The sequence below is a fragment of the Akebia trifoliata genome, chromosome 6 (genome assembly GCF_017979445.1).
Source record: "Akebia trifoliata isolate Shusen 1 chromosome 6, ASM1797944v1, whole genome shotgun sequence".
Lineage (NCBI taxonomy): Eukaryota > Viridiplantae > Streptophyta > Magnoliopsida > Ranunculales > Lardizabalaceae > Akebia > Akebia trifoliata.
Genome location: NC_141380.1, coordinates 10287289 through 10431467, shown reverse-complemented (window position 1 = coordinate 10431467; position 144179 = coordinate 10287289). Strand labels below are relative to the sequence as shown.

Genomic DNA, 144179 nt, shown 5'->3' with positions numbered 1-144179 from the left:
CCCTTAATATGAAGCTTGTGAAAAGGGGTCACATCTGGTGTAGCCGGACTCGGTGTTATCTCTTCAGAGTTGTATTCATAATTTCATATTGTTATGTTTTGCGGGATTTTTTTCCACAAACGAGATGGAAATTTTATCACCTAATGGTGACTTGTTGATCCTAAATCCATTAGGTATTAGATTCCATTAAGGGATTTTTCCTTTAACAGCCATATTTAAATAAACATAAGAAGAATCTCGTTAATTGCTAGATATGTGTTTTGGTGCAACTCCCATATCCAATGGCACAAATCATGAAACATGTTTGGGAGCTATTGTTGTCAATTTGCAACTTCTATGATCGAATACAATTGATTTTCTTCAGCATTCTTTGTTATTTGACTGAAAATTTTCTTTAGATTTTAAAGTATTTGATTTTTACTTATATTAATGAGTTGATTATAAAATTTGATTTAATTTCTGGCTTGTGTCGATTTCTAGTTAGTGGGAGTATGATATTATAATCTTTATCTCTTACATGGCAATAAAGAAGTGTGCCAGTGGTATTATCTTGTTTCTAAGTGAGGTATGTTACAAACTTCCTACTAATATTTGTGTTATACGATATTTGTGGTGACACATCATGTACCATATTTGTTTCTGTAGATACTCCATGTTTGGTATTTTGGATGATAAATATTGATGTGCATACTTGTCTAAGTTTATTTAAATTTCTTTTCCAGGTCTCTAATGAGAGTTGTGAAATATTTAAGCATAAAATTGCAAATATTGTTAACAATAACTTCTGTAGTTGGTGACAAGAAAATGTAAAGATAATTTTCCCACTTTTGGAAAGCTTAGAACCAATTATGAAAGAAAATGGGTGCCATCTCTACTCAATTTTTTTTGAAAAATTCAAATCCCCTTTTGTATTATTTCCCTAAGATTTGAGTTGGACTATATTTTTTTTTCTAGAGGCTCATGCTTTCCTGTTGTCTCGTGACCATCCAAAATGTCTATGCGATGTTGAGATCTTTTCCAAATTTTGGAAATTGGACCTATTCAATCACAATTCCCCCATTCCCTCAAATTACCTTGAGTTTATGGTTCTATTCATAATTTCTCTATATGTACCCACCATTTTGTTCATGTGGTCAAGTGATGGCATTAGTTATATTAGCTATAGTTATAACAAAGACAAATAAGAATAATGAAAATTATATCTCGTACACATTTGTTAGATGCATATTTTTCATATTTTTATTTATTTCAATTCTACTTATTATATTAACTATGGTTATTATGTTTAAATAATGTCAGAATATAAATGAGATGTTATGTGGATGTTAGATTGTGTATTATGCAAGTATTTTCTTTATCAAAAAATTTTCACATCTTCATTTTTAAGAGGAGATAATGTCAAAATTTTGATAGAATTATAAAATTTATAAATTTATTTAAATTAAAATAATTATTTTTATAATTTTTTAATATAAATTTATTATATTATATTTTATATGTAGTGTAATTATATATTTATTAGGATATTTTGATCATTTTTGGTACATTCTAGTGCATTATTAATGTTAAGGGTATTCTAGTCATTTTACCAAAATACAACAGAATCCACCAGCTATATCAATTACTAAATTCTAGTAAATAATACAACACTTTTACAAGACTCTATCAAACAAGCTTTTCAATGTTCCAACTTTTTACAATTGTTTCTAACAACTATTTTTTGACGTAGAATCTAACAACAAAAGTTGACAGCATTATCAAACGGGCCCTTCTTTTTTTTTTTTTTTCTATTTGATTATTTTCAAATTAGTTATTTTTTAAGAATATTCTTTAGTTTGAGTCATAATTTCCTTTTATGTATAGATTTTTTTCGAGCCAGTGCAAGTTGTCTGCATTGCGTTAAGGATTGACTTTAAGGACATTTGAAAAAATAGAGATTAGGCGAAAAAATACATTAATTATGATTAATTGAATCGGATTCGAAATTTTTTTGAAGGCCTTAAGGGTGGATCATATTGAAAGGTTGAAGAATGGATGAGATATTTCTTAGATAGATTGAATCAAGGATCTTTTTTGAGTTCACGACAATTGATTTTATGAAAGAGCCCAATAAAACTTTTATGGGAGAAATTTTGAGGTTTCCCAACTTATTGAATAGGAACCTTGCTACAATGACTGGAAATAACGCTCAAAGTAGCACTCTGTTTGTAGAGAGAATCAACGATTTTACTCAATTGCATAACACTTCTATGTCAAGAAAGAACATCTATGTTTTTTACTTTTTTCACATTTAATTAATACACTTTAAGTGATACTTCGATGTGATTTCGAGTCACTTTAGCATTTTTCTTCAAATAATTGTAACTTAATGGTATCCCCCTTATCTTTGTATATTTTTTTCTTATAATGTAATTCCTTTCCTTGATTAGTACAAAAAAAATCAGCTCGATCTCATGCTCAAAGTAATGTAGGAGTTATGATTCATTCCAAATGATAGAACTACTTATGTTTGTTATTTGTTATCCATAATCAGATGTTTATTTTCTTATTCTTTAATAGTACAATCTTTCAAATTTTGGGATGACACAACTTGAGGGATGGTACATAAAGTTTTTTAGAGATGTTTACTCAAGTCATTTTTTTTCCTTGAAATTTTATGTGGACAATTCCTTAAAGCTTATTGTCTACTCTCTGCATATGATAGAGATTTGTGATAATAGTTGATAGTGGATTTAATTATTTTTATTATTCTTTTTAATTTTTTTTCACCTAGCCTTTTGACTATACCCTCCCAATTAATTACTAGATTTTGGACAATCAATGTGTAATTTAAAAAATAAAAAATATACATTATTTTGCAAGAAAATGTCCAAACAATAAAACAAGGAATGACATGTAATTTATTCCCATTGAGGGAAAAGAAGTAGGAAACGTTGGGATAAGTGGGAAGTCAAAAATTGAAAATCTTGTAGATATAACCCATTTATGTTGATTATTTTATATATTGAAATCTCAACACAACAATTATTTTGTCCCAATAGAATTGGTCAAACACATATCTCAAACAATCATTCATGAACAAAAATCTAATTCAAGTTATCGTTACTTACCTTGTGCTATCGCTAAACTTTTAATCCAATGTTTTTAAAGATGTTTCTTTTAATCTTCTCTTTCCTTGTGCTCTGCGAAACCTCAATCAGATTAATCTTTTTTTCTAAACTTACCTTCTCCCTTCTCTCTATTTGGATTGGTTGAGTTTTTTTTATCGATGGATATCACTTCCTTTATCTCAACGTTTTCAACATTTTGTATACTTTCAATAACTCTAATATGGGGTTAGCCAATCCTTTTTATAGATGAAGCTTGAGGGCCTAGATTAATTCTTTTAGTAGGTTTCCTATCCATCAAAGTCTTCTACTCATTCCTTAAAGAATATCATTTTAATGATATTAGGTTTTCATTGAAAATTGATATTTATTATATTATAGAATTCACGTGCAATTTAGAAACTAAAATCGTGGAGGTCAAAACGTCACATGGGTTCTAACATTCTCCCACTTGGTATATTAAACTGATTGTGTTAATAGTGAACTTCAAAACATTTTGAAAATTGATTCAACTTTAGGATTCTATAATAAAAAACATTTTATACGTGATTACAACTTTTAAAATCATTAATATTTCCAATATGTAATTAGATTCTTTAATGTCATATTTCGAGGTTGTATGTCATCTATGTCATACTTCCTTCCATGTACCAAAACCATCAATAACCTCTCTGATATAGTCTTTAATTGTGCTTCTTTCATTTTATCTTGTCAAGACATTTCCTGTATTATTTAAATTCAAACAAAATATGTATAATATAATTGAAAAATGAAATAAGTAAATAAATTTTATTTAGTACTAATGTTAACGCCAACTACATAACCACTTCAAAGTAATCTATTCCATATACATAAAAGATTTTTTCAAAAGACCTATCCTGGTAACATGTTCTCTCTAAACTTTTGGTGATAACCCCTTTATCAATGGATCAACTATCATTTAGGTGGTACTAATATTTTCTAATGACACTAACTATTTCTGGACCCTTTCTCTAACTACCATGTTCTTGACTTCTATGTGTTTTGCACCATTCAAGTACTTTTCATTTTTAAAGAAAAACATAATTGCGATATTATCACAATATATCTTCACCCACCTGGCTAGATAGTTGACAATCCCAATTCTTGAGATAAATTTTGCAACCACATAGCATGATTCGTGGCCTCAAAGCATGCCATGAATTCAGTCTTCATAGTGGATGAAGTAATAATATTTTGCTTCACGCATCTTCATGAGATAATTCCTCCTACTAGTAGAAATACGAAACCCGATGTAGACTTTTTGCTATCAAAGCATCTGAAAAAATTTGAATCTGAGTACCTAATTATCTCTAGATGATCTGATCTCTTGTAAGTAAGCATATAGTCCTTCGTCTCTTATTGATACCTCATAACCTTCTTTGCAGCTTTCCAATGATCTGTTCCTGGGTTATTTTGATATCTTCCTAATATTCCAACTGCAAAACTGATATTTAGTCTGATACAGGTTTGAGCATACAATAAACTCCCAATAGCTAAAGCGTATGGAATATCTTTCATCTATTCCCTTTCTAAATCATTCTGCTAACATTGCATTAAGTTGAACTTGCCTTATTTCCCGATAGGCGCGTCATCATTAAACAAGATTGCATATTATATCTCTTTATTGATATAACCTTTCTGAGACAACCTTAATAATCTTTGAGATCGATTCCTAAGGATTTCTATTCCAACGACATATGTTGCCTCATCCTTATCAACCATCTTAAAATTTTTAATGAGATAATTCTTGATTTCATACAACAAATTAATATCACTACTAACTAACAGAATACCATCCACATACAAAATCAACATAATAAACTTGCTCCCACTAATCAATTGTATTTTTCTTAAATTCGAAAGAGGTAACGGTATCGTTAAACTTTATGTACAAACTGCCTTGAAGCTTGTTTAAGTCCGTAAATGGATTTCTTAAGTTTGCAGACTAAATTTTCTTTTTTCCTTTTCTATGAATCATTCAGGTTGTTTCATGTAGATTTATTTATCTAAACTTTCATTTTTCACATCCATCTGGTGTAACTCTAAATCATAATGAGCCACCAAACCATAATGATTCTAAGTGAGACTTTCTTTAAAGTTGAAGAAAAAATCTCAGTGTAATCAATGCTTTCTTTCTGAGTAAAACCTTTGACTACAAATCTAACTTTAAATCATTCGACATTGTCTTTTGTATTGTATTTGATCTTAAAGACCCATTTATAGTTGACTTTCTTACATTTAGGGGGTAATTTGACAAGATTCCAAACGCAGTTCTAGTCCATAAATTTTAATTTTTTTTCATGGCATCCATCCACTCGATAGAATCATAACTTTGTAGTACTTGTGAAACATAATAAGGTCTTTATGTATCCCAATATCAAAGTCAGATTCTTATAGATACACTACGTAATCATTTGAAATAACAGGTCTTCTTACTCTGAGAGATCTTCTGAGAACTACCGGTGGTGAATTTTTAATTACAATGGTTGAGTCTTGATGGAGTAGTGAACCACTTGCTCTAACTATTGTCCATTCTCCTCAAGTTGAACATTTTGAAATTTGACAATTTCATAAAGATTAAGAGGTGGTAAAACAAACAGTAACCTACCGAACTTTTTGATAATTTTCGATACATACATATCAAACATTTTCAAAATGGTTCAGTAATAATATGCCAAACACTTTTCACATGGGATCTCGTGTAAGGAATTGTTCAGTATGTAAGTACCAATCTAAAAACGATAAATTCGATAGAAGCATGTTGAAAAAATACGTTATCATACTATAGGTACATACCGAACAGTTCTTTACATGGGGATCTCATGTGAAAAAATACATTCAGTATGTACCAACCAAAATAGTGCTGATGAGTTCAATCCTGGCTTACCGAACATACTAAAAATTTTGAAAAAAAAAATTATGCAATCAGTAAAGATGAAATCTATTTTTAATATGGTTCATTTGCAAAATGATTAATAACAATTACAAGATCAAAAGATGATGCAAAGGAATTATAAAAACTCACTTCCATCTATCAAAATGATTAACTAAATCAAATAATGGTATAAAAAAAAATAGATTTTAATGAATAATGTCTCCACAAATGGATCAAAACACAATCATTTGATGAATATTTGAAGAAAAATTGGTTGGTTAGTTGGATTCAATTGAATTTTGATAAGATTTTTCAATATGGATGTTTTGGAAGGGTTTGATATGTTTTGTATCAGCAGAAGGGAGAAGTTGTATTTCTTCTGTGAGTGTTAGGTGGGTGTATGCATTAAAACATAATAAAACTCAAAAGAGTATTTACGTGCTTACACATTATTGACATTTAACATTAAAGTGGGTGTCACGAGCAAAAAAGTGAGTGTAAATAGCGTGCACCTCAAACAATGTATTCTCACATTGTGAAGGCAAATGTGATAGTGAAAAGAGAGTGACCCTCATCGTTAATGTGAAAGTTAGGTCTTCTCTTTCATTTACTCTTCAATTACTTTTTTTTCTTTCTTTTCCATCATTCCCATTAAAGTGACTATGCAAATCATTTTTATTGCCAAATATATAAAATGCATTGCAAAAAAGTAAATCAAAAGCCATTTGCTTCCATTTATTTCATATAATGTGATTAACAATATAGAATAGTCCCTCACAATTCTAGCTACGTACAATTCTATTTTTGGATTATTAGTACTTAATGTTTGAATTTAATTTAGAGTTTTAAAATATAACTATTGTTTACTTAATTCGAGCTCATTCAGCCATTTCAAAAGGCATTAATATATAACATTCTTTTATGTGGAGTTGCAGCCGTTTACCAATCATTTTTTTTACTTGAACACTAATATATTTTTTTCAAATTAGTTTATCTTATCAACTTTTTATTTTCATTGACTTACAATTGCATTCAAATGAGGATGAATAACCTCATAATCAAAATGCAAAACAAATGAATGGTATATATATATATATATATATATATATATATATATATGTGAAAAAAGCTCAAATTTGATGGCCTCGAGCCATCAAATTTCACAAAATTTGACAGACCAAGAGGTCGAATTGGCGTTGAATTTTTAATTCTCAATTTTTTTTTCGACGGATCAAAATTGTTAAATTAATAAAGGATGAGAGAAATTCGACAGCTCTAAGCCGTCAAATCTGGGAACATCAAGAATTTCGACGGTCCTAAACCATCAAAATTTACTTTCTCAAATTCTTGAGTCCCGGCCCGTTAATTTTTTCTGTCAAATTTTCCAGTTTTCACGTAGTATATATATATATATATAGGGTCAGGATTCGTGTACACATATACCTACAACGTGTTTTGTCCTATGTGGGCTAAAAGTTTTGGATTGAGTTGATTTTCGTGAGGATGATCTTATGACAAAGAGATCATCCTCACCAAAAATCAGCTAATTCTAAAATTTCTAACCCCATTTTTGTAAATCCTAGAGACCATTCTCACCAAAAATCAGTTCAATCTGAAACTTTTAGCTCACATAGGACAAAACACGTTGTAGATATGAGTAAATATATGTGTACACGTTGTAGATTATATATATATTGTAAAACCCCGAATTTTTTATTCGTATCTCGAGGAAATAAATAGTGAAATTTTGATAAAATCTTGAAAGTGACTTAGGGGTAAAACATTAGGATGTTTTTTATTATTTTTAATGAAATCTGACCTCACCATTAGATTTAAAATGATCGAAAAACATAGTTTAGCCTGTAAGCACGCGCAAGTACGAGTCCGAATAGAAAAGTTGAAAATCCTCGATTATCGGGTCGGACCAGGCTAAAATAGTGACTTTTTGTTAGAGTAAGAATTAGTAAGATTCGATTATACCATTAGGTTTGTAACGAAAAATTATTGAATATAGACTATTTATTTGTCATTTTTGAAGATCAGGAAGTCGAATTATCGTCAAAAACGAAAACGACATCAAGTTTAGGGGTCACCTCAGACAAAAAATATAAATTTTTGCTAGAGACAGAATTTGTAGAAATTGACTATATCATTAGATCCGGAACGAAAAATTAGGCAAAATAGAGTATTCAATTATCAGTTTTGGAGTCCGAATGATCAAATTATCGTCGATTGAAACAATAGACGAAATACCGATTTCGTCCCAAATTTATATAAATAAAATTTTTTAATTTTTTTTCTCATCTTCCCCAGCTTGTCCAAACAGCCGAGACTTATAAAAAAAAAACGAAAAATTTGTTTTTCTTCTGATCTTCCGCCTCAGATCTCTCACAAACGGTTCGTCATTGACGACCGACGCAGAAGGGAGAAATGTCTGCAGCTGCGATCTCTACAAAACCCACACAACCTCTTTCCATTTCACTTTCTTTTTCATCCAATATTTTCAAAAATCAGCCGTATTTATATACGAAAATTTTGAAATTTGGACCTCAGATTTCGTCCGTTTCGGGGTCAAACCGTCTTCCTACGCAGAAGGGAGAAACGTTCGCAGCCTCGACATCTATAAAACCCACCCAACCTTTTTTCGTTTCACTTTCTATTTCACCCGATATTGTCAAAAATCAGCCGTATTTATATACGGGAATTTTGAAACTTCGACCTCGAATTTCATCCGTTTCGGGGTCAAACCGTCCTCTGTCGTAGAAGAGAGAAAAGACGATCACGTCGAGATCTTCGAAACCACTGGGTCGGTTTCAAAAATCAGTCACTTCGAAATTTTGTCCGTCTTGATTTCCGCATCTATCACCTCGATTTCCGCGCACATGTTTCGATTCTTTCGCCTAGAGATTGTAAGGAACTCTCAATTTCTATTAGTAATCGTAGATTGTGAAAATTGCATTTAAGATTTTATCGAAAAAATTTTGGATGTATTTTCAAAATATAGAATTCTTTTGTTATTTCAAAAAATTCACGCCAAAAATCGCATGTTTGATATGTTTAATGTTATTTTTAACAAATTATACGTGGGTAGGGTATTTTAACGGGTTATTTCCATAAATTGGGTCTTGTGCATTGCTCGGACCTCGTTTTGATATAAAATTTGTATTCTTTTTCAATATTATTGATAAAAATAAATTCTATAGTTGGAAAATGTGATTTAATATTCAATGAACTCATATTGAGTTGATGAATATCAGAAAATGAATATTTTATTGAAAAGATTGAAAAGTGTAAAAATCAGAAAAAGGAAAAAATGGTATGAAATGGTAAAATGTCATAGTCACACCCGAGGGGTGATGTCTGCATTTTACGATGTTGTGTTGTGTGTAGGTTGGTGAATAGATATCCAGAGATAATATTACTGGTTGCATGTTGATTTACTTTCTGTTAGCGCGAGGCGCTGTTTACGTTTCCGTTATGTTATTTATTTTAGGCCGGGTGGCCACACTTGCATGGTAGGAAACTAGATATCCATTCTCAACCGTGTATTGCTAATTTCTCTTTTGTTTTCAAATGAAAAATAATATATATATATATATATGTAGCTATTTTGTGAGCTGTTAAAAAGTTTGTGAATACCTGAAGGGATAGTGCGTCATATCATCCGGAGTGGTGTACTATCCTAGGATGTACGGTAGGGACCACCAAGCTCATACGTGGTATGGGACGCGTATGAGAGTGGAGTCACAACTGGAATCTGGGTTATTCCTCTCTATCTTTACCAGTGAACTTGTAATGTAAAGGTGATCGTATACGAATGGTTTGTATATTTGGGAATCACATGTATGCCTGATAGGCATAGACGAAGATGATTAGTCAGTGATCACTAACAATCTATAGTAGTCGAACGTTCTGACACATCGAAAAGAGACTCATTGCTTACGGTCACGTCAAACGGCCAGCCTGAGCCGGATAAATGGTCAACCAAGCGTGGTAAACAGCGACCAGCCACAAAATCAAGAACTAAAAGTCATAGAAGAATTGTAACATCATGTCCCGACTGGGAGCGATCCAGTCGTGAATCCCAACTCTCTAATTCCAATACTCCACCATTGTGTATTATGTATCTGTTACCTTACTTTGATATATAAAATGAAATGCATGTTTAATATTTATATTTGATCAATTAGATTTGTATATAAAGAAAATGCTACAGTGAATACTGTTGATTGATGTAATGTCAGTTTTAAAATGTTTAGTTGCTCATCCCTGGCTATATGTACCAGTTAATCGTAGTTTATTCTGTAAAATTTTGTATATTTTAAAATGATTCAGTATGTTTATTCGTTCATGCTAGGAGGGGTTATTGGCAGAAATTGTTTATTTTCCTACTGGGTAACCATTGTTACTCACCCTTTCCTTCTTCATTTTTTTTAGTTTCAGATCCGAAGCTTGACGAAACAAGTGTAGAAAATGAGTGAGAATCATCTGGTGGGTCAAGTAGACAACCAGAGTCTGTCACTTGGTGAGTATTGGGATTATTACCCCTAATGGAGTCGATTTATCCAAAAATATTATAAATTTTGGTTTTGAGTAGTAGGACTTTTGTTAGAGTGATGAATAATTGTATAATCATGTATTCTGGTTATTCTTCCACACTCTAATCTTTCGTACATTATTAGATGTATGTAGGTTTCCACTAGTTATTATATTATGTATGTATATGTAGGATTGTATGTCGTTTATCAGGTGCAGGTTGAACGCCTTGGAATGCTAACATAAACAGAGGAGACCATGTCGAAATTTCGAGATGCCATCTAGTACCTCGAGATCTAACATGGGGATTTCTGTTAGCGTTTGGCGAGGCGCCACATATATATATATATATATATATATATATATTTGAATTTACATCTCTAATGATCACTCATGTTGTAGGCATGGGCATCCACCGCGTGGGTCGGGATCTACCTATACATAAAGCTACAATTTTTTTGTCTTATGTGGGGGAAAAGGTTCAAATGGGCTGATTTTTTTATGAGGATGATCTCTATGATGAGGAGATTATCCTCACCAAAAATCAGCTCATTCTGAAACGTCTAACCCCATGTTTACAAGTTGAAGAATTCACGACCATCCATTTTTTGTAAACTACTTTTGATGTGATTATAACTTTTGAAATAGGCTGATTTTTTTCAAGGATAATCCCCTCACCATAGAGATCATCCTCACAAAAAATCAGCCCATTCCGAACCTTTCTGCCTATATAAGACAAAACATGTTGTACCTTTATATGTCTACGGATCCTGACCCTATATATATATATAAAGAGTACAAAGAAGATACACTAATTCATAATAAGTATCTTACAAGTTGACAGAACCTAATTAGAGGCTACTAAGCTCTTATCCAACTAGATTTCGATACGGTATTGAGAATTATGAGACTATCCTACTTGTTGGCTCAATTTCAAGGTCCCAACTTTTATATTTTTTTTAGAATGAGTGAGCCACGTCAACAAGCTAACCAGTTTGATTAACATAACTATATTTATAATAAATATGGATTCATTGGAAAAGTACTCTAAGATGTATCTTTTTAAAGGTATTCATTGATAATTATTTTATTGATTAATATATTTTGTATTTCTTTTAAGTTAGTTTTACGAGTCGTGCATGGGTGACAGGATTTACTATGATTTTCACAATTCTAACTTGGATATGCATACATAACCATAGATGGTTTTTACTCGTATCGCGAGAAAACACATCTATGGTTATGTGCACATCTCACGTTAGACTTGTGAGAATCGCAGTAAATACTTTATGTCATTTCAGCATTTTCCTATTTTTACACCTGATTTTAGTATCCAAGATTTAGATTCATTTAATTTATTTATGGTCACCCATGACCATCCAAGATACAATATAACATTCATCTAACATGCGTCAACAATCTAACATGGGGCAAACCTCTACATGTTGATTGTATTGAAAATAAGATCGGAAAAGTTTCTTCCATGCGTCAACAATCTAAATGTAAAATTATTGGGTCCATTCCCAATTTGTGTCTGGTGATTTCAAAGCCACTGTAATCAAAGTATTTTCTTGAATGCTACACTGACTTTCTACAACACAGTACCAACGTGTTATTGTGCGAAGAACCATAGATGCTCATCCTACAAATACCAATCAATGGGTCCTTGCACATAATATCGTAGAAAAGAGCATCATCGAGATAAAGGTTTGTATAGTCGAGGAAAATCAATGGTTCTTTGCACAAAGTGTTGTAAGATGTTAGTGTAGTACAACACTTAGATTAAGTTACTATCGGGTGTACATAACAAGAATTCTACCCACTCATTTTCTTCCTCCTTATTTCGTCTCACTTTCCTTGTCATTTCTCATCTTCTCCCACGGCATGTCCCTTTAAAACCCTTAAAACATGCTCCACGTCAAGCCTATAAAGCTGAATAAACCGTCAAACCCGGTAAAATCTCAAAAAATCCAAAAGAACATAGAGAGAAAGAGAGAGGTATAAATCTTCTTGAAACCTACAATAATTTAATGGAAGAAGCACTAAAAACCCATACTGATTTAACAAAGATAGACATTATTGCAACTCAACAGCTTGTTCAACTAAGTGGAGACAACAACACACTACCAACAACAATGAATAGATTTTTAGTACAAAAGAGGAATCGTCGTTGTTGTCATGGTTTCGACCTAAGAAAAGGAGGTATTTGATCTTTGGCTAATATCTACAAGATGACTAAGCCTATAAACACCATCCAATAAGGTAAGACAATTTACATGTTAAGGAAATGGACTCAAAGTTTGGTTTTGGGTTTTAGTTGAAAATAGTTTGCTCTTTGATTTTCTATAAATAGGTGTTTAATTTTATTTTTTTCCCTTCAGATATTGTGATATCTTCATCATGAGGTATGATTTTCTTCTTTCTGAGGAAGAGTGAACAAAGAGAGAAATTGATTAGTGTTTTAACTTGTTTTTCATTGATTTGATCACTTCTTCATCATCATTTTAATAGTAATATTATTGTCTCTTTTATAGACAATAAATAGATTTATTGTTTGTGAAAAGTTTGGAATAGTTTTCAGGTATTTTTGGTTTGTAATTTTAGAGACTTAGATATTTTTTAATGGCATAATTTCTCCATTGATAAAATTTCGCTTGCTTATGAAATAATAATAATAATAATAGTTTTCTCACATGGACTAATTCATTCATAAAGTTAATGATTTCTTTTCATTTGTAGTTGTAGGTAACAACTTTGGCTAAATAAGGCCATTGATGAACAAGTCATGTTGGATTAATGTGGGATTTATCCTAATGTTTGAATAGAAGTGGAAGAAAAGTAAAAACAAAAGTTGTAGTGTAAAATTTTAGTCTCACATCAAATAAAAATAATTAAAGAGTGTAACTCTTATATAGAAACTCTCACATAGTGTAGTAAGTGTGAAAAAGATATGGGTCAAGCCCACGCACATGTAAGGACCCATGGGTTCTAAAAGGGATTTGGAACCATTGGTCCGAAAAATCTTAGTGCGTGTGTGCGTAGGGGGGTGCAGATCTTCGGATTTAAACCTCACGTGGGTGTGCGTGAAAGTCACAACTTTTGTCAACAGTTTTGGTGACTATCTAGAGAGGCACTTCTATTTTTATAAATTCACATTACTTTCCTCATCCAATTTTTGAGTTTTTTATTTGCATAGCGCCCTTCTTGTTTTCAAGAGATTTCTTTGTATGTCCTTAATAGTACTAATCAATTATACGCGCACACTTGGAGTGTTGCCTTGTACACATGTAGAACGTTATATCCTAGGAGACAGACGTCCAGAGACTATTGGCACATCACTAGGGTAAAATCTGTCTTAAGGCTATTGTGTCCAATACAAGCCTCACTCTGAAATCGCCTCGACCCCCGCGGCCGTCCGCTAAATAGCGGATTAGGGGTCCGATCTACGTATCTCGGGGATTTTTAAAAGAATAGGGAGTCGCCACCTAGTTTAGGTCTAGGAACCAAAATTAACTCCAAATGGATATGGGTCGGTCCGTGGATCAATGAGATGGGTAAGGGGTCAGGTTACGGATTTCGGAAGGTGTTAGGCACCAAACCCGCCTAATCAAGGTGATCAGTCTCTACTGCGATCCAAAAATATCCTACGGTCAACATTCAAAGACTAAAAGTTAAACTAGGGTCCAATCATCATCAAATTGCATCGGATTTACTAAACAAATCCTACGGTTAAAATAATTACATGATTTAATGAGGCATACATGACACCAAAAATTAATGGATCAATTCGATCATACTTTGAATAATAGAAAATTGATTTTCAATGCCACGTACATGAAATTAATGAATTGACTCATTGATGATATTTATCAAAGAAATTTGATTTCTGAGTCGTCACGTGCATTAAATTCAATGGGTTAACTTGCAAATTTTGAGTTGTCACATGTATTAAATTGGTGAGTTAACCACATGCTTAATTTTTAAATAAAATCGATTCAAATTTTCAATGTACCAAAAATCAGCGAGTCGACTCGCAATTTGTTAATCAAAATAATCTTTGATTATTTTTAAAAATCGCCACATGTGTTAAATATGTGATTTAACCCACGTGCACAATTTCTAAAAAAATCGAACCAAAGTTCTAATGTATCAAAAATCAGCGAGTCGACTCGGAATTTGTTAATCAAAATAATCTTTGATTATTTTTAAAAATCGTCACATGTGTTAAATATGTGATTTAACCCACGTGCACAATTTCTAAAAAAAATCGAATCGAATTTCCAATGTACCAAAAATCAGCGAGTCGACTCGCAATTTGTTAATCAAAATAATCTTTGATTATTTTTAAAAATCGCCACATGTGTTAAATATGTGATTTAACCCACGTGTACAATTTCTAAAAAAATCGAACCAAAGTTCTAATGTATCAAAAATCAGCGAGTCGACTCGGAATTTGTTAATCAAAATAATCTTTGATTATTTTTAAAAATTGTCACATGTGTTAAATATGTGACTTAACCCACGTGCACAATTTCTAAAAAAAATCGAACCAAATTTCCAATGTACCAAAAATTAGCGAGTCGACTCGCAATTTGTTAATCAAAATAATCTTTGATTATTTTTAAAAATCGCCACATGTGTTAAATATGTGATTTAACCCACGTGCACAATTTCTAAAAAAAATCGAACCAAAGTTCCAATGTATCAAAAATCAGCGAGTCGACTCGGAATTTGTTAATCAAAATAATCTTTGATTATTTTTAAAAATTGCCACATGTGTTAAATATGTGATTTAACCCACGTGTACAATTTCTAAAAAAATTCGATTCGCATTCTCAATGGTCCCAAAATCAGCGAGTCGACTCACAATTTTTATCATAAGAATCCTAATTTTTTTTTTTGAATCGCCACGTGTATTAAATCGGTGACTTAACCCACGTGTCTAATTTTTTAAAAAAATTCGATTCGCATTTCCAATGGCCCCAAAATCAGCGAGTCAACTCACCAATCTTGATAAGCAAAAAAAATCGATTTCTTTACCCTCCACGTGTACCAAAATTCATGAATTAATCCACATATTAGTGAGTTGATTAATATCAATGTTAGCGGGTTGGCCCAATAACATCATAAATCAACAAATCGACTGGATAAATATCAACAATGAGCCGGTTCACTATCTTGATGTTAACAAATTAACCAATCAATTTATCAACAAAATTTGTGAATCGATCCACTAATAATTTGAAATCGTAAAAATTGTCATGGCGTCACGCCTACCCCAAAAATCGGTGTATCTATTCGGATGCATACGAAATCAAGAAACAATAAAAAAAAAATGAAGAAAAATAATAAAAATAAATAAATGAATAAATAAAATAAAATAAAATAAAATGAACATAAAAAATAATTACCTTTGCCGGATGATTTTTGATGCGTGGATTCCTTCAACAAAGAATTCGAAATAATGTGAGTACTTGTTGTGTCAACTACTACGGCTGATGGAGAATGTCGTAGTATAGATTCTTCACGGTGAATTCGATGGTAATTTGTGGGAACACGTGATAGAGAAGATGATATGGTTGCTACGATAAGATTTTTAATGTGATGAGGTGATGGAGATGACTACTCCAATGAAATGAGGAAGATGTGGCTGATGTGATGAGGGTGTTAATGTGATGAAATGATGAGGATGGTGGCTAGGCAGCACATAGATGTATCGTGATGTTGTGAAGGGTAAGAGAGCTGAAAAATGTGGTTGGAAATGGTGATGTTGATGATGCTGAAAATGGGGCTGCTAATGGTAATGTTGGTGATGATAGATGGGCTGCTAATGGTGATGTTGATGATGCTGAAAATAGGGCTACTAATGGAGATATTAGTGATGGTAAATGGGGCTGCTAATGGTGATGTTGATGATGCTGAAAATGGGGCTGCTAATGGAGGAGAAAATTTGCTTTTTATTTTTCTTGGACATGAATGGGTGCTGTTTTTTAATGGAGGCAGCCCAAAAAATGTTTTTTTTTTTTAAATTTAAGGAGAGGAAGAAGATAGGGAAGGGTAGAGGTGCAAGGTAGAGAGAGGAAGAAATGTTAGAAAAGAAAACGTGGAGATGAGGGAGACCACAACAGATTTTTAAAATGGAGAGAAAAAAAGTTGCAGGTTTTTCTTTTCCTTCAATGGCAGCCAAGCTAAAAAATGTCCCCCTTTAATTCGTTGCTTCCACTCTCTTTTATAATGGTATTCCTCATCAAAAGGTGGGAGAGGGAGATAGTGGGGAGAGAGAGGGGTGAGGACGTGAGTGTTGTGTGGGTGAAGAGAGAAGTTGGAGAAGAAGGAGTGGAATACGTGGGGACTTTTGAAAATTTTTTTTTATTATTTTTTTTTTTTATTTTTAAAAGAATGAGAGAGGGGGATCCTACGCTACTCGTACTACAGTAACTCTCCGCCAATGAGTCGTGATTGGTTAAGTTAATGAATTGATTTTGTTTCCAATTGGTTGATTTCGAAATTTTTTTTTATTTTAATCGATGTTTTGATTTGAAATTTAATTTGATATTTTATATTACATTTGAATTTGTATTGATTTTAAATTTTGAATTTCGATTAGAATTTAATTTGAATTTTGATATTAAATTTGGTTGTTGGTTGATTTGATTTCGATTTTTGATTGATTGATCGTTCGATTTTATTTTTACATTTTAATTGGTTGGGTGATTCGTTTTTAATTTGAGTTTTAATTGTTTAATTTGAATTTTTAATTTAAATTTTGAACGGGTTGATTAATTTACGTTTTAATTTGAAATTTAAATTGATTTCAATTTTTAATTGGTCGGTTGATTGGATTTCGATTTAAATGTGATCGAATGGATTTTAATTTGTTAATTATATTTTTGGTTGGTCGATTTGGTTGATTGATTTAAAATTTTAATTCAATTTTGCATTTTAATTGGTTGAGTGATTTTTAACTTGATTTTCAATTTGATTTTAATTTTGATTTTGTATTTTAATCGGTTTCTTGAAAATGTAATTTTTATTTTGTATTAAAATTTAATTTGATTTTACGATTTTAAATTAATTTTAAATTTTGGATTTTAGTTTAATTTTTTTTATTTTGAGTTTTATTTTCCTAGGGATCAAGGTCTCTATGTTAGGATTAGATGTTAAGGGGCGTTTTGGTCATTTTTACGATTTTTCTTAAATTTCTCTGTTTTCATCGATTTGGATCCCGTTAGACTCGAAATCACGTTCTGAGTGTAATGGAGGTACTTTCGAGACTTTTCGGACATCCGAAATTTATGAAGGGTATTTTCGTCATTTTGATGATTTTTACAGATTTTTAGGAATTTCTGCGTGAGATTTCTTTCAGTCCCTGTGTGTTTGTTTCTAAATCTCAAATCCATATTTTCCTAGCGTAGCGAGGTCTCTAAATTATCGAAATGTGTAGCGAACCTATGCGTACGTGCTTGTTAAGTCGGGTGTAAGATGTAGCGATCCTAGGCGTGCGTAAATTTCTAGGTCAAGTTGTGACGAGTAGGGAGGATGAAAAGAAACTAGAAACAGAAGGAACCAAGCAGTACTCACAAGCCTTCGAGTTCTTTTATATTCATCATTAGGAATCCACCAAAATCGGGTGACGAATTGTCGAATTAGGCAGATGCAATAATGGGGTGTCTACACACTCAGTTTAACATTAAGGTAGTATATTTTACGGTATTTAGAATATACTTTGTTACTTTATTTCACATCATTTTTTTGTTTATTATCTGTAATCTAACATCACAGGTTATATCTTAAGACAGATTTCTTAATATTTTTGTATCGATTAGATTTTCAAATTAGAAAATGAATTCTATAATACATACTCCACAAGAGAAGCTTGAGAAGTTTGACAACACACACTTCAAAAGGTGGCAACAAAAGATGTTGCTCTATTAAACAACATTGAATTTGGTGAAATTCCTCCAAGAGGATCCTCATGTTCTCAAAGAGAACGAATCTGACATAACCACAGTTGCTGCTATTGAAATATGGAAACATGCAGAATTTCTGTGTAAGAATTATATCCTCAATAAACTAAATAACACCTTATGTAATGTGTACAGTTTAATTACTACTATCAATGAATTGTGGGAATCCTTAGACAAAAAGTATAAAATACAATATATCGAACTTAAAAAATTTGTTGTTAGCAGATTTTTAGACCTTAAATGTTGGATTCCAAAATAGTGATAAGTCAAATCCAAGAACTTTATATTATCCTGCTTGAAATTCATGCAGAACGTATATCAGTTAGTGAATCTTTTCAAATGGCATCAGTAATTGAAAAATTACCACCATCATGGAAAGATTTCAAAAACTATTTAAGATACAAACGTAAAGAGATGAAGTTGGAGGACTTAATTGTAAGATTGAGGATAGAGGAAGACAACATAATGAGAGAAAAAAAAACTAAGCACAATTCTTTCAAGTCTAAAGCCAATGTGGTGCAAGATAAATGGCTAAGTCAAACTCTTACAACAAAAATAGAAAATTCTCCAACCAAGGTAGTCTAGGTCTTAAAGGTAGGGATTTTAAAAAATTCAAGGGGAATTGTTATGTGTACAACAAATCTGGACATCGAGCAAAGGATTGTCATAAACGCAAGCAAAAAGATTCATCGAAGAATAAACATGTTCAAGTCCAATTGACTAAAATAGAAAATCCTACAGTAATTATTTCTAACATCAACCTTTTTGTTGTTATCTCTGAAATCAACTTAGTTAAAAATACTAGGGAATGGTGGATAGACACAAGGGCCACTCGACATATATGTTTTGACAAATTTTTTTTTCAGAATATAAAAAAATGAAAAATAAAGAAAAATTGTTTATAGGCAATTCTTCGACTTCAATAGATGAAGGTCAAAGAAAGGTTGTGCTGAAATTTACTTCGGGAAAGAATCTGACTTTAAATGATGTGTTGCATGTACCTGACATCCAAAAAAATCTTGTATCTGGATCTTTATATAGTAAGAAGGGTTTCAAGTTGATTTTTGAATTTGACAAATTTGTACTTACTAAGAATGAGATGTATGTGGGGAAATGGTATTTGTCTGATAGTTTATTTAAGCATATTATCCACATAAAGAAAAAAAAATTACATCCGTAAGAACTTACTGTGATTGGAAAGGAAATGTGTGAAGTCTATTGTCTTGATTTACACGAAAGACTGAATAGTTCAAAACTTATGTTCACTACTTAGTCAAGTAAATTCGATAGACTTTCACTAAGGAAAGTTCAAAGCTACAAACTACTTTTCCTGATGTAATATATTTTCTATTGTATTCTTTGTGATTTTTAGAATGTTTTATTATATTTCTTATCTAGTTTCGATTTTCTCCATTCATATGGGGGATTGTTGGATTAATGTGGGATTTATCATAATCTTTGAATAGAAGTAGAAGAAAAGTAAAAGAAAAAGAAAAGACAAAAGCAAAAGCAAAAGTTTAAGTTTAAGTTAAAAGTAAAATATAGAGTTAAGTAGTTTATTTTTCAAAGTTGTGGTGTAAAATTTTAGTCCCACATCGAATAGAAACAACTAAAGACTATAACTCTTATATAGAAACTCTCACATAGTGTAATAAGTATGAGAAATATATGGTTCAAGCCCACGCGCACGTGAGGGCCCATGGGTTCTAAAAAGGATTTGAAACAATTGGTCCGAAAAACCTTAGTGCGTGTGTGTGCATGCGATGTGTGCGCAGGGGGTGTGCAGATCTTCTGATTTAAAGCTCACGTGGGTGCGCGTGAAAGTCACAAATCTTGTCAATAGTTTTGGTGACTATCTAGAGAGGCACTTCTATTTCTATAAATTCACATTATTTTCCTCATTCGAATTCATTCAATTTTTTAACTTTTTATTTGCATAGTGCTCTTCTTATTTTCAAGAGATTTTTTTGTGTGTCCTTGAGAGTACTAATCACAATATAAGTTCAATTGCACGTGTACACTTGGAGTGCTTCCTTGTACACGTATACAACGTTGTATCCTAGGAAATAAACATCCAGAAACTGTTGGCACATCACAAGGGAGAAATCTGTTTTAAGGCTATTGTGTCCAATACAAGCCTCGCTCATTTCAACAATAAGATAGTATATTTTACGATATTTAAAATATACTTTGTTACTTTATTTCACATCATTTTTCTGTTTATTGTCTGTAATATAATGTCACAGGTTATAACAAGTCAATATAAGACTTGTGAAACTCATCAATCCCAACAACATCTTTGATAAGTTTCAAAGTATTTATTTTTTGGATTAATATTCTTCAGTTTTAGTCATAGTTTCCTTTTATGTTTAGGCTTGTCTAGTGGGAGTTGTTTTCATGTGTTTAGGATTGATTTTTATGGCATTTGGAAACTATTAAGAGGGGAAACATTATTAAATTTTACTCTTATTTTTCTACAACCAGATGTTTATTTTACGTATGGATTCTTTAATTGTATTCACTTTCAAATTTTGGGTCATCCTTTGACATAACTTGGGGGGTGACCCATATAAGATTTGAGAATATTATGTTGGGATATTTTATTTGGTACTAAGATTTTGGATTTATATAAATCATGCATATTCTAAAGCTTTTGTTCGTATATTTTCTATTTGCAAATGGTCAATAATGTTGTTGTGGATGTAGTCATTTTTTTATTTTTTTTGTCTTTTCACATTATTTTTTATCCCATTTTTTACAACGAAAAAGGCTTGTAGTAATTGGATGATAATGACAACCCAATTAATTTCAAGAAATTTATTATTTAAGGAAAAAAAAAAGAGAACAAAAATGTATTTTTTAAAGTTTTAAGACTTCAAGTATTATTTTATGTATTTGTTCTGAAAAAAATATATTTTAGTAACTTATCGTGAATGTTTCAAAATGTATTTATAGTGCCTTGATTTCACAACTAGATTTTAATTAAGCCATGCTAATATGATCTTAAAATCTCAATGATAAGAGATGTCCAGTCCAAAATTTGAGATAACTTAGGGGAAACTGAATGAGAAAGTGATGGTCACTACGTCATAATGCGCCAAAAACGATTGCCCCTACAGTCGCAAAAATAGTCGTTTTAAAAGGAGTGATTTTTAAAATGCGACAGACCAAAATAGTCGAAAAAAAATGACTATCTTTGACAGTCGAATAAAACGATAGTCAAAACGATTGTTTTTAACAGTCATAAAAAACGACTGTCTTTAACAGTCGTTTTTCTTAATTTATAATTTTTTTTTTTAAATTGAATTTATAAATTGAAAAAAAATGGATCATTAAAAAAATTATTTTTCTAAAATGCAACTAATTTGCAAACTAACAAAATCATTTTGTATGCGAGGATCTGGAGTTGAACCCAAAAATACAACCTGCCATCAAAATTGTTTAGCATTAATTTGAACAAATTAATGTCAATACCTCATTTATTCCTTAAGAAGTATCCCCACTTAATTACTTCAACAGATCAGAATATTAAATACAAATAAGACTTCTACATCCATGAAATAAGCAACTGTCACACTTGACAGTTAATCCTAACCTCTGCACCATATAAAAAAATTATACACGAACTCTTCTCTAAATGTGTTGTTTGCTTCTTTGGCTTGTCCATTGCGTTCAAGGGTGCGCAAATGGCATGCTTGATGAGATGAATTCCTTTCTGAACAGTTAAGCGAGTGATGATTCCAACAAGAGGGCAATCATGTTTCAACAAACAAAACAACTGCTGCAAGGCTTCCTTGGCGGCTACCTTACCCTCCACAACATTGTATGATGAATAAAATACCTGGAACAACATGCATCATATACTTTTGTCACAACTGGACTAGAAAAAGTGAATATGTATTAGTTCCATATTGGATTTCAAAAGCACTTACACAATAGAATAGATCGTAGGAAATATCTTAGAACTATCATACCAAGTTGGTGTCATGATAGCCTGGTTCAAAGCAATCAAGTGTGAACGAAAACCATAGCATACCCCATAGGAATGATGAGTTGTTGGCCCAGAGAGAAAGAGGGGGATTTGATATAGTGTTGTTCATATAACTAATTATTTGTATGTGGGTAGAAATGACGATTAAACGATTACTAAAAACTGTCACAATTAATGACAACTTTTAGTAGTCATTTTTAGCGCAATTCTGGAGTCGCGAAAAATGCAATATGACGTAATGGGTGATTCCCCTATCACATTGACTCGACTAAGGTAGAGATGACTCACTTAAAAGTATATTAGAAAGAATATACAATTGAATCAATAATTATAAAAATGTCGAACTTGTTGTGTAAATGTCTTGTATTCTGTTACATTACACAAAGTTGCGGGGGCAGAGTATGGAAAGGGCAGAGTATAATATTTTCTTAAAGGTTTTCTATTTTGGGAAGTTTATATGTTTTGATAACTCTTGATTTTATTAATAGAAATCTCTAGGGTTGTAAAACTTATGAAAAAATATTGATTGTTCTTATTCTGTTCAGTAAGCACACTGTTGAACCATGTAAATCCTTGGGCGTGTGTTTGTCTCGTTTCTATTTCATTTTTTAACTGAATTCAAAAACAAAATGTTGAACTCACAATAAAAATGTTAAACTCGACAATAAAAAATGGTGAATTCAACATTATAAATGTGATCCAAAAAAAAAATTCATTTTTTCTTTTCTTTTCGACTTCGATATTGAATAGATCTTCTTGTAATGTCCAAAATGCATATATTATAGTTGCAAAACGACATAAGAATTAAAAGTTACAAAGAAATCTTCAAAAAAAATTGAATCCAAACTCCGTTCGTCATTTTGTCTTATAATTCATCGACATAAAAGAAAAATACATCTAAATGTTCAAAATTATGAGCATATCATTCTCCGTTTGTTATTCATGGTAAAAAAAATCGTCAAAAATGATTGCAAACGCCGTTGGAAAACCTAAGTACGTGAAGATAAGAAAAAGGGTAGTATGGGTATTCAAAAAATATTCTAAAGAAAGACGAGGTTAAGGGAACATCAAGAAAGAAAAAGTTTACTAAATGGACTATAAAGCTTCCACCCAAAAGTTAGGATCTATTTAAGAAGAAACCCCTCCCAGAGGATCTATAAGAAAGAATCAGTAATCATGCTCGGTAGGATTTGAACCTACGTATGACATTGAGTTAGGAGACCCACGCTCTACCGAATTGAACTAAGAATGCATATATAGTATATAAAAAAAATGAGAAGATGGTGATGATGATAAAGAAAATAAAGGAAAAAAAAAACTCTTTTTTATAGTAATAATGAAGAAGACATCGGCGTAGTCAAATACAAATTTTAGTATATCAAGAAGAAGCAGAAGATAATGATGATGATGTGATGCAATATATTTTTAGTGCAAAAAAGATTTTTTTTTATGAGATGCAATTAGGAATATGTGATTTGTCACTTGTTTGGTCTCTAACAGTTTACATGACATTATCATTGTTGCTACCATAGTGAGAAAATTCTCTGATTTTTTTTTTTTAAATCACGATTAATTCATACTTCTTTCAATTGGCAATTTAATCTCAACTTATACACAAAGTTCTAAAAAACATATTTTATATTATATTTTAATTAAAAAAAATTGTGATTTTATATAAAATTATTTTTAAGTGGCAATGTATTTTTATTTTATTCCCAAATTTTTCCTTTTTTTTTTTTTTTTTTGAATTTTACTGATTTTTTTTTTTCAAAATTTTCCCTTTGCTGAATTTTTTTGAATCCCAACTTTTTTCACTATGGTTGCCACAACTTGATGTAATATATTCAAGTCCAACACTATATATATAGTGTTCAACAAACAATGGGACAATGTTGGGAGACAAAATTTGTCATATAAGGATTGAAAGTTTCAGATTGGGCTGATTTTTTGTGATGATGATCTCTAGGGTGAGGAGATCATTCTTATTAAAAAGCACCATTCCAAAACTTCTAACCCATATAGGACAAACTTTGTCTCCCAACATTGTCTGCCGAACGTGACCCATATATATCGATAAGCTTCTTTTTAATGAGTACAATAACTCAATGTTGGTGGGCTTTGAACCTAGGTCTCTGGTATCATCACTCCAAAAACTTTACCAACTAAGCTAGCTGGCAACTGCAAGAACTTAAATATATAGAGGAAACATACATACAATTCCATTTTCATGGTTTATCCCTAACCCATTACATAAATATAAGGAAGGATCTACTTAAAGATCACAAGTTGCCCCCTACTTCCCCAATGTTATATAAACCTTTATTATTTTAGCTATTTTTAAATTCTTATCAATTGAACCCCTCTTTGTTTATTATTGAAGCTCAAGTTCTCTCTCTCTTTCCCTCTCTCTTTTTGTGGAAGGAATCTAACTTTTTTCTTCTCTTTGTTAGCTCAATTATACCAATCAAATGCAATGAGGACGAGCGTTAGGGCCTTCCGAACAAATAATTTTTATAAACTTTAACTTCATAGGGCAAGTAAGGTCAGAATAAAACCTAGGATAATTATCTAAACCTTTTTAAATAAACTAATTTTTCGAAAGAGGTTTAAAAATTACAATTGAAAAACTAAATAATAATAAATAAATAAATAACTTTTGAATTGAAAAACACCTAAGTAAACTAAATCCATCAAGAGTAACTATTTTAAATCTAACTTATTTTCAAGTTCTTTTTTTATAACTAAAATCAAGAAATCGACAAAGGTTCTTGATTTAGAAGATTTAACAATAAAGATTTTAATTATTTAAAAATTAAAATTTAATTAAGATTTCCTTCCCTTAAAAAGTTTTATCGTCCAATGATCTTACATCACAGGTAATATCTAATATAATGGATTTCTCCAATAGTAATGGATCATGCAGAGATGGTGGATAAGGAAAAATAAATCAAAGAATACTAAAAAATCAAGGTTTTCAAAGAGAAATCTACTAAACTTATAAAACTAATTAAGAAATGAAAATAAAACAATACATCTTGACTTCATCAATCTCCTTAGATTGGGAGATTAGCCAAGATTCATTCTTCAGAAACAATAATCAATAATAATTATAAAATAATTAACTTTTATTGATCTTCTTAAATAAATCTTGAACAAACTTGTCTTCCAATTTCCAGAAAAGTAAACTAAAAATCTAAAAAAAATAAAAGATAAGAAAGAAGAGGAGAAGAGGAGAGATTAGATCAGAGAGAGGGAAGAAGATGATTTGATTTCTTGGGAATTGTCTCTATATATATACTCATATCTTCTCTAGATAATTTGGATCATGATCGAACTTTGTTTTGCCACGAGTCTTTATGATCAGAAATGTACATGAAATTGCAATGTATAAATCTCTACATTTATCGTGTCGCGTGCAGAGTTCACCGCATCGTAGTCAAAATTGCACATTTGACTTTGGGTATTCTTGGTTGACTCTAATATTTGACTTTATCTACTTCTTAAGTCTCCATTTTTTACTTAGTCTCCTCAAATATATGCAAAATAGATATTACACGAATCAAATTCTTCAAAAATAAATAAAAATATTTTAAATGTCCTAATTAACCTAAAAACCATTAATTAAATTAAAAACTTATTCTAAGGAATTATTTATTAAAAATAATACTTTATGCTAGAAATTCTGATAGTACCTTATGAATTAATATTAAATTATATATTTTTTGGCACTTATTAGTGATGTTGCATCCAATTCAAAGTGAAGCAAGAAATTGTTCCCCATGGTTTAATTATTGAGTCGTACTGGAGTGACCTCAAAGGGGGACACCTTGACATGGTGGCGTGCATGTCCGTAGATGCTTTTTACTCATATCTCAGAGAAAACACATCTACGGGCATGTGTGTGCCACCACGTCAAGATGTCCCCCGTGTGTCTCCCACTGAGATCACTCTAGCATTAATCTAAATTGTTATAGTTGAATTTGCATTCTGCAATTCTTGTTTACATTGGCAACCAAACCCACAAAAAGCCATCCTTGGCATTTGCATGTTCATGCATCCCAACCCCTATGTAATTGGGCATACAAAGAACCTTGAAGAAATTCAAATCGTAAAATCATGATTTCATGAAAAATAACTGATTGTAGTCAATTAAATTAATTATAAAAATGTGCAGTTTAATTCAAAACGTTTTTTGATTAAAACCTGAATATCTACCTTTTATCACGCTTCTCACTTAAGGCATAAAATGGATGGGATTTTATCCAAAATTTAACTTATCCGAAATCCGAATTAAGCAGGTTTAAGACCTTGGAGTAGATCTGAATAAAAAATGGGTCGAATATGGTTTGATGTCCCCTGATCCAAATCAGATCCGAGTTGGATATGACTCCATTCATACATTCACCTAGATCTAAATTATATACTTCTTTGAAAATTATAGTCTTAGGTTTTTCAAAATATCAATTTCTACTCCTTAAATATAACATAAATTCTTTTAAAATAAAATTATTATACTGGTAAAATAAAATAATATAACAATTAACGAACAAGAGAGTTGTGGTGTTCAATTGCCAATGTAGTAATCCATTTAAGCAAAACAACCCTTAGTTAAGCTTAAAAGTTAAAATCTTACTAAGAAAAGTGTTAGTGAAAAGAAAACAAACACAACTGTAGACACCCCATTTTTGCACTCGCTTGATTAATCAGCTCGTCAACCCGATCGCAAGGATTCCCAATGATGGATGTGTATTCCGTTGCTTTATTTTGTTACCAGATGTGTTTCAGAAATCCAGATGAGGTATCTCGAATTGACAAAACCTTTGAAACCACGCTACGCTAGGAAAATACGACCCCAACATAGAAATCATCATCTTGCAGACCAAGAAAGAAACTTCACGATAAAAATCACTAAAAATTACCAAATTACCAAAATATCCCTAACCTCAAAACAACCCTAGAGCCTACGTTACGCTTAAGAAAACTCTCTCGAACACATAAAATAACAAATCGGAACCAAATAAATCATTTCACCAATTTTAACAGCATTTGACAAAATTACGAAAATGCCCCTCGTAAAATTCACAACCATTTCACACAAAAAACTTCATAAATAACAAAAAATAACATTCTCATTGAATTCCTTACGAAAAACCGATTCTAAAACATCATAGAACATTAAAAACTGACTTAAAACGTGAAAAGTCCTCTCCGGGGGCAAAACGGTAATTTCACAATTTTCATAATTAAAAAATTCGAAATTAATAAATAAAACATTAAATAATTAAATTTAAACATTAATGAAATTAATTTAAAATTTTGAACCTAAAAAATCGATTAATCGAACTCTCAAGCAAAATTGTTGAGGGTTCGTGGGATATTTCTTTAAGGACCCCTCCATTTGGGGGTCCAAAGAATTAAAGATATTTTTAGAGGGGGGTTCTCCAAAATTAAAAGTAAATCAAGCAAGACTGAAGTCAAGGTACTAAAGTCAATCAAGTGAGACTGAAGTCAAAATTAAAGTCAATTAAGCAAGACTGAAGTCAAAATATTAAAAGTCAATCAATTAAGACTAAAGTCAAAACATTAAAAGTCAATCAAATAAGACCAAAAGTCATAATAGAATTATAATTGATTAATAACTCTATCTAATAGAGTTCTAACTTAAAAAAATTCTACCTAAAATAATTCTAATTAAAACACAATTCTACCTAAAACAAAGTCAAATTAAAACACAACTCTAATTAAAAGATCTCTAATTAAACACTAATTCTATCCAAATCAACCCTAAAAACATCTATAAATAGAGGTGCTCACACCCTATTTTCGTATCAAATGAAAAACCCTAAGAGAAGAAGGTCTAGAAGCCCCATAGCCCCCCAAAAACCCTAGTTTTGGAGTCCCAACTCCTTAACTAACATCCCTCCTTCAATTTTAGTCTAGAAAACACCCAAAAGCCTTCTAAAAACACCCCCAAAATCCGCAACGAACTTGAAGAGTTCAGATTCAAAAACAAGGAGATACCTTGCCTCGGAGATCCGAAGTCAAATCCGGAAGCAGAACAAAGCAAGGGAGCACGGTACAAGGAGTTCTTTTTGTCAGATCTGAGGGAACCAAGTCCTTGCCATCGGAAAGGTATACCTTGTATTTTTATTTATTTTCTTATCTAGGTTTTAGCAATGTAATTTACTTGGGAATTTAGTAGAGACCGGCTTTGGCAGGGCGGGGTTGGTGCCTAACACCTTCCAACCCCGTAACTTGATCCCCGAATTCAGTTTTTTTTTGTTTTAGATTAGTTTTTATCCGTTTAGAGTCATTGATCGGTTCCTAGACCGTAATAACTAGGTGGCGACTCCCAAACCTCAAGGGTCAAAAGCGGATCCGCACACCCCGCGGATCGAGGGCGCTTTCAGTGGCGACTCCGCTGGGGACTATTGAGGATCAAACTTGAAAAACCCCAAGTATGGGAGCATTGCCAAGATGACCTAGTTTTTTTTTTATTATTTAGTTGGATTTATTTTATTTATTTTTTCTGTTTATTTTTTTTTTTTTTTGTCTTGATTGTAAATGATTTTGGGTATTGCATTTTTTTTTTTTTTTCAATTAAGGATCACTTTTTGATGACCCATAAATAATGAAAGATTCAAATTGATGGAATGATGAAGGTTGGACAGAAATATTAAAACGTTTTTAGAGAATATTCTAGTGAGAATTAAGTCTGGGAGCCTCTTAATAAAATATAGATCTCGTCGAGTAGATTAATTTAGAATCTGAGTTCACTCAATTTCGTTATCGGAAGCCTTAGATATCATCGATGCAAGTTCAATCTGTAAATCTGAAATTATTTCTGAATGAAAGTTGGGACAGCAACGTTAAAACTTTTTTACAGAATATTTTAGTAAGAATTAAGTCTGGGAACCTATTAATAAAACGTAGATCTCGTCAAGTAGATTAATTTAGAATCTGAGTTTACTTAATTTCGTTATCGGAAGCCTTAGATATCATCGATGCAAGTTCAATCTGTAAATCTGGAATTATTTCTGAATGAAAGTTGGGACAGCAACGTTAAAACTTTTTTATAGAATATTCTAGTGAGAATTAAGTCTACGAACCTATTAATAAAATGTAGATCTCGTCCAGTAGATTAATTTAGAATCTGAGTTCACTCAATTTCGTTATCGGAAGCCTTAGATATCATCGATGCAAGTTCAATCTGTAAATCTGGAATTATTTATGAATGAAAGTTGGGACAGCAACGTTAAAACTTTTTCACAGAACATTCTGATGAGAATTAAGTCTAGGCACCTATTAATAAAATGTAGATCTCATCGAGTAGATTAATTTAGAACTTGAGTTCACTCGATTTCGTTATCAGAAGCCTTAGATATCGTCGATGCAAGTTCAAATTGTATTTTCCTAATTTACAGAAAATCTGAATTTATCTAATGTTGGCACAATTAATGTTCTTGAGAGTGAGCTCATCTCAACCATTGTCATTCTATCATCAATGTAACACCTATTGGAATCTCGATTTATTTTGGATCACCCAAAAGTGATCATTGATTGGACCTTAAAAATTATAAAAATTATGCCTATTGCAATATTTGTTTGATCATTATCATATGCCATATTTATTGATTAATTTACCATGATCTTACTTGAAATACATAATTGATGTTAATCGTAATGTTAATGTGCTTATGTGATGGGAATAATGTGATCTTAATTGAATGTTCATATGATTTGAATGATTTGTTGGTTTGATTAAATGTATGATTGGTTTGATTGGCCCATGGGCCCATATGTTTACACACCCCACCTGCACGTTTACCGCTTTACTCACTTACACGTCCCATTTAGCCAACGTGGCACTAGTGCGTGGCCCGGTCTCTTCGGAGAATGCGACGTCATTCATGAAACCCACAACTCCAGTCACGTACCTTAGGGTATATCGAACTGGGGCATCAATACCGTCTGATCAGGTGATTCTGAGAGACATATTGATGCACCCAGCTGGGGGTGACCTGAGCCTTTGTCCTATTGTAAGCCACACAGTCACATGTCCCGATTGCCAACGTAGTACTAGTACGTGGTCGGTCCCCTCGTGGGATGCCAAACCATTTATGAAAGCTACAACTCTTGACTCGTACCCGTAGGTATAAAAGGTAATCTAAGTATATCAATTGCACTTCTTGGTCAAAACCGGTGCCTAAGCAAGATCTTGCCCCGCTGTACCCTACTGTACGAGGGGGATAGACTACGTCTATTCTAGACGAGAGGTATTTAAGTGGGCCCTTGCTCAGCATTGTGCGCCACCTCTCAACTGGAGATCAAACTGGCTGTTTTTGGCTTCAGAGAAGTGAATTGAGGTTTTAGATTATCACCTATACGGTATATCAAACCAAGTCACCACGTATCGAAAGGTATATAGGTGTGCTTGGGCAAGGGTGGCCAGATAAAAATGCATTGCACGTAGTAAGCTTAGAGTCTAGAAACCTTCCCCATAGGTCACGACTCGAACTTATCGTGGGTGTTCCCGGGTTGTTCATTGAATGGAATCTTATGAGACTTTGTGATTGATATGAATGTATGTGAATGATGAGATCAAAATGCATGTGAATGATGAAATTGATGTAGTGAATGATGAATCAGTGTATGATTGTCCTCAAGGATAAAAAATGTTATTTTTGAAAATCAAAATGGTGCACCGACCCAATAAAAAATCCCAACTCGATCCAACAATCCTGATGGACCGGGCCATTTAAATCGAAATAGAAATCAAATTTTCAAAGAAGAAAAATAGTTTACAAAGGAAAAGTATTTTTCAGAAAAAATATTTTCCAAAAAAGTGTTTTCTCAGAAAAATTTATTTTCTAAGAAAAAATTTTCAAAAATAATTTTCCATAAAAACAAGATTTTCCAAGAGAAGATACTTTCCAAATAAAAAACTATTTTTCAGAGAAAAAATATTTTTCAGAAGAAATATTTTCCAAAAGAAAAGAAAAAAAGGAAAATAATTTGCAAAAGATCTATTTTTGCATGAAAAGTTTTTATGGACCTTGGAAAACTACCAAAAAATGTTGCAAAAAAATAATCAGTTTGTGAAATAAAACATTATTTTCCAATATTTTTCAAGAGTGCAACATAAAATTATTTTTTCTTCTGAATAATCATTAAATGGATGAACTTTTTAATGGATTGGTGCACAAAATTCAATAAAATCTCAGGTTCATTTAAAATGTTATCAAGGGGGTGACACTGAAATTGGTTAAATTCACCTTCAAAGAGGTTTAAGGGTTATCATTGTATCTAAGCTCAATCGTCCATCGTCTAGCTAGGTTGTAAATCCGGTCAGTTAGAGTAAACGTCAATATCAAGTCAACAGTCAGAAATGACCTCAAAATTTCTCAACATCATCCAGTGTTCTTTGAAAATCATAGTGCTTCAATCCTACCGGTTGTAAGCAATGTCTCAGTTCAGTCATCAAGCCCTTTTGGGTAGTTCTTGAGTTTTCATGGGTCATTTGGGTTAGCTCGAGTCCTTTTTTTTCTAGCAAGGTCATGTCTTCCTTAGATTGAGTCTACTCTTTCTATTGAGTCAAGTTAGTTCGTCGAGTTTATAGAGGTGTTTGTCGCCCCTTCTGAATTGATCGTACAAAAGAAATTTTTGAATACCTCGAGCGCATTAACGAATTAACTAATAATCTAGCTTCAAAGACAAGAAGATAAGAGTCGGGCTCAAGAAAGCAAAGGTCATTGACCTCGAACAGAAATAAATTCCTAAAGAGATTCAAATAGAAACCATCTTATCTCTAGAGGAACACAAGGGGATAATGAATTTTCTCAGAAAATTCAAAAGACTTGTTCGTGTGATCATATGAGGGTATGTTAGGTACAAGCTTGAGTGTTGTTCAACATGGACTAGATACTCGTCTATATCAATGGAATCAAAGAAGATGTTATAAAATGTATCAGTGCTATCCTCACTACATCTTGAGTTGCAAATCATATATTATCAGTCGATATGGGGATACCTTTTGAATCGATATCTGATAATGGGTCGTACTTCAAAGCATAAATCACTACTCTGTTTTAAAGTTGAAGATCCGGAATCACACAAATCACCCCCTACCGTCCTCAGATCAATGGAACGGTTGAAGCAGTTAGTAAGAGTCTCAAGACTATCATCAGGAAATGTGTCAATCACATCGAGATTGGTCAGAAAAATTATCATTCACGCTATGGACATATCGAACCTCAATTCGATCCTTCACTGGAGCTACTCCCTACTCCTTAGTGTATGGCATGGAAGCAGTCTTGCCAGTTGAAATGGAGATTTTGTCTCTCAGGTTCTGTGTAGAAAATCATTTGTTAGAAACAGATTGGGTTCGTCAGCAGTATGAAGAATTAAACTTGATCGAAGAAAACGAGTTAAAGCCCTGTACCATGTGCAAGCTTATCTAAGAAGAGTCACCCGTGCATTTGACAAAAAGTCAAAACTCATCATTTACAAGTCAAGGATTTAACTATCAAACTTGAAGGAACACTCTCCTCGACTATAGGAGAAAGTCTGACCCAATTGGAGAAATTCATTCATTAAGGAAATATTGTCTGGAAAAGTCGTCAGACTTCAAGATCATGATGGAGTGAACTACCAGAACCAACCAACCTTGACCAGATCAAATGGTACTACATTTAAGGAGGCCATCTTTGGCCGAATCAATTCACCTGTTACCCAGTTCAATATATCATTTCTCAACCCTTTGCAGCCTTTCAAAAAGAAAATTATGCCTTTTTTCTTTCTCAGCCCGATCACCTAACCTAGGGGAGGGAAGTTCGAACTACGTTTTGGTCTGATCCCAAAATTCTGGGGTACGTAGGCAACCTGAGAAATTACTTCAGGCCCGACCACATCAATAAAAAAATCTATTTCCCCACACAAAAAAATCAAAAATCAAAAAAAAAAAAATCAAAAGAAAAAGAAATTCAAAATGGGGAAGAAAATTCAAGAAAAAGGAAAATAATTAAAAGGAAATGCCACACAAGGGGCATTTGGGTTTTTGAGCCTCAAAATCCCTTTTTTTTTTATACCCAGTCCTAAGCTTACCCATGAAAAGTCCTCCTAAGTACCGTGCGAGAAGTCAAGAAGATAGCAAAGCATGATCAGACATAACTCCAGAAGTTCAGAGAGAAGAAAGATAAAAAATGATGAAGCCTGCTAAGTTGAAAACCCGAAAAGGGCGACTTAGGCAAAAATTAAGGCAAGCTCGCAAGGTTGAAAATCTGAAAGGACAACTTTGGCAACAATCAGAGCAAAGAAAAAAAGAGCTCGCTAGATCGAAAACCTGAAAAGGCGATCTAGGCAAAAGCTAGAGCAAGCTCGCTAGATTGAAAACCTGAAAAGGCGATCTAGGCAAAAGTTAGAGCAATAAAGAAAAACAGAAGAAAATCCCAAGCTGAGAGCGGTCCGAGCTGAAACATCAGAAGTCCGAATAATCAAGTTCAATACTTAGCTTAAACCCGGCATAGACTCAGAAGCCACAAGTATCTTGTCTACGATCGATCTGAAAATGTTTACTTCCCCAAGTGAACCAAGGGAGATAAGGGTGAATTCTATGATGAGTTCGAAAAGGAAATATTTTGTTCTCTTGAGCCTGACTCAAAATCTTTAATAAAATTAATCAAAATTAAAAGTTGAGTCTTTATTGCGCTTGTGGTAATCAATTATTTCAACCTTCATACAAGGGGCATTTTCTCTTTTGTCTTTCCCCCTTACACTAGGGGCATTTTTTTTACAACGATGATGTGTTCAATTATTTTCAAGGCCATGTTCATTGTCAAACTAGGGGCATTTTGTTTCTTCGAGCAATGTTAATCCTAAAAAATAATAGGAAACCCCAAACTTAAGGTTACCCCCTTGATAACAGTTTTTTCGAAAAAATTTTGAGGTTCAAAAGAAATAAAAAATCTCAGGTTTTTAAATTCATAAAACTTTTTGATAAATCCTTGAGGTTCAAACAAAAGCATTTTGGATCTCACATAGGAGATATGGCATTCTTTCGTTCTCCAGATTCTTTTTCAGATCCAATCATTCTTGGAATCTCAGATTTCTCTAAAATTCATTCATTCCTCTGTCAGTTTTGCTCAGTTTCCGCCAAGGGCTATCTTGGATTTTGCTCAGTTTCCGCCAAGGGTTATCTTGGATTTTGCTCAGTTCTCCGCCAAGGGTTATCTTGGATTTTTCTCAGATGCCGCCAAGGGTTATCTTGGATTTGCTCAGTTGCCGCCAAGGGTTATCTTGGATTTTGCTCAGTTTCCGCCAGGGGTTATCTTGATTTTGCCAGTTTTGCTCAGTTTCCGCCAAGGGTTATCTTGGATTTTGCTCAGTTGCCGCCAAGGGTTATCTTGGATTTTGCTCAGTTTTCGCCAAGGGTTATCTTGGATTTTGCTCAGATGCCGCCAAGGGTTTCTTGGATTTTGCTCAGTTTCCACCAGGGTTATCTTGGATTTTGCTCAGTGCCGCCAAGGGTTATCTTGGATTTTGCTCAGTTGCCGCCAAGGGTTATCTTGATTTGCTCAGTTTCCGCCAAGGGTTATCTTGGATTTTGCTCAGTCTCCGCCAAGGGTTATCTTGGATTTTGCTCAGTCTCCGCCAAGGGCTATCTTGGATTTTGCTCAATTTCCGCCAGGGTTATCTTGGATTTTGCTCAGTCTCCGCCAAGGGTTATCTTGGATTTTGCTCAGTTGCCGCCAAGGGTTATCTTGGATTTTGCTTAGTCTCCGCCAAGGGTTATCTTGGATTTTGCTCAGTCTCCGCCAAGCTCTGTCTTGGATTTTGCTCAGCTCCCGCCAAGGGTTATCTTGGATTTTTCTCAGATGCCGCCAAGGGTTATCTTGGATTTTGCTCAGTTGCCGCCAAAGGTTATCTTGGATTTTGCTCAGATACCACCGAGGGTTTTTTCTCGGAACTATGCTCAGTTACCGTCACCGAGGGTTTGCTCGAACTATGCTCAGCCAGATGTCACGAGGGTTTGCTCAAATTATGCTCAACCAGTTGCCACCGAGGGCTTTCTCGGATATGCTTAGTCAGATATCGCCGAGGGTTTTCTCAGATTTATACTTAGATAGTTCATTACTCTTTCACCCCGAGTATGGGAGTAGAACTCCCAGGAAATTAGTCCATTACTCTTTCACCCCGAGTAGGTAGAGTAGGACTCCCAGAAAAAGTAGTTCATTACTCTTTCACCCCGAGTAGGTAGAGTAGAACTCCAAAAAAATAGTTCATTACTTTTTCACCCGAGTAGGTAGAGTAGAACTCCTGAAATAGTTCATTACTCTTTCACCCCGAGTAGGTAGAGTAGGACTCCCAGAAAAAGTAGTTCATTACTCTTTCACCCCGAGTAGGTAGAGTAGAACTCCCAGAAAAAATAGTTCATTACTTTTTCCCCGAGTAGGTAGAGTAAACTCCTGAAAATAGTTCATTACTCTTTCACCCCGAGTAGGTAGAGTAAACTCCCGAAAAAGAATTCTCCCAGAAAAATAGTTCATTACTTTTTCACCCTGAGTAGGTAGAGTAGAACTCCTGAAAATAGTTCATTACTCTTTCACCCGAGTAGGTAGAGTAGAACTCCCGAAAAAGAAATCATTACTCTTTCACCCCGAGTAGGTAGAGTAGGACTCCTAGAAAAAATAGTCATTACTCTTTCAACCCCGAGTAGGTAGAGTAAAACTTTCCAAAAAAATTGTTTATTACTCTTTCACCCCAGGGTAGGTAAAGTAAGACATTCAAATTTTTTATGCTCAGTTTATGCTCAATCTATGCTCAATTTATGCTCAGGTTTTACTCAATTTTCACAATGCACACACTTGCACATTTGTTCTTTTTAGTCGGGGAGAATTCTTTAAAATTCAAGGATCTGACACCGTCAGTGAGAGTTTGCGCTCAAGGACCTGACAACCTTTTGATTCGGGGAGAGCTTTACCCTCAAGGATCCGAACACCTTGACGAATTGCTAAATCAAGCTGCAAAATGAACTGTCACTAGCTTTGTGTAGACACCCCATTTTTGCACTCGCCTGATTAATCAACTCGTCAACCCGATCGCAATGATTCCCAATGATGGATGTGTATTCCATTGCTTTATTTTGTTACCAGATATGTTTCAGAAATCCGGATGAGGTATCTCGAAATGACAAAACCTTAGAAACCACGTTACGCTAGGAAAATACGACCCCAGAAACATAGAAATCATCATCTTGCAAACCAAAAAGAAACTTCACGATAAAATCACTAAAAAATTACAAATTATCAAAATACCCCTAACCTCAAAACAACCCTAGAGCCTACGTTACGCTTAGGAAAACTCTCTCGAACACATAAAATAACAAATCGGAACCAAATAAATCATTTCACAAATTTTAACAGAATTTGACAAAATTACAAAAATGCCCCTCATAAAGTTCACAATCATTTCACATAAAAATTTTCATAAATGAGACAAACCAACATTCTCATTGAATTCCTTACGAAAAACCGATTCTAAAACATCTTAGAACATTAAAAACTGACTTAAAACGTGAAAAGTCCTCTCCGGGGGCAAAACGGTAATTTCACAATTTTTATAATTAAAAATTCGAAATTAATAAATAAAACATTAAATAATTAAATTTAAACATTAATGAAATTAATTTAAAATTTTGAACCTAAAAAAAATCGATCAATCGGGCTCTCAGGCAAAATTGTTGAGGGTTCGTGGGATATTTCTTTAAAGACCCCTCCATTTGGGGGTCCAAAGAATTAAAGAAATAATGGAAGAGGGTTCTCCAAAAATCAAAGTAAATCAAGCAAGACTAAGGTCAAGGTATTAAAGTCGATCAAGTAAGACTGAAGTCAAAATTAAAGTCAATTAAACAAGACTGAAGTCAAGATATTAAAAGTCAATCAATTAAGATTGAAGTCAAAACATTAAAAGTCAATCAAATAAGACGGCAAAAGTCATAATAGAGATCTAATTAAATAATAACTCTATCTAATAGAGTTCTAACTTAAAAATAATTCTACCTAAAACAATTTGAATTAAAACACAATTCTACCTAAAACAATTCTAATTAAAATACAATTCTACCTAAAACAAGTCAATTAAAACACAACTCTAATTAAAAGATCTCTAATTAAACACTAACTCTATCCAAATCAACCCCTAAAAACATCTATAAATAGAGGTGCTCACACCCTATTTTCGTATCAAATCATAAACCCTAAGAGAAGTAGGTCTAGAAGCTCCCCTAGCCTCCCATAAACCCTAGTTTTTTGAGCCCCAACTCCTTACCTAACATCCCCCCTTCAATTTTAGTCTAGAAAACCCAAAAAAATCCCTCCAAAAACACCCCTAAATCCGTAACAAATTGAAGAGTTCAGATTCAGAAACAAAGAGATACCTTGATCTAGGAGATCCGAAGTCAAATCCGGAGACAGAACGAAGCAAGGGAGTACAGTAGAAGGAATTTTTTTTTGTCAGATCTGAGGGAGCAAAATCCTTGTTATCGGAAAGGTATGTATTTTTTTATTATGTATTTTTATCTAGGTTTTAGCAATGTAATTTACTTGGGAAGTTAGTAGAGACCGGCTTTGGCCGGGCGGGGTTGGTGCCTAACACCTTCCAACCCCGTAACTTGATCCCCGAATTCAGATTTTTTATAGTAGATTAGTTCTTTTTATCCATGTTAGAGTCAGTTTGGTTCCTAGACCACAATAACTAGGTGGCGACTCCCAAACCTCAAGGGTCAAAAGCGGATCCGCGCACCCCGCGGATCGAGGGCGCTTTCACTTTGGCATTCAGATATCGCACTATCTACCAAAATAGATTTGCTATCTAGTTTGCTTCAACCCTCTGCCAAAGAGGGGCATCTGTAGACACCCCATTTTTGCACTCGCTTGATTAATCAACTCGTCAACCCGATCGCAAGGATTCCCAATGATGGATGTGTATTCCGTTGCTTTATTTTGTTACCAGATGTGTTTTAGAAATCCGGATGAGGTATCTCGAATTGACAAAACCTTTGAAACCACGCTACGCTAGGAAAATACGACCCCAACATAGAAATCATCATCTTGCAGACCAAGAAAGAAACTTCACGATAAAAATCACTAAAAATTACCAAATTACCAAAATATCCCTAACCTCAAAACAACCCTAGAGCCTACGTTACGCTTAAGAAAACTCTCTCGAACACATAAAATAACAAATCGGAACCAAATAAATCATTTCACAATTTTAAACAGAATTTGACAAAATTACGAAAATGCCCCTCGTAAAGTTCACAACCATTTCACACAAAAAACTTCATAAATAACAAAAAATAACATTCTCATTGAATTCCTTACGAAAAACCGATTCTAAAACATCATAGAACATTAAAAACTGACTTAAAACGTGAAAAGTCCTCTCCGGGGGCAAAACGGTAATTTCATAATTTTCATAATTAAAAAATTCGAAATTAATAAATAAAACATTAAATAATTAAATTTAAACATTAATGAAATTAATTTAAAATTTTGAACCTAAAAAATCGATTAATCGAACTCTCAAGCAAAATTGTTGAGGGTTCGTGGGATATTTCTTTAAGGACCCCTCCATTTGGGGGTCCAAAGAATTAAAGATATTTTAGAGGGGGGTTCTCCAAAATTAAAAGTAAATCAAGCAAGACTGAAGTCAAGGTACTAAAGTCAATCAAGTGAGACTGAAGTCAAAATTAAAGTCAATTAAGCAAGACTGAAGTCAAAATATTAAAAGTCAATCAATTAAGACTAAAGTCAAAACATTAAAAGTCAATCAAATAAGACCAAAAGTCATAATAGAATTATAATTGATTAATAACTCTATCTAATAGAGTTCTAACTTAAAAATAATTCTACCTAAAATAATTCTAATTAAAACACAATTCTACCTAAAACAAAGTCAAATTAAAACACAACTCTAATTAAAAGATCTCTAATTAAACACTAATTCTATCCAAATCAACCCCTAAAAACATCTATAAATAGAGGTGCTCACACCCTATTTTCGTATCAAATGAAAAACCCTAAGAGAAGAAGGTCTAGAAGCCCCATAGCCCCCCAAAAACCCTAGTTTTTGAGCCCCAACTCCTTAATTAACATCCCTCCTTCAATTTTAGTCTAGAAAACACCCAAAAGCCTTCTAAAAACACCCACAAAATCCGCAACGAACTTGAAGAGTTCAGATTCAAAAACAAGGAGATACCTTGTCTCGGAGATCCGAAGTCAAATCCGGAAGCAGAACAAAGCAAGGGAGCACGGTACAAGGAGTTCTTTTTATCAGATCTGAGGGAACCAAGTCTTTGCCATCGGAAAGGTATACCTTGTATTTTTATTTATTTTCTTATCTAGGTTTTTAGCAATGTAATTTACTTGGGAATTTAGTAGAGACCGGCTTTGGCCGGGCGGGGTTGCTGCCTAACACCTTCCAACCCCGTAACTTGATCCCCGAATTTTTTTTTTTGTTTTAGATTAGTTTTTATTCCGTTTAGAGTCATTGATCGGTTCCTAGACCGTAATAACTAGGTGGCGACTCCCAAACCTCAAGGGTCAAAAGCGGATCCGCACACCCCGCGGATCGAGGGCGCTTTCACAACATAAATATTTATAACTTTTAAGCTATAAATGGAAAATAGTTTTGCATGCCCCTCTCCATTTTACTTGATATTGGTCAATGTTGGAGATGCTTGCATCTTGTTAGCAATCTCCCATTTAATTCTTGAAAATTTCAAGAATTTTTTTCATTTTTTCAATGAAAATATTATTCTTCGAATTATTGAAATATTCTGAATAATTAACTTATTTTAAGTTAAAAATGAATAAAACACAGTTTTTATAAAACTCGATCGAAAAAAAATGTTTTTGTAACCTGTATGTTGCAAAGTGTAAACTTGTAAGTTGTGACGTGTAATACAAATTGACTTGAAAGTCGCAGTACTTCAAAATTTTGGGGGAATCCACCTTTTTAAGTGACAAATATCCATTTTATCTTTACAAAATAATGACATGGTCTTCTATATTTTTTTGAAATTACTTAATTTTTCAAATTGATGATTTATCCCTTGATTGGTCTTCTTTTATAAACCAACGGAACAAATGACCCTCGTTATCACCACCATCATCATTACCATCACCACTATATCATCACCTTTACCATCACCATTAACATCATTGATTCATCCTCACCATCATTACTAACATCACTATCATAATACGGAATTTTTTATTTTTAAATTTTTGAAATAAGACGGATAATACACAAATGAAGCATATGCCGCATATTTTCCATTTGTCAAATTTGAAACTAAATTTTTATAATCCAAAATCGAATGAAAATCGAAATCGAATTTTTATCATATTCCGAATTGCTAACAGGGTGATAGCATGCCTCTTTTAAGGGTCTTCTATAAAAGATTAGCATAAATGGCCCAAATGCCCTCATATTCAAATTCTAACAGATTTGATTTTCCCCTCAAAAATCGTTATCATCATCAATCATTATTTACCAGATGACTATGAAATTTTTGATAAAAAGGTAAAAAAAATTTACAACACATTATAATAAGGGATTAAAGACATTTTGGTCGTTTTACTTTAGTATCGCAGACACCCAAGGTTGATGGGGCTTGTCATCAGTGCGAAATAATTTAACTTTAAGCGTTGAGGGGCCATGTGATTTTAAATCTCGTCTAAGTTGGTCGTGTTATCTCATAAACTCAGCCAAGTCAATCGGGTTTTTTCTATTAAAATAATTAAATTTTTTAAATTTTCAATATCTATCCTATAACTAAAACGTGATTTTATGACTAAACTTTTTCTACATCTTATTTTATTAAAAAATTATAATTACTTTAATTTAAATTTATGTAAATCAATGATTGTAAACGGAGTTAGAAAAAAAAAAAAAAATTTAAAAATTCATGAAAATGACTTCTAACGACCCCAATCGAAAAAGAAAGTTACAATCTCACATACGGACCCTTATTAAATCTTGGAGTCTCCAAACTCAATTAAGATGGTAAAAATCCAAAAAACGAAGAATTCCTAATGTAAGGACATTCAATCCAGAGAAATGTGGGAGATAAGAAAATATTTACTACATGTCCTGTCAAGTAACCACTGAAAACTTGAGAACCATTTAGAAAGAAACCCTTCCACACAAGGGTCCTTCTAAGTAATATTCCCATATAGTAAGTAATATCAGTAATAAGAAGAATGCCATATACAAAGCCTGAGTTCATCATACAGCTCCTTCCAATCCACCTCACAATCCCAAGAACACTACAGTACAATACTACCCCCCCTCCCTAATAGTAGAAAGGTTAGAAAGAAGCTTCTTATCATCCCCCCCTTCTTCGTTACTAAAAATACCAAGTTCTCTCCATAATTGCTTGCTTACTTGCTTCCTCTATATGCTCTCCTCTCCTATTGCTGGGCACATTGCACCCTCTGGGCACCACCACCACCAGCTTCATCCTCATCATAGGCCTCCTGTGCCTGTTTTCTCCTCATCTCCTCTTCAATGTTCACATCATGTAGTGTTGTCTCCTCGCATTCATCCAGCTCCATATCTGTCAACTCCACTGACGTCCTTGATGGCAACACCGCTTCTAGTGCCTTGCATTGCTCCATAGTCAATGAATCCGGAAAATCAACCGTGAAGTGGATGTAAAGCTTCCCCTTCATGAAAGGCCTCTGATACATAGGCATCCCCTCATCGTTGATTGCCTTGAATTGATCTGTTGTAGCTCACACAACATTAGTACAAGAGAAACTTGATAAAAAGGGTTCAATTACTGGGAATACTAGAAAGAAGCTTACCAGGCTTGACAACTTCCCCAGGATTAGACTTGATGAGAAGCGGCCTACCGTCCAAATGGGTCAATATGAATTGAAAGCCACAGAGAGCCTCAGTGAGAGACAATGTGTGTTCGACAAAGAGATCGTCTCCCTTCCTCTTGAACTTAGGGTGATCCTTTTGTTGCAGTACAAATACAATGTCACCTGTTACGGTGTCCGGCTGAAATAGAATGCCACCACAGTTAGAACCGCTGAACCCATTGATACAAAGCACAATTAAATGCAAGAAAAAAAAAATAATAATCAATATAAAGAAGAAGTTTAACATACAGCTTCATCAGCTTCTCCAGGGAAGGTTATCCTCTGTCCATTCTGCATGCCCTTCTCAACAATGACTTCCAACACCTTCTTCTCCTGCACAACCTTTTCGCCTTTGCACTGAGGACAACGATCCTTATCATTTATGATCTCTCCAGTGCCTTTGCATTCATTGCAAGGGTGTTGCATCTGTTGGATCATAGAGGGGCCAAGTTGCCTCATTGAAACCTTCATTCCTGACCCTTGACAACCTGAACATTTCATCGAGGCACCTGACTTCGATCCCTTGCTGTAATTAGTAACATCAAACACACTTGTCAGCAGACCCCGACGACACCAAACCACTTCGAATGCAACTTTTTCGTAAGAGGTTAGCTGTGTGAAGTAAAATTTGACTTGTGACCATCTATTCAAAACAGTTTATCCATGCCTAATTATTACATCCTTCGTAATTATATCTATGGAATCTATGGATCATTTACTGATTCAGAGTTCTTTTGGAAGGGATATATGGACTTTTTTCCTTTCTTTGTTCCATGCTTATTAGATCTACCTCCCTCATGTTATCCTTTCAAAATTGCTGATCCATTCCAAACCTTTTCGCAGAAAGAGAGAATTCAACAAGTTCCAACACCTTTTCCAATATGTTAAGAGGACGTAGAAGGAAAGGAATGGAAGAACCTTTGAAGGAAGGAGCAATCAGTTCATGGAACACTAATCAGTATCTTAGGACACTTACATTTTTGGTGCAAAATGTTAGAATAATTTAAAAGTATATTTTTTTAGGACTTCCATCTTTATGTAGGGACCTAGCGTGTTAATTCCTTTTTTATCAAAAATGAAAAAATTGAAGCGTAATAGAGATGAAAGTGAAAATTAACACTAAACCACTTACCCATTGCATTTGGAACAGATGACACTACGGGAGAGTGAGAGCTTCTTCGATGTCCCAATGTACAAGTCCTCCAAAGACACCTTCAGGGGATGAATGACGTCCTCTCCCCTTCTCTGCCTTCGGCCTCTGCTGCTGCCACCGCCTGTTTGTTCATCCACAATTCAAATTACCATTCTAGGTCTTCTCCATATAATATAAAGTTGAAAAAGATCAATGAAAAGAGTTGAAGTTCTTACCTCCAAAAGGATTACCACCAAAGAAAGACTGGAAGATGTCAAATGGATCATGGCCACCACCACCTCCACCCATTCCTTCCTTGAGAGCGTCCTCACCATATTGATCATATATTTCACGTTTCTCAGGATCACTCAGAACCTCGTAAGCCTGAGCTAACTCTTTGAACTGCAACAACACAGAACCCAAAGTTTTCAATTTCAGTCCAACTGCACAACAATTTCCTTCCAACTGTATTGATTTAAATATTAAGACCAATAGAACTCTAAAACCCCTAAAGAATCACCGATCAACAATACCTCCAATCCTTCATAAAATTCAACAAATAAGGGAAAAGCCAATTAAATAGGTGACTTGACAATAATTTACCAATTAATCACCAAATATGGTGACAATGTCACCTTTCAATCTCAAACAATATATATTCTTCAAACATCAAATCTCAAGAATAAGATAGGATTTTTAGGGAGTTTGAAGATGATTGGTTTTGGGGTTTCTTCTCAGAAACATCAATCGTATAATACCTAAAATTTTCCCACATCATTTATGAAACTTTCCTAAACATATGCAAATGAACCAAACAGAAGCCTACCCAAGTAATTGCCGAATACGAAATTGATTACTAATCAGAGCAGTCCAATCACATATATTCACGAAAATTTACACTGCATTTTCTTGAAAATTTACAAGCATTATTAATGGTAGAGAAGATTACGCAATCCATTAAAAGGTCAAGAAATCCAGATCAACAACTCAATGTAACAGACCAATTAGAATGATTCTTTAAAAGACTTTCCGCTATAATTGACCCTTAAATACGAAGCTCAAATGGAATAGAAAAGTGACTCCCAAATTTCCAATCCAACAGTTATGATTAGCGATAAAGAATTAAAAACATGGACTAAAAAAAGGAGAAAAATTGCAGTACCTTCTCCGGATCCCCTCCTTTATCTGGATGATTCTTGATGGCTGCCTTTCTATAAGCCTTCTTCAAATCATCCTGCGAAGCGTTCTTCGAAACTCCAAGAATTTCGTAGTACTTGGTATTATCGCTTTTCTTAGGCGCTCGGCCAAACATCTTCGCTCAAAAGATCAAAACCCTCAACAATTCAACCAAATCGGAAACCAAAACAACCAGATTAACCCCAAATACCAGATCTACTCTCACGATTTCTCTAGCTAAATACCTATAAGAAATCAAACGATCTCAATTCGCTCCTTTGTTTTAGGAACCCTAATTTCCAGATTCGAAAACCTATCGACAGCTCTGAAACCAAGCAATCTCTCTGTTTTTGTTTCTTTCTCTTTTTTCACTGAAAACCGCCGAATTGAAGGTTTTGATCAGTATTTATAGAGTGGTGGTTAGCAGATTTTTAGAAACGAACGGTCGAGATTGAGTTTCGCTAAATAAGTTTCGTTTTAACCACAGATTAGGTTTAAGAAAAGAAGACTCTAGAGTTCTCTCTTGGTTTCTAGACTAGATGTCCTCTTTTATGGGATCAAAGACTCCAATGTAAGGTAAGAGATCCTGACCGTTGATTCTTTATGGACGGCTTTGAATGTCCTTCTAGAGAGTTCCGAAATCTAGAAACCGCTTGGAACAAATAATAATAATAATAAAATACGAAAAATAAAATAAAGAGAGATTGACTCGGGCGGACTTAACTGTTGCAATTTTTATTAAAAAAACTCCCTTGGAGTTCGACAATTCCAAGGGATCCTAATTTATGAAGTTTGTTACCCACCAAACCCCATTTTGGTTTTATCAAATTTGTTACCCAGCAAACCTTGGATTCGGGATCCATGTCATAAATTTAAATTTATACGATTAATTTGTTACTTAACATATTTAGAGCATGGTTTTAAAACTCGTTTTGACGTCTCGTCTTGTCCATGAATGAGAAAAAATCATCTTACACGAGATATTCAATTTATTTGAGTTGGCTTGGATGAGATTTTAAAAAATACCTTAGAATTAGAACAAACCATGTCTTTAAGACGACTTGTCAACTCATCTCGTCGGAGGATGATACCAAGACAATTTGGACAAGTCATCTCGATCTTAGACGAGATTTAAAACTATGCCTTGGAGTGGATTCTAACCGCATAAATTAGTGACATCCAAAAACATGATTTGATGGCATAAGGTTATAAAAGACAAATTTTAAGAACTTTGAGGAAAAAATAGAAGAAAAAAAAATGTTAATTTCTACTATTGACTTTTAGTTTTAAATTTGAGAGTTCGGTAGTCATCCATTTTCAACACTTACGCTCAAGTTTAAAAAAGGTTTTTTTTTTTATTGTTTTCTTTTGAATCCAAGTTTTTACATTAATTCTAAAATCTTGTGGTGTTGGTTTTTGAATTTAATAATCCATGTGGGCCCAACATTCTTTAGTTAGATTTGAAATTTTACTAAGTCTTGCTAGGTGATTCATATGATAAGTTCTGCTCAAGTGACAAACTCGACGAAATAAGGGAGTTTTTGTAATTAAATTGCATCAGATAGGTAAATCTCTAAAATAAAAAGCTTAGATCCTCTACTCTAAGTAGAATACTACTCTACTTGCAGCCTAGCCATGGTTTTTGTATAATGCTCGTTATCATTGGAGTATCGTAATCTATTTTATCACCTCTACTGAGAATTGACCCACAACTCCTAAATGCACCGTGAAACACCTATGACGTCTCCACACAAGGAGAGCTAGGTGTAGGGGTGAAATGTGAGATCGATTGAAAATGGAATAATGAGAGAAAGTTCAATAGATATTCGTTTGCACCAAAATTTGAAAGAGTCAAAAATGATTCTACTTTTTCATTTAACATTTTTAGTATCAAAGTCATTTTCATCAAAACAAATAAAATTACAATCTCACAAGAAGCAAATCCTATGTAGTAGTTAATTAATTCTTATTGTACCCTCTTGTACTTTTTAAATAGTGGAGAGAACTTCACATTAGGAAAAAAAAAACACATACATAGACATCAAGATTTAAGATTTGTTTTGGTCTAGATCATATTTGAAAAATAACAATAAAATCTATTTAAATTTTTAAAATAATTATAGAAAATTTAAAAAACACACATAAAATCCTAATTTTAGTAATACATGTGCATTTGCACATTCCACCTACTCGTTTGTTTATAAAGATGTTTAAGTAATCTAATATTTAGATTATAACAAGAGAAGGCCAAAAATGCCTCCATTTTTTACATTTAACCTTATTATTATCAATCTTATTTTGCTCAAAACAAATAAAATTATAATTTCTAGAATTTTAAAATTAGAAAATTATTTTATTATTATATTCTCTACAAAAACACCCTAGTAAATATTTTAAATTAAAAAAAGGTCTTTACAATCTATATAATAAAACACAATTATATGACCCACTTTTGTGGTAGACAAATCTAGATAGGATAAACATTCCAACCATTTTTTTCATCTCTTCACCTTTTCTAACTTTACTATTTTTGCTCTTTTAGTTTTTTGATCTTTTAATTATTAATTATTTTTCATATTTTATTCTTTAATCTAAAAAATCTTTAATAATACCCTTAATTTTATTTTTATTTTTCACTTTTACCCCCTTAATCCCAAAGTGGATGATCATGTCGTTGGCACAGGCAAACTTTAGTGCATTAAATGATAATTATAATATAAAATTTAATCATGCATAATTCCTTATTTTTGGAGTACATGTGTCACCTACAAATTAAATATTAAGAAAGTTTTTATTAACATACCATTTTTTTTACTTATAACATACTAATCTATGGGTGGAGTCTTTGTTATATATTTTCCTTTGACACAGACATCCACTTATATTTCCTATTCCTTCTCAATTTCAACAAAAGACCAAGACTCCAAATCCTAATTTTATAAGATTTTATTTCTCAAAATTTGATTTGATTGAAGGATTGTATATTAATTTTTTTATTATTTAATTAAAATAAAAATTGTCCATTTTATCGAGTACCCCATAAATGTAAAGTATTTGTAGGGTCAGTCCTAGTTCCAAGGACTTTATAATTGGATGTGAAATAAACAAAAATTAGAATTAACATTTTATTTGGATTTGGGTTTTGTGTGTATAAGGAATCAAACTTAAATTGACCCCTTCACACCCCGAACACATGCAAAAAAATCAACACTTTTCTATACGTAAGCTCGACACATTTTCAATGGAAGCACCATTGTAAAATTAATTTTAGTAAGGTGTACATTTTGAAAAATAAAATTTTGAGATATAATGATAGTTACAAGGGATTTTGAGTCAATAATTAACTAAGAGCATTATCATCCAAAAATTATATATATCTATGTCCATATATATATATATATACAAAAACAATGGTTTTTCAAAATATGGGTTAGAAGTTTTGGATTGAGCTGATTTTTTATGAGGATAATCTTTACGATGAGAAGATCATCCTCACAAAAAATTAACCTAATTTGAAACTTTGAAATCCGTCAATAGTGATTACTAATTATTGGTAAAAATCGATAGTCCACATTCTAAATCACTTTTGATGGGATTAGAAGTTTCAGACTAGGCTGATTTTTTGTGAGGATGATCTTCTCATCATAGAGATCATCGTCACAAAAATCAGGTTAATCCGAAACTTTAATCCCTATTTTGAAAAACCATTGTTTTTACTTATATCCCATGAACTTGCCCTTATATATAGAACAGATCAAGGGACATATGTAAAAACAATGTAACATTAATAAATTTTCAAAATATGGGTTAAAAATTTTGGATTGAGTTAATTTTTTGTGACGATGATCTCTATAATGGGAAGATCATTTGAAAAAAAAAATCAATTCAATCTGAAACTTCTAATCACATTAAAAGTGATTTAGAATGTAGATCGTCGATTGTTTGTCAATTTTTGCCAATATTTTGTAAATCACTTTTGATGGATTTAGAAGTTTCAGATTGAGCCGGTTTTTTGTGAGGATGATCTTCTCATCATAGTGACTATCCTCGCAAAAAATCAACTCATTCCAAAACCTCTAACCCATATTTTGAAAAACCATTGTTTTTACATATATCCCATGAACCGCCCCCATATATATAACAGTTGAAGATTCATGGATCGTCCAATTTTTGTAAATCACTTTTAATGGGGTTAAAAGTTTCGGAATAGGCTGATTTTTTGTGAGGATGATCCCCTCTTCATAGAGATCATCCTCACAAAAAATCAGCCCATTCTAAAACTTCTAACGCATAAATTGAAAAAATGATTGGCTCTTTTGGCTTCTCATAGAAATGATAAGTACTTGTCACATTTTTGTCAAACAACAATTTGGATTTTGACTACACCCTTGAGTGCCAAAAAACACACGCAAAAAATACAAATAAAAAATTTCTCAATTGCATTTCCAAATTTTTACTAAATTATAAGTATAAGATTTGCTTTTACAACATATCATGATAAGAAAATTCTCCAAGCCAATGTTTAACATGTTCATATCGCCACCTCGAATAAACATATTTGAACATAATGCCATCAACCCAATCGCTAAATATCATTAATCATGTTGATCCGAGGTTCTAGATCAAATCTTAATAGGCTTAACTAATTTGGTTGTAATTCTCACAATCTTATTATGGTTCCATCTAATTTAAAATTTTAATTATATTGCAAAAGCCAAAATTTTAAATTCGACAAGCAACCTTGATAATTGCTAGGGAGGGTAAAATGAAGAGGATATATTTGTCATTATATAAACTAGAGGGTGGCATATGCAAATGCCCATATATCTAAAGGACTTATTGTAATTTAAAATATTGATTAAAGAGTTTTGAAGATTACATAGTAATTAAAAAATATATTTTTGTAATATTAAAAATTATCCAAGCTGATTATAAGGTTGTGGGTTGCCATTTTCTTATTTTTGACCAAAATGACCCTGATTAATATTAAGTTTGACCCCGATCAAATCTTCAAAATGACATATCTAAATGTATCCAAACATAACAAACTTCTTATCAAAGTATACCAATATAGGATATGAACCTAATATATCAATAACCTTACTAGGGATGCAAAATTGGCCCACCTGGCCAGTGCTCCCCACCCCAAGAAAAAATAATTAAATATAAATTCAGGCCCTACCTGAGCCCGAGTTATTGATGGGTAGGCCAGGCCTGGGCCTATGGTTCTCAAGCCTGGCCGGAAATCCACCCTATATAAGCCAGACCCTCATTAGGCTCTCACCTATTGCACCCCGAAACCCCCCTTATTTCTATTTTTCTTTTTGACTTTTTTACCTCTTACACCCCAAAAAGACCTATTTTACTTACTCCCTTAAAAAAAAAAAATTAGAAAAAACCCAAAAAAATCGACTTGTCTCGAAGCGGTGCACAAACCAGACCAATGGTTGTCCCATTGCCACTCTTATTTTATGTTACCACCTTATCATTACAAAGTAGTATAACATATTCAAACAACTTTAGCAGATGTTTACAATTAGGATTAGGCTCATATAAAACTCTAAATCTAACAAATAGAAATCTAAATAGAGGGAGAGGGAGAGATAAAGTTTTTATTGGCACCCCAATTTTTACTTATTATCACTCATCGAATTTTTTAATGGGTGAATCTTCATTTTGTTGAGTTCAATATACCATTTAATTTTATTCTCAAACTCGTGAATTCTTCACTTTTTTAATATTTATGAATTCGTAGATATACCAATGAATTCATCGATTATAAAAGTGTCAAATTCACTCAAAATACATGTTTTGGGAACTAAAATGAATAGTATACCGAAACCAAAATTTGTACATAAGTTGTACACCTTTTTGAGAAAAATCCCCTTTTTAATTGGAATGTAACAAGTAGAAATTAGTGTGCTAATAGCAACTCTCATTATTGGTATACTAATGGGATTTTTGTTAACATGTCCCCTTATAAGGCACCACGTTAAGGTTTATTAAATACACTTGAAAATATAATTTCATACCATAAATGCCCTCAAAGTATATACCCTTAGGAGGGCACATGTTAACAAAACCCGTAGTAATGATGAATTGGCGATTGGCGCCAATCACCGACATAATTAAGATGAGGTGGTTGTGAACATTTAATTTATTCCAGTAGATCCAAAAGTTATTTAATTATTATACTCCCAATCCCCATCACCTACTACAATCAAACATTCTCTTTTGTTATTTAAGAATACCCTCGTATTTGTTCTGATTAAGATATTATTCATATCTTTCAGACTACTGAGCTGTGTTATAGTTGTGTGTACTGTATTTATATATGTGAGGCAACTAATGACGGACACGTGGAAAAGTAACAAAATTCATTGTATCACTAAACATCTAAGTTTGATGTCCATACCGGGTGGAATTCATTTTAGGTTTGTGAAATCATATTATGTCTACATTCTCCATTTTTTTTTCGAAGATTCATAAAACTAATTGTTGATTGATTGTCAAATATGTAACATTTTTACTTTTCTTTGTCAATTTTTTTTTTTTTTGGCTTTAAAATCCCAAAACATGATAGAACTTTGAGGGAGGTTGACGATAATGGAATTTTATAAGAAACCTAAAAACATTATTTATATATTCTAAGAAAATTTGCCAGAATTAACTAAGTTGAACCTTGTCAAATAATTACTGAAAATAAACTTGATTAATATGCTTGAAATCATATTAATATATAACATTAATTTTAATAAAAATTAATTTGTAACAAATTAAAAATCATATATATATATGGGTCGGGTTCTTACGACCCCTATTACGACTCACATTGAGACACACCGTTTTGTCTTATATGGGCAAAAATGGTTGGAATGGGCTGATTTTTTGTGAGGATGATCTCTATGATGAGGAGATCATCCTTGCCAAAAATCAGCTCATTATGAAACTTCTAGCCCCATGTTTACAAGTTGAAAAATTTTAGACCATTCCAAACATTTTTGCCCATATAAGACAAACGGTGAGTCGCAATGTGAGTCGTAATAGGGGTCGTAATAACGCTATCCTCTCTATATATAGGGAAATGTTCAGCAACAAACATTTTGGCAAAACATTTTTCAAAACATGGGTGGTTAGAGGTTTTGGAATGGGCTAATTTTTGGTGAGGATGATCTCTACGGTGAGGAGATCATCATCACCAAAAATCAGCCCATTCCAAAACTTCTAACCCCATAAAAAATGATTTACAAAAAATGGACGGTCCACGATTTTTTAACTTGTAAACTGGGTGTAAAAGTTTTGGAATGGGCTGATTTTTTGTGATGATGATCTCCTCACCGTAGAGATCATCCTCACCAAAAATCAACCCATTCCAAAACTTCTAACCCATGTTTTGAAAAATGTTTTGCCAAAATGTTTGTCAAAATGTTTGTCGCTGAAAGGGACCCATATATATATGGGAGCGGTTCAGCAGCCCCTTATATATGCTGCCACACATGGTGCCACGCATTTTTTGTAAATTACTTTTGATGGGGTTACAAGTTTTGGAATAGGCTGATTTTTTGTGAGGATGATCTCTACGGTGAAGAGATCATCCTCACCAAAAATCAGCTCATTTTGAAACTTCTAACCCAAGTTTACAAGTTGAAGAATCGTGGACCATCCAATTTTTGTAAATCACTTTTGATGGGGTTAGAAGTTTTTGAATTGGTTGATTTTTGGTGAGGATGATCTCCTCATCATAGAGATCATCCTCACAAAAAATCAGCTCATTCCAAAGCTTGTAACCAATGTTTTGAAAAATGTGTGGCACCATGTGGGGCACCATAATGGGGCTGCTGAACCGCTCCCTATATATATATATATGGGTCCCTTTCATCAACAAACATTTTGGCAAAATATTTTTCAAAACATGGGTTAAAGGTTTTGGAATGGGCTGATTTTTTGTGTGGAAATTAGTGAAAGGGAAACAGAGTTATTTCCTTAAACAACTTCTCTGTTTTGGATTTAGTTTTAAAAAAAATAAAAAATGAGGGACTTTTATAAAAATACATAAACTCTTTGGAATTGACGTCTAACACGTTCTCAGCCGTCAGTTTCTCTTAATCCAACGTCTGAGAAACATGGGTTTCTCAGACGGTTTCTAACACGTCCCTCGAACCGTCCCCATATATATATATATATATATGGGTCCCGTTCAGCAACAAACATTTTGGCAAAACATTTTTCAAAACATGGGTTAGAGGTTTTGGAATGGGTTTATTTTGGTGAAGATGATCTCTACGGTGAGGAGATCATCCTCATAAAAAATCAGCCCATTCCAAAACTTCTAGCCCATGTTTACAAGTTGAAAAATCGTGGACCGTCCATTTTTTGTAAACTGTTTTTTATGGGATTAGAAGTTTTGGAATTGACTGATTTTTTGTGATGATGATCTCCTCACCGTAGAGATCATCCTCACCAAAAATCAGCCCATTCCAAAACCTCTAACTCATGTTTTGAAAAATGTTTTGCCAAAAAGTTAGTCATTGAACGCCCCCTATATATATATAGGGAGCGGTTTAGCAGCCCCATTATGGTGCCCCATATGGTGCCACTCATTTTTCAAAATATAGGTTACAAGCTTTGGAATGAGCTGATTTTTTGTGAGGACGATCTCTATGATGAGGAGATCATCCTCACCAAAAATCAGCTCATTCCAAAACTTCTAACCCCGTCAAAAGTGATTTACAAAAATTGGACGGTCCACGATTCTTCAACTTGTAAATTAGGGTTAGAAGTTTCAAAATGAGCTGATTTTTTGTGAGGATGATCTCTACGGTGAAGGGATCATCCTCACAAAAAATCAGCCTATTCCAAAACTTGTAACCCATCAAAAGTGATTTACAAAAAATGCGTGGCACCATAAGGGGCTGCTGAACCGCTCCCATATATATATATATAAACTTATCCAACAAATTGAATGAATGTTGAATAAAAGCCATTATAGGATTTCACAAAATCTTAATATTCACACAAGGACTAATGAGAGTAGTTTTGTAAATTGGGATGCCATCAATACACGTTAATAACTGTGATTGATCGATCTGAGATTCTGTGAAATCTTGAATTGATTTTTTATGAGTAATTTTTTTTTAATAATCTTCAGTTTAGTTCCTAAAACATAATTTTTAAGCATAGTCACAAAATCAGAATATGGGCTTAGAACGACAAGGAATTTTTATTTTGGAAAAACTTAGAAAATGAGAAAAAATGATGAAACATAAAAATAAAAAATATATTTAAAATTATGAAAAATGTATATATCTAATAATACATAAATCATTTATCTTAATTTATTCTATGTTTTCAATATAACATGTTCTCAAATATAATTTTACATGTTATGATAATAAAAAATAAATAAATAAATCTACTCATCAACATATTTTTTTTTAACAAAAAAAAATATACTCTTAAAAAAAATGAAAAATCATACCATAAAGATATTATCATGAAATCCCATATTTCTATATTTATGAATCACGAGTTAAATCACAAACAATTATGTCTACATAGAAAGTGTTTAGTTTTTTTTTTTTTTTGAAAAAAAAAAAAATGAAAAAACTTGTTTAAATTGTGAAAAATGATTTTTTTTTTTAAACACGACTTCATAAAAAAAATGACTTTAAAAAAAAATGTATTTTTTTTATTATCATTTTAATCGTCAGAGGTATAAGACGTATTTTAAATGAGTCTTTCTCAAAAAAAAAAAAAATGTACTTTTTTTCTATACTTTTAGGTGTGTTGTAACCACACCCCTTGTCAAAGTTAAAGTTTCAAGGGGTAACTTAAAATTTCTTAGGTTGTGAGGGAGGCAAAAGAAATATACAAATTTTTTTCCATCACATGGTATTTTAGTAATTTAAGCAGAAAATAAGGGCATTTTCGAAACATCCCTAAAGTTTTAGTCAAATGTCGTTTGAAGACAAAAGATAGGGACCAGTAATGAGTCACCGACTAACTCTCTTTCCCTCCAATTCTCATCCAAACTGGTGAAGACTAATATGCGCCAGGTAGTCCCCACCACTCCTCACTTCCCCCATTATGAACCGGGACCCACTCGATCTGAGCCATTTTTACAGGTGCCCAAACCAAACATACGAACCGGGTCCCACTAGAACTGACCCCACTAGTCTGTGTTAACCTACGGCGTACTTTAGCGGATCAGCTTTTTTTTTTTTTTAATCAGGCCAGGGGCCGGCTTTTATCTGATGAAGAAGATTTATATTAATGGGAGAGAAACAGAGAACAACAGAAGAAAGAGAAAAAAATAAACGAGACTGAAATTGATTGATTGATCGATCGGTTGAAAAATAAATCGGAAGTTTTATTCGACATTGATTTGGTTTTGTTATTCGGTTTGATCTCTGCTGCAAATTGTGGTTCACTCTGTTGTGCAATGGAGATCATAATAAACTCGCACATCCAGGTGAACTACGGTTTCTGAATTATGTTTCCATTCTCTCTCTCTCTCTCTCTCTCTCTCTCTATTTCTTTTCTGAATATTTCTGTCGTCTCCTTGATATACAGATCTGCATTGTACGATACGGAAAAATGAGTTTTTTTTTTTCGAATTAGGTCTGGATTTGGGTTTTTTTTATTGGTTTAACACATTTAATGTTCGAGTTTCATTTGAGAGTGGTTAAGGGTAGTAGTAGAGTGGTATTTAAATATTGGGGGCTTGGGATGATTATGGGGTTTGGTATTTGTAGCATCTTTGTGGATGGAGAGATCGTGACGAGCAAAGAAATTGATTCAAGTAAAGAGTTTGGTAGATTTTGTGGAAACACGAACGGCAGGAACCAAATGGGTACTTAAGGGAGAATTGAAATTTAGGTTCTTCGTTTTCCTTATCAAATGGGTTTTCTTGCTATAAGAATTTTTTATAGAGTTTGTTTCCAATTCATAAACTGTTTTCTGCCCTTAACTTTTTTTTTTTTTTGTCGCAAAGTTTTCACCTTTCGAGATTTGGAATGGATTGTGCTGCTTGAATTTCAACTTCTTTCGATAGTAGAGATCTTTGCATCTTCTAATTTAGGCCAAGGAGGGCACCACAAGTACTTTTCCTTCTGGGATTAATGGCTTACCCATAAGAGATGTTGTCACCAGCGTAGATCAACTTGAGTTGCAAAATTTGGTCTTTTTTATCTTCTGTCCAAGTTTTGTCCTGGGTGATAATCTACATTTTCCACTGTTAGTATATATATATTTTCCTGTTGATGCATTAGTACTGAATTTGGTTTGTAGGCTCAATAGACGAATTTAGACCTTGCAGTTGGTTGCTGTAGGATACTGTAAAGCCTCTAGATGTCATTCCTTGGAATCTCGGGCCTCAAAGACCCTGTGTTTTTGGCTCTTTTTTTTTTTTCATTTTTTATCCCACTCTAATTCCTGCAATTGCTGAAACTTCCCACTTCCTCTATTGGGGAGATATGTTAAGAGTTCATTCAATGCTGGTATGGCAAATGGCTTGTTTCTGTATTAATGCCCTTATCACGATATTTTTATGGTTTGTGATGCAGGACAGTGAGTGAAGAAGATGGAATATGTATAAAAAAGATGAAATATGGGGGTTAGGGAAATCTGGTTTGTGATTAGGTTAAGGGTTTGGACTACGATTGTGTAAATCCAAAAGAATTTGACTTGTGGGGTTTAATTTTGATGTTTTTTCAATTGCGACCACAATCCCAATGGCTATATGCTGAAAGGTAAAATATAAAGTTTTGCTATTACAATATTTTTAATAAGGTAAAGGAAATGGTTAAGGGTTGAGGTTTTGAGGTTAAGTATTAAAAGAATAATGGGGGAAAGGATTAAGGATAGAGGAAAAAGGGTTTCAAGATTCAAGAATTCAAGAATTCAAGAATTCAAGAAAATCAAGAACAAAAAAATTAAAAGAAAATAAAAAAGATAAGCTAAATATGATTAGAAAGGGAAATAATGGATAGAAGGATAGGACCTTAGAATCACACTAAAGGTTTATTAGAATCACACCAAGAATTTTCAGTGAAAGAAACTAATTATGTATTCATCAAAACTCTTCGTCAATAAATCATAGTACAATTTATATATAAAGAAAATTAATTTAAGAATCATAATAAAATTAGAATACCAAATAAATAGATTAATGAAACTCTAATTTTTATAACTTATTCTCTCCTAAATTTTCAACCCTTATAAACTTAAATAGAAGACATATTAAAGTTACCAAACTACCCCAAACATTATACTATGACCATGGGCTAATAAAACCTGAAAATAAGTCATAAAAACATAAAAATAAAATATCAAAACAGAAAAATAAATAAACATAAAATTTACTCTTCAAGCTTTACTATCCCCATCAGTTTGTTGTCATTTTGGCTTTGAATTATCGTTATATGCTTTATTGTTGCTAGATGATGGTATTTTAAATATGGTATTCAAAGAGTTGGTGAGAAAATGATGCACCTTGTTTTAGGATGAGAAGATCCTGAGTATATGCGGATAAGATCTTTAGATTACATAAGTGATCTTTCTAGTAACTTCGACTCTCGCCAAAATCACAAAGGTGATAGTTCGGTTGTTGTTGCATCAAAGAAGAAGAGGAAGAGTGAGAAGAGGAACGACCAAAGTAGAGTAGAGGCACACTTAGCCTTTTGGGTGTTGGTCTTGTTGTTCTTAGTTTGAGGGTAGAGTGTTCACAACCTTCAGAGACCGCACGCTGAGTCTACCATTGGTGGATATTCTGTGATAGATCCATGCAATTCCTGTTGTGCAGTTCATGGTGCAAAGCGGATGCAGCCTGGCGAAAGGACCCAGCTTGACTCGCAGTCTTAGGCAGCTGCCCTTCACACTTATGCAGATTATATTGGTGATGTGGCACATTTTCTACGCAAGCCATGCGTTGATAACCTGGATGCCATATGAGGCATGTGGTTGGGCTTCCACTGATGACCCACTCATGCTAAAGGCGACATCTACAGTTAGTCCCCTATGTGCTGGAGGCTGTTTTGCCTTTGGCATGTATCTGTGGTACCCTTTTACGATGATTCTTTAGGGGATGCCGAGGCTTGCCTAGGATGACCAAATGTTTTCCCCTAAGTCTGCCGTTAGTTCTAGAGCAAGGAAAGGCACGTATTCTGGCACCAAATGTCTGGACAAAGAGATTTTGTGCTAAAGGAATTAATGTCTAAGGGGCATTTAACACTCTAATGGGAATTAAACTTGACAATTTATTGTAATACTCAGGGTTTCTCAAGAGCAGCTCTTCAGAGAAAATGCAAAATCAAGGCAGTTTAAGCATCAATTGTTTTTTTTTTTTTATATGAAACTTGCGTTTCAAGTTTCGTGAATAGCTAGTGCTAAGAAACCTGAAATGAGGGAGGATTTGGCCCTCTTTCAGATTTCAATCTTGGTTTGGTTGTGTCCATTGTTGTTAATGATCTTTAACAAAAATTGGTTAAGCTTTCAAGTCGGTTCAATTGCATAGTCAGGGGGTTAATTCTAATCTTTGTCGTTCATTGCAAGGTGCAATATTTTTCTCAACAAGTTTTCCAAATTGTGGGCCCTATTTAGAAGTTTTCCCATTATAAAATTCAAACTCATGGATGGTCCAACGTCCAACTAATTGTATTCTTAAGGATGGCTAAGAAATACAAGGGAAATAGTCTAGAAAATTGTTATTTATTGGATGATTAAAATAATCCAATTGAGATGATATTTTGTCAAGGTCTCCCGCATGGGGTCCAATAATAAGAAATATTACATTAACATGGCCATTTACCATTTGTTAGATGTGTACTAGGTAATACCATATGTATGGAAGTGCGATGACTACATTTTTTTTTTTTGTTGTAAGTATATACTGAAAAAAAGAAAATAAAAGCAAAAGCATTGTGTTGTTGATTAAGCAACAAAAACTAGAATAAAAGGAGAAACAATTATACCATTTTTTTTTTATAGAAGTAGAGAGGAAACAATGGAAAGAAATGGGAAGAAGACAATGGAGGCCCTCCCATATTAAATATTGCATGAAACGTAATCATCAAGGGCAACTTTTAAAAGTGAAAACCTTTAGAGTAAAGCATGGGTTTATTCCATGGATGGTCGTAAAGTGAGATCAATGCTCAACACTATTTTGTAAGTGTTCTGTAAAAAATAAGATTCAAAAGTATCAATACCTTAGACACTGTGTCCTTATCTAGGAGTTCAAAGTGCCAGCACGTCTTAATGTAAAATTAGCATGTCAAGGAATGTCATGTTGAGTCAAAGTGTAACACTAGATGCCATCCACCAAATATTTGGTCCTAACTTCTAACATGTGAATCATGTATGGGATATATGTAGGAGATGAATTAAGGTCTTCTCAAGAGCCCAAGGTTCTCCTCCTAAAAAACTTTCCCCTTCCATCTCTTAGATGCTTTTTTTTGCCAAGGATCTGTTATTTGTACATTGGATTAGGATATTATGAAATAGCTCATTTTCTTTTCTTAGTTGATGTTGAAGTGTGATTAGATATTAGAACTACCGGCCAAAATTCTGACTTATCAGAGGTTTTTTCTATGGCAGGTTTAATATGCTACAGCTGAATTGACTGGCATCATGGGTATCTCAGGGAAGTGGCTTAGGACATTGGTTGGTTTGAGGAAGTCGGAAAAGTTACAGTCTTCAGAGAAGGCTGAGAATGTGGGTAACGACATCTTTTATGTATCTGTTTCTTTTTTGTTTTTAAATGGCGTTGGTTATTATTGCTTGTTCTCCTATGATTTGGTAATCCTGCTATCATCAGCTGTTTCACTTTAGAGTTAGTAGACAAAAAGAAATGTTTTTTTGGGATTGATACTTCTCTGCATTCTAATTTCCGTTGGTTCAGAGTGTTTATAATACCCGTGCCCCCTCCACTCACCCACACAAATAAAATAAAAGGAAAAGAAAAAACATTTTAAGGAAATTCTCCAGTTTGAGAAGTTATCAAAAGTGCTGCTTGAGTTGGTCATTGGTTTCATCCCATATCTTGGTAAACCCCTTCCTATTCTCTTCATATCTATATTCTCACCTGATATTTCTGTACTTGTTTACTATTTTAACTTTTTAACACGTTCCCTTGGTTTGTTTAGTTAGCAAATTCCACATTTACTTGGTTAAGTTGTCTAACAAAGAATGATAGCATGTTATTGGTCATACTCTTTTTCCTTTTTCTTTTTCCTGAAAATTAACAAACAGTATCTGTATTAATAGGCACCATGACCACTCTTGAAGTAACATGAACACGGTTTTTTAGGAACAGTATCTGTATTAATATACATTTAAGGTTTAATTTAGTAATGCAGTATATTGTTTGTATCTCTAGTACTTCTTTTTCTTTTGTGGGGTTTATCTCATTTTTTGAAAATATGGCAGAGGACCAAAGCTGGTGGTCAGTTTTGGCACCGAAGAAAACACTCTGTCGACATTGATGGTGATAATCTTAAAGGGGAGTTTGCCCATGGCACAGCTGCACTAACAGGAGATGCTAACATTCATTCAAACTCAGACAGTGCCAGCTCCCCTACTAGCTCACTCCAACTACAGGCTGCAGCTCAGATTCAACAGAATGAGAAAGAGGAATGGGCTGCTACACACATCCAAATTGCTTTCCGAGGATTTCTGGTGTGAAACTATTTGCGATCATTTTAGGATTGTCAGTATATTAATATTTTTGCTGTAGATTAACATCTTAGTTCCAATGTGAGCATGGCATCCTACCATAAACAAGCTTAAAACCAAGCAACATCAGGTGATGACCTGATCCAAACCAATTGTTAAAATTTAGAAAGAATATCTCAGCTACTAAACCAATTTAATGGCCTGATACAAATAGTTAAAATCTAAAAAATGGGTAAAGAGAGATGTGTGTCAAGTACAAACTAATTTGATGAGCTTAAGTTTTACCTATATAAAATTGTACTGGGTGTGTAAGAAAATAGAGCCGAAATATAGGTGTGGCCTATGTCCAAATCCACCATCCAATTGCTTATGTTTTCCAAACTAACAGTATCATTATTAAATGAGAGAACCTGATTATTTAAAAATATCACAATTGTTAGCTTCTAAATCATATCTTAGTTAAATTTTTTGATAAGTAAATCCATACCTTAGTTTTTTAGCTGTACTAATCTCAATTAGTTTCAATTAATGGCCATTTAGTATATTATAATCATGATATTTTTAAATAATCAGGTTCCAGTTGGTCATTTATTGTATTACAACGATGAGTAGAAGATGGTTCCAATTTGGTCTCACAAATTAATTTAACTAAAATATCACAATTGGAGTCACTGTGTGACTCAGCAAATGATTGGTTATAAGGAAGCCCATTCACTTATACTTGTGGAAGCCTTTCATTGTATTATTTAAATTTTCATTTGTTGCGCTTATGGTTATATTGAACTATAATTGAAAGGCCTAATTGATATTTTTTAGGCTAGACGAGCACTTAGAGCTTTGAAAGGATTGGTGAGGCTTCAGGCCCTTGTCAGGGGCCATGCTGTGAGAAAGCAAGCTGCAGTAACTCTTCGCTGTATGCAAGCCTTGGTGAGAGTTCAGGCTCGTGTTCGTGCAAGACGTGTTCGCATGGCCTTGGAAACTCAGATGACACAACAAAAAGTTCAGCAGCAACTTGTACATGAGGCTCGTGCTCGAGAAATTGAGGTAAGCATTATCAGGGTTTTGTCAACTTATCCATGTTCTTTTCTTGGATGATTATAATCTATCATGTTCTGATGCTTTTCAACATAGCTTTTTTACTTTGAAAACTTATATCTTCCTTTCAATTTCCTGTAGACTTAACATTTACGTGTTGCTTTAGTAATGAAAGTTGCATCATCTAATAAAAAAATTGAAATAGTGTCGTACTTGGAAAACAGCAGTAAATGTCTGTTTTTTAAGTAAACCTGGGGCATTCAAGGATGCTATAAAATGTATATGGCCTTATTAAGTTATTTTGTTTGTGAGAGAATTACTAACCTTCTAAGTTTTTGGTTGTGGGGTTCTTGTATACCACCCTGACCAAAGGCAACCCCATTGTCAGTTTACGGTAAAATGCTTTAACATTAGGTATGCCTTAACCTCCAGAAATGGTGCAAAATGAGGGGTTTAGCAGCATAAACCTGCACAAATGAAACCATTTCTTCTATTAAACTTCGAAAATGTATAAAATCATTTTTGTACTTTTAGATTTCTTCCCTAATCTTTTGAACTGCTATGTTCTTTTGGACTTTAAGGAACTCTGGATATATGTTTGTGATCTAGCGTCTGACAATCCTTGCTTCTCTTTTTTGGTTTTCAGAGGAGTCAATGATTTTCTTGTCAGTTCTGGAAGTTCAGTATTACATTTGAATTTGCTGGAAATACATTTTTGTAGCTTTTGAATTATACTGACACTGTTTCGGTGAATCCTCTCTTCGAACAAGAGGGACTGAAAAAATAATCTGAATAAACATGTTAATCACAAGCAGGCTGTGAAAAGGTACTCTTGACTCTTGAGTCTAGTTTCTGGGTTTGCCTGACAAAATACCTGTCTCTTACTATTACTTGCATTTTTTTCATGGATCCTGATAATTATGTTTAGGAAAATAAGAAATAGTGTTTCTTGTATCAATTAATTATTTTCTCAACCTGGAAACTAAATGAACAAGCAACTTGGTCTTGTACCACTGTGATCATTGAGTGGTAATGGCCTCAGTATGGCTGAGTTCTTCATTTTAGTTTCTCAAATGCAATTTGGGTATGGTCTTCTATATATTTTTGGACAATTCCAAAAGAGTGATTGGGCATTTTTAAGTATGAAAGGTTGATGCAATTATAGATTCAGAAGTGGGGGGTAGAAGGAAGATGGCAACTCAGGAGAATTTAGACTCTAGAAAATGTTAGGAAGAGGGGTATCATTGCTGTAAATTTCTGTGGCCTATAGTTGGATGGGGAGTCCGTGGATCATGTCTTGCTTCATTGCACCTTGGCTAGAGAAATTCGGTCCCATTTCTTAAACCTCTTTGGTGTTGTGTGGTGCCCTCCTAATTCTTTCCGTGGCTATTGGGTTGGGCTTCTCGACATTCAAGAGAAAACTTTGGAGCACTACCCCGTTTGCCATCTGTTGGGGGATTTGGAAGGAGAGAACTTGAGAATCTTTTAAGGAAAAGAAACTCCGGTGCATGAGCTTATTGTCTCAACTTTGGGTTATGTTTTTCTCTGGAGGGAGCAAAGTGTTTCAGGAGTCCGAGGGGCTTTTCTTTGAGAAAACAAACCATCATGACCTTACTACACACCAGCTGGCGACCCGATTGGATACTCTTATGAATCTGATCCAAAATCTGTGGGCTCTAACATCATGTCTCCCTTGGCAGTAACTAAAGAATGTCGAATTTGCCAAGTTTGTGGATCAGGTAAGTGGCTCGAGTGGATCATCTACTGCTTCGATTGCTCACAAGGGGCAGGACACCGATATTGTATGGATGGTAAGGTCAACTTTGATTTTGTGGGGAAATGGGATTGTGTGTGTAACTTAGTTTTTTAGATTTCCTATTCCTTCTTGTTTGTATTGTTTTTTCTCTTGGTGTGGTCATCTCAACCATGCCTTCTATTAAAAATAAATCCTTCATTTATCAAGAAAGAAAGTAAGATGGGAGGTTCTGATGCTGGAGCCCTTGGAGTAAGTAGACATCAATGGAGATGGGAACCAAGCTCAGGTCACAATAGGGACCAACATTAGCCAGGAGGGAGGCAAGTGCTCTGTTCAGACTAGAGAAGGGATATGGAGGGTTACTGCCAACAAACGGTTGCTAATGATTCACCACCAATTATCACCATGAACCACCTTTTGCCTATGATATGGTTCACATATATTCTTAGATTTTGTTTGCTTTTATCGGAAATATTTGTATTCATTAAATCACAACACACTTTTCTTGAAATGTGTGAAACAAAATAGGAGCCTGAAGCATATGGCAGTTAGGAATGGAGTAAGAAATAGGAAATCATGCATGCTCCACCACTTGGACAATTTTGTTTTTTTTTCCTATGCTTGGTCAATTTTAGGCCTCAACAGAGACAACAGTATGGATAACAAGTGCTCTACTCGCTTAGCCATTGGCAAGAGTTTTAAGGTTTGAAATCATGTTTCAATGCAATGTTTCTGTTAGGAGAAAACTGACATGGTCTTGACCGAAACATTCTTAGAAAATATGAAACTTTCAATATTTTGTTCCGGTCTCACCTGAAACCAGAATGTTCTGCTGAATCATACCAAAACGACACAAAACTTTGAATCATGGCAAGAGTAGCATTGCTAGTACTTGGTGGGTTAGCAATCTGATGACCGAGCTGAACAAATTAAAATATGAGAAATTGACCCCATTTTACTTTCCTAAAAGCAAGGATCACTGGACCAAACCACGAAGAATTTTTTGTGAAACACTATAACACAAGTTTTATTCACAAGCAACTGAATGAGAACATAAGAAAGCTTCAGAATATTTCCAGGCGCAGGAGCATTACATGTTCTTACCACAAGCTTATAATAATAGTGATCCTCGTTAAGTGTTACTACTTCTACTACCAAAAGTGGGAAAGAAAAATGAAATACTCTAGTAAATACTAGAAAGAAAATCGGTTTCTACATATGTATCATGCAAACAACAGTCTTTTATCAGTGTAGGAAAGAGAATTCATAGCAATTATACATGAAGAAATAGATAGATGTTTGCTATACTATGTTCTTTGAATAAAATGTCTGTTAGACGGGAAGCATTGTAAAGATCGATCAGCTGGTACGATAAGAATTGATTACCAATTGTATCTCATGAAAGCCTCCTTTGCATATAGCTCAAAATTCTGAGGGCCTCACGTCCAATTTTGGAGGAAATCCTACAGGAACCTATCCGAATATTTCTTCTGCTAGACCTGTATGCTTCTCTCTCACATTTTATCTTCCTCAGCAACAAGTTCTTGTGATGGGTTTCTATGTCGGACTCTGTTCTTGGAATGGATATAGGATACTTGAAAAGTCTGTTACTTGTTGATTTAACTTGCTGTGCTCCATATGACTCATGTTGTATGCAGCTTGCTTTGGCAAACTCCACCTTGGAGGACAGAAACATCTTTGACTATTATATTAGTTCATTTAGTTGGTGATGAATAGTCTTTTTTTGTGTGTGCATATTCAAGATATTCTCCTATATTATGGCTGCTTGATTGTTTAATAAATGGTTGTTTACATAATTTCTCAAACCATGCATCCAGTGCTTACACTCTACGCGAGATTTGAATCATTTAAACTATTCTTCCTCGTGCAAAATGAAACTTATTGAGCAATGTCTGGACAAGTTATTTTGAGGTAAGTTGACATACTGCGTAGGGTTGGGCAAGAGGTCAGCTCATGTAGCTTTGGCTTTAGATGTCTTGTGAGCTAGTTGCCTGAAGTTGTTACATAGAAATGGTAATTCTACTCGGAAAGTACATTGATATTTGTTATTTGGGATCATTTTGGAAGAATCTTATAGTTTTGTATGACAGATTTCCCTAAAGCCAATTTCAAAGAGGCAAAGCTTTTTATGAAATGGGTCTTCTATAGAGTAAAGGAAGGGTAAAAAAGGAAAAGGAAAGTAAATGAGGGGGGACAATGTGTGACAATGTTGAGTGTGAGTTATCTGAGAAGAAAAGGGCATCAAGAAAGGTAAACCTGTAAAAATATTGTTTATAAGTATTGATGAGAAAAGTGCAATGATTTCATTGGGATAAATATTATTATTGGAAATCTTCTAGGTAGTATCTGCTATCAGATGGTTCAGATTGATATGAGTGACCACTTATGTTTCCAAAGTTTCAAAATGGAGCACGTGACATAACTGTCATGCTCATAGTATATTTTTTCTGTTAAATAATGAAAAACAGTGGACACAAACTCTCGCACACATAACCCCCTCCCAATATATCATGTATTTTTCAATTTGAACTACTTAAGGTAAAGTTTATATTACTAATTTAAACGGATGCGTTTCTGTGTTAGATTTCAAGGATCAGGTTGCAGATTGTCTGACTGATGATCCAATGGAAGCAGAAACATAGGATATAAAAATTGGGAGGATGGGAAAAGTAAACAAAATGGTGATTACTTTTGTTGGGTCCAAGTTTTTAGATTGGATAAGTTCCGGTTGCATAGAAATTTTTGGGACTTTTTGAGATCATTTTAGAATCAGTGAACCCTCTGTAATAATGAATCTTTTCTGATATACTATTGATATAAACATGTGGCTTGCCTGCAAACTCAAGGAAAATATCTTGAATTACCTTATTAATAAGGTAACATAATAGCTTATCGAAGGCCGGTAGAAATAGAAATTTTGATTATTCTGTTCTTTTTTTTCCATATTAGCTTTACCTTTGTTTGGCATGTTGTATGATTCTTATTTCTATCGTTTGATTGGTGATGCAGGAAGCGTGGTGTGACAGTGCTGGATCAGTGGAAGACATTCAAGCCAAGCTGTTAAAGAGGCAAGAAGCTGCAGCCAAGCGGGAGAGAGCCATGGCATATGCTCTGGCTCATCAGGTAAACCTTGATAGTAGTAGCCTTACCTAGGAAGTAAAACAGCCACTTCCAATTTGTCACCAACACTAACAATAACAACAAATTTTAAATTGATTGGGCTTAGCCCATAGCTCAGTTGGTTAGACACATTGCTAAGCAACTTTGAGGTCGTGAGTTCAAGTTCAGCTTACCCATAACCAAAAAAACAAACAAAACAAAAAAAACAAAGTCTTATCTCAGAGATTTGGGGTCAGCTAAACGAATTCTGTTCTTCCATTCCACTGTGTCCAGAGCTAAATGAATAGAATGGTTCCTCCATAAAGGATAATCAAAGATTTTTTTGTAATACTATTCTGTCTCAAATTTCCAATCTTGCTTTGGTAGTTATTTTGGTTCATTACAACAACAAAGCCTTGTCCAAAGATTTGGTTCGGCTGAACAAATCCTGTTCTTCCATTCCACTGTGTCCTGAGCCAGATGAATAAGAAAAATGGTTCCTCCTTTCTGGGCAATCGAAGGTTTTCTTTTATTTTGTTCCTAAAGTTCCAGTCTTACTTTGATAGTCATTTTGGTTCATAACAACAAGCTTTATCCCAAATATTTGGGGTCGGCTAAACAAATCCTGTTCTTCCATTCCACTGTATCCTGTCCTGATGAATAAGATTGTCCTTTAAGGGAAATCTAAGATTTTCTTTAAATATTATTTTCTTCCTAAAGTTGCAGTCTTGCTTTGATAGTTATTTAGGTTCATAACTAGAACAACAGCAACAACAATAACAACAACAACGACGACGACATATCCTTATCACAAAAATTTTGGGTCGGCAATACAAATCTGGTTCTTCCATTCCACTGTTCAGAGCCAATTCTTATGCTATGGTGAATGAGTTCATATCTTCTTTCAACTTTCGAGAACCATTACACTATTTTTTATGTGTGTATGCTTAAGCATAGCGTGCCCTTATATTTGTGCCCCTCGACACGCTTTGTTATCATCCAGATTGTTGAACTGGTGGGTAAGCTTTAAAAAGAACTCAGTTTGAGGAACCCTAACTATTCGCCTTATGCATTTTTTTCTTAATGATGATTGATATTTTACAGTTTTGGACACGTGCCCCAATTATTTATGACCATGCAAAGCAAATTTTTGCAAATAACTTGAACTAAGAGTTGGTATCACTTTTATATGTCCCATCAACACAATCTCGTGTTGAATCTGTGTACAAATTCACTCTCACTGACTACGCTTTTTATTTAATACCCACATTCTTTTTTGGTAAGTTATTGTAATGAAATATTTTTTATTTTCTTTCCTGAAATTTGAGTACACAGTTATAATATCAAGTTGGCTGCACATTTGTTGATTTCTGGATATCAATGCTTCAAACCAAATATTTTGCCGGCTACATCCTTCTCGGTTTTTTTCTTTATGGATGATATCTTGACATCATGAATTTCTCTCCTCCAGTGGCAGGCAGGATCGAAACAGCAAGCACTCCCTACTGGATTTGAACCTGATAAAAGCAGCTGGGGTTGGAACTGGTTGGAGAGATGGATGGCTGTTCGTCCATGGGAGAACCGGTTCCTTGACATTAATCTCAGAGATGGAGTTATGATACATGAAAATGGATCAGCAGAGGGAAAGAACAGCACCAGCACCCAGCTCAGATCTTCCGGAAAGAAATCCATTTCATCGAATCTTCATTCAAATTTCTCAAATAAAAAAACCAGTGTGTCTCACTCCGATGGAAGTGGTTCTTCATCCACTAAGTCACCTAGCATGTTAGGAACGTCAAGCACACTGTCAGCCAAGCCAAAACCTAAGGTGTCTCGAGAGGAGCCGATTGAAGAAGCCAACTCAAGACCTTCTGGGATGGGGACCAGGTCATACAGTCATCCTAAAGATAGATCCCCACAACCTGATGCATTGCCAAAGAAGCGTCTGTCCCTGCCAAACGGCAGTAAGTCTTTTACTCATACAGGAGACTTGTTATTGGGTTTGTCTTTAGCACTACTGCATGAGTAATTGTTTTGGAAGCCCGACTGTCATCTTAAATAGGGTATCTGTAGGGTTCAATTGCCTGTTCATATTGGTTGAACAATGTTGGTCTATTGCATTTTAGTAGTTATATCTTTTGTAGAGCTAGTTTCAATAATATCGAACATGATCTGGATGGTTTATTTATTTTTTCTGATTTTCAATTTGTTTAATGAACTGGATGGTTCAAACGTGTATTTGGTTTTTGTTCTTTAGATGAATTGAAACAGTTTTGTGACGATTTGGTCAGAACCAGGTAGTTATGATTCCTAAAAGACATGGGCTAAACTTTCCACACCATAATTTGAACAAGAGAGAAGAGCTTAACTTTGTGCACCATTATGGCCTACATGTTTTTGGTTTATTGGATGGGTTCTTATCAGTAGTCATGCCCCATTTTTTATTCATCACTTTTACAGACATGTTATAGTGTGTCTACAAGAATGCTTATTGATGCATTGCCTTTTAATGAAATTTCAGATCAATCCTTTGTTTTTGTGCCATGTGATTATTTAATTTCTTATTGGTGTGATCTTGACTAACAGGTCTTGGGACACAGACAGTCAGACGTCCTCCTAGTAGAACAGTTGTCAACAAAACATCTAATGCGCACAAGCCTACCAAAGATAACTCTACATTTGATCGAAGACGCCATTCAAACTCCACAAATTCTGTCCCACAAGAAGTTGAGCTGCAGATCTGAGAATCCCATTGGAAGGTTTTGCATTTCAACATGAATTGGAGGATTGGATGTTTCTGTTTCAGTTTCTATAGAAGATCTTATCAGCCGGGAGGGGCAACCTTGTTGCTGTTGTGGGATTGAGGAATTCCACTGTCACCCATAATAGTATAAAAGTGAGTAGATTTCCGAGTGTTGTAACTTTGTAATTACTAATCAGTACTACTTGCGATGTTTCATGCGGTATTTATGTATTTATTGTTTTGAGTTATGAATGTATTAAGTTTTTCGCTGATATCTTATTCAAGTATTGAGCAGTGCTGCGTTTGGCGCAGTGGGGGGTTGCCCCAAGGTCCAGACCATTGGATTGTTCCCGAGATTCACAACATATAAAATTGCGATGATTATCCTATATCTGGACCTCAGCATGATAGTTCCTTGGGATGTACTCGTGGAGACGATGACTGATGATTTTTTTTTTTCTTCTTGAAGGCTAGTGTCTTAAGATGAGGAATTAAGCTTGCATTGAGTGCTCCTGAGTCCTGATTATTAGTAAAGGATATACATCTCTGAAGGTATTTAGATCGTTGGGAAAATGTTTTCCAAGAATTTCAATTTGCGTTGGAAAAAAGATTAGAAAATGTTTTTTTATTCAATGTGGGGCTAGCTGTGAGAAATGAGAATAGCATTAGAATTTTTCCATGGGGGCAAGAAAACCATTTTCTTCTTGTTTGAGGAATACTTTACGCTAAGATGAAAAATCATTTTTCTCAAGGACAATGATTTTTCATTAAATTCCTAATCATACACCAACAAATTGTTTCTTTTAAAAAAAAATTACTCACTAATTTTCTCGTGTTCTCGTAGAGACCCAGATTATACTCCACAACACCAAACATCTTAGGATTCTCTTTAGTTCTCTAGGGAATCTCCTCCAATCTCAGCCATTGGATTTGAGACTAGCATTTTAAAGACAAACACAAAATTATGCAATTTTTTCTCAAAATTACGGAAAATTATTTTGAATAGAGAGAGGGCTAGCCCATTGTACAGGTGAATAAACAAATTAATTAGTGATTTATCTACTAATCAACCCCCAATTCCTTTTGAATATTGGGGAATAATTAAATTAACGGGAGATTTACCAATTAATCTGCTCTCCCTCTCTTCAACAACCTCAAGAGATCTTGGATGGACCTTACGTATCAACCACCCTAGCAAGAGTTCAACAATTAAGTATAACCACTTTTATGTGAAAAGGCATATAGAGATTTGAATGTGTGACTTGTGGAGCAAACCTAGTCGTCCTTACAATCTCAATTAATTCTTAATGGTGATTTTTAGAGAGATTGAAGCTAATGTATATTTAAGAAATAAGAAAAAATGAAGATACCTTTCGAAAAATCTTAGAAATTTCTTCTGATTTTTTTTTTTTTTTTGGATTTATTAGAGTACTCGCCAAATCCAAACTTGATTATTATGGTGTGGGGGTGCTTCTTTAATAAGGTGGTAATATCTAGGAACCACTTGGAAGGGTTGTTAAAATTTAAATGCTCTCCTTTCCAATGGTGTTATATCTTTGAGCTACCTCATTAATTAAATCATTAATATGCTGGTTCTAACTACCCTTTTTTTAAATGCATCTATTAATTGTATTTGAAGCATGATAGTCAAGTACAGATTTGAAAAACTATTTGGTGAAAGTTTAGTTCGATTAATTCGGATAAATTCGTGAAAATTTCTTAAAACCCATTTTCTTCAACCTCCTTAAAAATCTTATATTGCACTTGAGATCGAATGTTAAAAAAAAGAAAATAAAATAAAATTTTGATGATGAAAGATAAAATTGTTATTATACTAAAAAAGAGTCGTGCTCGACTGACCTCAAGTTGGAATCTCATATCGTACTTTTTGACGTGAAAGTGTTTCATAATCATGTTAAGTTAAGAAGTGCGATACGAGGTTCCAATTAGAGGTCACTTCAGCATTATTTATTAAATAATTAATTAATAAATTATCGATTAATTTTTTTTAATTTGTGAATTTAATGTAGTGTACCCGTAGAGGGAGAAATTTTAAATTGGACAGGCGCACGTTAATGGAAGGACACTGTCCGTACTATTTTAGTAAAATATCTAACATTGAGAATATTTTCACTTACTGATGCGCATATTAGCAGAATACGGACAAAACTAACGTCACATCTCCTACACTACACATTAGAGAAGTAAGGCTAGCCAAGGCGGACCCTTCGAGAAATAAACAAATATGACACATAACGAAGAAAAAAAAGTTGTGTCAAGTAGCACAAATTGGGCCTACCTATCATGTACGTACCACTGGCCCATCAATTTTTTTTTAATGAAAAATCATCGATAAAGTTAAATTATTAAAAAATTACTTAAAGATCCCGCACAGAGGGATTTCTTTTTAAATAATCCTTAACTTTTTCGACTTAACTGAATCATGATTTTTTAACTCGTCTGAGACCGAGACGTATCACCCAAATTAACTCGATATCGAAGTTGAATAAAACCAACTCACAAAGTCATGTTTTGATCGAGATTTATGACTCACTTTCATTTTTTTTTTATTTGACACACTAGACGTCTCAAACGTTTCGGAAAACTTATCCAAGACGACTCGGTATTGGGCCTGGACGAGACGAGACGAAATATTGAGTTCAAAAATCATGAACTGATTAGGACATTTAGTCAACGTTTTTTTATTTTTAAATGATACTTGTTGACCATTTTCATCATTTTGGTGTGTGAAATACTCAACTTACCATTTTTTTTTATCTTCTACTCATAATTAGATTTTCCAACGACAAGTGCAATCATTTTCGATAATCTTTGATCAAGAATGACGGATGGAAAACAACATGCTCTTGATTTTGAACATCTAAATGTTTTTTTTTTTTTTGATGATTTATAAATATAAAAAATTTGACGAACGAAGTTGAGATTCAAATTTTTTTATGATTACATCGTAGTTTTTTTATTTGCAATCATAATTGATGCATTTTTTTAGTATTTTAAGGAAATTAACTGAGTATTGAAAGTGGAAAAATGGAAAAAAAAAAAAAAAAAAATGAAAAATCCAATTTGCAATACAACGTCAAGTTCACCACTTTTTATTTAATTTCCGTCGAACTGGACATTAAGTGGTGAGTTCAACACTTTTCAACTTAGTGTCGAGTTCACCACTTTTTGTTTTATTAAATAAAAAGTGGTGAACTCAACACTAAGTGATAAGTTCACTAAGTTAAAAAGTGATTAACTCAACACAAAATGATTAATTCACCAATTTTTAACTTAGTATCAAGTTCACAACTTTTTATTTAATTACCATTGAACTCAATACTAAGTTAAAAATTGGTGAACTCACCACTGTCGAGTTAGACAGTAATGAAAAAAAAAAGTGGTGAACTTAACGTTGTAATGCAAATTGAATTTTTCATTTTTCTAATTTCAATACTTAGTTAATCTTCTCAAAATATATTAAAAAACTGCATTAATTATGATTGCAAATCAAAAGTTACAATGTAATCATAAATAAAAAAAATTCAAATCTCAATTTCGTTCTTCAAAAATCATTGAAAAAATAAATACATCTAGATTTTCAAAATCAATAGAATATCAACCTCCATTCGTTATTCATAATCAAAGATCATCGGAAATGATTGCAATCATCGTTGAAAAATCTAACTATATGAAGAAGATGAAAAAGAGTAATTTAAATATTTCACACCTCGAAATGGTGAAAATGGCCATCAGGAACATCTAGAAAGAAAAAGATTACTAAATGTCTTGTTCAGCGAAGTCGGAAAACTTAGAGACGATTTAGGAAGAAATCCCTCCACCAAGTCCCTTTAAGTAATTTTTCCTAAATTATTTCAGCAATAGTGGCATTATATGACTTTTGAGACATTGAATTAATACTTCCCTGTGTTTCAACAATTTATTTAAGACAGAGTCAGTGTCGGTTTTGGGGGATGACGTAGATTGGGTGGTGGTGTGGATCCATCAATAATGTTTTTTTTATATATTAGGGCGTAGTACGCACCACACGTATTATTATTATTTTATTTTATTATAATTATGTTTAGAGTAAATTAGGGTGGAGTACTATGCACCATGCGTCTTTCATTTTATATTGCGAGAAGATTACGATTTTCTATTATCACACCATTGTTTCTTGTGACACACCAATTATAAAATTAAATAAAAGTATTTGGATTGGAGTTCATCATAATTTTTTTTTTCCCCGGAAAATGCTTAACTGACTTTGTTGAACGTTATGCTGATGTGATAATGTATAGAAAACTGTTGATTTTCTCATTGTATCTCGAGAAAAAATTATGATTCGTTGTGCAATGTCAAAGAATTTCAGCTTTGATGTAGTCGTCATCTAAAAAATAATTTCGACGTCATTAGAAAGATCGGCCAATACTCATCGGAAGATTCATTTTATATTTAGTTACGTGTAGATTTGATCAATATTGGCTTAGGCCTCAACGACGAACATATGGGTGACGGTATTAGATATGTTACCCTTGTCCTTGATCTTAGCCAACAATTCTACGATTTTGTTGGTGAGGCTATCTTTGAAAAACACATCAAAGTCTTTGTTGTCGATGATGAGGTTCTCTTCAAAGTCTTTGGGTCATCCCGTTACGTATTATTATTGAAAGAACAATGCTGAAGTGACCTCAAGATTGCACCTCATATGTCACTTTCCTGGAGTGGAAGTGTGTAGGAGCCATAAATCCGTTTTCACTCGTATCTCGATAAAAAGCATTTATGGTTCCTACACACTTTCGCGTCAGGAAAGTGAGATACGAGGTACGATCTTGAGGTTACTACATCACCGCTCTTATTGAAAGGATCAAAGTAGAGTAAGCGAAGATTAAAGTCTAATTGATGTTGACTTCAAAAGTGCATAGTCTCCTAATGCTTATTTGACTTTCGATTTTTAATTGGAGGTGACTTGTGGAATTTGTTAGACAAATAAAGCAAGTCAAAATTTTCACTATTAGTATTATTGTGACGGAGTCACTAGTGGACCTATAATATATAGTGTATATTTGAGATACATGGAAGAATAATCATTCTCCTATAGTCACCATACTCACTAAATAGACTCATTAATCTCATCTTCAAGATCGATCGTGATTGATGGATTTGATATTCTCTAAACAAAGTAAAAAATCGTAGATCTAACCCTGAGGGGTTGGCTCAATAAGTGATTAATGCCCGTAGGTTGTGAGTTCAATACTCAATATGAGCATTAATTCCTTAGGGGCCACTCATGAGTGCGCAACCTCACTTACTTGGTGCATGTGATATGCAGGTATTGCATGTTCCCCAAAACTAGTCCTTGGACAAGACCATGGTTTATGGACTGGCCAAAGCCCAAGTACGAGTCTGATCCACTGTCTACATGGACACCCAATTATCAAAATAAAAAAAAAAAATCTAGATCAAAAAAATAAATAAATTAGTTACTTCTATTTTCAATGCTCTTTTCTAGATTTTCGAAGAAGTTCAATAGATAAAAAGTCTGGTGTATATCTATCTAAAGTTGGTGTGTTATAACACATAATTTCACTGATTTGTGTTTTATAGTGAAAAGTTGGTGTGGCAATTGAAGTTCTCTAAACAATATTAAAAGAGAGATCTGATAATTGTGCTAATGTGCGCTGCTTCTTGTCTTGCATTAAGTGAGTAAATTTTTCTTGGAAACGGAAGAGTTTGTCCCAACCCTCAACTAACAAACAAGTGGATAAGATCCTCTCGAGATACGGACTTGTCTCTAGATCATACATGTTCTTTATTTCTATTATTGACAAACTAGTCGTCTGCTTCAGAAGCCAACCAATTGGCGCAGGACCTATTAACGGCGTTAGCATTGTAACGGTAGTAGTGTTATTCCCAAACATCTCATTCCATCCTAATTCCATGCTCCCGATCCATTTATTTTGAAGATGAGCCAAATAAATTCCCCATGTTCTATTAATCACATTAATTATTATAATTATTTTTCTTTTGTATATAATAATAAGAAAAGTCCAAATACTTCCTAATTACATATTTGATATGATTAATGTGGAATGATTTTTTTCATTTTTCAATAAATCCTTGAGATTTTTAATAATATATTTTGGAAATCTCATGAATTCTGGTATTATTGTCAATGTGCTATCTATCGAAGAGGCCATTTCAATACTTAAATTAACAATTAAATTTAAAAGAGTTTCTTTCAAACTCATTTTCCAAAGAGTTTCTTTCAAACTCATTTTCCAAAGAGTTTACTTTTCCTTTGCTATGATTTAGTAATTTTCTTTTGATAAACCCCTCCTGATAATAATTTTATAATCGTACGAATTCATTCTTTTTTTTTTTTTTTGAGATCTCATAGGGTATTCCCACATCCTTTGGGATGCGAGTAGTCCTTATAATTGCACATTGCAACCCATAAAAGTTTTCCAATATGTAACAAAGAAGTCAAGAGATCAGCTAATTTCGAATCACAATGAAAGAGAGCAGACCCTATTGATTAGTTTTATCATTAAGCATCCAATCTCTAAATTTTTAATTACTGATTATATTATTAAATAATTAAGATAATTATTTCCTTCAAAGAGATTCAAAACCTCAAGAAGTTAATCTTATTCTACTATGGAATCTGTGGAGGATATTTTTAGTTGGGTATCAAGGGATGACACATGACATTTAGGGATTCAAATTAGACACGGAGATCCGAACCAGCTTATCTGAGGGTAAGTTCGATGGCTCGATTACAAACCAACCATGGGTTCGAGTCTCGATTAGTCAAGGAAATATTGGGTCAAGGACGCATGGTAAAGTCATTTAACCAGCCCAAATCCCTAAAAAGTATGAATTAAATCAAAAGTGATTAAAATCTTGGTGAGAAAAAATCTCAAGGAAGAAGAAATATATAAGGACGAAATATTGACTAGATACGTCCCAAATTCTTCTTTTAAATTGGATAAAGGTAAAATCGATAATATGATCTAAAGGGATCTTAGGATTTCATCATGCACTAAAATGTATGAGTTTTTCCCCCTCTAAATTTTACACTATTTTTGTATTACAATTCTGAGTTGAGCGTCGGAAAGGTATTGTTGCAGGCACACCCAGGAGAATGAGGAGAGAAGATTGTAAGGCATCGTCATAGATCTCAAAATAAAACAAGTTTTTTACATCTCCAATTTGATGTCATCCATGGAATCAAATATGAACCACGAAAAATCACATGGTACGATCGAGATTTCAATCATGAGTTAAAGACTATCCTAAATATCGACTTTCATAGATTTAGATTCTGAGTTAGGCTTTTCATGAGATTGGATATTTTTATTTATTTATATAAGTTCACCAAGGGATGAACGATCGATGGGGGATCAGATTTTTGATTGTTAGAGGAAGGTCGACAGATCGATTTCATGAAATGGGGTTAATTGATAAGAGGAACATTTTGAAAAAGATTTTATAAATGAAGAAGAGAAAAATTGAAAAAAAGGGTTGTTGGTTTCGTAATTAGGGTGGGTATAATGAGATTATGGAGATGGTGGAGAAACATGGGTTGAAGTTTGAGGATGTTATGTGGAGACGTTGGTGATTCTTGCAAGATAAAAGCAACCCAACAAAAAGTAAAACAATGTGTGAAAAAGTAAAAAAGGTATGAGGCTAAACTTTGATGCATATCTCATACATCAATCTTATGAAATATCTTTTTCATATATTTAAAAAGTGTAAAAGGTACGTTTAAAAGGTTAAACTTTAATGCATATCTCACACATCAATCTTGATGTAGAAGACATTTTTTTTCATGTAAAAAAATGAGGGTCAGAACATGTACGTCAATAATTAATAATTAATGATTGAGAGGTAAATACTCAATATGGGATGTGGTAGTTGTAAGTAAGATAGATTGAATGAAGTAAACATTGGGTTAAATTGGGTGTAGAGCACCATATCTATTTGGATGTGTATGGGTGCAACAAAACGAATAAGTTTGGTGAACTTCTTCTTGAAAATATTAAAGGTATGCGTGTCCATAGACATCAGAGTGGATGCCCATCGAAATCCATTTCATGTATAAGTAAACAAAAAGGTAATAAGCGTGACTTTTGTCCGATTTGATTTATTGGGACCCCAATTCCCACCAAATCACATTGAGCCAATAAGTCGTTCAGGGGCTTAATCATGTCTAGTCAATTTCTTGGTAATTGGGTCGGCTTGACAAATAAAACTTGGGGATCAATTTTTGCTCAATTCAATGAGTCGAAGGGCTCCACTAAGTCGAGCTACTAAGTTAGTAATTTGAAATTTTGATTGAGTCAAAGGGACTTCGTCGAATTATGTGATAAATAATTAGGAGTTCGTTCGAGTCAAGTAACTCAATGGATTATTGGAAAATGTATGTGGGGGTTCAATTCAACCCCGACTCACTAAGTCATATGGTATAAGTAGGAGTCTAATTTAGATGATCAATTTGCTAATGAAAAATCGACCCCAACTCACTGACCTCGACGCAACAAATCAAGTGGGCTTGACTTAGAAAATTGACTAATCAAACGACATTGTTTTAGGCAATGACACAAATCGACAACATTGGATTGGGAACTAATTGTCTAATTATTTTATGCAATTATTATTTTTGTGTATATATTACTTAAAAGGATGCACGGTGCAAAAGAACTTAACAACATTTGACTCATATGGGGAGTTCGATCCACAATCTAAGTCGGTCGTGCGGGACCACTTAGTGCAACACTCGACCTCTACTAATTGTCTAATTATTTTATGCAATTATTATTGTTGTGTATATATTACTTAAAAGGATGCACGGTGCAAAAGAACTTAACAACATCTGACTCATATGGGGAGTTCGATACACAATCTAAGTCGGTCGTGCGGGACCACTTAGTGCAACACTCGACTTATATGGGGAGTCCGATCTACATCTTAAGTTGGTCGTGCGGGACCACTTAGCGCAACACCCGACTCATATGGGGGTCCGGTCCACATCCTAAGTCAGTTGTGCGGGGCTACTTAGCGTCACATTTGACTCATATGGGGAGTACAGTCCACATCTTAAGTCGGTCATGTGGGATCACTTAGCGCAGTACCCGACTCATATGGGGAGTCTGATACACATCCTAAGTAGGTCGTGCGGGACTACTTAATCCCACACTCAATTTATATGGAGAGTTTGGTCTACATCCTAAGTTGATCATGCGAGACCACTTAGCGTCACACCCTACTCATATGGGGAGTCTATTCCATATCCTAAGTTGATCGTACGATACCACTTAACGCAAAACTTGACTGTATGGGGTTGGTTTAATAAAAGCCTTAGCCTATCATGAGAGTTGAGTTCGATCATGTGGTGTTGGTTTAACAAAAGCTTTGGCTCTTCATTGGAGTCGAGCTCGATTGTGTGAGGTTGGTTTAACGAAAGTCTTGGCCCGTCAGGGGAGCCGAGCCCGATCGTGTGAGGTTGATTTAGCGAAAGTCTTAGCTCGTTAGGAGAACCGAACCCAACCATACGGGATTGGTACTTTTATTATTTATCTAAGTCTTGGTTAATTATAGGATCTAAGTCTGATCTAGGACTTCGGTCGATTCTTTTATTATTTATTTAAGTTTTAATCGTTTTGGAATTCAGGTCTGATATGGGACTTCAGTTGGTTATTCTATTATTTATCAAAATCTTGGATCGTTATGGAATTTAAGCCTGATCTAGGACTTCGATCGAATATTCTATTATTTATCTAAGTCTTTGATCGTTCTGGGATCCACATCGTCTTGGAATCCAAACCAATTTGGGATTTTGGTCGGTCCATCTATTATTTATCTAAGTCTTGGCTAATTATGGGAATCGAGCTCTACCGTATAAGGTTGGTTTAGCGAAAGTTTTGGCATGTAAAGGAAACCCAGTCCAAACATTGGGGTTCTTCGTTAATGAAAACTTGGTTCATGAGTTAACCAAGCCCGACCAATGAAGGTCAGGCTAATTTGTTATTGTTTTTAATATTGATTGGTTCGTAAGGGAGTCAAGTCCAATCATTAAGGGTGAGTTTAATTGATTTTTGTTCCAAGTCCAACCATAGGGGGTTATATTTATTGGCTTATGAGTTTTGATTTATGATAGCACTAAGTTCAATCGATAAGTGGAAAATGACAAAAAATGAAGGGGGAATAGATAATGTATTTGTAAAAGAAAAATACCTCGAGGTATGTAACAAAAGCAACGATTTAAATAAACCATGGTAATTATAATCATCACACTTTCGATGGTAAACACAGGCGGATGATGTATGACATGGATATCAACTAAACAAATCCCGAAGTGAGAATATATGCGGTCACTTGTCACATGGTACCGTTCATTTATTTTTAGGTACTTAGACTAAAAGCCCAAACCGTGAGGGGGTATTGCAGATGATATTTTTTGTTGGGTACCAACGGGTGACGCGTGGCACCTAGGGATTCGAATTAAACACAAATATTCGAGTCATCTTATCCGAGGATAAGTTTGGTGGCTCGATTACAAATCAACCATGAGTTCGGGTCTCGGTTGGTCAAGAAAATATTAGGTCAAAGACGCGTGACAGAGATGTTTAATCAGTCAAAATAAAAAAAATAGGGATTAGATCAAAAGTGATTAAAATATCGGTGAGGGAAAGTCTCAAAGAAGAAATAATGTATGAAGACGGAATATTGACTAGATAAATCCCAAATCTCATTCTAAATTGGATAAGGGTAAAATCGGTAATAAATCTAAAGGGATCCTAAGATTTCATCTCTATAAATAGATGGACAAAGGTACTAAAATGTATGAGTTCTCCCCTCTCTAAAATTTACACTATTTTTGTATTACGATTCTGACTTGGACGTCGGAGAAGTGTTGTTGCATGCACACCCAAGAGAACGAGGAGAGGAGATCGCGAGACATCATCACAAATCTCAAGGTAAAGCAAGTTTTTGCATCTACAGAACCCATGTCCACCCCTTGTCCAAGGTCGATAATTTTCAAAACAGAGTTATCCAATTCACAATACCACACTTTCTATTCTCGTTATATCGCTACTTTTGTTTTTTATACTCACTTTATTTAACAAAGATCTTAAGGTGATTTGTGTACTAATTTGATTACATAGGTATGTTTGGTCTTAAAATAATAAAAAATTAATTTGACTATCTTTTTAGAGAGTTTCTATTGGCACACCAACTTATACTAAGAACACTCAAGATTTGTACTAATTCTAGAGATATTTCTTGTGAATTTGTTGATAAATTACTAGCGAGGTCGTTGGTATTTTATCAACGAATTCATGGATTATAAAAATGACGAATTCACTAAAAAAATATAGACTAATGATTTTTGTACTCAACCTGACAATCGCACTAAAAAACTCACTGATGTGTCATGCGCAAAGAATCGTAGATTCTTTTATTTGAATACAAAATTGTACCCTTGAGATACACAACTGCAGATGGCAAGTGGGTAAAGTCGGTTGTGTAGCCCAAGGGATAGAATCCACGATTCTTTACCCATGCCACGTCGATGAGTTTTTGAGTCCTTGTTAGCTTGAGTTAAAAAACAGTATATGAGACTCGAATTTCGTCGCATTCAGCTCACGAAATGGATTCTATGATGACTTCATAGGAATTTGGTTGCTTTTAGCAAAAGTTGGTGTGGCAATAGAATCTCTCACTTTTTATGTTCCTAAAAGGGTGTTGACAAACTTTTGATGATCCCTACCCACAACAAAGTTTTTCCCACCAAGTAACCCCATTTTCAATTAACCTCCCGGTTCCTCTCCTCTTTGTCTCTATTTATAACCCTAGTTTTCTCATCTCCATCTTCTTCCCTCAATAAAGCCCTAATTTCTTCCCCAATTTTTAATCCATCAAACTCTACACTACGTTCCTACAGAACCCTATGACATCTCTTTAGATCTTTCGTTCTCTTCTCTCAAGATCTCTGTATCTTCGCCATGTTTTCCACCAATTCGACTCCATTTGTTCTCTCTTTCGCTCTCTTACTCTCTCTTCCTCTTCTCTTCCTTCTCGCCCCTCGAATCCTCCCTCCAAAACCTCTTCCCATCTCTCTTCCAGACGAACTCGACGATCTCTCTCTCTTTCGTCGAGCCGCTCTCGCTTCTGTCCCCTCAAAATCAACCGCTTCTGCTTCTTCTTTCTTTCATCTTGGAACCACAAATCCACCCCCCAAAATCGCTTTTTTATTCCTCACAAATTCTGATCTCTCGTTCGCCCCTTTATGGGAAAAATTCTTCCAAAACAATGAAAACCTCTTCAATATCTACATCCACGCAGACCCATCTTCGAAAATAAATCCTCCTGGTGGGGTTTTTCAAGATCGATTCATCGCTTCGAAGAAAACCCAACGCTCTTCTCCAACCCTAATTTCCGCCGCACGACGACTCCTCGCTACAGCTATCCTCGACGATCCGTTAAATTCCTTTTTTGCCCTTGTTTCCCAACACTGTATCCCTCTCCACTCTTTCCGATACGTCTACCACTCACTTTTCGCCTCTCCACCCGTTAAGTCATCCACCGGTTCTACTACCAAATCTGGGTTGACTCGTTTTGGAGAAGTTAGGTACAGAAGTTTCATTGAGATTCTGAAGTTGGATCCAAATTTGGGGGACAGGTACACTGCGAGAGGTGAAAATGTGATGTTGCCAGAAATACCCTTGGAACGATTCCGAGTTGGATCGCAATTTTTTGTCCTGACAAGGCGACACGCTTTGTTGGTGATTCGGGATCGGAAGCTGTGGAGGAAGTTTAGGTTGCCTTGTTTGAAGATCGAGTCTTGTTATCCAGAAGAACATTACTTTCCGACTTTGTTGTCAATGGAGGATCCGAATGGGTGTACTCATTTCACTCTAACTCGGGTCAATTGGACCGGTAGTACGGGTGGGCACCCGCACACGTACCACCCGTTTGAGGTTTCTCCAGAACTCATTTACAAGCTCCGAGTTTCAAATTCGAGTTACTCGTATTTGTTTGCCCGGAAATTCTCGCCGGATTGTCTGAAACCCTTGATGGAGATCAGCGACACTGTCATTTTCCGGGATTGAAGTCAGATTCCGGTAATTACCTCAACCCAATTCTTCCTTTCTGTTATTTATTACTATGTGAGTTAACTCTTTGGGTCAACTCGGGAGATACCTGGATCATTTCTTGGGTGTCCTTGAAAATCCGGGTTCTAAGACATCTGGGGTTCTGAGTTAACCCGAACATCTCAAGCGTACCTAAATTCGGATTTTGTGTTTGGAGCAAATTTGACTGGGTTTTGGTGGTTAAACGATCTTTGACCGAGTTGGACTCGTTTACGACCAAGTCATTGACTGTAACATCTAATTTGTACAGTAAAGGAGCCCTTCCATTTCGGATTCTGGGATGAAGTTGATTCGTTAAATGGCTGACTCGGAACTCTTAATTTTTTTGTACATTTGTCGAGTCCGAGTAGAGTGATACTGAATTACTGATATCTCAACCTTTATATATAAAGGATGCACAACATCCATATCAGTATTTTAGATCAAGTGTGTATGATTTCAGGGAATTTGTTTTCAATGGAAAATACATTCCTTGTAAAAACATTCATAGGAATATGATTTTATTAGAAAAATAGTTATAGGAAAATGAATTCTTTGGAAAATGTCAAAAAGGGTTGGTTTTTAAATTTTTTTTGTTATAATGGATTTGTTTTACTTGCAATTTATTTATAAGGATATTAAGTAGTCTAGTTAAATATTAATCAATGAGGGTATTTAGAGCTAAATGTAGTTAAGCTAAAACTAGAATCTTAAGAGAATTTGGAGTATTTATTTGTCATTTTCTCTTTACACAAGGTTTATGTATTTTATTTCTTCTCAATTTCAATTACAATTTGAAGACTCTATGTCCTAATTTTCTGTACTTTTTTTTTATTTATATTTATTTTTAAAAGTTTGATATGCTTGAAGAAATTGTTGTTGGTATCAACTATCAAGGGTGGAATTACTTGTTAGTTATTTTATTTTATTTTATTTTTCATTAAAAAATAATTATATATTATAGGATCCATGATGGGTAATAAGAATTTGTATCGGTTTTGACTCTGGGTATGAAATTTGAAACCTGTGTTTTGTTTAAGTTTCTCTACCGAGTATATATGTGGAATCACACCCAAACCTACCCATCAACACTCCTAGCACAACATTAAGATGGTGGGAAAATCATTTCCGGAGTGTCATGGAGGGAAATTTTTTTGGGTAGTAAAATGGTTTTCAAGGAAAATGTTTCAACATGGCATTTTCTAAACAGTTCAAATCGTTATATAATTTCATAGCCACTGATCTTGATCTAACTCGAACGATGATGTTTGATTTATTATTTTTACAGGATGGAATGAGAGTCCGAGTTAAGAAGAAAGATGCTTTGTATGTGGGAGTGAAAAAGGAGGGGAGTGTAAGAAAGAGGGAGGAGGAGGCAATATTACTTTACTTTGCTTGTGGCGTGGATATGGGAGTATCTAAATAAAAGGCCAAAGTACCAAACCAAGCCAAAGTTGAGAAAGATAGAAAGAAAAGGATATGTTGTTGACTTGTGGAAGGATGGAATCTTGGGAGTGTTGTTTGTACTTTGTATATAATTCCAATACTTCTTCAACAAGAAGAAGAAGAAGAAAGAAGAAGAAGGAAAAGAGAAGATAAAAGGTAAAAGGTGGTGGTGGTGGGGGGCGTAAGGCCGGAGCGGGGTGGGGAAAAAAGCAGTACCAAAGGTCCATTGCTTTTTCTCTTTTGTCGCTCGTCTCCCTCACCCAACCATACCTTCTTTTCTTTGTTTTTTTTTTTTTTTTTCCCACTTTTGTCCCCCCAATTTTATGCACATTCTCAATGTATAAAAGAATCTCTTCCATCTATTACTTGTTTTTTCTTCGTTTTGCTTATTTTATGTAGAGTGTCATTTTAGCCGACACTCTAGCCCTTTATGGGTTCTCCCACTCCTGGCCGGCCACCCAAAGATTTGTGAAAATTTTGTAAAAAAAAAATGGGCAAAATTTCTAGAATAAAAAAAAAAAGTTATGTTTTTGGGTATCTTGCTAATCTTGTTCTTGAGATTTGTACGTCAGAAGAAAATGAAAAATGGGAAAGAAAGGTATAATTTTAGCGTCAATTGGTACCTAATTAGAAGAATTTTATTGACTTTTGCGACTATTCTTAGCCTAATTGATGTGGTTTTAGCTTCTTATGTCACGATTCTAAAATTGCAAGAAATAGATCTTTTATTTATTTATCTATTTTAATTGAATTTCTAGGTAAAAAAATAGAAAAGAAAAACCAAGCATGAATTCTTATGAGAGTTGCAATTACAACACCAATTTTTCCCATCTTCACACCTACTGGTTGCAATTATTGGGTGAATTATATGGGAGTTGGTGTAGCAATAATAGTTCTCATTCTTATAAAACCACCCTTTTCTCCTTAAGTTGTTTTCTGGCTCATTAAAGAGAAAGTTACTACTGCCGCACCAAATCCAGAATCGCACACAGTTGGTGTGGCATTAGTAAAAATTTGGTGTGGCAATCGCAAGTGTCGTCATTAAAACCTCTCCATAATACAAGGATGGATTGAGACCCCTTGACCAATCCAGCCAAATCAGGAAAGGTACAGATCCAATAATAGTGGGACACTGAAGCAATATTAAGATTGGCGTTATTAAGGCTGAGATTGAGATGTCACTATTAAACCTTCTATCTATTTGCCGGTGCCGACCGGCTTAGTTGATAAATTCTTCTCATATTCATAATGAGTTCAATTTCTATCAAAACTGAGTTATTCATCTCATTAAAAAACAGGCATACTTGATGGTTACATTAAAATTTTTATCAATCTAACTTAAAAGTTTTGGATTTATTGATTTTTTATTATGAAAATGACTTTTATGATAAGAAGATCATCTTTAAAAAAAAATCAGCACAACCTAAAATTTGTAATCCCATCAAAAGTGATTTATAAATTAACGATAAAAAATAATTTGTTAATTTATAAATCACTTTTAATGGGATTAGAAGTTTTAAATTGTGTTGATTCTTTATGAGGTTAATCTATTCACCATGGAGATCATCCTAAAAAAAAATATAATAATAATAATAATAATAAATTAACTCAATCCAAAACTTTTTAAGTCATATGGGATATTTTTTGTCTTCCAACATTGTTACCCTAAGGTTGTTTGTTAAATGCTACCCATATATATATATATATATATATATGGGTCCTGTTCAGCACCAAACATTTTGGCCAACATTTTAGTCAATCATTTTTGTCCTACATGGGTTAGAAGTTTTGGAATGAGCTGATTTTTGGTGAGGATGATCATTCCAAAACTTCTAACCCCATGTTTACAAGTTGAAAAATCGTGGATTGTCCATTTTTTGTAAACCATTTTTGATGGGGTTAGAAGTTTTGGAATGGGCTAATTTTTAGTGATGATGATCTCCTCACTGTAGAGATCATCCTCACTAAAAATCAGCCCATTTAAAAATTTATAACCCATGTTTTGAAAAATGTTTTGCCAAAATGTTTGGTGCTAAACATTTCCCTATATATATATATATAGGGTCAGGTTCAAATGACAACCATTTCAACACACATATAGACAACGTGTTTTGTCTTATATGGGCAAAAATGTTTGGAATGGGCTGATTTTTTGTGAGGATGATCTCTGTGGTGAAGAGATCATCCTTGCCAAAAATCAGCTCATTATGAAACTTCTAGACCGTCCAATTTTTGTTGAAAAATTATAGACCGTCCAATTTTTGTAAATCAATTTTGATGGGGTTACAAGTTTTGGAATGTGATGATTTTTTGCCAGGATGATCCCCTCATCACAGAGATCATCCTCACAAAAAATCAGTCCATTCCAAACATTTTTGCCCATATAAGACAAACACGTTGTCTATATGTGTGTCGTAATGTGTGTTGCAGGAACCGACCCATATATATATATATATATATATATAGGGTCCCGTTCGGCACCCTAAGCTTTACCACACACTTTAACAAACGCGTTTTGTCTTACATGGGTTAGAAGTTTCGGAATGAGCTGATTTTTGGTGAGGATGATCTCTATGGTGAGGAGATCATCCTCACCAAAAATCAGCTCATTCCAAAACTTCTAACCCCATCAAAATTGATTTACAAAAAATGGACGGTCCACGATTTTTCAACGTGTAAACATGGGGCTAAACATTTCGGAATGGGCTGATTTTTGGGGAGGATGATCTTCTAATCATAGAGATCATCCTCACCAAAAATCAGCACATTCCAAAACTTCTAACCCATGTAGGACAAAAAACGTTTGTTAAAGTGTGTGGTAAAACTTAGGGTGCTGAACATTTCCCATATATATATATATATAGACCTCCGAACGCTTTCCTATATATATAGTTATGATAAAAAAAAGATTAAAAAAAAGGTAGTATTAATCATTTCTTATCTTTTTATTAGAATTATCAATTATCTCTTATCTTGGGATAATACATGTACAATATAGGATAAAATCAAATCTTTTGCTAAATTAAACATCTATTTTATCATTCATTGAATTACGTTGAAAAATATATAAGTGAACTTAAGAGCCTGTTTTTAATTTGATCATCATAGATTGGTTTTCCTTTGACATGTTCACAATTGATCTTGTCCTTTCTTTTTCTTCCAATTATTGAAGAGTACAAGTCTAAAACAAATTCCTTATTTATTTTACCAACTTAAACAATGACATTTTTATTTTTATGTTCGTTTTTCTTCTAGTAGAATTAGATGTAGTCATGTTGTTCCATATTCAAACTTAAAACAAAAAACAAAAAAACCAAACAAACAGGTCCTTCACTCTCTAAGATTTCTATCACATAATTATCCCAACTTACCGAATTGAAACCCAACCAAATAATTACTGAATTTGAATTTTATTATAACACCATCAACCCTTGTAATAAAACTCAAAAAAGAAAAGAAAAAAAAAAAGTCATGATGGAGGACTTTATTTTTCAATGCATTTCACACTACGCTGACAAAGAGGTGCACGTGGCGTAACACCATCAACCAATCAAAGCTCTTGGTTTGATTCAATTCTCAGTTTGAAGCAAACCAAGTTACACCCCTACATACAACCTGAAATAAACCTTAAATATATTTATGATTTTTAATCATTTTGTAACAAAATATGGTCTTTTATTTGAGATTCACAAAAAGGGTAAAAAAGTAAAATTGCAAAGTGATCATCATATACCATTTTGGTAAAGATAAATAAATACCAAAACACATATATGACTATTTAGATAAATATTTTAAAACCATGATTGGACCAATGATTTGGCTTCTTACATGACCATTTTGGAATTTTCCCAAAAAAACAAAAAATGTTTATTGCCCATATTATTTTATTAAGAAATACCCCTTAATGTAAACATCAATTTAATATTATTATATTATCCTCTTGTATGGTGATCTCTTTCATGACGCATATATGAAGTCCAAATGTTTCTATATCAATAAGAAGACCACCCACTTTTCTCAGATTCATTCACTAATATATTATTTTTTTAATCTTAATTTGGATTAATTAATATTTAATATAACAAATATTCTTTATTATAAATTTATGTCACTATTGTGATCTTGTCTAACCCTAACCTCATCTTTGACCATTCAAAACTTTATTTAATAAATTAAATTTATATATTAATTAAAACTGTTAGTGATCGGATCGGCCGATCAGTAGAAAAAAGGAAAAAAGGCCACAAAAAAAAAAGTGATTTGGATTGGATGCTTGAATCACCACAATTGGATTTAAACGTGATTCAATAATAATCAGATTGGATCATTGTAATAAAATTATCTGAATAATATAAAGGAAAGAGAGAGAGAGAGAGAGAGAGAGAGAGAGAGAGATAAGAGAAGAAGATTCCGACTTATTGCCAATTTTCAACGTGTTTGGTTCACCGAAAAAGACAAGAGGTGCTGGAGGTGTCTTTAAAAATAAAATTTCAATTTTTTTTTTAAACTTTTACCCGCCCTCAGAGATTTGTGTTGTGTCAATAAAAATTTCCTGGAAATAAATCAAGTATCGATTTCCTCACTTTAGAATTGTTACATGACAAATTCATTGTTTTGTAATGATAGATTTGTATCATGAAATCATTGTTTTTTTTTTTGAGAGTAATCAAGGGTTGAAGCAGATTTCCTGACCAGAATATATAGAGAAGAGAAAAAAAAAAGTTCCAATCTCACATAGGAGTCCCAAAGGCACCCTCCCTTACAATGGACTTTAATTTGGAAGGAATATTAGAAGCGAAAATTATTCTAGTATCTTGAGTAGTTAACAATGAAGCAAGTTTGTCTGTAAGCCTGTTTGCTTCTCTAAAGGTGAATTTGAAGTGAATGTTACCATATATAAAGCATATGGACTATATTTTATTAGTTAAGAACTTGACTCTCCATAGGCAATGAATTTCCTTATTAAGGATTTGAATAACTAGTAGTGAGTCGACTCCCACTATGAGCGACTGCGGGTCTAATGACTTAGTTAATTGAATACCCTCCAAGATTGCTTTAAGTTCATGTCAAAGAACTAATTTCCCTATAAAACATTCTGCAAGAGCACTCACCACCTCCCTTTTAACATTACAGATAACAGCCCCTTGCCCACCAACGTCCCCTCTAAAAAGTCGTCAGAATTCAACTTCCAGTGGCCAACCTCGGGAGCTATCCATTTACAAACTACGAGGGAAGAAGTATTAAACTTCATTGAGGTACCCTAATTATCCAAGAAGTCTCTATTGTACCGCACATCCAAATCCAAAAGCCCTTGGTTGTCAAACCTAGCTTTGATGTCACCTTCAATCGCTTTAAGTAGTAGAATGAGATTTGAGAAAGCATTTTGAATATTCTTCTACATCTTTCCCTCAAAAGATGGTATAAGTAAGCACAAAAGATAGATTTCTTGATAGTATCAATGGACGATCGTCCTTTGAATTTATCGCATACCCATTGAAGTTCTAAGTATCAATCTCTGACTAATCTATTGAAGTTCTAAGTATCAATTTCTAACTAATCTTCTATACTTCATTTTATGGAAAATTCTACCCCAACACTCTATGATAGTTCACAATTAAAATATTAAAAAAAAAAAAAAATGGTATATAACTTACCTTTTCATTGAACCATAAAGATCTTGATTCTTCATTATTGGTCAAAATTGCTTCATCATTAAAAATCTTGAGAGTATTATTGCCATTCGTGGTTAGAAATCTCATGTAAAGTAAGATAGATGGAAGTATAAGGGGGTGTTTAATTAATTTAAAAGAGTTGGGTGGGGGGGATTTGATTTAGAAAAAGTGTACTAAATAGATTCTTAAGTTAATTTGTCCATAAGCAATTGTTCTCTGAATAATAACAAAACACATCACGAGGTACCCCTTTAATTGATGAACGGTTATTGATGGTAGAGTATCTTATTATGATGTATGGTATAAAATAGTTTAAAAGTTTTCTTTCGTAGTCTCGACTTCTGATGTAAACGAATCGCAGCTTGTTCTGCCCTTTTCGACATTGGAAGTTTGAAGAAGAAGAAAACCGAATCGCAGCTTGTTCTGCCCTTTTCGACATTGGAAGTTTGAAGAAGAAGAAAGCCATGATGTCGATGATGACGAGGATCATGGTGATTTTGATGATCTCGATGATACTGCTTGTTGTTGATGGGGGAGATACAAATAGGGTTTTTCAGCCTTGTTCGGACACGAAGATACAGAGATCGGACGGTTTCAGTTTCGGGATCGCATTTGCTCCTCGGGATTCGTTCTTCAACAACCGTTCCCAACTGTCTCCTTGCGATCGTCGTCTCTCTCTTCCGCAAAACTCTCAGCTTGCTCTGTTCAGACCTAAAATCGATGAGATCTCTCTCCTCACCATCAACACTACCAACAATTTCTCTCCGGTACGAAATCTCTGCTTCTAGGGTTTTTTTTTTGTTCTTTTAATCTGAAATCGTGTTCTAGAGTTTCGATTGTCCACAATGTTGTAGACATTTGAACTTTTTTTTTTATTGTTTGGTTTTAATTCCGTTTATTACTTCTTGTTCTGGATGATTTCGGAGTGTTGTTCGACCCATCAATTAATTTAAAAATTAAACTTTTCTTAGTGAGATCGGTTGTCTTTATGGGTCTGAATCTTGGGCAATCAAAAGAAGAGAAAGTAAGACATATAATTGTAGAAATTGATCGCATTTGTGAAAATTTAGGAGATAACATGGTCTTGAAAGTCGTCAGAGACCAAGTCATCTCCGTGTCGTTTGTGAATCAGTCAGGAAGCCATGGATGAGATTCTTCATCTCTGGAGAAAAGGCTATGTCTCATTCGTGTCATATTGGTATTGTTTGTGAAGACAAGATGAGAATTTGATATTTAAAACCCCGGGTGATAAATTAAGGAAATGTTGACTGCGATAGTTTGGTCATGTGCATAGAAGTCCTTATTAAGCCCTAATTAGAAGGAATGTACAAGTTAAATGTTCTAAAAAAGCGAGAGGAAGACAAAAGAGAAGTTGGATTGAGGTATTGAGAGCGGTTATGGACACAAATTTTGGGAATAAATCTACTATGATGATGAGTAACAATAATGTTATTCCTATTTTGGGTTGATTTTCTTTTGGTGTAAAATATTCAAAGAATTTAGGGGTGTTTTCTTTGAAGATTTCGTTGGGGCATTGGGATTGGGTTTTTGACATTTTCATGGCTTAGTTGCAGTGGGCAACATAAATGAATAATGATTTTGATGTTAAACCACCTAAAGGTTTGGAAATGTGCGTATGCACATTGGAAGGATGGAATTTGTTGATGATCATCTCAGTCAACCCATTAGTTTTCTCTATATTCATCTTCTGGGTACCAAGAATTGTTGTTAAAAAGTTCTCTACAAGCTTGAAGGGACCATTCCTTATGTCAAATTACTCAGTCGATAGTCAGAAGCCAGTACACAATTAACATATTTCAACTAGCTAATGATAGGTAATTCCTATGGTAGTTTTAGCTTCAAAAGTTAAGAATTTGTTGGCTGAAGGAGGGGGATAGGAATACGTCATTTTTCCACTGTATTGCGAACTTTAACAGTCGGGTCAATTTTATTTCGAAGTTAAGAGTTAATGGTTCGTGGAAGGTGGGTGAGGAGGAGGTTTGCAAAGGGGTGGCGCAATTCTATAAGAACTTTTACTCGGAGGAACACGTTATTAGACCTAGATTTCCTTCATTTTGATAGCATTTCCTTGGATCACCAAAGGTGGCTTAGAAGACCATTCGAGGTAGATGAAGTTTGGGAAGTGGTCAGTGGTTTGGATAGTGACAAGGCCCCGAGGTCAGATGGTTTCTCTATAGGATTTTTTAAAGTGTGTTGGGAAATAGTGCGAGATGATGTGATGGCAACCATTGAGGACTTTTACAGGGAAAGTTTTTTAGACTTGGGCTCTAAATGCACTTTCATTGCTTTGATACCTAAAGTGTTGGGCACGGAAGACATAACGGATCTTAGATCGATCAGTTTGGTGAGCTTAGTTTATAAAATTATTTCGCAGGTTTTGGCTTCTAGGCTTAAGCTAGTACTTAATAATGCCATTGGTTCGGCTCAAGGAGCGTTTGTAATATGAAGACAAATTCTGGATGAGGTTCTCATAGCAAATGAATGTATTGACTTGCGTAGAAAAGCTAAAGTATCGGGATTAGTCTGCAAAGTAGATATAAAGAAAGCCTATGATCATGTGAATTGGAATCTGGTGAAGTATTTGGTGCGGAGAATGGGGTTTGGTGAAAATAGGTCCAATGGGTCATGAAGTGTATTTCCACTCCCACGTTCTCGATCTTGGTTAATGGATTTCCAACGGGTTATTTTAGAAGTTCTAGAGGTCTTCGTCAAGGAGATCCATTGTCACCCTTTTTGTTTGTGATAGTTATGGAATCTCTGAGTCAGATGTTGTCCAAGGCGGTGGTGGAGGGGGAGCTTTCTGATTTTTCCACCAGGGTGGGGGGGGGGGATGTTATTTCTCATCTTCAGTTTGTGGATGATACTTTGATTTTTTTGGATCACTCGCCAAGACAATTGAGCTTTTTAAGTGGTTTGCTAGGGTGTTTCGAGGTAATTTCTGGAATTCTGGTTAGCCTTTGTAAGAGTAAGTTTTTTGGAGTAGGAGTTGAGGAGGGGGTGGAGGTGGCGGTGGCCTTGCTAGGTTTCCAGATGAGAGTTTTGCCTTCTACGTACTTGAGGCTTCCTTGGGTGGGTTACACTAGTAAGGAAATTTGGGAGCCAGTTTTGGAAAGAATGAGAAAGAAATTGAGCACTTGGAAGGCCAAACTTTTATTCAAAGGGGGGAAGATTACGCTCATCAAAAGTGTTTTGGCTAGTATTCCCATTTATACTCTTTCGTTATTTTCCTTGCTGAGGAATGTGGAAGTGCAATTAGATAGAATCTGTCGGGAATTCTTGTGGCACGGTAAAGAGAGCGTAAGAAAACATCATTGGGTGAGCTAAAGCAAGTTATGTTTGTTTAAGAGGAGCGAGGGTTTGGGTTTTCGAAAGTTTGGTTACATGAATTCGGCTCTATTGGGGAAGTGGCGTTGGAAGTTTGGGGAGGAGGGAGAGAGTCTTTGGAGGAAAGTAATTATGGATAAATATGGGGTGAATGAGAATGGATGGGAGAGTGGTTTGACTAAAAGGGGATGTAGGGTGTGGAAATGTATCCTTAGACGACTTCCGCATTTGAAGAAAAAAGTGAAATATAAGGTGGGGAGGGGGAGTAAGGTGAGATTTTGGGAGCGTTGGTGGTGTGGGAATGGTCTGCTTAAGGACTTTTTTTCCGGATCGTAGTGTTTTGTCGCTGAAAAAGAATCAATTTATCTCGTGTTTTAGAAGTTTTGATAATGGGGTGACTAATTGAGATTTTAGGTTTAGAAGATCTTTTAATGATTGGGAGGTGGATAATCTTGGAAGGCTAACTTCTTTGGTGGAGAGCAATAGTATGGAGAGTTCCTCGGAAGATCAAAGAATGTGGGGAGGTACTAGGGATGGGAAATTTACGGTGAAGTCTTTGTATGAGGGTATCGCTCCTAGTATAGTAACGTCTTTTCCATGCTTTTTTGTCTGGGGTGATAAGGTTCCTCCGAAAATCTCGACTTTTCTATGGATTGCAGCTTTAGGGAGACTCACTGCTATGTATCAATTGATTAAAAGGGGCTTTATTTCATCGAATCAGTGTAGTTTGTGTAGTTCTCAGGCGGAATCGGTGGACCATTTATTCATTCATTGTCAGGTGGCTCATCATATTTGGTTGCATTTCTTATCTTTGTTTGGCATCGTGGGATGCTTTCCCAGATCAATTAAGTCGGTTTTGGAGTCTTGGTTGTCATGGGGAGGATCTTTCTCGTCTTCTAAACGGATTCTTTGGCTCTTGGATCCTTTTGCAGTTTGTTGGGGAATTTGGAAACATCGCAATCATTGCATTTTTGAGGGGAAACAGACTTCGATGGAAGGATTAGTTCTTTCTATTTTGGAGCTCCTGTTCTCTTGGAGTAAACTTTATAAGGAGTTTAAAGGGCTTTTCTTTGAAGATTTTGTTGTGAGATGGGATAAGGTTTGTTCGTTGGTGTGAGAGTCTTTTGTTTTCGCTTTTCGTTATTGTTTGCCTTTCCTTTTTCTTGTTTCGTCTTCTTTGTTTTGGGTTAGTCCTCTTGACCCCCCTCGTTTCTTTTTCTTAATAAATTTATCTTTATTGATAATATAAAAAAAAATATACCTTCTTACTGTTTTACCAAAGCCTTTCTAATACTAATTTTTGCAGTCCTAAAAAATTATGAAAATAGTTAAACTTGACTAAAATGTTATGGTAGTTTTATTTTCAAGCGAACTGAACTAATACTATTAACAAATTATATACCTACTTACTGTTTTACTAAAGGCTTTCTAATACTAATTTTTGCAGTCCTAAAAATTTGTGAAAATAGTCAAACATGACTTACCAAACAAATCCCCTCCCCTCTCCTCTCAAGATCTTAAACTTATTTGGGTACCATACTACTACAACTTCATTTACAAGATTTAACTCAGTTAAGTACCATTCTCATACTAATTGATCTTTCACATTTTCGTGATTTCTTCTTCTCTCTTACAACTATCAAACAAAACCGAAATATCTGCTTGGAAGAATACCTGGATGTATGAAAGTATTCAATTATTTTAGGTATTACAACTATGAAATAGGGTTTCATGAGCAAAGGTTCTAATATTAAACAAAGGGATGATTTTTTTGCCAAAACTTTCTTAGCAGATTTCATGTGAAACAAGATGAAGCAACCAAGATGCAGTACTTGCATTTCAATTTCATGACCAGGAATTTCCACGTCATGGACCTTCACTTTGTATTGGATAATTGACTTTTCAAGAGGGGGGAAAAAAGGGGGGGGGGGGTATTGCAGGAGATTGCTTTAGATCCTCCTTGGGGGTCAAATGGTATTCTTGTCTGTGCTGCCCATTGCAGGACTAGTACAAGGATCAAAAAATAAATAAGAGAGTGATGAAACAGCTACATACAATCTATCATTGGAATTTAGCTCTATAAGATTTATTAAGGAGTTATTGTTTTTTTTTTTTTTAATTAATATCTCCATCACATAATCAGCAACACTGACTAGTATAAAACTAGTAACTAAAAAGCAACAGAAATCAAGCAAACACTGTAGAAACGCTTGAGATCATGTCTAAACAAACAAATTTACCTTTTATCGGGTCTTTGAAAACCTTCATATTTTATAGTTTTAAAACTGATCAACTTGAGTTGGAACTCTACTTAGTTAGCTTGATTGGATAGGATTTTCTACAGACTCGAAATATTGAATCAGATAGACTATCAATGATTCATCTTGAAACTTTAACAAGTTTCCATCGAGTCAATCCAACTCAAGTAATACCCTAAAACTCTTTCAACTCTTATTCCTTTGTTCACTACACTGCAAACCCTTCTCTTTCTAATGGAGCTTTGATTATTCTAAGGAAGACGGCTCATGTCAAATTGTCAATGTGGATGTTCCATATGGTCTTGGGAAAGGGGGTTATGCTATTTACAAGTTGCACGAAGCGATGGAAACATCCATGGGGGGAAGGGAAGGAGGAGGGGGAGGGGAAATGAAGACCACTCTCATGGGTAACTTATAACCCTTATTTGCCATATTTTTAGAGTACTATCCTTTGTTGCAATAACTTTCAAAATGTTATCCATTCTTGAAATTTTCTCAAAAAGTAGGGAAATATGAAATTTCATATCCCAAGATGTGTCCCATAAGCTTATACTTCATTTTACCCAAATGGGCCACTTGGTTGGCTATCTCATCATCATTTATCTTTGTCGGCTTGATATTCCTCCTATGTTCCGTCAGCCCTTCTTTCTCTAGAACCCTTTCAGCCAGTGTCTTCTCAGCTTCTTTTCTGCTATCTTCCAAATTTTTTTCTCCCTCAAATTGAGTTTCTGTAGTCTCTTCAATTTATACACAAATACAGACATTTGACCCAAATTTTTGTTATCATGTTTTATTTTAACGTATATTTTTTAATTGGCTCTTAGTTTTCCCTTGGAATATTTCTTAAAAATATATTTTTGAACTATGCTTTTAATTAAAAAAGCTTTAAATAGGAGGGTTGATGGGACTTAAAGAAGAAATTTGAAAAAGAGGACTTGGGTGCTATTATTTGAAATCCTTAGTTGCTAGATTTCCAGTCCACTATCGTTTGTTGCACTACCTTCCACAAGGTTATTTATTTCTTTTAGTTTTCTCAATAAGTAGGGGGATGTGAAATTTCATACCAAGGAAGTGTCTAAAAAGAGCAAAAAGAAGATATGGGACTAATTGAGTTTTTTATATTTCTCTACTTTCATATATTTTTATAATTAAACAGAATTGTTCTCTGTCGTGATAGTTTTTTGTAGCTTGTGTTGCTTTTTGCTTTTTTGCTGTTTTCTTTGTTTTGGGTGGGTCCCCTTGACCCCCCTCGCATTCTTTGTTTTTCAATAAATTCATCTTTATCGATCAAAGAAAAAATGACTCATGAGCCAACTCTACATGATGGACTTACAAGCTGGAAAATGTTTGAGTTTTAAAATATTGGTCCTTAGTAGTTGCCTAAGAGTCAAGTGGGTGCCTATAGTTAATTTACTATTTTTTTTCCCTAATCTTAGCTTGTAATTTGTATTTTGTAGTAGGTTAATAACTAAAATGCAATGACATGAGAAGTCTTACGGCCAAGGTTGTAGATTGATTGGAGATTTGTGTATTTCTTTTTTCTTTTTTTTGATAAGTATACATTGAGCAAAAAGAGAAAGGAGGTCAAGGAGTCCTACCTAGACATAGAGCAAGAAACATGATCTAAGTGCCCTCCATGGGGTTGGCATAGTGGTAAAACTAGCAACAAGGGTTTGCTTCCTCATATCGTGTGTTCAAAACTGATTGATCTCTTGATTTACCTTGTTGCACTGTGGGAAACTTCCAAGGGAGGGATGTGCAACTGTAGGGACTAGTCCCATCCCAAAAGGAATGTGATACCCTACATTATCATTAAAAACCACATAATCTAACTGGAGACCCCACACATAAGGTCTCATATGAAAACAAAATCCTCAAAAAATACACCTTTATATTCATCAAACAATTTGCACCAATAAAGCACCAGTCCTAATGTACTAATGATCATCTACTGAAGTGATTGTTCATTCCCTTCTAAATCTTCTATTCCCTTCCTTCCAAATCTCCCAACATACTGCAAAAGGAGTTGAGGCCCACAAGATTGCCAACTTTGAAATAATGATTTAATGTATTTAGGAAAGACCCATTGAGTGTGGAACAAGGAATATAAATGGGACCAAAATAAGAAGAATAGGAAATTAGTTCTAATTCAGATAATGAAACTGATATGTTGTAGATAGGACATTTACGCTTAGTGTGGAAGTATCTGGTATGAATGCACAAATATCCCACCCATCTTGACATATCTGGTAACATAAATTAAGACTGCTTCTTTTGCTACTGTCACATTGCTTACAAACATGTTATGATTCCATTTGCTAATTCCAACCCTAGGGTAGTAGGTCTTCATAGATTTGAGGGAGACTTGGCTTTGTAACCTTCTCTTCTCTATCTGGTTTCTTTATATTTTTACTATTTTGTTTGGCATCAATTTGGTATCAGAGTTATTGTCATGCTTCAAAACAATCTTGCACCATAAAAAATCGAGGTAAGTTACATAGAGCAGTATATGTAAAACTGACATGTTTTGATTTTTCCTGTTATTTTTGCTGCACATAATTCTATTAATTTCTTCACTTTTCGCTCTGAAATTAGGTCATTTTCACTACTTCCAGCTATCACAATTTGGCTTCTCCTCCTAAAATCCAAAATACCATCAGAGTCTGATTGTCACATATCTTTAATTGTTTCACCTTCAAGTTTTCTTGTAGATTCATTCTAGCCTTCCAAACTCCAAATTTGATCCAAATTGAGGGAGGACAGAACAATTACAATTTTAATACACCACTTGTGGTCTAGTTGAGTGGAAAAAAACGTAAGGGATGATTCCCTGATCAAAATCACACAGTTTACTAATGTTCAACAGGCAATTATGTAACTTAATGTCGACTATCTAATTAACTACTAATATAATTTAAACTTCATTCAAACGAATGCCCAATTACTAATATGAAGGAGTTAGTCGAGTCTATAAGTGTTATTACCACAGACCTAGGATCAAATCCGCAACTCATCCCTTGCACCCATCAGAAAAACAGTCCTATTATGATTAAAGATCATTTTCAAAACTATTAGGGTATGTTTGATTGCATGGAAAGTGACTTTCCATGGAATTTGAAATCCATAGAAAAATAATGGTGGAAAATAGGTAGGGTTGGAAAATCAAATTCCATTGTTTGATTTTACTTGGATAAAATCATGGAAAAAATATAAGAAAAAAAAAAAAGAGAGGAAGAGGAGGGGGGAGGATGTGGCGGCGGCGGCGACAACGGTGATGGTGGCGGCGGTAGAGGTAAGTGTGGAAGAAGGTGATGATGAAAATGGGGGGAAAACGTCGTGGTGGTGGTGGCGGAGGAGGTGAGGGATGGAGAAGAAGAGAGAGAGAGAGAGAAGGTGGCCGGAGGTGATGATAGAGACGGAGACGACGACGGTGATGACGATGACGATGAGGTTAGTGTAATAGTGGTGGTGGTGGTGGTAGAAAAGAAGAAGATATGAGTGGGGAAGAATTGGGGATGGAAAATATGGGTGGATTTCACTTTCCCACCCATATGGGTGGGAAAGTGAAATCCATGTTTTGGTGGACATTTTGATTGGGGTGGAAAATGAATTTCCATTTCCATGTGCAATCAAACATACCTTAGGTTATGTTTGATTGCATGAAAAATCAAAATCTATGGAAAAATGTAAAGGATGGAAAAGTTAAATCCATTGTTTGATACTACTTTGGAAAAAATAAGAGGGAAAAAAGAGAGGAGGAAGAGGGAGGGGGGGGGGGGGGGTGAACGTCTTGGTGGTGGCTTTAGCGGCGGAGGTGAGGAAGAAGATGAGAAAGATGAGGGGATGACGTAGTGGTGGTAGTATGGCGGAGGCGAGGAAGAAGATGATGAGGGGATGACGTCGTGGTGGTGGTGATGGCAGAGGTGAGGGAAGAAGAAGAAGAGAGAGAGAGGAGGTGGCGACGACGGTGAGGTTGAGTGTGGTGGTTGTGGTGGGAAAGAAGAAGATATTTTGAGGATGGAAAATTTAGATGGATTTTTTGATTGGGGTGGAAAATGAATTTCTATGGAAAAATGCAATCAAACACATGAAAAATGTCATTTTCCATGTGCAATCAAACATACCCTTAAATCATTCTTAATGCGACTTTCTTCAACTAATGCCATGTTTAGGAAAAATTGTTCCATGCTAATTTCTATTAGCTGGACCTTTATAATAATTATAATATGTATATATGGTTTACTAACAAAAGTATTACTTATAGTATACCAAAAAAGTAAAGTACACAAACCCTTTAAATGACATTGGTGGTCTCAAGCCCCACATAAAGGATGAGGGTTGCATCAGGTGAAAAAATTCGCCACCCCTTAACATGAATCCTGATCTAACATTTCATTCGGGGGACAGAGTGGAAGAGGCACAAGATTCATTTAGTTCCAAATCTTTGGGATAAGGCCTTGTTGTTGACTAAGTAAATATGTTGTTTTTTTTTGCCTTTGTTTGTGGTACCTGCAATCATCTTTTTCTTCTTCTCGCGCCTATCATATGACATTTTTATTTATTTGAGCAATCTAGTCCATCATTTTATTTAGAACTTCACAGGTCCACAATAAGAAAAGATACAGACTAGAATAATAATAATACTTGGGGCCCACATGTATGGCTCTTTGACTGGGCACCACATAAAAACATAATCCGAAACATCTTAATGTTGTCCTGTATTTGTTTTCAGTTCTAAAGTTAAAATAAAGATCATTTTGAGTTGAGTTGAATTTTCTTTTGGGATTTGAGGTTAATATGAAACAGTGATCAAGCTCTGATAGAATAATTTTATTGATTTTTCAGGATTCAGCTGGTGGGTACATGGTAGCATTTGCTGGCCGGAAATATGCTGCAAGATCTCCTCCTGCTTTCGTTGCAAATGGTACATTCATTGTAACCAGCTTTACTCTGGTAAGCAGATAATGTCTAATCACTTTTGATTTTTGGGATCTCTCAGTTTCCTCCATCCATCTCATGATCCATCATACCAATGTGACGATATGAACACAGGTGCTCGAGTTTCAGAAGGGTAGGTTGCAGAACTTGTTTTGGAAAAGGGACGGATGCGCTTCATGCTCGGGAAAATCTAATTTTGTCTGTCTCAACAAACAGGACTGTGCTATTCGATCATCCAACTGTAAAAATCAAGGTGGCTCTGTAGATTGCAGCCTCGGTATACAGCTAGCTTTTTCAGGCACAGATAAGCACTTTAGTGCACTCAACTCATGGTATGAAGTAGAAAAACTTCGGCAATACTCTCTATATGGTCTATATTCTAACCTCAAGAATTCTCTCACTGATCAATATAACAAAATCCTCTGAGGGTTGGGCGACGTGGCTAGCAGAGTTTGCCCACTGACATTGGTGCTGTAATTTTACTTCCCTCTTATATACTTTCATTTCTTTCTCACCTGTTTTTTTTTTTTTTTCTTTTTCAAAATCACATTTGGGTGTTTTGTGTGTTTTTTCATGTTTTATTTTATTTTTTGTGTGTTGGAGAGTATCGGATTACTTCAGGATTGTTGGACATGACATTTTGTATCATATTTGATAGTTCATCATGTTTGGGTGTCTGTCTCCGTGTGTTTGACCATTGGAAACTTTTATGCTTGTTTAATTACTGCAAGGTGGATTTGGATGAAGACTGACTGCCCTAACATTTATTCGAGTTGATCAAACATTATGCACCTTTGTTTTTTTAAAATAGTTTAATTTAACATTTTCTGGTTCACTAAATACCAGGAGTTAAAGGGAATTTGCCCTCCACATCATTATTGAAAATAGAACTGATAATAACCGAAAATAATAGGCTTTGGTTTTGTATATATAGGTGTCTGCCAAATACGGACCAGAACGGTCAAGTTTATTTGTCGACCTTTGTTGATAAAGGACTGTTACATTGCATCAGGAAAAAAGAAATCAATCAAGATTTTACTCCATGTTCTTATTCTTGGTTTTGTACTGATCGTCCTCGAAGATTCATCAAGAATAGAGAGAGAAAGAATAAGAACATGGAGTAAAATTCATTGGAGGACTTGGTCAGCACAATTTATCCTATTTCATAAGATTTGGGATGTGATATGGTTCTGAAGGATGAATTGGATATAGATATTTTCGATAATATTTCATTCTTGAATCAAAATTCCTTTCTTTTCTGTTTTATCATTTCATCTATTACATGACATGAGAGCCGAACGGGGAAATACATGTTACACCATGATTTTGAATCAGAAATGAGATTGTGGATGTGACATAACTATTAGAGTGGTTTTCGTATGTTTTTGCATCATCCCTTAATATGGGTAGATTACATTCAACCTCTTTGTTTTACTATTTAATCTTGATCATCGATCTCTTTTTTGTTTTTTTCGTTATACACTAACCATTTTCAGGCATCAAAATATGTTGTCTACATTGCACACACTTCAGGGTCGAAACATGTTACTCGATCATGGTTTGCAGGATTCATCAAAACTAGCAAACCTCCAAACCCTTAGCTGCTACTGATCTTGACTGGCCAACCTCTCTGATTGAGTTGAGACCACCCGCAAGCAGCAATAATACGCTTAAAAGTCGTAGCTTGCTGCTTGCTTAAGCTACTTGACGCGTTGCAGCTCCCATCTACATTTGCTAGTCTGCCCACTGCGTCATGACCTCATCTGACCTACTAAAACAATAATATATCGTTAATCATATATTATCATATATCATATATGATAAAAGGAGATCCACTTACTTGTTGGTCCTTCCAACACAAGGAAAGATCAATGTTTTTATTATTTTTATTTTTTATAGAAGTTTTAAAGATTCTAATATTAGTGATTAGGGCTTGCTTTATATTAAGCTGACAAATTGTCTTGCTACATGAGTTGATTTGTGTGTGATAATAGCCATAAAGCTCTAATCTCCACTACTAATTAAAGAATGTTTTTTTGATTAGTAAGAATTGATAATCCACTTAGTGGACTGGCTAGTGCATTTTATGGGTGGCCTAACATTAGGGTCATGATCCGATTCGAATGCCTAACTTGAAGATCCAAATCTGATAAGTGGTAACCTTTTTAATGATCCAAACCCACAAAATACGGATTGTATCTAAGGTTTACCCACCCATTTTTTAATAGAGAGATTCTATTGCCACACCAACTTTTCCTAATAGCACATCAATTTGCATGATAGAATCACACATTTTGGGGGTGTTATTAGTAAAAGTTGATATGTCAATAGAAACCCTTTAAAAACAAACAAAGGAAAAATGTCAAAGAAAGAACAAATCACTTATAAAACTTGACCTAAAAAAGATTTGATCGAGAGATCTTGTTTGACGTTTCCTATCATCCCTTTCACCTTCTCAAAAGACTTTACAAGTTCATACTTTCCTAACATCTCCTAGAGATCAGTTCTATAATTTTTAGAAATCCTTAGGAATGTCCTCTCATTTCAGCCGTGGATTTGATATAGGTATTTCCCTTAGTATATTAAATCAAAGTGAGACAAATAACTTTGAGATGCTATTTTGGCTATTTGCGTTCTTCACTTAGTGCTAGTGGAGCCCACTTGATCAAATCAAACAGTGATCCATTATTCTTTATTGTAAAAAAAAAAAGATTTACCGAGCATACCTATCTGTTGTACTTTTATGAATCAGGCTACCACCACTATTTAATAAGATTTGAAATCTTACTATGGTTCGTTGGGTATATATGAATTATCAAATTGGCAAATCCAACAGCATAGTCTTCTAGATTTCATGAAAAAACTTAGATTCGAAGAAAAAAAAAAATCAAAAAACACTTCTTATTGAGCTTTATCGATTTTGTTGAAAATGGATGATTGTCAAACTCTCAAATTCAAAACTAAAATTCAATGGTGAAAACTTACATTTTTTTCAAAGTTTTTAGAATTTTATCTTCTATAACTTTTTGGAATTAGATCATGTTTTTGGATGCCTACAAACTGATGGGCTAGGATCTACTCTAAGGTATGTTAAGTAAGACATCAATTTGAATTTTATGACGTGGATTCCTAATCCAAGGTTTGTTATATAACAAACTTGACAAAGTAAGGTTTGGTGGGTAACAAACTTCATAAAGTGAGGTTCCCTTGGAGTTGTCAAAACTCCAAGAGAGTTTTTATAATAAAAAAGGAAACAATTAGTTATGTTGGGTAAATCTCTCTCTACCAAAAAAAAAAAAAAAAAAAAAAAAAGGACATTTAGCATAAAAAATCCATAGGTTTATGGGAATTAGTAAAAAACCCTTGCAAAATGGATGATATTAGTGCTCCCCCATGCAAAATGGATGATGTGGTATACCCTCTTGACTTTCGTTGACTTAATCAAATCATTAACAAAAACAATAATCAGTTAACATAGATGATGAAATGTCAAAAATACCTTTACGTGTTGAAATTACAAAAATTATTTTCAAGCAACTCAAATGTGTTCGATCTAATCATTCTAAAGACAATTACCTTGAGAACACTAATCAATTTCAACCAATTTCTCATCAATCTAAACCTAAACTTTATTATTTTGAAGTTTAATCTCATCATTTTCAACTCAATTTCGTATTTTTCAATTTAATGTCCTCATCCCAAAGACATTCTTTGACCCAATGCTGAGAATCTCTACATGGAAAACACTGGGGAAAAAAAAACTAGAGAAGAAAAAAAAATCAAGAGAAATTACGAAAATAATGAAGAAAATAAAATTAGTAATACCCCCTCCTATAAATATATATATGTTAGTTCTTCCCCCCTACAGTCAAGAATACAAAGAAGATTTTTTTTTTAATTTTTTTCACAGAAACTTATGTCTTGAGGACAAGATTGTTAACAAAGCTCACACGAGAGTTCGAACCTCCACCCATTCCATGAAACACGAGATCTTTAACTTGATTAACCCAAATTTATCCCAAAATAAAAATCGGATTTAAAGATATTAATTGTAAGAATAGAACCCAAATACACTTAAGAACATTCCAACAATAGCAAACACAAAGCCTAATTAGTAAGATATGGTAAAACCCTAACTTCATTTTCATCTTTTTCAAGAAGATGAACTTGAGTTTTCTTTTAATCTAACGGTGTGAAATATTCCAAACTAACAGTTGAGATTTGATTTGATTTTTTATTTTTTTTTTTCAATTAAAATAATGGCATTTTGGCAATTTAAATGCTACAAGGGTAGTTTGGGTATTCAGGTCGTAGACTGCCAATAGAACAAACGTTGGTAAAGATTCGACTGGGTCAACGAAAAATCCAGGGGGGGGGGGTAATCCTAATTTTACCTATTTCGCAGGGGATGTTACTAAAATACTCTTTTTTAATGCTCAAACTAGGACTATTTGCTACAATAACTCATGTTTTAGACAAAAATGCCATCACCTATAATTTCTCTACCCTTAATAAATAATTTTCTAAATTATAATTTCCACCCTCTCAACATTTTATACCATCGAAAGAGAAAGAAAAATATTCATTTTTTTTCTATCTACCAAAACCTATCAAAAAGTCATTGGAGTAAACCAAAGAAGTTCTAGATTTAAGGAACTATAGTGAATCCTGTAAATCTATGCACTATCATGTTCAATCCTTGATCTATTGAAGATTTTCACTAAAAGTTATCAATCTCTCCTCTATTTCTTTCATTTTTTAAAATTGTTTATACTTTCTTATAATCTTAATACATTTCTCTTCCATTATTATGTAAATAGAAAATGTTAGTGGGAAGAAAATTGATTTTAGGGAGATTTTGCGATTTTGTTCATCAAATTTACCCAACGTTGAACCTCGACACAGGAACATCGTATTATAGAATCGAGGCTCAACGGTACCTATCGTCGAGGTTTGATGCTATGGACATTTTTCACTTATAAAAATTTCTGTTAAAAAAATTCGTTGAGGTTTGACAACATATATTGTTGAGCCTCGATGTTATAATACATTCCAACATCAAGGTGCGATACTGGGTAAATTTTATGAACAAAACCACAAAAATTCTGTAAAATCCTTTTTTTCCCCTACCATTTTCCATTTATATAATTATGGAAGAAAAATGTATCAAGTCTATAGGAATATATAAATGAGTTAAACAAATGAAAGAAATTGGGGAGAGATTGATTACTTTTGGTGAAAATCTTTAATAGATCGTGGATTGAACACGAGAGTGTGTAAATTTACAAGATTCACTATAGTTCCTTAAATCTAGAGTTTCTTTGGTGAACTCCAATGACTTTTTAGTAAGTTTTGGTAAAGAGAATAAATATCTCACTTTCTATTTCGATGGTATAAAATGTTGGGAGGCAGGAAGTTACAATTTAGAAGATTATTTATTATAGGTGAGTGCATTTCTGTCAAAAACATGAGTTACTATAGCAAATAGCCTTATTTTAAGTATTAAAAAAAATGACCATTTTTTGTCATGCCATAAACTTATGGAATTTTTATGCTAAATGTCAAAAAAAACAAGGGAAAATTACTTAAAAGACCCTTGTGGAAGGGTTTTTTTTTCTAAATAGCACCTAAATTTTGCACAATAACTTGATAGGACATTTAGTAAACTTTTTTCTTTGTTAATGGTCCCTCGTTGTTGGCGAACTCATTGCTTTTTATTTACTGTCGAGTTCACCACTTTTTATTACTATTGAACTTCGCTTTTTTATTTAGTGTTGAATTCACAATTTTTACTGTTGAACTCACCACTATTTATTTTCGAGTTCAACACTTTTTTTTTACTGTCAAACTCGAAGCTTTTTAATTACTATTGAGTTCACCACTTTTTAAATGAAAAATGTTGAACTTGACATTGGTAAACCTCACCCATTTTCAAATTTTGACTTTTTCGACTAAAAAACATGGAAAGATCGATTAAAAACTTGAGATAACGACTTATTTAAATGATTTCAACCCAAAAGAACAATTATTGATTGATATTAATCCAAAAACTAAGAAAAAAAAAAGTAAAAAAAAAATCCTTAAAAATGACTTTTTCTTCTATTTTAAATCATTTTCGACGAAATAAAATCTCTGAAACTCCTTTGAAATGTCAAAAATCCAAATTTTGGATGAAAGCAATGAATTCGAACAAATAGGGCATTCAATCGTGAGAAATGTAGGAGATGAGGTCCACGGACCATTTAGAAAGAAACGTTTATTAAATATCCTGCCAATCTACCATCTAAAGCTTAGGAAATATTTAGTAAGAAACCCTTCCAGAAGGGTTCTTTAAGTAATTTTCTAAAAAAGATAAATCAATCTTAATCATAAGTTAGATCCTTGATACCTACCCACAGAGCATAATAAATTCTCTCAAAACAAAAATAGATGACCTAATGGTTGGCCTCAATGAAGTGGGTATTTGGGACCCACCAGTCGGTGAGAATGTCCCTAAACATTATAAATATTAACCATCAAGGATATAGCTAGGGACCTTAGAGATTATAAAAAAGACCCTTTTTTCATGTATATGTGATATATCTTGGGGGAAGTAGAGCAGTTATTTTACTATTTATGGTGTTGACAGTTATTGGTTTTCTGCTTTTTAGCCCTTCCCTTTTCTATTCTCATTTCTATAATGATGCCATACCCTCAAGGCTCATTGAATTTGATGAACCCTAACCTTATAAGAATGCCATGTGGCATACTTTTAGGGCCCACTAACCCATGATGGATCATAAATTAGATTGAATATTTCTAACACTTCAATTTTAGCATTTTTCATCATAGATTTGTGAATTATCCATGTGTTTAGAATTCACCAATCAAGCTGATTTTTAATTTGTGGATTTCTTGAGGGTTTGAGATGAGGTGGCACTTTAGAAATCATGCTATCGGGGGCATTAAGTCATTCTCCTTTAAAATATTTTTCATGTTTTTTAATGTACCAAAGACTAGCTTTACCAGAAAAGAAATACCAAAGTGGCAAAGACACAACTTTTAATGACTTTCAATCATGTAGTTTTGGGAGTTATGTTTCAATTTTACTTCGTGTATCCTTTGCAGGCCACATGGCATAACGCTGCAACTCACCCAGAAGAATAATGCTGAAGTTACCTCAAGATCGACCTCATATCACACTTTTCCTGATTGAGAGGTGTGTAGAGAATCATAGATGATTTTCATCGAGAAACAAGTGAAGCATCTATGATTCTAAGCACTCCTAACGTTAGAAAAGTGTGAAATGAGGTCAATCTTGAGGTCACTCTTGCATGACTCTAAATAAAAAGTTACTAGCAGTATGATTCACTTGGCTCAAATATGTTTCAAGGTTTGCCACTCTATGACAAACCCAATTTCTAGGGATGGACCGATATAATTAGTTCACTTTCCTTACTAAAGAAAGTTTCTTAACAATTAATGCCTCGAGGGATTGGCTCAATGGCTATTTTGGACCGATAAATAGTTATACCCGTGGGTCGTGAGTTCGATACCCAGTATGAGCATTAATTTTAGGGGCCACCCGCGAGGGTGCACCTTCACTTACTTGGCACAGTGATGTGTGGGCATTGCTTACATGCCCTGAGATTAGTCCTTGAACAAAATCATGATCTATGGATTGGGCAAAGCCCAGATATAGGCTGGTCCACTATCTACAGAATACTTGATTATCTAAAAAGAAAAACAAAAAGAAAAAAATTTCTTGATGGTCTATCCATGGGGCATCCAAACATATTATCAGATGCCAACGGCATGAAAAGTACAAAATTTTAAGAATTTTAATTTTTTTTGATAAAAAAAAAATATTTTCATCATTGGATTTTAATTTTAATTTTTTTGAAAGGTCGACGGTAATCAATTTTCAAACTCTCGGATCAATGGTGAGCTTATGAGCCTATAAAATATTCTATACCAATTTATATAAATTAGCTATCATGATGATTTTTTAAAAACACATAGATGTACTAAGTGGGTCCAAAATAATTCTCCAAGTGATCCTTCAGAGGGAAATAACTCAACTCCCAGGCGTACAGGATCAGAACTAAGTAAAGTAAGAGGAAGAATGAGGACATGAAGCAATGGCTTGAAGTTTTTCTTTCTAATAAATAATAAGAGTTTTTAATTTGAGAAATTTTTGTTGCTTTTATAAATAAACCAAATATAAAAACTTGCATGAAAGCTATAGCTCATTGGTTGCTGCCGTGTACTTCCATTACACATGTCCGGCTCTCCCTCTCTCTCTCTCTCTCTCTCTCGCTCTCTCGGTTGGTCTGATATTCTATCGACATGATTCCTCTGCAAATGGACAGAAGTCCAAGCTGCATCTCCTACTGATTTGTGAGTACTCTCTCTCTCTCACTTACAGTAATTGGTCTTATTAGAGTTTTTGGTTCTTCACTTTGTTGAATCCACTTGTTTGTTCTTCTTTTTGTGATGGGATTGACTTAGTTTTTATGTGGGTTTGCTTTATTTCTCTCATAGATTGAAGAGTTCATCAATATTTTTCCCGTTTGTTTGTTTAAGTGGGTAATTTTTATTTTTATTTTGAAGATTGATTTTCTTGGTTGTTTTTCTCCTTAATTTTTTTTTTTTTGTAGTGGGTTTTGTGTTTTAGGACTAAAGGATGATCTGGGTATGTGGAATCTCTTTTGTGTTCCCAATAAACACAATATATATTGGGTTTTGTGTTTTAGGACTACATGTAGTTGTCAAATATCAGTCTATTTTACCCTCTTTTTTCTGTTTCAAATTGGTTTCGGATGGGCCATTGTGCCGAATAAGAAATCACTAGAACCATTTGGGTTTCATGATGATCTACCTAATTTCAACAATATGCTTTATGTTGGAAATTACCCACAAATTGTTACTTCTATGTCTCATTTGTTGGGGTTTGAATTAGGCATCTTTATAGTGATATTCCAATGAGAATTTTGAATTGCAGGTAATTAGGTTCATTCTCTGAATTTAAACCGTTGCTTCGATTTTCTTCTGTTGGTATTTACAATGCGAAAAGAACATGGAGGACTAGTCCAAAATCCTATTGTTCAGCCGTCACCACATAATTCCATTCCCTGGTGGAGTGCACTCAGATCTCAAGCTGTATATGATGATTCATTCGGTCAAAACAAACTAATGGATACTCCTCAATCCACACAACGGGGAACAAACCAAGGGCTAGAGAAAGAGAGCTGTAATACTTCTCAATTCACCATCTTTCCTGGTAAATCTTCTCCTTTCTTTGCTTTTATTTATGTCAACCATTTATCTAATGTATCTTTAGTCTTCTATTTGTGTGTTTGGCGTCACTGTTCAATCATTTGTATTAGGGATGATTGAGTTTATAATGTATACTTGTAGATTACTGAAGTTCACTTTGAAATTTAGCACCATGATGTCGTTTGTCTTCATTCATGTTATATGTTGTGGAAATGTTTTGAAATTTAATATTGTGTTATCGAGGATGAGTCTCTGGCATAATAATGAGTGGATTGCCTTTGTCACTTGCATCTACCTTGTCATGGTCATCATCACCATCAAAGCCTCGTTGCAAGGATTTGGGGTCAACTAATGCGCTAGCACAAACATAATGAAATTTCTTATAAGGATTCATGTTAGGAGGTGGCTGATTTTTACACTGGCTGCCTACTGGATGCAGCACTACTCATTTATCTGAGTTTGGGTCCAACAATGTAGTGTAAAGGAAACATTGAAAATTTCATCCCACTCAGATAGAGGGGGGGGGGGGGGGGGGGGGGGGGGGGGGGGCATGTAGGCAGGGCCGGCTCAAGCATAAGGCCACTTAGGCAACTGCCTAAGGCTCCACAATTATAGAAGGCCCACAAAATAATTTTTTTTAAGGATTTTTCCTTGATTCGGAAAAGAAACTTTTAATAACTCATTCATGTTATAAATGATTTTTTTTTTTTTTAAATTAAATCCCTTCCACATTGGAATTGGGAGCTTTTATATTTTTTCAAAAAAAGAAAAAAAACTAACTAAAAAGTAGGTATAAGATCTCTTAGATTTCCCCTGTTTTTTTGTTGAACACCCTTGCACATAGGAATTGGGATATAAGAGTGTTTTCAAAAAAAAGAAAAACTAATTAATAAGTAGAGATAAGATATCCCAAGATCTCTTAGATTCCCACAAATTTGTTGGTTTTCCAAAAAATCACTCTTTTATCCTTATCTCTCCATTGTAACCTCTTCCACATTAAAATTAAAATTAGAAAATAATAATAATAATAATAACTCCAATCCACCCAATATGAGTTCGAAATTGGTGTTAAGAAATTTTTGTGCTAAGCTGATGAACCAATGGCATGACGCCACATGTATTGGAAAAAGCAAGCGTGATTGGTTGATTGAGAGAAAATTTAGGAAGAAAATTTCTTCGTGGTTAGGAGTTTGTATTTTTAGTAATTTCCAATACACGTGGCATCATATGATTGGTTCATCAACTTATTTCTTAACAACAAATTTGTAATCACCCAATACCATATGTATGTCAATGGGTCGGTTCCGATTCTATTCTTAACATACATAAAAGTTAGAACCATAAGTATTATATTTTTTCGGTTCTGATTCTAAAATAAGTGGAACTGAAACCGGAACATACTTACTTTGATTAGATTTTTACAAGACATTGTGTCATAATAATTTCTTAACAGCAAATTCGTATTGACCCAATACCAATGTAGATGTCAATGGGTCAGTTCTCATTCTATTCTTAACATACTTAGAAGTTAGAACCATAAGTAATATATCTTTTTGTTTCCGGTTCTAAAATAAGTGGCATTGAAACCGGAACATACTTACTTTGATTAGATTTTTACAAGATATTACGTCATAATAATTTTTAGTAGAATCTCTTGCTTATGAAAACTTGAATATAAATATTTAATTAGTAATTTTGCATCTCAAAATATAAGAAATATAAAATTTAAATAATTTTTATATATTATTTAAATAGGTAATTATTATTATTATTATTTATATTAATATATTACATATAAAAAAAATCCTCCTTTTGAGATTTCGCCTTAGGCCTCAACTTGTATCGAGTCGGCCCTGCGTGTAGGATTTGGATTTGTGTCATATGTAGTATGAAGTTGAGTGGATGTGGGGAGGATTTAGGGGATGATTGCATTTGTGACTTTTTGTTTTTTGTTTTTTGTGGTCTATCTATTAACTGTAAGGAAGATTTCTGAGAGGGAGAAGGAACAAATAATTGTAGTTTTGAAGGTGCGCATGAAGGGCTTGATTTTTTTTTTTTTCTTCTGATAATTAAGGTTTTGAATATTTATTGATTGACTACTTTCCAGTAAACCATATCGATAGAAAAGAGTTTCTCCTAGTAGAACTAGGGAGGACTGAGGAGAGGGATTTCAAGACAGCTGGTGGAAAACCCTTTGGTCTATGGAAAATCATCGTCTATGAGTTTAGAAGCAGATTTGATTGCAAATCTGAGGGAAAAATCGATCATTTGGTAAAGATACATATCAACTACATGAAATTATTGTTCTTTGAGAGAATGGATTTGTGCCAAAATATGATGTAAAGTGGATGGAAGAGTGGGGGAGTGAATTTACCATAAGAGTTTAACATATCGACTCTATGTCATATGGATCTTCATTCCAATGTGAATATTCTCCATTGAGCGACCTTGATGAAGAAGGGCCAATAAATTGAAAAGAATGAAGATCGTATGATACAAGTTTTTTACCTATCAAATATATATATATATATATTTTGTGGGTGGGGTAGGGGGGGGGGGGGGTGCATAAGTCATGAAGAGACATGGAACAAACAATATGCATAAAAGTGAAACAAGAGGCATAAGGTCTTAGATTTGATTTATCTTTCCCCGTTTATTGAGTGATATTATATAAGGTCTACAGTCTGAGCCTTGACGTTGCTAGAGGTTTCATTGGCATGAACTAGAGGGAGAGAAGGTTCAGGAATTTGAATAACAAATATTGAAGAGGTGGTGTATAATGGGTGTACAAGATACAGAATATATAACCAGGGTTTAATACTTTTTTAGTCTAGGATATATTTAGTTGGTAATTGTGGTAAAATTAATGGAAGTACATGTATAGTGGGCTATTGACTATTGACTAAATTATCTATTAATAAGAATGGGGTCTAATTTATTTTTATAGCTTGATGATGACTTAAAAGGATGGCTTGTTCTTGGTGAAGGCTTTCTATGGATCATTGCAGAATGATGATGGTTTGGATTTTCCGATGGTAGCTATTTGGGGGCCAAGAATTCCTTCAAAGATCTCTTTTTTTTTTTTTTTCATTTGGATGGCTTCTCTTGCATTGAATGCGCTCATTTGTAGGGGGTTTTGTAGTACGAACTACTACACTTCGTGTGGGAAAGATGGAGAGTCAGTTAGAAACTTCTTGTTGCATTGTGTTTTGTCTCAGGAGCTATGGATGTACTTTTTGGTACTCTTCGGGGTCTGTTTGTGTGTCTTGAAGGCAATTAAATACCTTTTCGAGTTATGGTTAACTTCAGGCTCTTCCTTCATACTGGTTAAGAGAATACTTTGGTCCCTTCTTCCATTTGCTATGTGTTGGGGCATTTGGAAAGAAAAAAATTGTAGCGTGTTCGAAGGGAAGGAGTCTTCGAGGGAATCAATAATTGTGTCTATAAATGGTTTTTTGTTTTGTTAGCATAAGGTCTTTGATGAGTTTAAAGGAGTGCTCTTTGAGGACTTTATGAGAAGGTGGGAATGGATTTGTAGATTGTTGTGAGTGTGGCCTGGGTTTCTAGTTTGGTTGTCCTTGTATATGTTGTTGGTCACCTCGACCACTCTTAATATAATTTGCATTTACCTACTAAAAAAACAAAATAAGGATGTTTCTTGGCAAACTATACACAGATTCTTTCAATAAGCACTTGTCAAAATTTTTTTTTTTTTTTGTGTAGGCAAGCATGTTTGTGGGTAAGACAAGTATTGATCCCAAGTCTATGGTATCGAAAGGTATAGGTTTTACTCACTTAACAAGCTAAAAGCGCAATATCATTTCTATTATATGGCAAGCATGACTTAGCTAAATCATAACCTAGATAAATCATCAAACCTCTTCTTAAAGACTAAAACCATTTTTTTTCTAGGACTCCATGGGAGGGGGAATTATCTTGGACCTCAATCAGGGAATAGACTTCTCTATGGGCACCAAGGGTAATCAGAAAAAAAAAAAAAAACACTAAAAATGCAATTAAATAGGAGGTGCAACGATTTCTGCCTGGAAATCCATAACATACTTAGGTTTGCACTATTTCTTTTTTTTGTGTGTGTGTGTGGCGGGGGGGGGGGGGGGTGTTCACTAGGTGTTAGCTAGAAAATCATCCCCACAATCTATTTATCTATAAGTGAAATGGAAAGAGATCTGCTCAAAGATGTGGTTTGTCACCTTAATATTCCAAAAATAACCTGGTTTGCAATGGTCAAGATCTTCTATTGTTCAAGTAGTCCACAACACCGATGTGTCAAAAACCACCTTGATTTCATTGTTATTTTTGTGTTGCTGCACCAAGGGAAACTGTGGAGGTCATTTTTGTGATTGACCTCGAGATTTAATTTTTAGCAAGATTATTCACCAATAAATCATAGAAATCATGAAAAAATAACAAAAAGAGAGAATACAAAAAGGTTTTTTACGAGGTTTGGCAAACATGGTCCATGGGCTCGGGGAGCCGTTTCACTATAGATTTCAGATTTACATAGCCTCCTCTCTCTCTTTCTCTACCTTCTTCTTCTTTTTCCCTCTTCTTTCTCCTCCCTTTTACAATGACCTCTCGGCCTTTAAATAGAAAAACCCTAATTAGAGTCTTTAACCCTAATCAAGTAACAATTGACCACATTGCCCCTTATCCAAATTAACTATTACATAACAAGGAGAAGATTCCTCTTAAATTAGGAATCTTCCCTAATAAGATAAAATTCTCTTTAAATGATGCCACGTGTCCACCTCGAGATGCGTGTTGATGGTGTGAATGGACGATCCAGATAGGAGATGATTTTATCCCTCCACAAAAACCACTAAAAGCTCGTAACAAAATCGACGAGGACTTCCCCTCAAATCTGTGAATACAACCATACCAACCCCATTATTTCAGTAATATCCATCCATATTTAGACACCAAACTCCATCAGGGAGTTCCATTGAGCACCAAAGAAGAATAATCATTTTGAAGTCAATTTATTTTTTTATACTCTGTTTTGTTGAGATTACAAAATCTGATGTCTGATGAATACGATTCTAGCTCAAATATCCTTAACTGTTTTATTGAAGTCTCCTCAAGAGTAGACCGGTTCATGAAGATACGGCAGTTATTCTACTTCCAAATGTTATAGCTAGTTGTTGAGAAAGCAATCTTCTTAATAATACTAACTGCATTTGGACCTGAAAAGGCTAGCCAAACCCATTCAATTTTGTCACTCCAAGAAGTATACCTCATTACATATCTTGCCCTATATGTTTGCACTTGTTATGGATGGGTTTGAGTATTTATTTACAAGAAAATGTCCCTTGGTGTACAACATTTGCGGACTTTTTTTTTTTTTTGGAAGGTAATTGTGAAGTTGGGTTATAAAGGAGTTGAACCTAAGGCGTGGGAACACTTTCCACACGTCTTACGAACTTGCCAGGTTGGCATCTTCCTATTGTTAGTCGATGAAATTATTGAGGGAGTAAAGTTCAAAACTTGAACTAGAGGGATACCTTAAAAACTAAGAGTTTTAAAATAAGTAGAACTAGTGTGATCCTAAGATCTATTTAAATCTTATGATTCAAATCAAATCTTTACCCAAATTGTTTTGAATATTATCCGTCTCTTTAGATAAAAATCCTATTACAGTTTTTGTTTTAATCATACAATTCAAATATAATGATTTTATCAAGCCTTTTGAAATAAAAAAATTGGTAATATTTCAGGTGAAATAGTGCCTTGCTATTAATGAGATTATCCTAGACCTTCAAATGTTAAAGAGATTTTTTATGTACGAATCATCTTGACATGGATGACAAGAAATGTCTATCCATGCTATTTGGAAGATTGATAATTAGGACAGGATGGGAGATGAAAATTTGTTTAATTTGACAATGGATTGATATACCTATTTTTGTTTTTCTTTGTGAGAAAAGATCATTTGTTTATGAAGATGCCAACATGGTTTGTAAAAGTGAGTAATACCATAGATCTGGGATATAAAAAAAAGATATATTTTGATCGCTTTGAATACTCTTATGATATTATATTTTTCAAATTCTATGCCTTTTTACTTATTTCATTGTAAAAAATACCAAAGAAGGGTGAAGAAGTTAATGATAGTATATGCATTTTTATGTATTGAATCTCGTGCTGAGTATATGGTCACGCTGTGCAATGATAGTTGACGTGTTAGCATGGGAAGACACTCAGTCTTTAGTGCTTTATCGTTCACTATATGGTAGCCTGGACTTCTATGTGTGTGTTCAGCTATTTGGAGCTTAGAAATCATTTTCTATAGTCCGGACATATCAGGATGGTAGACCAATCATCAAAATGATGTGCCTCAAGGCAATTGAGATCTAAGCCTCGAGGTGAGCCATGAACCTATAGCCCAACAAGTTGTACTAAGGCTATAGCCTTATGTTTGCGCAGAAATGGACGACCCAAACCCATTTAAATAATCATTTCCCTTCCCCACCCACCCACTCACACACACAATAAATGAATAAATAACCTTAATACTCTTATAATCTGACTAAGATGACTGCGTCACACAGCTCGGTTTCAAATCAATGTTGCTCACAACAGATCTGCTCAGATCATGGTTTTAAATCTCATCCGATCCATCTCGGTATCGTCCACCAATGAGATAGATAGACAAGTCAAACGTATCGGGCGAGATTTAAAACCATGGTTCTTTTGTCTCATTGTTGAATGAGATGACTCAAAAGTATCAGAAAACTCCGAGACGACCTGGTCTCATTCATGGACAAGACGTCAAAACGAGTTTTAAAACCATGGATCAGATGGCTGCTTTAATGGCAGCTGAATATCAACCCCCCGCCAATGAGAGCACTTCAATTTGACTAGATAACGATCTGACAACTTTTTTCATTCAGGCGATGGCAAGGATTCTGAAAAGGAGCAAAAGGTGCAGCAACATCCGACAACTCTCTCTCAACAGTCATCCCCCCTCGGACATCAAGCTTGTTTCGAGCTAGGATTGAGCCAACCTGTGGTAAGGTTTCCCACTTTTGACTTGTTCTAGTGACTTTTCGTAACTCTGTTGTGGTTTTTAAGCACTGATTTAATTACGGATTTTATTTTTTATTCCTGGAATGACATTGTAGGTTTGTGCAAATTATCCCTACATTAATCAATGTTTTGGTGTATTTGCAACTTACGGAGCTCCAAAAACGGTTGGTTTCCTTCCTCTAATGCTCACATTGGTCTAGGAATCAAGTTATTTAAATTCCAAATCTATGAACCCCTTTTATTCTTACTTTACCTGTCAAAAAAAAGAGAAAAAAAGCTATGCTTACTTATCAAACAGAAAAGAACGAAATTGATAAAGGTGTCTTAAGATTGTTCCCTGGATATTTTATCTTACTATGTGAGAACTGTTCTTGATATGTTTTATGTGGTTCATGGAAGATTGAAGGTAACACTTGAGTGCACACTTGGTGTCATGAAATATTTTTAATAGGAAATGTGAGGACTGAAATAAATACATTAAAATAAGATAAGCATGGAGTACATATAAACACACATATATCTAACTAAAATGTGCATCAACATGGCTAACTACGCTCATATTTCTTACAATCTATTTATAGTCCGTGTGCTTTCTTATCTCTAAATGCTATGATCAACTATAATAAATAGATTTCTAGGCTTATTTCTGATCCAAGTATTTTCCTTTTTATCAATTACACAGGGTCACATACTGTTGCCATTGAATGTGAAGTCGGAAGATGGACCCGTATATGTAAATGCTAAGCAGTACCATGGGATAATTCGGCGCCGACAGTTCCGTGCGAAAGCAGAGCTGGAAAATAAAGTGGTCAAAGCTCGGAAGGTCTGGTGTCTTAATCCCACGGAATTTGTTGAAAGAATTCAGTTTTCCAAAAGTTTAAAGGAGAAATAAATAAATTATTTTTCGTCTAATGTGATATAAGAGGTAAACTGCTTTTAGAACAAGAGGTAATAAAAAAATTTGTATTTTCTTGAACCACCAAAATTTCATCCATGTCATCTTGATCTAATTCTAACAATTTTGTTCACAGCCATATATGCATGAATCGCGCCATCGCCATGCAATGCGTCGACAAAGAGGATGCGGGGGCCGCTTCTTGACAAAGAATGCAAATAATGGAAACAAAGACAAAGCAAGCGAACGGCATCATTCTCAGCCTTCTGGGTCTCCGAGTTCCGGAATTATGGAATCCAAGAACAGAAATTTCAACTCGTCAAAGGGAGCATTTGGGAGCGAGTCGAATCTATCGGGGTCTGAAGTGACTAGCATGTACTCTAGAGGTGATTTAGACCACCTCCACATCGACCATTTCCGTACGTCCTCATTCCACACTCTCCCAAACATGATAGATAGTGAGGAGGGTATCGATGACCTCCTCAAAGTTTGATCGCAAGGAATAAATGGGGTTGATGTAAGTCATGGCATGTTATTAGAAATCCTGAGAGCTCTGCTGCCTCTTACATGAACTACAACCCCATCCTTGCACGACCAAATGTAGGAGCTTTTAGTTCCACCATTTGGTTAGGCAATTCATCCTTGGCTCATGTGCATTAACGTGTTTCTAGTACCATAAACTGTCCTGAGACATGATATCGGGATAGTTAATGGCACCGAAATCCTTAGTGTACTGTAAAATAAAAACTCAAACCTATCAATGGGCGTGCTCGATTGTTTGGGTTGTTTGGGTATTAATGGTAGACATATTGGACCATGAAAACTTGGATTGGTTGTGAGTTTGTGAACCTAAAAATGTTGTATCAGGTTGGGGATTTGTCGTGTTGAAGTTGATATATACTGTTATGGTTTCGACTCTGATGAAGTAATATATATAAGACTACATGTGATTTGTGTGATTATCTGCATCATTATAGGTAAGAAAATTTTCTGCTTTTCAGGATTATAGATTGAGAGTATGGCTTAGATCTACTAGATGCCACTATGTTCTTTTGGGCTAAAAATTGATCCTATTTGATGATCTCGCCTTGCCCATTTAATTCCTAGCATCTAACAATGCATTAGATGGATGGTTCAGATCAACTGCTCAGGTCAATTTTCCAACTGATTGGATCTCCTTAGTGAGACCACCTATCTATGTGAACCGCATGTCCATGCGGCGCTCAAACACACTATCATTGTCATGTGGATGTAGAGCAGAAATTTTAGGAAATCTCAAAACTACAAAATATTTATAAATTTCTCAGATGCCATTGGATCTTATAAAATGGATGGCAGACGAGTAATGTAAAAATAGTTGTCACTTGCAAAATATGACCACGCAATATATATCTGTTTTGGTAAGAAAAAGTACTTACAAAGTTGGTTATATAGTTGTCATAAATTTTAAAAAACTTGACTGATTCAGCGATACGTGCACAATATTCTGCCGTTTGCATAAAATTACTAGTAGGTTTGAATTAGTTGACATGATCACATTATTTTTAATGATAGTAACCTGTTTATATCTTGACTCGACTTGAATGTCCATTGAGTCAAGTCCAAACTCGCCAATTGAGTTGACTTGTCATACAAAAATATATATTAAATTTATAAATATTTTGTAGATATTTCAAAATAGATAAAAATGGGTTTTTTTTTTTTCTCCACAAAAATTTATACAACCCGATAACTCAACCGAGTTTCTAACCCTCGCTTACTTGGTCGATATTCGAGCTGATTCAGCCAAGTTAACTAGGTGAGCTGATTCCATAGAGTTTAGGGACCAAATCACCTTAAAATCCAATCGTGTCGACTTAATGAGTTTTAAAATGATTAATGTAACCCAAGATAAATTGTGTGAGTCAAACTTATATTTTTTTTACTAACAACAACAATATCATGTTAATGAGACAAAAAAAAGAAAAAAAAGAGAGTTAGTTAGAGAGAGAGAGAGAGTAGCATGAACAACATGAACATATACCACACCACAAGTTTACATTATATATAATCACACTAGAGCTAAGACCTATCTTTACCTTCAAAACTATTTTATTTCAGAGTGATCAACAATACAATATGAGAGCTTTTATATATCTTATCTTCACAATTCTAACATTCAACTTATCCAATTTCGTAGTTTCGGGGAATATACACGTACGAATTCAAAATAGGTTAGGCCAGAAGATGAACCTACATTGCCAATCCAAGGACAATGATCTCGGGTACCACGTGGTCCCTGATAGCAATGAATTCCGTTGGTCTTTTAATGTCAACATAATGGGAACGACATTGTTCTATTGCGACGTGCAATGGAACATGGGTTCATGGTTCCATTTTAATGCTTATTCGTATGGTAGGGATTCATCGAGATGCTATACCGAATGCTTTTGGATACTATCGAATGATGGTTTGTTTGTCCTCAATCAGGAGAAAAACATTTGGGAGTCGGTGTCACTTGAGCCGACTCTGAAGTGATGGGATAAGAGATTTGTGCACCATTTGTTGCAATTTGGTCTCACTAAATGTAATAGAAAATACAGTTGATTATTTGTTATTTGAACTTATGAGTACTAGTAATGTTTTATGAATTAAACTGACTCAGAGCACAAATCAATGTCCCTATATAGTATTTAATTTATTTATTTATTTATTTTTTTGATTTTCATGATCCGTTTTCAGCCTAACGGGTTTTTCTCGATTTTTGTTTAGGTTGTCTTTTTTTTTTTTAGGCTCTCAATCTAGCAGGATTTTATTTCCTAATTTCTTTTCTTCTCTTATCCAACTTTTACTAATGTTGTCTTCCCGGATATTGAACTTAATAAAATTTTCTTGATTTTTATCCAAGTCGTCTTTTTTGATTTTCGAAAATTTGTTCAAATTGGTCAGATCAAGATCAAGATTGGATCATTAATTCAAAATTTTCTTGTAAATTTGATTATTAATAAAGAATCTTCCATTCTTTGTATAATGTTCTTATCATAAATATATAAAAAAATCCAAGGAAAGAAAATATTTCAGAATTTTTTGTATTTTGCCCAATCTTGCATGAAAGGTAGAAAGTGAAATTCGGTTCATAGTAGGTTGTTGGAAAATAACTACCCTTGTATCCACTGTTTTGGTTAATATTAAAGGTGCCCCCTACATTTTGATCAATATTTGACATACACCTATTTTGTTCGGATTTTCAAATTGATGACATGCCCCCTTGACTTGTCATTTTTTTTGTGAGATAAATTATTTAATACCCTCTATGAAAATAGTTCTATGGTCCGCGTTCATGTTTAGAGTAGCAAACTGTGAATCATCAACCCAAATTTGAACCAAGTGAATCGATCAATCAGATAACGTAGGGTTAGTAGGATTGTCAATGGGTACCCATTTACCCCGAATCGAAATCGAAAATCTCGATTCCGATTCCCTTTTTATTGGAATCGATTAGAGTTGGGTTTAATATGGAACCGAACCGATAGGAATCGGAATCATTAGGTTCTATCTAATGAGTACCTACGGAACCTGGAACTAATTTATTTTGTCATTTATTTTTAGATTATAAATGATTCAAGGTAATCCCATACTTTAAAATTAACATATATGATATGAAGTTTTTCAAATTTCATACAAAATAAATATTTGAACTTAAGATGAGTCATTTCTTTTTAAATTTATTACTTGTAAAATAAAAAAATATTAATATTTGGAAATAAAAGTTATTAAATCATTATTTTATTGAAGCATATTATTATTAAGTTGATACTTTAAAAATAATATATTATTTTTTAGAAGGATTTTTTTATATATATATATAATGATTTTGAAATAATTTTTCTCATTCTATTCTTGAGAACCAGAACCAACGGGTACCCATGATTTTTTATAGTTTTGATTTCAATTCCACTTATTTTAAAATCGAAATCGAAACTGAAACCGACAAGAATCGAAACCGATAAAATATAAATGTTATGGTTCCAATATTCATAGGAACCAAATTGGAGCCGAGCCATTGACACCGCTAGGGGTTTGACCATCGGTTTGTCCCAACTTTTAGAACAATGGGTATACTTATTTGTGTTGCTCTTACTAAGTCTTGATATGCCAAAAAGATGGAATAAGGTACAAGTAGCGTCCAGTTTCCCTAAGAAATCTTGAGATGTTTTCCAAAGGTTTGGGCTATATGCACCCATCATTTATGCTAAGTGCACCCACTATCTTTTATATATATCACCATAAAAACGTGACCAACTTTTAATGAATGTACGCTTCCAGGTCATTGTTCATTTTAATTACTAAAATGTGAACAATAACAATATGGGAGGTTTTAAATTGACAATCTCGCAGGTTTAAAGTGACAATTTCGCAGGTTTTGCTACTTTTAGTGAGATCGTCGTTATACAAACTAATAAGATTGTCACTTTGGGTTCATGGAAATGAAACTATTGAATATTTTAAGATTTTGAAACCACGATGCTCCTATAAATACTATCCAAATACGTCCTCCCAGAAAATGCGTCGGCCCAACAGATGAGACTTAGTCGAGTCAAGGCCTAGTGTGTCTGTAGTCAGTATAGGCTCCCCGAAGCATAACCACCTGAGGCACTTCGGTTTGGTACCCTACGATATCGAAACTTACCTGCGTGACTCAATTCAATGAGTTGAGTACCCAAACCTGTCCAACTCAATTGGATCACTTGATTGTTGAATAATAGAAGCAGCAGCATGCATTGTGTTTGGAAATATCATTTGGAAGAGGTGGTTATGGAAACCTTGACCAACCGATCAATAACAATAAGGTTATAATGATGGAAAATTACTTAAAAGGTTCCCGGCGGAGGGAGTTCTTTTTAATTAGTCCCTAAGTCTTAGTGCCTTTCTTAATAATTCATTTAGTAAAACTTTTCTACCTAATCAGTCCTTGAGCACCATTTCCCACATTTCTCACGATTGAATGTCTTAACAACTCACTGTTTTCATAAAAATAAAATTGGATTTTTGGCATTCCAATCGAGTTTCGAGGACTCCATTCCATTCGAAATGATTTATGGAGGAAGAAGAAGACCTTTTCAAAGGTATTTTCAATCACTTTGAAGACGTTTGTGAACAAACAAGGGTTTTTTTCACTTTTTTTTGCCTTGTTTTTAACGAAAATAGATCAAGAATGGTTCTTCTGGTTTGAAATCGTCTAGACAAGTAGGTATCTCAAGTTTTAGTTGATCTTTCCATGTATTTTAGTCGAAAAAACTTGAAAAATGAAAATGGGTGGATTTTACCAACATTGAGTTCACCACTATTTATTATCTACTTGACATTTTAAAAAAATTGTAAAATACAACAATAAAAAATGTTGAACTCAACAATAAAAAAATGGTGAACTCGATAATAAATAAAAATTGGTGAGTTCGACAATAAATAAAAAATGGTGAGCTCACTAATAATGAGGGAACATTAAGAAATAAAAAGTTTACTAAATAAACTATCAAACTACCACCAAAAACTTAGGAACTGTTTAGAAAGAAATCCTTCTATCAAGGTCCTTTAAGTAATTTTTCCTATAATGAATTTAGAACACTTATAGTTAGGGGTGCAACTTGGTTCGGGTGGGTTTGTTTTAGAGAAAAATCATAACCTAATTGATTTGATTTAGAACCGAACCAACCCAAATCGAACTTAATTCGGTTTGGTTCGGTTCGATTTCATGGGTTGTAAAAAAAAAAAATTTACCCAAATTTATCAATAAAATTATGTAAACACATGAATTATGAAAATTGAAAAATTAAAAATCCAAAAACAAGATTATGATATCACATAAAAAATTAGATTAATTTCAAGAAAAAAAATAATAATAATAATTAATTTGGGTTTTTAAAAATTATTGAAAAAATTATTTTTTCTCAAAAACTACAAAACCCAAACCTATCTCAAAACAAAATGGGCTTCCATGAGAGGTACTTACAGCTGTACACTGAGAGAGAGAGAGAGAGAGAGAGAGAGAGAGAGAGAGAGACCCGCCAACCACTGGAGTTGAGAGGTAACCTGTAGCCAGCCAACCACACGTCCACGGTCCCACGCCTGTAATCGCACGCAGAGAGAGAGAGAGATGCAGCCCATAGCCGGTCGTCGGAGTTGAGATGCAAACCACAGCGGCACTATCGCATAGTCGTACTGTCGTACAAATGGCAAGAGACAAGAGAGAGCGAGTAGAGGGAAGTGGGTAAGGGTTTAGGTTTTATAAAGAACTAAAAATAAATTATAAATTTAATATTTTATTTTATATTAATAGTGGTTCAGTTTTTGATTTGGTTCGATTTTTTATATTATTTGAATCGAGAACCAAATCGAATTCATCGGTTCTTCATTTTTTAAATCCGAAACCGAACCGATAATAGTCTAAACTAAACCAAACCAATCCAAATTGCATGGTTTGGTTCAGTTCTCGGTTTGAATCGAATTAAGTTGCATCCCTACTTATAGTTGCCAACAAGGGCCTTTTAAGTAATTTCCCCTATAATGAATTTAAAACATTCTAGTAGGGCATTTATAATGAATGTTTATACAATCCAATGTATCTTACAGTTGCCAACACTAGTTAAAGATAAATCCAACTACCCCAACTTGTTTAAGATAAGATGGAATTTGTGCATGGTGGAATTGAGGTTCATCATCTTCACGATACCTTATTTTGGGACATTATCCCATCGTTGGTATATATCATTAGGTCTATCACAATAAACATGCTTCATAAATTCCATGGGTTCAAGAGCAAACAACCCTACAGTGGCGCCCTGCCAAACGCTAACACAAAGCCCCATGTAAAATCTCGAGGCATAAGGTGGTGCATCGAAATTTCGGCATGGTCTCTTCTGTTTATGTTAGCATTCCAAGGTGTTCAACCCGCACCTGATAAACAACATCCATAATATTCTGTATATACATACCAAATATAATAATAGTGGAAGCCTATATACATCTAATAACGTACGATAGATCAGTGTACGGAAGGATAAATAAAATACAGGATTATACAAATATTCATCACTCTAACAAAAGTCCTAACGCTCAATATAAGACCCATAATACTACCTGAACAAACTAACACTACTAGGGGGTATAGTCCCAATACTCACTAGGTAACAAACTCTGGTTGTCTATCTGACCTACCAGATAGTCCTCACTTGTTTTCTATACCTACCTCGCTAAGCTCCAGATCTGAAACTAAAAAAAATAGAGAAGGAAAGGGTGAGTAACAATGGTTACTTAGTAGGGAAGTAAACAATTTTTGCCAATAACCTCTCCTAACATGCACGAATAAACATACTGAATCATTTTAAAATATGCAAAGTTTTACAGAAAAAAATACGATTAACTAATACATATAGTCAATGATGGGCAATTAAACATTTTAAAATTCACATTACATCAATCAACAATACTTACTATAACATTTTCTTTTTATACAAATCTAATTGACCAAATGGAAACATTAAGCATGCATTTCATTTTATATATCCAAATAATGCAACATATACATAATACACAATGGTGGAGTAGTGGAATTAGAGAGTTGAGATTCACGACTGGATCGATCCTAGTCGAGACATGGTATTTCATAATAAAGTATTAGTTCCTGATTTTGTGACTGGTTGCTGTTTACCACACTTACGGGACTATTTATCTAGCTCAGGCTGACTGTTTAATGTGACAGTAAGCAATGGATCTCTTTTCGATGTGTCAAAATATTCGATTACTATAGATTGTTAGTGATCATTGACTAATCATCTTCGTCTATGCCTATCAGGCGTGTATGTGATTTCCAAATATACAATCCATTCGTATACGATCACCTTTATATTACAAGTTCACTGGTAAAGATATAGAGGAATAAACCCGGATTTCAATTATGACTCCACTCTCATATGTGTCCCATACCACGCATGAGTTTACTTGTCCCTACCGTACATCCCAAGATAGTTCACCACTCCGGATGATATGATGCACTATCCCTTTAGGCATTCACAGACTCTTTAAAACAAAAGAGAAATTAACAATACAAGGTTGAGAATGGATATCCAATTTTTTACCATGCAATTGTGGCCACTCGACCTAAAATAAATAACAGAACTTGGAGCCTCTGCGCCAACAGAATTTAAATAAACATGCAATTATTAACATTATCCTTAGATATCCGTTCATCAACTTACACACAATGCACAATGTAAAATGTAGACATTACTCATTGGCCATATTTCCTACCTACAGTCACGTGTCAGCTAATGGAACCTGTCATGTGTAGCATTACTACCATACCGCTATCTTAACTAATGTAAAATGTAGACATCATCTTTCGGATTAAAGATCTTACACAAGTATTGAATGTAAGAATGTTATTTGTCTTCATTAAGAATGGTTACATTTTTATAGGTTTGCTGTAGATGCAAATCAGGAACCTAATCTAAATAAGTTAACTAAATATTTACAGAATAATTATAGAATATTACACAATAAAGAAGGAATAAGTCCAGCCATGATTTGGGGAGAGAATTATGGCTTGACTTGTGGTATTGGTTTAACTTGCCCCCGCAAGATTGACTGTCCGTTGAGGACTCCAATCTTGGACCGATGAGTCTGAAAATGAAGACGTGGCAAAGGCTTGGTGAGAGAATCAGCAAGTTGATCGGAGGTATGAACATGAGAAACTCGCAATCGACCTGTAGCAACTTGATCCCGGACAAAGTGAAAATCGATGGCAATGTATTTCATACGTGAATGAAAGATCGGGTTGGCACAAACATAGGTAGCACCAACATTGTCACAATAGATGACCGGAGAGGAAGGCAAAACAATATGCAATTCACCGAGTAAGTTGGTCAACCAATTAATTTCAGCAGTAGTAGAAGCAATGGCACGATATTCAGCCTCGGTAGAAGAGCGAGCAACAAGTTTTTGCTTTTTGGAACTCCATGAGATAGGAATGGAACCAAGAAACACAACATATGCAGTAGTAGACATGCGATCATTGGGATCACCTGCCCAATCAGCATCTGCAAAAGCATGAAGATTTAAAGGAGACCCCTTACGAAGCATCAAACCAAGGTCAAGAGTGCCTGCAAGATATCGTAGGAGACGCTTTACAACAGACCAATGAAGTGTAGAGGGCAAGTGCATAAATTGGGATAGTTTGTTGACTGCAAAGGACACATCAGGACGAGTCAAGGAAAGATATTGTAATGATCCAAGAACTTGTCGGTAAAGAGTAGCATCAGCGGGAGGGCTGCCATCCGCGAGTTTAAGACTTTCAGTTACAGCTAAGGGAGTGGAAACAGGTTTAGCATTCGACATGTTCACTCGATGTAAAAGGTTACTGATATACTTTCGCTGAGAGAGAAATAAACCAATTGGAGTAAAGTGAGCTTCAATTCCAAGGAAGTAGGAGAGAGTACCAAGGTCTTTGAGTGAAAAGCGTCGAGCAAGTATTGAAATAAAGTTGTTGACAACTGAAGTAGAGGACCCCGTGATGATAATATCATCAACGTACACAAGAAGATAAAGAATCGAGTCTGTACTATGAAGCATGAAAAGAGAAGTATCGGAGTGAGAGTTGGTGAAGCCTGCAGAAAGAAGGAAACTTCGAAGTTCATAGTACCATGCTCGTGGGGCTTGTCGAAGACCATAGATTGCTTTTTGCAGTTTGCAAACATGGTTGGGATAGGAAGCACCTTCAAACCCGGAAGGTTGATCCATGAATACCTCATTAGACAGGGAACCCTGTAAAAAAACATTATTTACATCGAGTTGACGGATAGACCAACTGTTATTTATAGCAAGTGCAAGTAATAAACGAACAGTAGCAGGTTTAACCACATGACTGCATGTTTCAAAAAAATCGATCCCGGGTCGCTGATGAAAACCTTTAGCTACTAATCGAGCCTTATATCGAGCAAGAGTCCCATCTGGATTTTTCTTAATTCTATAGACCCACTTACAACCTATAATGTTTTGTGAAGGGATGCGAGGAACTAAGATCCAAGTTTTATTGGCTAAAAGAGCATTAAATTCATCACTCATGGTGTGACACCAAGCTGAATGTTTGTGGGCTTGTTTGTAGGTAGAAGGTTCAATAAGTGAAGGAGATGTTGTGGTGTTAAGATCAAGAATCTGTTTGGGCTTGATGATGTTGTTTCGTAACCTAGTGTTATAAGGATGGGGTGCAGGTGATGAAGAGGAAAGACTTGAGTCAGAGGATTGGTGACTTACCTGTAAAGGAAAGGAGGTGCCCTTAGAGTTAGACTTTGAACAAGTGGCAGTTGAGGAAGCCGAATGTTGAGTAGTTGACCTGGTTGACGAGGTTGTGTGATAAGGAGGTAATGCTAAAGTGTCATTTTGGAAAAGATTTGGTGTGGAAGATGTGGACTGAAGTGGGAAAGATTTTGGAGGAGATGGTAATAATTTTATTGCCTTCTCAATTGAGAGAGTTGGACTTTCAAAATCAGAATTCATAATAGGAGATATGGTTGAATCAGAAATCCAATCTTTGCTAGTTGGAAGGACTGTGGATGTATGGGAAGAATTGTGTGAATGGAAGGGGAATATGTTTTCCACAAAGCGGACATGACGAGATATGAAAATCTTGTTGGTGTTTGGGTCAAGACAAATATAAGCATGGTGAGTAACTGAGTACCCAACAAAGGTGCATGGACGAGACCTGGGTTCCAATTTATGAGAGGTGTAGGGTCGAAGCCAGGGGTAGCACAGACAACCAAAGATTTTTAAAGTAGAATAGTTGGGTGACACGTGAAATAGATGAAAGAAAGGTGATTGGTTGTGAGTTATGGGTGATGGCATTCGATTGATAAGGTAAATTGCTGTTTGAAAGGCTAAAGACCAGTATTTGAGAGGCATTAAGGCATGGTGAAGAAGTGTGAGCGCGGTTTCAACAATATGTCGATGTTTATGCTCGGCTGTACCTACATGTTAAGGTGTATAAGGAGGTGATTTGAGATGTTGAATGCCATTTTGTGATAGAAAATGACCAAGACTTGTTGCTTCACCACTTCCATTTGTGTAGATAGTTTGAATGGTAGTGGTGAAGTAACGTTCAACTAAAGTTTTAAATTGTTTAAAAACTGGTACTACATCAGATTTGTGTTTGAGAGGATAAAGCCATGTATATTTGCTAAAGTAATCCACAAAAACAACATAATAACGGAAATTATTGAAAGAAATAATAGGGGCTAGTCCCCAAACATCCATAAAGATAATCTCCAAAGGTTTTGAACAACTTAAAGATGAAATGCCAAAAGGAAGCTTATGGCTTTTATGACATAAACAAGAATTGCAATGAGAAGAAATAGTACTTGACTTAGACAGAGGTAACTTATGAGAAGCAATAATGTTGTGGAGAGTTTTAGAGGACGGATGACCAAGACTATAGTGCCAAGAAGAGATGGTTGTAGAGGATGACGTGTTGGAGGTGGCCATGAGTGCTTGAGTTTGTGAATCACCAGGCTGGTTCTTTGAATCTGGCAACTCATACACATGCCCTTTATTCCGGCCTCACACCAAGGATGCCCCCGTAGTTAGATCCTTCACAAGAAAAAAATCAGGGAAGAATTCAATGGAAGTATTATTTTGGGAGCAAAATTGAGAAACAGAAAGTAAATTTTGCTTAATTTTTGGAGCACATAAAACATTATTAAGCTGAAAAGTAGAGTCATTAGAACTAAGAGTAGTAAATCCAATATGAGTGATAGGAATGCTTTTACCATCTCCGACAATAACATCATCATTACCACCATAATCTGAATGGATTGATAAATTCTGAAGGTCTGAGGTGATGTGGTGTGGTGCACCAGAATCAACAATCCAACCTGATTGATTTCCTGGATTGTCATGTGTTGTGAAATTTGCTTGTGGCCAAGAGGGAGCATAGGGTGAAGGACGAGACCTGCAGAACTTAGCAACGTGACCAATTTTATCACATAACTGACATACAATCCGTGGTTGTCCATTGTTAGTATTGGATTTCCATGTTTGTTTTGGCAAGAAGTTTTGATTATATGTATTGGAAGTGGGTAGATTTCCTTGATTGGATTGATAGTATTGATGTCCAAAGCCTTGATTTTGATTTCCAATCTGATTTTGATTTCTGTTGTAACCGTTAGTGTTGCCTTGTCATCCTTGTGAGTTGTAATGTTTTTCACCTTTCCCTTTTTTGTTCTTTTGAGTATACTGAGCAGTGACAGCAGATGATTCTTTCGTGGAGTCATTATGCTTGAGACTAGTCTCATAATCAAGCAATTTTTCTAACAGTTCTTCAAATCCCACAGGAGATTCTCGAGCTCGTAGAGCAGCTTTGATTTCTTTGTAATCATCTGTGAGACCGTTGAGCGTGTGTACAACAATCTCACCATCACTCATTTCATGTCCAATCATTGCAAGATCATCTACAATAGTTTTTTACAGATTGCATAAATTCAGAAATATTCTTTTCATCTTGTCTGACCTTAGTAAGTGAATCAAGAAGACCAACCATCCGCGTATTGGACTTGTTGGCATATGTAGCCTTGAGTTTGTTCCAGGCTTCTTGAGAATTTTTGCAGCGAGAGACAAGAGGAGCAGCGGTTCCTGTGACTGCTGTTTGTATGGCGAGGAGAATGAGACGATCTTGTCGAATCCAAAGTTTGTGTTCTTGATCATCAACAGGGGGACAAGGATTAGATCCATCTATGAATCCCATGAGATCATAACCGAGAAAGAGGTTAGTCATTTGAGAACACCACATTGAATAATTCCCACCTTTGGATAGCTTATGTGGAATTAACGTGGCGGTGTTGATAGAGATTACTTGAGATGAAGAGGTGGTGACTGAAGATGAAGATGGAGTGGAGGTGGCTGTATTTCCAGACATAACCGTGATATTATTTGTTTCTGTCATGGTTGAAATTGGGAGAAGAAGAGTATGCCTTAGGGCTCTGATACCATAAAGATCTTACACAAGTATTGAATGTAAGAATGTTATTTGTTTTCATTAAGAATGGTTACATTTATACAGGTTTGCTGTAGATGCAAATCAGGAACCTAATCTAAATAAGTTAACTAAATATTTACAGAATATTACACAATAAAAAAGGATATCTGCAGAATAATTATAGAATATTACACAATAAAGAAGGAATAAGTCCAGCCATGATTTGGGGAGAGAATTATGGCTTGACTTGTGGTATTGGTTTAACACGGGTGTGATTATAACATTTTACCATTTCATTTTTTTTTTTAAAATTTTCGTAGTTCTCAATCTTTCGAAAAAATATTCATTTTCTGATATTCATTAACTCAATATGAGTTCATTGAATGTTAAATCATTTTTTCAACTATTAAATTTTTTTTTAATAACATTGAAAAAATATAAAACTTAGATCAAAACAGGGTCCGAGCAGTGCATATGACCCAATTGACGGAAATAACCCGGTGAAATATTCTACCAACGTATAATTTGTTATAAAATACAATTAAACATATCAAATATACAAGTTCTCGCTTGAATTTGAAATAACAAAAATAATTCTATAATTTTTAAATCCAATACAAATTTTTGATAAAAATTCTAAATGTAGTTTTCACAATCTATAGTTATCAATAAAAATTGAGAGTCATTATAGTTCTCTATGCAATAGGATTAAAACGCGTGTGCGAAAATCAAAACGATCGATACGAAAATTGAGACAGATTAAACTTCGAGGTGTTTGATTTTTGAATTTGACCTTGTGGTTTTGAAGATCTTGATGCCGTCGTCCTTTCTCCATTTTGGGACGGAGGACGGTTTAACCCCAAACGGATGAAATCCGAGATCGAAGTTACGAAATCCCTGTATATATTACAGCTGATTTTTGACGATACGGGATGAAAGAGAAGATAAAACGAAAGGAAGTTGAGTGGGTTTTGTACAAGACGAGGCTGCAGACTTTTTTTCTTCTAAACAGTGGAAGTCAATGACGACCCATTTGCAGTGAATCTGAGGATAAAAGAAAGGAGAAAAATAAAAAAAAATTTATTAAAACCATCGGCTAGTTTTTAACGAATTAAGATGATGATGAATAGTGATTTTTATTTTAAATATTATTTATATAAATGTGGGACGAAATCGATATTGTACCGATTGTTTCGTTTGACGATAACTTGATCGTCTAGACTCCAAAAGTGACAAATGAATACTTTATTTTATATACTTTTTCATTTCGGATCTAATGGTGTGGTCAATTTTTAAAAATTTTATTTTTAACAAAAATTTACATTTTTGGTCCAATGGGACCCTAAAATTGACATCATTTTCGTTTTTTACTGTAATTCAACTTTTTGGGCTCCAAAAATGACAAGTACATAGTCTAGATTCAATAATTTTTTTCAAACTTAATGGTATGATCAAATTTTAAAAATTCTTACTCTAGATAAAAATAATTATTTTAGCCTGATTCGACTCGTAAATCAAGGATTTTGTAATTTTTCTGTTCGAACTCGCATTTGAGCTTGCTAATAGGCTAAAGTATGTTTTTTAACCATTTTGAATCCAATGGTGAGGTTAGATTTCATTAAAAATGATCAAAACAAAATCCTATAGTTTTACCCTAAATCCCACTTTCAGGATTTTTAAAATTTTTAAAATTTATTTTTTCTCGAGATATGAATAAAAAACATAGGGTTTTATACCTACATTCACCTCAATAAATTCCTGATGATTTATCAGACGTTCAAAATCAAGATTTAGATAATGGAAATGTAAAGTTGCGATTGTTCCCCCTATCTCTAGAAGATCATGTAGCATGGTTAAATTCATCTTACTCAATTCTATTACAACATGGATTGAGTTGTCCAAGAAATTCATGGTCAAATTCTATCTCATGGCCAAAATTGAAGTCATCAAAGATTCAATCAAAAATTTCAAAAGATGACTCAATGAGAAAATTTTCTCAAACCTAAAAAAGATTCCATGACCTATTGATCAAATGGCCACATCAAAGGATAGAGAAAACCCAATTGGTTCATTTCTTTTATAAGAGACCAACATCGAATCAGAGTATGTTGATTGAATAAATGCATGAGAAAAATTTCATGGGACAAACCCCTAGTGAGGCATACAATTTTCTAGTGGAGTTAGCTGAGAATGCTCAAAATTGGAGCAACAACAATAAGGAAAGATATGAAATAGGATCTAAAAAACCTGGCATATATGAAATGAAAATAAATCCTAACTTGAAAATTTTCATGACTATCGTAGCAACCTTTTGACTAGGAGAATGAATGCATGCACATTTACGACAAATCAAAATCCAAGTCTACTCTTGCAAGTCGCAAGTGAACCTATAGGGATGTGTTTCAACTGTGGAAGCTTTGAATATTTAACTAAAATCTTTCCAAGTCTTCTCATGAACCAAGTTGAGCAAGTCCTTGGTCTGAATTCCTATAGTGCCTTCAGGAAACATACTCCCAACTCGTTTAGCCAAGCGTTTCATCTGATAATAGGTTTCAACCCAATATTTTATATGAGCAAAATGGGCTTATTCACAACCAAGGAAATCCTCTTGATTTTCAAGAGTTATCTTAGGTAGAATGCTCCGTACATAAACCAAGTCATGGTTCAATAGCAACCTTACAATGCCTCTCCCCCTCCAACTCTAGATCCATAATACTTCACCCAATGTCTAATTACACAATCCCTACCTCTAAGGTTCCTAAGTAGAATCCATGTTTGCTTAGATCATGAATTAATAACAAATGTTCATCCAACATCATCAACAGACCAACCTGCAGCTACAATATACCAACTTGGAACTACGATAGTCCAATCATGTCATAGCTCAGGCTTTGGCTAAACTAAAAATTTAGGTAGGACAATTAATTTGTCAATAGGTGGTTGAGAAAAAGATCAATTCTCAAGTCAAATCATTCCAAACCCTAAGAGACAACATTCCCCAAAAGGACAATATGGGATTAGCAACAATTCTTGTGCACCTAATAATTTTGTTCAAGTCATCCATACATTGAGTTTTGGTAAGCAAGTGGACAACCAAGTCCAGCTTCTTGAAGATAACATTGAGAGTGAAAGTGAGAATAAGGGGATAGCTCCTTAAGGCAAGGGAAAAAACAACATAGATTCAGAGTCTATTGAAAACTCGTCTATCCAAAAATACGTTCTTAAGGCTCCATTTCCCCCAACATATCCAAGACAATATGAAGAATATTCACCTTTATGAAATCTTAGAGGTGTTCAAAAATGTCAAAATTAACATTCCACTCTTAGATGCCATCAAACAAATTCCTTCCTACTTCAAATTTTTTAAGGATCTCACCACGGTCAATAGGAGAATTCATGTCCCTCTAGAGGCTGTAATGGCAGACCTAGCCCAATGTCTTATCCAACAAACCATAGCTCCAAATTATAAGGATCTTGGTTGTCCTACCATTAATGTCAAAATAAGTGACATAACCATCAAAAAATGCTTTTTAGATTTAGGAGTAAGTTCAATTGTTACCCTATTCAGTCTAGCAGATAGGTTGGTAAAGGTCCTAAAGGGGATTGTCGAGGACGTTATCATCAAAGTAAATGAATTATACTTCCCACCTAACTTTGTAGTTCTAGACATCAAGCTTGTCGTCAACATGAACAGTCACATACAGGTGATTCTAGGGTGGCCATTCCTTGCTATTTCTGATGTTGTCATCTAATGTAAGAATGGCTTCATGACATTGTCCTTCGACAACATGAAAGTGAAGCTAAATGTCTTTCAAAACAATTTTCAATCCTACAAGATGGATGACTTTGAAGAAGTCAACTTGATTGAGACCCTAGTGAGTCAGACATTTGAGCAATCGTATCAACCAGATCCATTTGAGAGTTGTTTGGACCATTTTGACCAAGACATAGACGTCAACACGACAATTGACAAAGTCAATGCCTTGTTAGATTATGTTCTTCTTATGGACACTAACCATTGGAAATATAGATTTGAATCCGGTATCTATGTCAAAAAATGTCCCCATTCCATCATCTATTGAGCCCCCCAAGTTGGAGCTTAAAACTTTACCCGACATGTTGAAGTATTCTTACCTCAATAAAGCAAAACTCTCCTTGTGACCATAACATCCAAGTTCAACATAGAATAGGAAAACAAGCTGTTATAAACTCTTAATGAGCATCGTGAAGTCATAAGATGGATTATAGCAGATATTAAAGGGGTTAGCCTTTCCATGATCATACACCAAATTTACCTAGAAGAGAATGCCAAACCATCAAGGGAATCACAGCACAAGTTCAATCCTGTCTTGAAAGAGGTTATGAGAGCAGAAGTTATGAAACTGCTCAATACAGGTATCATATACCCTATTTCTGATTGCCAATGGGTCCGCCCAGTCCAAGTCGTGCCCAAAAAGGTTGGTATTACTATTGTTACCAACAGAGATAAAGAATTGGTCCCTGCATGATTTCAAACCGGTTGGCATATTTGCATCGACTATTGAAAGTTGAATGTTTGAAATGACCACTTTTCTTTTCCCTTCATCGATCAAATACTCGAGCGTCTAACAAGCTATAACTAATATTACTTCCTCGATAGATATTTAGGATAAAATTAGATCCCAATTGTATGTGAAAATCAGGAGAAGATGACATTTACATGTCCCTTCGAAACCTTTGTTTATTGTCGCATGCCCTTTAGGCTATGCAATACACTCGCTACCTTTCAATGGTGCATAATGATTATATTTTCTAACATGGTAGAATGTTTCCTAAAGGTATTTAGAAGATTTCTATATTTTTTTAGTCTAGTTTCAATGAGTGTCTACACCATTTGATACTAATGTTGATTAGGTCTCGTCATCTAAGAAAAAATAATAAAAGTTGACAAAGCTAAATTTGACCTAATTAAAAATAGGCTAAAGTATAATTGCAATTCTGCCACCTCACATAACTATGAATGAAATGAGATCTTTCCTCAATCACATTGATTTCTATTACAGATTCATCAAAGACTTTGGCAAAATCTCGAAGCCTCTTTGCGATTTATTAGCCAAGGATGTGTCATTCAAGTTTACCCATACATGCCTTAATGCATTTTAAAAGCTTAAGACTAAACTCATTTCAGTACCCATCATTCGACCTCCCAAGTGGAATGTCCCATTTGAAGTCATGTGCGACTATGCTATTGGTGTCATCTTAGGTCAATGAATTAACAAGTTACCTCACTTAATCCATTATGCGAGCAAAACTCTTACGGATGCCCAACTCAACTACTCTACCACAAAGAAGGAATTATTGGTCATTGTTGATGCCTTAGACAAATTTTGTTCCTATCTTATAGGATCTAAAGTCGTAATTTTTATTGATCATGAAACATTAAAATACCTTCTTACTAAGAAGGATCCTAAGACTAGACTAATATGTTAGATCATCTTATATCAAGAATTCGATCTTGAAATTCAAGATAAGAAACAATCAAAATATTCCGTCATGGATCACTTGTCTAGACTTGTCGTAGAGTCTCCTAGAGATTTTTTTCATATTCTTGATACATTCCCAGATAATATGACAGAAATTTCGTGGTATGCTGACATTGTCAATTACTTAGTCCCAGAACAAGTTCCCAACTCTTAGTCCAAACAAGAAAAACTTTGCTTCATGTTTTTAGCCAAATGGTACTTCTGGGATGAGTCTTACTTATTTAAATATTGTGCTAACCAAATCATTAAATGTTGCGTCCCCAAGTCAGATCAAGGCAATATCCTATCATTTTGTCATAACCATGCATATGGTGGCCATTTTAATGGAAAGAAAATTACTGTAAAAGTCTTGTAGTGTGAATTTTATTGGCCAACCATTTCTCACGACTAACATAATTATTGCAAATCTTGCAATAAATGTCAACGATTAGGAAAAATATCAGACAAATGAGATGCTCATTCAACCCATACTAATTATCGATATCTTTGATATGTGGGGCATCGATTTCATGGGTCCCTTTTCCATATCACATGATTACAAATACATCATGGTTGCGGTAGACTATGTATTGAAATGGGTTGAAACATTAGCTTACAAGACCAATGACCATAATGTGGTAGTCAATTTCCTCAAGGATAACATCTTTACTTGATTTGGTACACCTGTGACATAATAAGTGATGCGGAAAAGAATTTTTTCTATAGTGTTTGGCGCTTTAAAGAGAAAATACTTCATTACTTAGTCATTTGCGATTGAATGATTCGTTATGGGCAAATAGTACAACATACAAAATGCCAATAGGGATGTCTTCGTATAGGTTAGTATTTAGGAAGGCATGTCACCTGTCCTAGAGCTTGAATATAAAGCATAATGAGTTATCAAATGCCTAAACTTTGATCTCTACAAGATTGGAAAAAGTAAGAAACTACAACTTGTTGAATTGAAAGAGTTCTGAAACGACGCTTATGATTGGGTCTGGCCTTTTTGAATTTGTTGGTCCCCCTCAAAAGGGTAGCCTCGAAATGATCTTAAATCAAATCTAAAATAAAAAATCACAACTCAACTTAGTTAAATAAGAATTAATATATCAATCTATCCAACAAAAACTCTCTAATAAATATTTCAAAACCTAATTAAAAACTTTTAAGTAATCTTTTGTCCAGGAATGCTGTTCTGATTTACCCAATACTTTCTGGCATAGAAAAACTCGTCAAGTCTCTCTTCCCTACATTCCCAAATTTGATGAAAGAAATTTCCCACCAAGGCCAAACCCATACAAATGAACTCTAGATATTTAGAATTATGTCAAAAAGAAATAAATGACCATCTTACCAAATGATTAATTTGAAAATCTAAGTCCCCATGGAGTTGTGTTGCCTTCTATGTAGAAAATTGAGCAGAATTAGAACGTGGAGTTCCTCTCCTAGTCATAAATTACAAACAACTTAATAAAGTCGTAAAAGTTGTTCGATTCCCAATCCCTAATAAACTAGACCTATTATCCAATGCAAATATATTTTCAAAATTTGATCTCAAATCAGGATTATGGCAAATTCAAATTCACAAAAATGATAAATGCAAAACCACCTTTACAGTCCCTTTTAGGCATTACAAATGGAATGCCATGCCATTTGGCCTTAAAAATGCCCAAAGTGAATTTCAAAATATGACGAATGACAATTTTAATCCCTATCAATATTTTCTTTTAGTTTATGTCGACGATATTCTTATCTTCTAAAATTCCATTGATCAACATTGGAAACATTTATATTTATTCAAAAATCTTATTATAAAAAATGATTTAGGATTGTTCGAACGAAAAATCAAACTCTTCCAAATATTTGTCCAATTTTTAGGGTTCAATATTGAATGGCAAACTATTACCCCTACCAATAGAGTAATCTTTTTTGCTAACAAATTTCCTGATGAAATCACAAATAAAAAATAATTACAAAGATTTTTGGGATGCTTTAACTATGTTCTCAACTTTATTCACGATCTAGTTGACGAAAGAAAAAAATATTTTTTCTTGACTTAAAAAATCAAATGACAAAACAAAACAACCATAAACTCATGAACATACCCAAGTGGTTTGAAGGATTAAACGTGTCAAGATCCTACCTTGCTTAAATATTCTCAATATTACATATCCAAAACTAATTCAAACAGATGCTTCCGAATTAGGATAATGGGGAATTCTTCTTTAAATTTCTCTTCAAAAAATTGAACAATTAGTTCAATTCACGTCCAGAATCTGGACTGTTTGTCAACAAAATTACTCTACTATCAAAAAAGAAATAGTAATTATTGTTTTATGTGTTTTAAAATTTCAATGTGACATTTTAAAACATAAATTTTTAATGAAAGTTGATTGTAAATTAGCCAAAGATGTTTTACAAAAGGATGTTAAAAATCTTGCCTCTAAACAAATATTTGCCCGATGGCAAGCTTTGCTTTCTATTTTTGACTTTGGTATTGAATTTATTAATGGTTCACAAAATTATTTAATTGACTCGAGAATTTTTACAGAAAAAATGAGTATTCGAGGTAGTTCTGCCCCTTATCAATCAAAATCCAAAGGTAAAATTCCAATCTATCCCAAAAGTCCCAATTTTATGTGTTAAAATCCCTAATCTATCTCAAAAGTTCTATAAAGGTCCTTATCTAATCACAAAGTGCCCGTATAAACCATACTGAAAAGGATAGAGAAATCGCCTTCTCAAAATTCAAAATCTTTCATATTGTTTCTCCAGATGAATGATATTCTCCTTTTTATGCCAATAAATTTATCACCTTCCCTTCTGGTCAACAAATTGCTTATACCTATTGTGACTACATGCATGCTTGGGAATTTTCTTTTCTTATTCAAAATACAAAAAATTCTCACTCATGATTTTTATAATTCTGTCAAAATAAAGATCACCCTATTCCACGTAGGTTCTTTTGCAATTGGTGGCTCCGATATGGCTCTATGAGTTTTATTCTCCCTGAATCCCTTATCAATGATCAAAATGCTTTTTATCAATTTATCGAAATTCTCTCTAGATGATTCTGCATTTCACAGTATTTTCTCAAAATGGTTATCCTTGGATAATGAAATGGGATTATTCAAAAGACATAAGTGATGGCCTCCTTACTCTATTTCGATCCACTTGGGTCAAATGGTGGGACACATTTGATATCTCTAAATCAAAATATTCTCTATCTGATTTACAAAAGTCTTCTCCTATTAAGATCTCAAATCCCTCAAAAACCTTTAAAGATGCTTTAAACAACCTCGTCTTCGCTACCAAACCCTCTATTCAAAACCCTATTCAATTTGGTTTAAGCTCTTCCCAATATGTTTATATTCAAGATTTTAATCAGGTACTACAGGAAATGAAGCAAATGGCTGAAGAAATGAAATCAATTAAGAAAATATCTCTATCAAAATCTCCTCAAAAGCAAGCTCTTCACACTCTATGCAATCTCCTAATGATGTTGATGATTTATTTTGAAGAACTAAATATAGTCAAAGACCAAAGACAAGCTCTCAATCATAATCAAAATCTGCAAAGAATCTCAGAAACAAAAGCATACTCAGATTTAATTTGTCGATTGTCAAGTGAAAAATCTTAAAAGCAAAAGCAACATCTTTTAGTTTGTCATTTTTTTCTTAAATTAGTTTGTCATTTTCCTACATGTCAATTTACTATGTCTTTTCCAAAAGAGTAAGTTTATCTTCAAGAGTAGTCTTGAAGATATACACAAAAGTATCGGTCCAATAAAAATGTCGGTTTACCGATCCAATAAAAGAGAGCCATGTTTTTTCTTCAGAAGTTTCTTTTTGCTTATAAATTGTAAAATCATAAAGGAGGCAAGGCATTAGAAAATATACCTTCTTCCAATCTCCTAACCAGTTCTCATCTCCTTTAACCCACTTCTTCTGCGATCCTGTCATTTTTGGTATCAGAGCCAAATAAGTTTTCTTATCAAAAGCGTACTATTTTTTCTTATAATGTCTAGTTCTTTCTATTAATATTTTTTAAATGTCTGTCTAGTGTTTTATTAAAGAGTTAGGTGTTGTTTGTTAAACTGAAAAAAATAAGTGCTGAATAGCATTAAGCACTGAAACTTATAAGCGCTGAATTTAAGTGCTGAAAAAGTTGCTTGTTTAGATGCAGAATCATGTTTGTTACACATTGCTGAAATTGGTAAATTATCTTTTTTACCCTTATAATCATATTATACATTGTTTGCATGTTTCAAATGCCTATTTCTTATTAAATACAATAAAATATATTATTTTTTTATAAAATTAAAATACAATTCATTTTTAAATAATAAGAATACTCAAATTTTCAATTTATAAATAATAATTTTTATTCTAAAAACTCACAAATTTCAAATTAAAAATAATAATGTCGTACAAGTCACCAAAATTTAAAATCAACATTGAAAAGAACTTAATTTGGGGTGAATAATTTTTGATGGAAATGAAGGATGTGTAATTATAAAAGCACCTCATGAATTAATAAGGGCAACCCACACCATAGTCAATTTGTTTTGTCTTATATGGGTTAAAGTTTTTGGAATGAACCAATTTTTTGTGAGGATGATATATATGGTCTAGAGATCATACTCACCAAAAATCAGCCCATTCCGAAACTTCTAACCATGTCAAAACTAGTTTTTTTAATTTTAAAAATCGACGATTTACGATTCTTGAACTTGTTTTGATGGCGTTAGAAGTTTTGGGATGGGCTGATTTTTGATGAAGATGATCTCCTCATTGTAGAGATCATCTTCACCAAAAATCAACTCATTCCAAGAATTTTAACCCATATAAGACAAAACAATTTGGCCCTGGTGTGGGTTTATTAACTTATGGGGTGCTTATATACTTATCTATAAGATATAAGAGGTTACCTTTTAAGTATAAGGGCATACTTGTCCATGCTCAAAAAAACGAAGGGTATACTTGTCCGTGTCGAAAAAAATAAAGTGCTTACCGCTTCAGCACTTTTTTTCAGTATCAAAATAGTGCTGAATTTTTTTTTCAGCAATAAACGTTGAAAAATAGAACAAACAGACACCACCTTAGTATTTTATGTAAGGTTTGTATTTGTATTGTAAATATATGTTTATAATGAAATTATGTCTTTTTTTATCTAGATCTCAATTGTTAAGGGAATTACATAGTATACAATCAAATATCTTAGATTGGAAGAATTACCAAAACTACCTTTTAACCATACCTTTAAATTCTCATAATTTTAATCAAACTCTAAATAAGATACTTTGGTGTAATGAGTTAATTTTACTTCTTTCTAATCATCTAGCTAGACACAAAAGGTTCTTTCAAAATCTTGTAAGTTAAAAACACAATTCACTATTACTATTCACATAGTTCTTATACTTCTAAGGAAGTGAAGAATATCTTCTTTTAAATTAGTTAATCCATTTAAAAAATTTAGGTTTGAGGCTTCCTAGTCATGTGGTAAATCAGGTAGTCATTTGCAAGACTTGTAGTAAAATCGTTGACTAGCCATTAAAATCATAAAATGGAAAAATTGATCCAAAAGTTCAAAAGATCTTCCGATTCACCTTCTAAAGAAACTATAAAAACTATGTCAATAAAATATGGTAAATAATTTTTTTTTAAATGTAGAGCAATCAATTAAAAATTGGACAATACCAAAAATCAAAACTATAGAAATTTACAATGACCTATTTAAATTGAAATTATATTATCTAATCAAAACCATTGAACAAACTTTATTCAATCTCTCAAAATGATGAAAATATCCTAATATTTTCAATGGATACTTTACAAAAACATTTTCAAAAAAAAAATCAAATACATCCATTTTTACTTAATACAAGTAGCAATACTCCCTCTAACACATATAAGGTTAAGTGCTTCTGCTATAGCTTACGTTCGAGATAGAAGACATTCAAAATTCAAAAACCAACTTATAGGAATAGTGAAATCTAGTATTCACGATGTACAAATTTTTTTTAATTGTTTTCCTAATTTCTCTGTTTCTGTAACAGACCCATCCACCTCAAAAGTCTTTCCTATAGGCATCCAAACACAAGGGTTTAATTTATCAAACGTTAAAAATATAGCCTTAGTTGACCAAATTTATTACAAGGTTATGAATTCAATAATTCCTAATATAGCCTATACCAAGCAAACCCAAGGGTTAACTACATTATTCCTAACAAACTTCAAAAACATCGTAATAAATCCTAAACCAATCCATTGAGATGATGTTGATTTAAATACCACCTGAAAAATCAAAGATGCTCAAGAACTCGAACAAAAGGAAAATGATAAAATAGAAACTATAGTTGAATTTCTTGATGGAATTGTAGAACTTCATTTCTCTCCAAATATACCAAATGACTATTTTATTTCCCGACCTTCGACTAACTCTTAAAAATTTGTAGATTCATCCTCAAACATCACAAAATCCTTTAAATCTGTCCCAACTCATATATCCTACCTTGTGTATCCAACTAATAAATAACCAAGAGACAAATACACAAAATATGATCCAACCAAATCAGACTTCGGTAGTCTTTCAAAATGAATCAATGTAATCACGATTCCTGAATATACCTCTACCACCTTTCAAAAAGTTAAAATTTTATTAAAATCAAATCTAAGTATGCATCCCCTAAAATTTTGGTTTTTTAACAATTTCATTTTACTTGAGCAACAAAAAATTAAACAAAAGTGATTTCAAGAAATGAAAAAATTAAACAAAAGCTTCTACCATTTTGATTTCTCAAATTCCCTGAAACCAATGCATCCCTATTAAAAAATGAAAAGTTATTTAATGACGAAACTCCATGCACCCAGAAAAATCTTTCCTATGTAATTGTGCAAAATAACTATACAAATTTATATCAATATATTTTAGGATAACAACTTCAAAATTGTATCTTAACTACTTCTCCTCAAAGTCAAAAGCTTCAATATGAAGAATATCCTCTTTTTCAACAAAAACAAAAATCTAATCAAAATCTCTTTTCTAATATACCAACACAAACATTAAAACATGTTTCAAATATATCCAAAGAATTTATTGAAGAATTACTAAATTGCACATCAGCCTCATCAAACAAAGGAAAAAAAAATGTAAATGTACTTTCTACGACCACCCCATATCTCAAAGAAGTTTCAAGCCAAACCTCAGATTTTTTAGATAATCTATCTAATAATATTCAATATTTTTCTCTACCAGAACTCAAAAAAATCATTAATAAAAATTTTCCTAGGTGTTCTACAAAACTTATTATCAATGACCTACACCTATAGACCTTCAATTCGAAGATACTCCCCTCCTACTAAAAAGTTTGATGGAAATTCAATGTATGAGTAGAATATTGATGGATTATTCGAATATCAAATCATAAATATATGTAATTTATTTCTCACCTATACCACTACCTGTTACATGCATGGTCATACACAATGAGACATAGTTCTAACTATAACAGTCAATTTTATTGGTCAATTAGCTGGATGGTGGAATCTATATTTCTCTTCAACACAATGAGACCAACTTCTAAATGCAATAAAAGTCGATACTCATGACACTCCAATATTAAGCACTCAAAATCAAGAAGAACCTGATTGTCTCCTTACCTTACTTATGAATATTATCCTTCATTTTGTTGGAAAATAGAAGGTGTTGATCAAAAGCTCCCTGAACAATTAATAAACCTCAATTGCCATACTCTCACTAACTTCAATGGTATAAAGATGTCTTTCTAAACTCTACAAAATAAACAACCCTTATGAAACCTTTTGGAAATAAAAATTTATTTCAAGATTACCACTTCTTTTCGTCGAAAAAGTTATAGAAATCTTACCTGCCACCCTTGGTAGAACCCTAGATTATGATTGCTTTTCTATGGGAGAAATCATTCAACATATCAACAAAACTAGTTTAAAAATTTGTTCTAAAATGAAACGTCAAAAGCAATTAAAGTCTAATAAACTGAAATCTAAAAATGAACTAGGCGATTTTTGTTATCAATTTGGTTTCGATCTAATAATCGCCCCTTCTAAACGAAAACATTCTAAAACCTTTAAATCCCCTTTCTCCAGAAAATATTTTCTTAGAAAGAACAAGAACCCTACTTGTCCATCTTTTTATCAACCTAAACGTAAGCCCTTTCGTAGACAATACAATCAAACAATCCAGGCTAACCCCAAACCATCTTCTACTTGCTATAAATGTGGTAAACCATGCCATTTTGTTAATAAATGACACCCAAAAATGTTTAAGAAAAAGGTCAATGAAATACATTTTTTTGAAAACGAACATGAAAATCTTGATCATGGACTAGTCCTTACATTGTCATTCATCCTCATGGTGCCATAAAAATTCAAAATCCTACGGACGAGAAGAAATTACAAGTCAATGGGTAGTGCTTGAAACCATATCATGAGTACCCAAACCTTGAAAAAGAAATTCTACTTGATGATTTTTTATATCAGGATTAATTCCAAATTCTTATCAATTTTATTTGGTTGAAGGCATTAAACTTAGCGCTACTTGGGAAGAAATCTATGTGTTTTCGTTGTTTATAGGTTTTATGT

General features: G+C 34.1%; 5 protein-coding genes across 9 annotated transcripts; 4 read left to right on the top strand and 1 right to left on the bottom strand.

Moving 5' to 3' along the window:
- Positions 1-41528: 41528 nt before the first annotated feature.
- On the bottom strand, positions 41529-45128 carry LOC147400177 (dnaJ protein homolog). The gene is made up of 6 exons (XM_086445777.1): positions 44723-45128; positions 43797-43962; positions 43561-43702; positions 42678-42954; positions 42369-42567; positions 41529-42286 (listed from the first exon to the last, which is right to left on the bottom strand). The coding sequence occupies exons 1-6, from the start codon at positions 44870-44872 to the stop codon at positions 41973-41975; spliced, it is 1248 nt and encodes a 415-aa protein (XP_086301903.1). The 5' UTR covers positions 44873-45128; the 3' UTR covers positions 41529-41972.
- A 9887-nt stretch (positions 45129-55015) lies between these two features.
- On the top strand, positions 55016-69331 carry LOC147400176 (protein IQ-DOMAIN 5-like). Of its 4 annotated transcripts, none has more exons than XM_086445775.1 (8): positions 55016-55207; positions 59107-59138; positions 59329-59445; positions 60160-60408; positions 61222-61449; positions 66227-66340; positions 67788-68280; positions 68903-69331. In XM_086445775.1, exons 3-8 carry the CDS (start codon positions 59362-59364, stop codon positions 69058-69060), a joined length of 1326 nt encoding a protein of 441 aa, XP_086301901.1. In that variant the 5' UTR covers positions 55016-55207; positions 59107-59138; positions 59329-59361; the 3' UTR covers positions 69061-69331. The 4 variants fall into 4 exon arrangements, with proteins under 4 accessions (XP_086301901.1, XP_086301900.1, XP_086301899.1 ...); XM_086445774.1 differs by lacking the exon at positions 59107-59138 and adding an exon at positions 56301-56486; XM_086445773.1 differs by lacking the exon at positions 59107-59138.
- Positions 69332-80884: 11553 nt separating this feature from the next.
- On the top strand, positions 80885-84006 carry LOC147400175 (glycosyltransferase BC10-like). The gene is made up of 2 exons (XM_086445772.1): positions 80885-82189; positions 83487-84006. Exon 1 carries the CDS (start codon positions 81071-81073, stop codon positions 82175-82177), a length of 1107 nt encoding a protein of 368 aa, XP_086301898.1. The 5' UTR covers positions 80885-81070; the 3' UTR covers positions 82178-82189; positions 83487-84006.
- A 5701-nt stretch (positions 84007-89707) lies between these two features.
- Positions 89708-100534, top strand: LOC147400174 (uncharacterized). Its single transcript, XM_086445771.1, has 3 exons — positions 89708-90083; positions 99765-99872; positions 99972-100534. The coding sequence occupies exons 1-3, from the start codon at positions 89781-89783 to the stop codon at positions 100281-100283; spliced, it is 723 nt and encodes a 240-aa protein (XP_086301897.1). The 5' UTR covers positions 89708-89780; the 3' UTR covers positions 100284-100534.
- Positions 100535-108073: 7539 nt separating this feature from the next.
- On the top strand, positions 108074-118016 carry LOC147400173 (nuclear transcription factor Y subunit A-10-like). 2 transcript variants are annotated; one of them, XM_086445769.1, is made up of 6 exons: positions 108074-108236; positions 108841-109119; positions 116027-116145; positions 116258-116326; positions 116845-116985; positions 117194-118016. In XM_086445769.1, the coding sequence occupies exons 2-6, from the start codon at positions 108903-108905 to the stop codon at positions 117548-117550; spliced, it is 903 nt and encodes a 300-aa protein (XP_086301895.1). In that variant the 5' UTR covers positions 108074-108236; positions 108841-108902; the 3' UTR covers positions 117551-118016. The 2 variants fall into 2 exon arrangements, with proteins under 2 accessions (XP_086301895.1, XP_086301896.1); XM_086445770.1 differs by lacking the exon at positions 108074-108236 and having other exon boundaries at positions 108269-109119.
- The last annotated feature ends 26163 nt before the right edge of the window (positions 118017-144179 follow it).

Excerpts from the sequence above, each read along its gene's own strand:
- LOC147400177 (XM_086445777.1), bottom strand. The coding sequence starts at position 44,872 with ATGTTTGGCCGAGCGCCTAAGAAAAGCGATAATACCAAGTACTACGAA. Across the intron at positions 42,955-43,560 it reads ATCTGTTCCAAATGCAATGG|CAAGGGATCGAAGTCAGGTG; the intron begins GTAAGTGGTTTA and ends TACTAATTACAG. Across the intron at positions 42,287-42,368 it reads TGGGGAAGTTGTCAAGCCTG|ATCAATTCAAGGCAATCAAC; the intron begins GTAAGCTTCTTT and ends GAGCTACAACAG.
- LOC147400174 (XM_086445771.1), top strand. The coding sequence starts at position 89,781 with ATGATGTCGATGATGACGAGGATCATGGTGATTTTGATGATCTCGATG. Across the intron at positions 90,084-99,764 it reads CTACCAACAATTTCTCTCCG|GATTCAGCTGGTGGGTACAT; the intron begins GTACGAAATCTC and ends TTGATTTTTCAG. Across the intron at positions 99,873-99,971 it reads TTGTAACCAGCTTTACTCTG|GTGCTCGAGTTTCAGAAGGG; the intron begins GTAAGCAGATAA and ends ATATGAACACAG.
- LOC147400175 (XM_086445772.1), top strand. The coding sequence starts at position 81,071 with ATGTTTTCCACCAATTCGACTCCATTTGTTCTCTCTTTCGCTCTCTTA.
- LOC147400173 (XM_086445769.1), top strand. The coding sequence starts at position 108,903 with ATGCGAAAAGAACATGGAGGACTAGTCCAAAATCCTATTGTTCAGCCG. Across the intron at positions 109,120-116,026 it reads TCAATTCACCATCTTTCCTG|GCGATGGCAAGGATTCTGAA; the intron begins GTAAATCTTCTC and ends TTTTTCATTCAG. Across the intron at positions 116,986-117,193 it reads AAGTGGTCAAAGCTCGGAAG|CCATATATGCATGAATCGCG; the intron begins GTCTGGTGTCTT and ends TTTTGTTCACAG.
- LOC147400176 (XM_086445773.1), top strand. The coding sequence starts at position 59,362 with ATGGGTATCTCAGGGAAGTGGCTTAGGACATTGGTTGGTTTGAGGAAG. Across the intron at positions 61,450-66,226 it reads CTCGTGCTCGAGAAATTGAG|GAAGCGTGGTGTGACAGTGC; the intron begins GTAAGCATTATC and ends TTGGTGATGCAG. Across the intron at positions 68,281-68,902 it reads TCTGTCCCTGCCAAACGGCA|GTCTTGGGACACAGACAGTC; the intron begins GTAAGTCTTTTA and ends CTTGACTAACAG.